Below are 137,562 nucleotides of genomic sequence, written 5' to 3' on the forward strand. Positions count from 1 at the left end.
CAACGAGCGACGTCTCGTGGTTCCATCCCAGAAAGCCACAAAATCACTTTCCAGAACATTCTCATTCACAGTTCCATGCTGGTGGAACGCTCTCCCCACCCTCATCCGGAATGCAGAATCCCTGACAACCTTCAAAAAACATCTGAAAACCCATCTCTTCCGTGAGCACTTATCCACATAAAAAAAAAAAAAAAAAAAACCCTCCCCTTTCCCTCTTAACCTCACTTATCGGGCTTATGCTACTCTGAATAATGCCTGAACTTTATATCTTGAGCACTTCTTGCGCTGCTTTTTGTTTTTGCCTCTTCATGATGACTCGCTTAATCTAGTCCTACTTTGTAAGTCGCTTTGGATAAAAGCGTCTGCTAAATGACTAAATGTAAATGTAAATGTAAATTTCTGTCAACAGATCCTCCTAAATATTACACAATGTACCTTTAAGAGTGTTTTACACAGCTCTATCATGCGCCCTGCACATTTGTGAAGATGAACGAAAGTGCAGCAGGGTTTGATAGAATCAAGTTGAGTGTGAAACCACACCAACGCTGCAGGGGGGCACCGGGAACAATCGCGCTCGGACCGCAGCAAACGTGCCCAGTGTGAAAGCCCTTCGTTTTGACATGCCCACGACATAGTGAGTCACCGTCTGTTGAAACCATTGTATTCCATGACAAGCTTTTTTTAATCTTGATTCCTCGAGTTGAAGTGAACTGTGGTGCTAATAGAGTGTCATGAATGTGTGCGTGGACAGTCTATGGTGTTACTTAAGTGTTACTTTAACGCAGTTAAAGTAACACGATTCACAGAAAATATCTTGTCGATTTCCACCTTAAATTCTAAAATATAACAGAACCCACGTCGAATGTGCAAACTGATCAGCATTAACTATGTAAATCTTACCTCAATTTGCAAGATGCCCTAGTGGCTGCTATCGGTGGTCTGCCTCGTAATCTAAAAGGAAATAAAGTTAGCACTCCGACAACGTTGAGAAACATAAACTAAATATGAAAACTGGCAGAATTAAGTGGTCAAAAATATTATACCTGTTTGAACACTGTTGATCTCCTCGTGGTCGTCCGTCATTAATCAAACAGGAAACGATGTTCAAGGACCGGAAATAGGATCAACTCATCACCACTGATTTACACTGCAAGTGTTGATGTCATTCAAATCAACACCAGAATCAACACTTTTTAACACTGGTAAATTAACCCATGTTAACAATTAACAAAACAACTCTGAACAACACTGGGTATTTTGCTGTGTAGAGAGAGAAAAACAGAGAAAAAAACAGCAATAATTTTACTACAGTTAGCGGAAGCATAGGAGTGAACAAATAGGATTTATTTTTATCTCTATTTCTCCTTCCCTTATTTCCCTTTCCTCTCCTTCATCATTCTTGTTTTTTCCTTTTTCTTTATTTTATCTCCCTCTTTTTCCCTTATAATAATAAGGGAAATAAATTGACTTGATTTGATTGAGAAAGTTGTGGATTTCTTAAAAGATGAGGAATTACAAAGCAGGAGTGAAGACCAGGGGCCTCATTTATCAATCTTGCGTACGCACAAAAACTTTGCGTACGCCAGCTTTCACACTCACGGTCGGATGTACTAACAGTGAAATTAACGCGAGAATGTGCGTTCCTCCACGCCAATTTCATGTCTGGCGTACGTACATTTCTCATTGTTTTTTACCGTTGGCGACTCTTACAGGCAATGAAGTGAAGTTGCAAACATTACACAACGAATTGTTCTACAAGTCTATCGCACCACCACCTGTGGGAAGCATTGCTATTAATTTGCAATTTATAAAATAATTGACATATATTGTCACACGAGCCCTATGGGAATATTGTATCAATTATGCAATTAAGTAAGAACATATAAAAGCATATGCAAATTGATACAACCCTTAGTCTATGGCAATGGCAGCTTTGGCCTTATTAGAGGACATTGCTAATGGCAGAATCCGAAGAGAACGAGTTTTTAGGGACCACAATAACTTTCAGATCCCACCGCATTGACGGCATCAGCCAAACTCTCCCACTCATATTTTTTCCTTTTGTTATTAATTCCGGAGGACAAAGTTCCAAATAAAATATTTCTTCTCGTTTCTACCTCCGATAGTAGCACCTCCAATTCACTTTCAGTAAAGTTTCGTTTCTTGCCACTTGCTTTAGCCATTTTCTTACTGCTTTCTTTTGCCAAAGTGGACTCATTACCATATTTAAATTGATTTAATTAAGGGAGGAGACTGGGTGGGGCGTTGTGCTCGTGCATGTGCGCTCAATTTTACGTTAATTGGGATGTACAAGAATATGCGTGGGATCCTTCGTACGCAGAGATTCATACATCTGTTTTTTTGTGTGCGTACGCACATTCACAGCTTTATCCGTACGCAATGTTTTAGTATGAATTCAACGCAAGTATTTGTACATGAGGCCCCAGGACTGTTGATTAAGTTACATTTGTTTGTTTTAGTTTAAACAAATAAAAATATGGGTTTAGAGCACAAGGGAAAAAAAGTCAATGCTGCAGTCAAAGAATATATTCACCTGCACTGAGAGAAACTAATATGAAAATAATAATAAAGAAGAACAATGCAAAATAAATAAGGAAACAAAAAAAGAACATTTTATATCAAGATAAACACAAACAGAAGGGTGAAAAACAGGAGCGAGATAAAAGCAGTGGAAAAATAAGTTAAGGAAATAAGGAACGGTGGAAGGGAAAATGTATAATGGCAGACAAATAATATGCAGAATGTTTGCATGTTCAAGAGAAGCACATAATATTTGCATGGGCAAAACTGGGCAAGTGATACCTTTTTAATCAGATGATATAATTTTTTTCTCAGCATTATGGATTTGAGGAAGGATGTGCCAGTGATTCAGCTTGCTTTAACATTATTTTAATCATATAAGTATTATAAAATATTATTATAATATTTTATCTTTAAAATGGCTATGAAAACACATTAAAGTATAAATAATTTTCTTGTGTATTTCTTAACAGATTTGGAATGACAAAGAAGCAGAATTTTTTTTTACAGTTTTTTTGTTGTTGTTGTTGTTGTTGTTTTTTACAATCACTGGGGAAACATTTCTCTATATTAGAGTTTTTCTCGATTGCTAACACACTACTGACTCAGTTGGCCCAATTTCCCAAACCATTCATTCATTTCTAGAAACAAAGACATGTTTCTCAAAACATTTATCACATTTCACCTGTTTTCACACACATTCCAATTTTCTCAATGTTTTCTGCAAAACTCTACACAAAAATGTCCACATTTTGCACAAGTTTAACAGTGTTCTCATTCAGAAAACACAAGTACACAATTACCTCAAGTGTCTCACTGTGAACTCAAATAGCACACATTTGTCCATGTGTAAACTAAGTAACAAAATGGATGACACATCAATCAGAATCTCAGGATAATATAAATAGGGCCATGGGGGGTTATGTGCTTTGGAAAATGGATCCTGGTGGTGGAGACAAAGAGGAAGAGGAGAGGAAAATAAAAGGGATATCATCAAAATACATTTGTTCCTGATGAAATACAAAGCACTATAGTTGACCATGTTCTTATCCAGGCATGACCAGGGAAGTTGGTCTACAGGGTTTTATACTACATGATGTTTTATTAACAAGGTTCGGGAGGAGCACGTTCAGATAATTAACAAGGTTCGGGAGGAGCAGGTTCAGATAATTAACACAAGTGGAGAGCACTCAGCAATCAATGGTAAGAGGTGTATATATACTCAGCAGTCTAGCCTCATTCCATTGACAGTTTTGCAGCATCCCTCCACCACCCCTTCTCCACGCTTCTAGTCCTAAGCACTTACATACGGGGGGAGTACTCTGGGTTCGGGCCGAACTCCGAGCTCGGAGCCCTCCCTCCGGACAGCACGCCAAATACGCATTAAACTTTACCCCCTCAAATTATATGTAAGTGTGAACTCGTGAATTGCATGTTTTTGTGGTTTTCATTTAAATCTCAGGCATACAACTAATATAAATATTAGAATTATTCATACAACAGGGGCCTATATAGTATTACTGCTGGATTTTGAGGGGCCCCCTGGGCAGTGGGGGCCCCTATAATTGTCACCACCTTTCACCCCACTAGCGACGGCCCTGGTTGTTGTTGTTCGTGTGTCGGTCCGACTAACTTCCTAACAGCGCTTTTCAAATACTGCTTACCCCACCTTCATGCAAGCTATTTCCCAGACTGGGAAGGGAACGTCAGCGTTATCAACTGCGAACATGAAATAGAGATAGGCCTATATCAAAAGACGATATAATGTTGTAATGTGACTGGGAAGGCACATGTCCGGTTCACTTATAGTGCTAAACGGCACGGTTCACATGAAAAATTGTTGAAAGTTGTCATGCGGACCCGGGTGCACACCGGGGTACTGAACCTGAGACTACCTGAAGGAGGTGGTCTGAGTTCGGTTGCACTGGAACTGTGGCGCGATTCACGTAAATGTAAAAGCAACATGAACTCGGGTGAGCACTTGTTCATGAAGAAAAGTAACCTGCGCATGTGTTTTAGCTGATGACGACGTATTTATTTCAATAAAACACATGATAGTGTTGATGATTTACCTTGGATACGAGCAAGAGCGAGCCTGTGGTGTAATCGCGCATAGCGAGTGCAATCAGAGCGGCAAATGAATGGCGTACCGCTGTCTCGAAAGATCCCATTTACAAGCAGCAGAAAGCCCCCTTCATGCGAAGCACATACAGTAAACCCAAGATTCCTTTACTCTACTGCGCATAATAGCACCAAATTAATAAAAAACACAATAGTTGAAAACAAAGGACAAGATGGTTATTGTCCCTTTTAATCTTAAAGGTGCAGTGTGTAAATTTTATATTTAAATTAAAAATGTTGTACATTTTAGCGGCATCTAGTGGTGAGGTTGCGAATTGCAACCAACAGAAGTAACGGTGGCCGACAGGAAAAGATGTTGTCGTCTGAGACTCCAGAGAGTAGCCTAACCAGTTAAGCAGTTAAGAGGTTTCTTTACAAAGATGAATTAAGAAATTATATTTACTTAATTATTCAGTAAAACGATATGCTATAGTTATTGCAAATATTATTGTTACTTGTTCATCATTGTATCAGTGTTTTATTCGCTGACTTTAGATAGCCTCTTTGCATGAAGAACGACAGCGCAAAATTTCAATGTAAGGGGACCCGCGGTGTATGTAGATAGAAATGGGTCATTCTAAGGTAATAAAAATATATCGGTTCATTATGTAAGGTCTTTATACAGCACTGAAAACATAGTTATGTATATTATATTGCATTTCTGTCAACAGATCCTCCTAAATATTACACAATGTACCTTTAAGAGTGTTTTACACAGCTCTATCATGCGCCCTGCACATTTGTGAAGATGAACGAAAGTGCAGCAGGGTTTGATAGAATCAAGTTGAGTGTGAAACCACACCAACGCTGCAGGGGGGCACCGGGAACAATCGCGCTCGGACCGCAGCTAACGTGCCCAGTGTGAAAGCCCTTCGTTTTGACATGCCCACGACATAGTGAGTCACCGTCTGTTGAAACCATTGTATTCCATGACAAGCTTTTTTTAATCTTGATTCCTCGAGTTGAAGTGAACTGTGGTGCTAATAGAGTGTCATGAATGTGTGCGTGGACAGTCTATGGTGTTACTTAAGTGTTACTTTAACGCAGTTAAAGTAACACGATTCACAGAAAATATCTTGTCGATTTCCACCTTAAATTCTAAAATATAACAGAACCCACGTCGAATGTGCAAACTGATCAGCATTAACTATGTAAATCTTACCTCAATTTGCAAGATGCCCTAGTGGCTGCTATCGGTGGTCTGCCTCGTAATCTAAAAGGAAATAAAGTTAGCACTCCGACAACGTTGAGAAACATAAACTAAATATGAAAACTGGCAGAATTAAGTGGTCAAAAATATTATACCTGTTTGAACACTGTTGATCTCCTCGTGGTCGTCCGTCATTAATCAAACAGGAAACGATGTTCAAGGACCGGAAATAGGATCAACTCATCACCACTGATTTACACTGCAAGTGTTGATGTCATTCAAATCAACACCAGAATCAACACTTTTTAACACTGGTAAATTAACCCATGTTAACAATTAACAAAACAACTCTGAACAACACTGGGTATTTTGCTGTGTAGAGAGAGAAAAACAGAGAAAAAAACAGCAATAATTTTACTACAGTTAGCGGAAGCATAGGAGTGAACAAATAGGATTTATTTTTATCTCTATTTCTCCTTCCCTTATTTCCCTTTCCTCTCCTTCATCATTCTTGTTTTTTCCTTTTTCTTTATTTTATCTCCCTCTTTTTCCCTTATAATAATAAGGGAAATAAATTGACTTGATTTGATTGAGAAAGTTGTGGATTTCTTAAAAGATGAGGAATTACAAAGCAGGAGTGAAGACCAGGGGCCTCATTTATCAATCTTGCGTACGCACAAAAACTTTGCGTACGCCAGCTTTCACACTCACGGTCGGATGTACTAACAGTGAAATTAACGCGAGAATGTGCGTTCCTCCACGCCAATTTCATGTCTGGCGTACGTACATTTCTCATTGTTTTTTACCGTTGGCGACTCTTACAGGCAATGAAGTGAAGTTGCAAACATTACACAACGAATTGTTCTACAAGTCTATCGCACCACCACCTGTGGGAAGCATTGCTATTAATTTGCAATTTATAAAATAATTGACATATATTGTCACACGAGCCCTATGGGAATATTGTATCAATTATGCAATTAAGTAAGAACATATAAAAGCATATGCAAATTGATACAACCCTTAGTCTATGGCAATGGCAGCTTTGGCCTTATTAGAGGACATTGCTAATGGCAGAATCCGAAGAGAACGAGTTTTTAGGGACCACAATAACTTTCAGATCCCACCGCATTGACGGCATCAGCCAAACTCTCCCACTCATATTTTTTCCTTTTGTTATTAATTCCGGAGGACAAAGTTCCAAATAAAATATTTCTTCTCGTTTCTACCTCCGATAGTAGCACCTCCAATTCACTTTCAGTAAAGTTTCGTTTCTTGCCACTTGCTTTAGCCATTTTCTTACTGCTTTCTTTTGCCAAAGTGGACTCATTACCATATTTAAATTGATTTAATTAAGGGAGGAGACTGGGTGGGGCGTTGTGCTCGTGCATGTGCGCTCAATTTTACGTTAATTGGGATGTACAAGAATATGCGTGGGATCCTTCGTACGCAGAGATTCATACATCTGTTTTTTTGTGTGCGTACGCACATTCACAGCTTTATCCGTACGCAATGTTTTAGTATGAATTCAACGCAAGTATTTGTACATGAGGCCCCAGGACTGTTGATTAAGTTACATTTGTTTGTTTTAGTTTAAACAAATAAAAATATGGGTTTAGAGCACAAGGGAAAAAAAGTCAATGCTGCAGTCAAAGAATATATTCACCTGCACTGAGAGAAACTAATATGAAAATAATAATAAAGAAGAACAATGCAAAATAAATAAGGAAACAAAAAAAGAACATTTTATATCAAGATAAACACAAACAGAAGGGTGAAAAACAGGAGCGAGATAAAAGCAGTGGAAAAATAAGTTAAGGAAATAAGGAACGGTGGAAGGGAAAATGTATAATGGCAGACAAATAATATGCAGAATGTTTGCATGTTCAAGAGAAGCACATAATATTTGCATGGGCAAAACTGGGCAAGTGATACCTTTTTAATCAGATGATATAATTTTTTTCTCAGCATTATGGATTTGAGGAAGGATGTGCCAGTGATTCAGCTTGCTTTAACATTATTTTAATCATATAAGTATTATAAAATATTATTATAATATTTTATCTTTAAAATGGCTATGAAAACACATTAAAGTATAAATAATTTTCTTGTGTATTTCTTAACAGATTTGGAATGACAAAGAAGCAGAATTTTTTTTTACAGTTTTTTTGTTGTTGTTGTTGTTGTTGTTTTTTACAATCACTGGGGAAACATTTCTCTATATTAGAGTTTTTCTCGATTGCTAACACACTACTGACTCAGTTGGCCCAATTTCCCAAACCATTCATTCATTTCTAGAAACAAAGACATGTTTCTCAAAACATTTATCACATTTCACCTGTTTTCACACACATTCCAATTTTCTCAATGTTTTCTGCAAAACTCTACACAAAAATGTCCACATTTTGCACAAGTTTAACAGTGTTCTCATTCAGAAAACACAAGTACACAATTACCTCAAGTGTCTCACTGTGAACTCAAATAGCACACATTTGTCCATGTGTAAACTAAGTAACAAAATGGATGACACATCAATCAGAATCTCAGGATAATATAAATAGGGCCATGGGGGGTTATGTGCTTTGGAAAATGGATCCTGGTGGTGGAGACAAAGAGGAAGAGGAGAGGAAAATAAAAGGGATATCATCAAAATACATTTGTTCCTGATGAAATACAAAGCACTATAGCTGACCATGTTCTTATCCAGGCATGACCAGGGGAGTTGGTCTACAGGCTCATCTACAGGGTTTTATACTACGTACACATACAGTAGCAGTACTTTAGATGAGAGAACTTTCACTAGTATACAGTATATACTGTAGCACATGTTGTACACCCTCAAACTCGTAATTGACAAACTGATTTGTAGCCAATTACTTAAGTTCTTACATTTAATATTTTTACAGAACTGAGAGACGACTGCCTAGGTGAGGGAGAGAAAGTCTTTTGTCAGAAGACACTGTTATAGTGTAGCAAATATGGTCATTACCACTGCAATGCAATTTGGCCAAGGATGCTGAATTTATGTGTTTATTTAATTGACAGTATTCTATTGCAATTCCAAGTTCATGTTCAATTCTTTGGTGTTTCAACTTTTCTTTTCTAGTTAGTTTCATCTACTGCAAGATCTATTTACAGTAGTGTAATTAATACACTTTTCTTCAAGCTTATTGTCGAATTTCACTGTATCTGCATCCGTCTATTTATGTTGTATACTGTAATAGACATTGAGCTGTAAAATGATTCCTGATTGCCAAAAGGAGGTTTTTGTTACAAAGTTTTGGATTGATCTCACTAGTGTGTAAGACTATGTTGTAGTGTGTGTGTGTGTGTGTTTTTGAGAGCTTGTTTGTCATGTCTGAGAGCAAAGTTTTTTGAGCTTCATTCTGACCTGAAAATAGGAAGTATGGGAAATTGGATGAGAAGTTATGGATTTGTGTTTAGAGTTTCGAGAAAAGGAGGCATAATTTCAAGAAATGTGTTTAAACAATCGAGAAAAACTGTAATAAACAGACTACGATAAAGTCGAGTTAAATTGTGTCGGTCCGACTAACTTCCAAACAGTGCTTTTCAAATCTGCTTATCCCACCTTTATGCAAGCTATTTCCCAGACTGGGAAGGGAACATCAGCGTTTTCAACTGCGAACATGAAATAGAGATATGCCTATATCAAAAGAAGATATAATGTTGTAATGTGACTGGGAAGGGAAGGCACATGTTCGGTTCACTTATAGTGCTTTCACATTGGCAGTTTAGTTCAAAACAGGGCATGGTTCGCATGAAAAATTGTTGAAAGTTGTCATGCGGACCCGGGTGCACACCGGGGTACTGAACCTGAGACTACCTGAAGGAGGTGGTCTGAGTTCGGTTGCACTGGAACTGTGGTGCGATTCACATGAATGTAAAAGCAACATGAACTCGGGTGAGCACTTGTTCGTGAAGAAAAGTAACCTGCGCATGTGTTTTAGCTGATGACGACGTATTTATTTCAATAAAACACATGATAGTGTTGATGATTTACCTTGGATACGAGCAAGAGTGAGCCTGTGGTGTAATCGCGCATAGCGAGTGCAATCAGAGCGGCAAATGAATGGCGTACCGCTGTCTCGAAAGATCCCATTTACAAGCAGCAGAAAGCTTCCTTCATGCGAAGCATATCGTTTTACTGAATAATTAAGTAAATATAATTTCTTAAAAGAAACCTCTTAACTGCTTAACTGGTTAGGCTACTCTCTGGAGTCTCAGACGACGACATCTTTTCCTGTCGGCCACCGTTACTTCTGTTGGTTGCAATTTGCAACCTCACCGCTAGATGCCTCTAAAATTTACTAAAACTGTAATTTAAATATAAAATTTACACACTGCACCTTTTAGATTAAAAGGGACAATAACCATCTTGTTCTTTGTTTTCAGCTATTGTATTTTGTATTAATTTGATGCTATTATGCGCAGCAGAGTAAACGCCTATTGGGTTTACCATATAAGGGTAACATTTTTATTGATGTTCAACAAATAAAAAACAGATATAATACAAATGAGCAAATGATAAAGCTTGGGTTGCTGAATATTAGATCCCTTACTTCAAAAGCACTTATTGTTAATGATATAATTACAGACTATAATCTAGATGTGCTGTGAAACCTGGCTAAAACCAAACGATTACATTACTTTAAATGAGTCTACCCCACAAGATTACTGTTATAAACATGAACCTCGTCTGAAAGGCAAAGGGGAAGGTGTTGCTGTAATTTATAGTAATATTTTAGAATTACTAAGAAGTCTAGTTTCAAATATAATTCTTCTGAAGTGTTGGTGCTTATATATATAGTGTAAATGATAAATCACGTTTGAGATTTGTGCTGGCTAGGACTTACTCATTTTTGTAATCATACTCTAGATCTAATATTATGACATGGAATCAATGTTGATGCCGTTGAAATTCTGCAGCAGAGTGATGACATCTCAGATCATTATCTAGTCTTGTGTAAACTTCATTTAGCCAAGGCTGCAAAGTCGACTCCGTGTTACAAAAATGTTAGACCTATCACTTCTGCCACTAAAGATTGCTTTATTAATAGCTTCCTGATCAGTTTCATCATCTCAGCATCCCGGATAGCTTAGAAGAACTCGATATTGTGACAGAAACTTTTAACTCTCTCTTTTCCAGCACTTTAGACAGAGTTGCTCCGTTGCGCTTAAAGAACCATTGTAGTGCGTGGCTCGGTTTCTAGATCTTACAATTTCAGATTATGGACCAGACTCAGAAGATTTTCGGATCGACTCGCTGAAGCAAAACTAGCAAAATCTATAGTGATAATAAATTCAAATGAATAAATCACTCAGACTACTGGACTGCAATTAATTAAATAAAAGTTAAGTATATTTTCTCTCTTTGTTGGTTGTTGGAATAATTATAGAAATAAAATAAAATAAAACAATTAAATGAAAGAAATATACAGTATTTCAATTAAATGACATATACCAGAAAAACAATCAAAATTTCCCAATGTCACTTTTCTAAATGTCAACCTCAATATTTCAATTTCAAATTCAACAGTTGTTGTCTCAATTGCAAAAATAAGAAATAAGAATGTTCATCAAAATGGAAACAGTTCAGTCCATGAAGAAGAAAAAAAACTTGAATTCTTGTCTTCAGGAAAATCTGGATATAACTGTAGTAACTCTAATCTCGTCTCAGCTTGATACCCAATCTTTCTGGAAAACTTTTTCTCAATCTTCTTCTTTCTGGAGTTTTTTGGTGGTTGGCACACAACGAAATGGTGCATTACTACTTATTTTATTCAAAACAAAAACCGAATCGACAAAACAAAACAAAATCAACAAAACAAAAATTAAGACTCAAATCCTCTCAGTCATATTGATTATTCTAAGATAATGAAAAATAATTCCATAGCACTTATCTCTTTCTTTCTAAGAATTTCTATTAAATAAAAATTTATTCTTTTCATTCTAAGGTTTTGGATCATTTCCCTCCTTTTTCCCTCATATTTCTTACAGTGTACCATGACGTGTTCTATTGTCTCTTGTTGCCCACAGTATTCACTTCTTCCGGTGTTATGTTTACCTACTTTAAATAAAGTGCTGTTTAATCCTGTGTGCCCAAATCTAAGTCTAATTGTCTCTTCTCTCCTTTTCCTTCCTGCACATCTCATTTCTCCCACTCTCCTCTGAATTTTGTAAAACCACCGTCCTCCCACTGCTTTTGCCACCTGTTCTTCAACTTCAGTTTAATAATGCTCTTTATTTCCATCTTACTGATGTTAACTGCCACATCAACGTATTCTCTTTTTTACGGCCTCCTTTGCAGTCTGCCATTTTATTTCCTTTGATTCCAATATGTGCTGGCACCCACAAAAATATAACTGTAATGCCCATCATTTGAATTCTATATAATGTTTGTTGTATTTTTATCAAAATATCTGCTCTGCTGTCTGAGTGACTGCTCTGTAAACTGATTAATGATGAAGTTGAATCTGAATCTTATTTCCTCTATCCACTGTACTGCTAACAGAATTGCATTTCTCCTGTGTATACTGATACATTATCGCTAATCCTCTTCATTATTGTAATATGAAACTCTGGAACAATAAAAGCTACTCCTATCCTATTAACTAAACTCTTTGATGCATCTGTGTAAATCTGGATATAACTGTAATAACTATTACAGTTTTTCTCGATTGCTTAAACACATTTCGGTAACACTTTAGAACACTGTATCTTACTTACTGCATAACTAATAAGGAATTATTGAGGAACTAATAGATAATTATTTATTAACACTTAAGTCACTACTGTTAACTACTAAGGAAGATGTGTTAACTAATTAGTATGTAATAGAATTGTATGATTGTGTTAAGTTTCAGTTAGTTAATCAATAACTAATGAATTATGTCATAACTCTTGAAGAACTATTATTAATGATCTATTAATTAATGTGCAAGAAAAATAACTAAGAAGTAACTACTAATGAACAGTCATACACAGTGGTTACTACAATAAACCGTTTTATTTTAGCAGTGGAGTGGTGGATGAAGTACACAAATCAAGTACTTGAGTAAAAGTACAGATAACCCAATACAATATTATTCCAGTAAAATGATAAACTATTGGCCTATTCATTTTCAAAATTACTTTAGTAAAAGTACAAAGGTAATTACTTGAAAAGTAAAAAGCACTGATCAATGTTTTTTATTTTATTTTCTAGCCAGTTTTAGTCATTCTTCAGCACTAATAAGAAAGATAAGTGCAGACATTTACTAGGCTATATATTGATCTGCAAATAAGCAAACTTTTTATTTAATTAGCAAAATGTATCATAATGTATGATAACTTATCTATTTTACAAAGGTTTAGATAATACCGTTAATAATGTGTTTTTTACAGTAAGTTTGATTTGAGTCAGAAGTATGTGGTAATTCTGTATTAATTACTAATGAGTTCCCTATATTCTCACTTTAGAATACTGTTCCAGGTTCCAAGTAATTCCTGAAGAATTATCTAATAATTATTTGTTAATTACCAATTAATTTCCTTATATGTTCACTTTAGAATACTGTTTCAGGTTATAAGTAGCCTAATTCCTGGATAATTATTTGATAATTATTTATTAATTACTAATGAGTTCCTTATATTCTCACTTTAGAATACTGTTCCAGGTTCTAAGTAATTCCTGCAGAATTATTTGATAATTATTTATGAATTACTAATAAGTTCCCTATATTTTCAGTTTCCCGCTGTGACGGCCCTGCCTATTTTTTTTAAAGGTAAAGATAACCCACTTTAAATCCTGCTACTCATGGGTATGTTTGACTTTTTTTTTTCTCTCTCTTTTGTAAAACAGAAGATAAAAAGTAAAGAGTTGTTGTTAACCTCTTGTGTTGAATAAAGGAACTAACAAATGTTAAGTGGAGTTTACTTAAGTAATTTGTGTGGAACCTGTTGACGAACTTTAATTAATTAAACCTAACTAGTAAAAACTAATTTTGTTAGTCCATATAACACAACTGACTTAAGTTAGTTAAACTCAAATGTCTCTTGTTGAGCAAAACTGATTGATTGTAGTTGGCTTAAGTCAAAAATATTATTTCTCCCTAAACAACCCCATTAAGTTAGATAACCTTGAATATTTGTTTTCAACTTACATAATTAAGTTATGTGGAACCTGTTGACAAGTAAAAGTTAATTAAAGTCAACGTTTCATTTTTTTGAGTGCAGTCATTGCCTCAAACATGAATTTACTCAATGGCATTCTATGCTGAGGAAAACAGACACACACAGTACTGTATATAAAATATAAAAACAGGTTAGTTTTGTATGACTGTTCATTAGTAATTACTTCTTAGTTATTTTTCTTGAACCTTAATTAGTAGATAATTAGTAGTAGTTCTTCAAGAGTTATGACAGAATTCATTATTTATTGATTAACTAACTGTTACTTAACACAATCATAAAAATATATTACATACTGATTAGTTAACACATCTTCCTTAGTAGTTAACAGTAGTGAATAAGTAGTTAATGAATAATTACCTATTAGTTCTTCAATAATTACTTATTAGTTATGCAGTAAGTAAGATACAGTATTCTAAAGTGTTACCCACATTTCTTGAAACTATGCCTCGTATTCTCAAAACTATAAACACAAATCCATAACGTCTCACCCAATTCCCCAGACATCCTATTTTCAGGTCAAAATGAAACTCTACACTCAAAACCATTCACTCTTGCTGAAAAACCAAACTTTGCCCTCAGACAGGACACACAAGCCCTCAAAATCACACACACTACAACATAGTCTAAGACACTGGTGCAATAAATTCAAAACAACATTTCCAAAACTGGTAAGTTATGTTGCTTGTGGTTCCCCCCTCACAAACCTTTTCACATGATGAACACAAAAGACACAACCAGTGGATACATTGGCACATTTTTATTCATACACAGAAAACACACACACACAAAAATATTTTTTTTTCCTGTTTTACTCTTCTTCTTTTTTACTCTCTCCTCTAATTTTTTTTTTATATTTACTTACAGTAAGATGTGTGTGACCAACATATGACAGTAAAAGAGCACACACAAACCATATTCTAATATGGAATTTGAATTGTATTGGAATGGTAAAGAGTGTTGGGACGTGACAGGAGGGCCTCCACTCAAGGAGACAATATGATGGATACGTCTAAGAATGTTCCACATATGGTTGAAATACCATCATTTGCCTAGAAAGATAACATTCTGGGAGTCAAGACTATAAAGGAGAAAGGATGCCCTCCCTTCACTGTCACACTCTGCAGCCACTCTGTGTGACTGTACGACTGCTGGCCTTTTCTTGCAAGAAAATAAACCTCATCAAAGGCTATTGGAAATGTTTGTCTCTTATTCAGTGATAGAATTTTGTTTGCCACCACACCTCCTGAAGGTTCTCGAGGCGACGGTAAAGCAACTCAAATTTGGCCTTACTCGTAGCCCAGCCTCCCTCATAGTCATACCATTGATAAAGACATGGGCAACTAGAGTGGCTTGAATTTCATCTGAGACTGCTTGTCTTCTTGCCCTTGCCCTTCCTCCTCCTCCTTCTTATCCCTCTTCCTTCATGTCTTTCTGGATCCATTGTTCCAAAACGCAATAAACTGATTTGGGCCCTTTTATATATCTATTGAAGGTTCTGATTGATGTGTGTTAAATTTGGACTCTTAGTGTTTCCACCTGGATAATTGTGTGCTAACTGAGCTGAAGCTGTGCTGACTTGAGTGAACAATATTGAATGCTAGTGCTTTCTAAATGACAACATGGTCTAAGCAATGAGAAATGAAGGGATTTGTGTGTAGAGTTTTGCAGTGACAGTTCAACAAATCTGACTCATGTGTCAAAACAGGGAATAGTGTTTATAGTTTAGTGAAATGGGTGTGCTTTTTGATAAATGGCGTTATGGTTTTGAAATTTTAGTTCAAAAGCCTGGTTATAGTGTTTAAGCAATCGAGAAAAACTGTAATATATTCCTGTATAGTATGTGAATTCAAAATAATCCCCCTATCTTTGTTCTTCTTTCCTAATAGTGTAAGATCTACTTTCACTTCAGGTAGTACCCAAGGCGGTACTGCTGGCAATGGTACTGTTGGACTGAATTTTAATTCAGTTAATTTTAACTCTGTTGCTTTTTGTATAACTGTGCACCCAAAACTTTTTGTCTCTCTCTTCTCCTTTTCCTAACAATGTTTTAAAGTGATTTGTGCTGGGTGATCTTCATTATGGCCCTGTAAATTAACCCAATAATTCAGAGATAGCCGTATTCTTCTCAACTCGAGTGGCATTTCTCCCATTTCCACCTGCAGTGCTGCTGTTGGAGTTGTTTTAAATGGCCCTGTACATAATCTCAAAAGCCTGAAACTGAATGTTATCTAATTTTTGAGGGATGTGCTTGATGCAGATCCATACACCACACAACCATAATCCAGTACTGATCTAATTAATCCACAATAAATTGCTTTCAGTGCTGTTCTGTCAGCTCCCCAATCACTTCCCACCAAACACCTCATAACATTTAACACCTTCCTACATTTGTCCAGTACTTTCTGGATATGTACATCCCATGTTATTCCTTCATCAAACCATAACCCCAAAAACTTAAAATGTTTCACTCTTTCCAATTCTTGATGATATAACTTTAGTTTTACCTCAGTGCCAATTCTTTTCTTTGTAAACAACATTATCTTTGTCTTATCTACTGAGAATTTAAACCCCCATTTATATGACCACTCCTTTATTTTCGTAATAGTTTCCTGTAGCTTTTTAACAATAAATTTCAGATTTCTTCCCCTCTTCCAAATCGCTCCGTCATCCGCAAACAGTGAAATTCCCATCCCATTCTCTATTTCCCTGAAAACATCATTTATTAATATAGAGAATAATAAAATACTTATTATACTCCCTTGAGGTGTTCTGTTCTCAACAATATATTTCCTTGAATAACTCTTCCTTATTCTAAACTTTTTCTCAATCGAGGGCGGAGCTAACCTTTCACCTCACCGATCAGGAATTCATTCAGAAACTTTTTCTATTCTTTTGAATTATTTATAATAAAATAAATACATTTTATTTATTTCTGATACTATTGACCACAACATTCTTTTAAATAGACTCGAAAATTATGTTGGCATTAGTGGAATTGCATTAGCATGGTTTAAATCATACTTATCTGACCGTTATCAGTTTGTAGCAGTAAATGAAGAGATGTCTTATCAATCACAAGTTCAGTATGGCGTACCACAAGGCTCAGTACTAGGACCGTTGCTTTTCATTTTGTACATGCTACCCTTGGGAGATATCATTAGGAAGCATGGCATTAGTTTTCACTGTTATGCTGATGATACTCAGCTCTATTTTTCTTCAGGCCTTGACTGTTACGGATCTGTGAAGGAGGACTCAAATGCAGGATGACAATTAACAGCTTTATTGACAAACAGATGACACAACGAGGTGGGGAAAGATAGCAATCCAATCTATAGGTAGAGATGAGACAATGACAACAGCAGAGCAGCAGATGTATGGGGTGTCCGTAGGCTGGAGTGTTGATATGGCAGATCAGAGTGAGACCAGATGGTAACCAGATAAAGCCAGACAGGAACTTCTTACAGCTTGGCGCTCAGGTATCTCAGGCTCAAAACAGGGCTGCTTGCTGGACAGGACTGGAACAGGGAACAGGGAACAAGGCAGACAGAGCCAATGGCAGTAACCAGAGCACTAACAAACTTTTACAACAAAACACTAAAGACTTAAGAGAAACGATACTGAGACACAGTAGTACTCAGAGGTACAACATTTAACAAACTGGCAAATGCAAGAGGGAAAGAGCAAACATATAAAGGGAGCTAAGAACATGAGGAACAGGTGAGCACACTCAGACAAACAAGTACTTAACAAGGAGGCAGGTGCTAACACTCAAACAAGGACTCAACTAAACAAGGGGACGTGGTACCGGGAAATGAGGAGGAAGGGACAGAGGAGCACATGGCAAACACAAACAAAGACACAGCCATGCGTTTAAGCACAACGTAAACATAGATACATTAAACAGAGACAACACAGACAACGCTGCCAGGGCAGAACCCCGACATTGACGAAACTTTCCAATTCACAAAATACTAATACTTAATTCTGAAAAAACAGAGATTCTAATTATTGGACAAAAAACTTCCTCACGTAATAACCTAGAATACTGTCTAACACTTGATGGCTGCTCTGTCAAGTCTTCGTCGTCGGTTAGGAACCTGGGTGTGCTCTTTGATACCAATCTCTCATTTGAAAGTCACGTGTCTAGTATCTGTAAAATCACATTTTTCCAACTTAAAAATATATCTAAATTACGTAATATGCTCTCGTTGACAAATGTGGAACAATTAGTTCATGCGCTCATGACATTAAGGCTAGATTATTGTAATGCTATTATGGGTGGTTGCCCTGCATGCTTAATAAACAAATTACAGTTGGTCAAAAATGCAGCAGCTCGAGTTCTTACCAGAACCAGGAAGTATGACCATATTAGCCCGGTTCTGTCAAACCTGCATTGGCTCCCTATTAAACATCGTATACATTTTAAAATATTGCTGATCACTTACTAAGCACTAAATGGTTTAGCTCTGCAGTATAGTTGAGCGAGCTCTTAATGCATTATAGTCCTTCACGTCTATTGCGATCTCAAAATTCCGGCCAGTTGATAATACCTAGAATATAAAAATCAATGTTCATATAGAATAGAGAATTCAATGTTAGGCTGCATAGTTTAGGTCAGCCGGAACCGGGAACACTTCCCATAAATCCTGATGTACTTGTTACATCATGAGAAGGATGGCGTCTACGCTAATATTAGTCTCTCTGTTTATCCCGAGGTTTACCGCAGTCCGCCGGATCCAGGCTGTATCCTGATCTGATGAAGGACCTGCGCCTGGACACGACGAAAGCGCAGTGGTGAAATGTCACCTAGTCTCTCCCCTGTGAAGGCCTCCCTCCCCTCCCTTTACCTATCTACAGATAAAGTGTTGTTGGGATAATTCCGGTTCGCGTGGCTAGGTGGAAGTGCTAAAAATTCTGTATTATAAATTTTAAGGCCTGACAAGTAGTTTGTTGAAGGTTGGTTTGTAGGGAAGAACTACACGCCTGCGCACATCTATCTTCTATCTATAAATTACAGAAACGTCTGTCTGTCTGTCTGTGTGTGTGTGTGTGTGTGTGTGTGTGTGTGTGTGTGTGTGTGTGTATGTCTGTTCTTCACATATCTCTCGAAGCGTTAGTCCGATTGATTTCAAACTCGACAGGTGTCTCGCTACGGGCACGAGTAAGTGCAGTGCCAAGTTTGACGTTGTTTGGATGAGAAATGCTAAAGATATCGTTAAAAATATCAATAAAAGAAGCACTTAGAAGGTTGTGGTTTAAAAATAAACATTCTGACATTAGAGGGTTGTATCATTCAAATAAGCTCCAAGAAGGTTGTGGTTTAAAAATAAACATTCTGATATAAACACGATGAAAACCATATTTTCTGTTTCAAACTTTCACATAGCATCTTTAGGTTATAATAACATAAACAATTCAAATCCAGATTTTGATTTTCAAAGATTTTTTATAAAAACTGTGATTTCAAACTCGACAGGTGTCTCGCTATGGGCACGAGTAAGTGCAGTGCCAAGTTTGACGTTGTTTGGATGAGAAATGCTAAAGATATCGTTAAAAATATCAGTAAAAGAAACACTTAGAAGGTTGTGGTATACATAAACACTCTGTCAGCTACACTGTTTACTTCTGAATATTATAGTTTATTCACAGCCATGATTTGTAGTAACCTAGCCTGCTCCCTGAATTCAATGCGTTCACACTGTCTTTCACGGGCACCAAACCAACAATTACTTAAAACACACAAAAACTGATTTTGCACGGGCATTTTGCACTAGTCTATCTATAAATTACAGAAACGTCTGTCTGTCTGTGTGTGTGTGTGTGTGTGTGTCTTTTCTTCGCATATCTCTCGAACCGTTAGTCCGATGGATTTCAAACTCTCTCGAACGGTTAGTCCGATGGATTTCAAACTCGACAGGTGTCTCACTACGGGCACGAGTAAGTGCAGTGCCAAGTTTGACGTTGTTTGGATGAGAAATGCAAAAGATATCGTTAAATATATCATTTTTAGAAGGTTTTGGTTTAAAAATAAACATTCTGACATTAGAGGGTTGTATCGGTCAAAGAAGCCCCAAGAAGGTTGTGGTTTAAAAATAAACATTCTGACATAAACACTCAGTCAGCTACTGTTTACTTCTGAATATTATAGTTTGGTTCCTTCTGAATATTATAGTTTTCTTTACCAAGAAACCAACAATTACTAAAAACACACACAAAAACTGATTTTGTTTCTTTACCAAGAAACCAACAATTACTAAAAACACACACAAAAACTGATTTCGCACGGGCACTTTGCACTGCTCCCTGAATCGACGTAGCCTATGCTATTCACCAACTAAACATATCCTATTCAATGCGTTCACAGTCTCTTTCACGGGCATCATTTGTAGTTGCCTATTCACAAGCTGTTTGCTCAAGCATAGCGTTTTCTTAAATAAATCGGTAAAAGAAGCACTTAGAAGGTTGTGGTTTAAAAATAAACATTCTGACATAAACACTCTGTAATCTACACTGTTTACTTCTGAATATTATATTTTATTCACGGCCATCAATTGTAGTAACCTAGCCTGCTCCCTGAATTCAGTGCGTTCACAGCCTCTTTCACGGGCACCAAACCAACAATCAGGCACGTGCACACATAGACATCAAAGGGGGCTTGAGCACCTGCCCTTTTTATTCCTGGAGAGAAAGTGCCCTTTTTTCTGGGGTGCTTTTTTTCTATTTTTGAAAAATAATATATATTCCTGTTTGCGCACAGCTTCCCTGTCAAACAAATATATTTATTGAAGAATAGTATATCTAAATATCAGGTCCGTCCAAGTGATCTGAGGGCGCGCGCGCATCCTGGTGTGCGACGTGTACGCAGACTGGTGCATAGATATATACACTAGATGTCGCCTTGTCTACGGCAGGTCATTGGAACGAATGTCTTTAAGGCGAAATCTAGTGTATATATCTATGCACCAGTCTGCGTACACGTCACACAGCAGGATGCGCGCGCGCCCTCAGATCACTTGGACGTGTGCTGTGTATAAGAGCTAAAAACGATATAAATACTGTTCGTTTTCTCACACAAACCGCTCGTTTCGTGTCTTAGGTCATCAATGTGTACTTACGATGGGGAATTGTTTAATTTGGACGATGGGGAATTGTTTTAATTTGGACTCTGTGCATGCTCTTTGAGACCGTGACCATCAAGAGTCTTTCCCCCTGAAATTTAGAAATCTAAATTGGTGAATTTAGAAGAAATCTACAGATGCAAACAGATGGAGGATACACTCTAAAAAATGTAGTAAATCTGAGTAACTGCATCTGGTACACTAATACATAAAACTGAGTAGAAATAAGTTAACATTAAACATTAAAAATAACAATATTTATAAATTAACTTTTTATTTATGAGTGATTTAACTTTTTTTTATTTCCTCTAAACCTTTATAAAATAGTATTCCATACAACCACATACATGACATTGGCTTTTATTGAATTTTTACTCAATTATTTTGGTAAGTTTAATTCAAACAATCAAGTAAGATTTTCAGAGATTTTATTAAGTTAATAAAGTTAAATATTTCTGTAATATTTACTAAGCCACAGAATATTTTTTAGAGTGTAACAAACTCCATCTAAATGTGGATTTTGAAGGTTGTATTTGATGATGATGAAGATACAGTCCTCCCTCAAATGTGAAACTAAGTCCATGTCAGTCACCATCAGTTATTGTGTATGTGTATGTGTGTGTGTACATGCATAAACATCTACAGGGACATGGCCCTTCAGAAGGTTGCCGCTGTAAGGGAGGAAGGAGAGACAACCAGGGAATGGAAGTAACAGATTTTATTTTGATTACTTTTTTTTGTAATAATTTTATTAAATTTCTGTATTTTTGTATTTTGTCAATCATTTTTGCAGTGATTTTTTTCAGTAAAGTTAACAAAATAGCAGCAACAGCCCTCTTCAGTTTAGAGTTAATATTTGTGTTGATTTTAAAGTGTTATGTATTCTGATAACACCAAAATAATTAAAATGATGTAGTGCCTTGTGCAAAAATAAACAAATTATTAGTAAAACACGCCCCTCTGCTTGATGCAGTTATTTAGGTTATTCTAAATATATACTTGAAACTAGTAGCATCTTTTGAAAATGAAACAATTGCGTGAGTTTGAGGAAGATAAAATTAATTAACTTTTTTAATTAATTTTTTAAAAAGGAAGTCAGAGTTGCGTTAATATATATACTTTTTTGTTTAAAAAAAGAAGAAAAAAAAAACGTAATTATGAGAAGTGCCCTTTATTTCACTTGAGCCCCTGCCCCTCAAAATGTCTGTGCACGTCCCTGCCAACAATTACTAAAAACACACACAAAAACTGATTTTGCACGGGCATTTTGCACTAGTCTATCTATAAATTACAGGAACGTCTGTCTGTCTGTCTGTGTGTGTGTCTGTTAACCGCATATCTCTCGAACCGTTAGTCCGATGGATTTCAAACTCGACAGGTGTCTCGCTATGGGCACGAGTAAGTGCAGTGCCAAGTTTTACTTTGTTTGGATGAGAAATGCAAAAGATATTGTTAAATATATAATTTTTAGAAGGTTGTGGTTTAAAAATAAACATTCTGACATTAGAGGGTTGTATCATGGTGCGTTCTATTATTTATCCGTGTCGGAGTTCCGACTAGGACGACAGACATTGCCTAGCAACACGCACCAACACGCCCCTTTTCCTCGGATCTCGCCTCTCGGAAGTTGGACAGCTGTTGAGGACACCGAGAAAGAATTCCGAGACGGAATCCAAGATGGCTGCGACCTGTGTGACTTGTAAGTATGAATTATTTTCATTCGTTTAATCGTTATTAATGAAATTAATCGTTTAATCACTCGTATTAGGGACTCTTCATTTGGCAAAGATGTTCAGATATCTCTATGCCTAGTAGACCTACAACAAACGTTCATTAAAAAAATGTCCTGTAGCCTACACCCGCCTTTTTCAAACTGGCGCAGCGCCTCGCTGTAACGTTAATGCATGATTTGATTTGTTAAACATGAAGAGGATTATCCGTCTGGCATGGCCGCTCACTTTAACGTTAACCTAGATAATTGTTCGCTATTATTAGGCGCATAACCAAATGTGTGTGCGGAGTGTGGAGCGCGCACTGCATGACATAGAGGCACCGACGCGATTACTTGCATTTTCCTATCAACATTTCTGGCCATACAGAACAGAATAATGCATCAGTCGCAATACTTTTATTTGTGTAAATTAACAATAACAAGAAAACGTTTTGATTTCGTAAAATAAAACAATCAGTGCGCGCTTTCATGATCTCCGTGAACTGGAGCGCATCAAAAAAAATAAGCAGAAACATAACGTCATCACATATATGAGAAAAATATCTATATAAAGCTTGATATGTAAAGCTTTTAAACGGAAAAAAAAATAAAAAATCGAATCGAAAGCAAATATTATCTGATTATGTAAACCGTATGAAAGATGCATTTCTCTCTATTAAAGGAGCGCACTTTACACCGGAGATGTATGGAGACAATATGTTTGCAACCGACACTGATTTAGAAAACACTAGTTTATTAATAAACAATTAAAATGCATCGTTATTTTTTAAGACATATTTATTATCATTAGCCTGCTTTTGTATTGTGTTGTATCTTTTGTTATAAATTTGAAGATTGACATTTCATTAATTAAAAAAATATGCACATAATGTTGTAAAAAAAATTCTGTTATATGTTCTGTGTTTTGACTACTTTTTGAATTTTGTATAATAATAATATATATATATATATATATAGGTAATGAAGATATATTAACAAAAAATCATATATATTATATATAAAACATAGGCCTATATAAAAATAAAAAAGTGTGATAGTCAAGTCATCTTCATTTATATGCTTTTAACAATGTAGATTGTTTCAAAGCAGCTTTACAGAGATAAACGTATAATTTAAGGTAAGATTGTTTTGGCTTTATAGCGGTTCTTTAATAAAGTTATTTAACAGCTAAAGTTAGCTTAGATTGATTCGCCTCCGTCGCAACGATCATTTTTTATTAAATTAGGGGCCGCTAAGACGACACCATTCTCTCTACACAGACTTAAATGATAAAATGATAACTGTACATTATAGCATACTGCCCAAAAGATACATAGTGTAATGTACAGCGTTTCATTTTTAGTGTTTATTGATGGGAAGATGGATCTATACTGGGACCAGGAGAGGACCCGGCCCTTTCAAGGGCCCTTGTTTCAACAACAAGCCAACCCAGCGGCTGGTTATTACTTGGACCAGGCGCTCATGACCTCGGTTAACTTGGTGTGCATTGAAAGCACAGGTGAGATACTAATGCACATGCGCTGTTTTAAACCCTGAGGGCTGTGCTAACATCTTTCTTTCTTTTTCTTTACTGATTCAGATATCAGCCAGGTGGGAGCCACCACCCCACTGCCTTCAAACGCCCCACTGCCTGCCACTGCCTCACTTGTTGCCAACGAGACTTTCTTGAAGGACCAAACATTATTTCTGATTGACCTCATGCGGCTGCAAATAGAGGCAGAGGGTAAGGGCCCTCCCAGGTCCCTCCATGACCTGAACCAGCGTCTGAAGCTGGCCAGGAAGTCCAAGAAGCTGCTGTGGGAGGATATTGCTGGCAAGCTAAGCCACCATTTCAAGCAGACCTTTGTGCAAGACAAGGTGGCTCGCAAATGGAACACGTTGGTGGAGGCATACAAAAAAGTAAAGGACAACAATTCGTCCACAGGGAGGGGCCCAAGTAAATTTCAGTTTTTTGCTGAGATGGATGACCTCTTGGGAGGTCACCATGATATCGTCTTCCCTGTTTTGGGAACAACCATGGGACTGGATGTGCGCAGGCCAGATGCACTACAGGTCAATGTGTCTGCACCAGACATCTCACCTGCACAGTCCACTAGCACTCCCTCACCTGTGTGTCTGACCAATTCCCCCTCTCCAGCTCCATCTAGCCCTCCATCACCTCCTTCGTCCTCCTGTGTTCCTCATCCCACTGTTACCACCATGCTCCCTGACACCCCAAGGAGGCCACGCAAGTGCCAGAGGGAGGATGAGCTGTTGGCATTTCTTAGGGAGTCAGAGGCAGCCTCCCAAGCGGCCTCCCAAAAACGCCACGCTGAGACCCTGGCACAAATGAAGGAATCCCAGGAGGGATTTCAGAGGTTGCTTGCCCAGATGGTGGAGAAGATGTAAAATTATTATTTTTATTCTCATGTTAATGTTAATGTATGTTGGTATGGGTTGAATTGTTTACATGCTGTTATACAGTTGATTTATTTTATTTATTAATATTATTATTTATAATAGTGCCTTAACTTTCCAGTTTTTCAGTGTTATCCTGTGTTGTCGTTTTTGTCAGTGGCCCAGACTGCCAGGATGGTGTTTGTGGATGACCACAAAAAAGGAAACAAAGCACAGTTCTGTGCAATTTATAGAAGTCATTTCAATAAAATATTGTTTTAATATTAACCAAGCCTTGTCATGGTTGAATGTTACCAGTCTTTTCAGCTACAAAAAACACCTCACTGGCCTGTGAAGCACAATGAAGCATTAAGTTAAGGTTTAGCACTTTGTATTACAACACCTAGAAATACATGAACATTACATCACATGATGTAGCACCACTCTACTAAGAAAAAATATAAAGTTATGTTAGGAGAGTGTTATCTATCTAACCTAACTCTGTGGGTTTTAGGTTTAGGACAGTTCTAGGTACGACTTAAAGGGGGAGAAAATTGACAATGAAACTGTTTAAAAGGTGTAAAAAGACAATAGACATTTATTAGATGAAAATAGTCACAACTACTCGTTGCCATCCTCCTCTCTTGGACATCCCTCTGGGTGTTCATCACAGCCATTCACATCTCCAAGCGCAAAGTTGTGCAAGAAGCATGCAGCCATGATAACCATTACCACGATGTCCATCCTGGTGTTCTGCAGGTCTCTTAAGCGCCGCCACTTGCACTTCATCCTGCCAAATGCCTGCTCAACGATGACCCTCCCCCGACTGATGTTGTAATTTTGCTGGTGGTCTGCATCAGTAAGGGGCCCCGTTGTCACGCTTAGGTGTTACAATGAAGGGGAAGGCCTGACCAATATAGGCACTGTCCCCGAGCAGACGATAGTCCCCCATCTTCTCCTGCCATTCGGTGTAGAAAGTGGAGCCCCGCAGCATCCTGGCATCGTGCACCCTGCCTGGTGGTCCAGCAAAGATGTCAATGAAGCGGCCTTCATCATTGACAATTCCCTGAAGAAGGACAGAATAGTAGGACTTCCTGTTAATGTAATCCCCTCCTCTGATGGGTGGCCTCTGGACCCTGATGTGGCAACCATCTATCGCCCCAATGACTCCATCTAGGCCAGAGATGCGCTGGAAGACAGCAGAAGACATCCTCTTCTCACAGCCCCTTGGCCAAGACACAAAGTTTGTGCCGATCCCTGACATGATGGTCAGCACTTGAAGGATGGCTCTGTGCGTCGCTGACTGGGAAGCATTACATTTATCAGATATCTCTCTGAAGCTGTTCTGGTTGGCCATATACCAGAGAAACATGAGGACCTTTTTGGGAACAGGCAAGGGGGGAAGTTCATGGCTGTGTTCGCTGTGCAGGCCCCCTTCCTGAAGCAGTCGAAGGAGCTGCTCAAACCTGGCTCTTCTGATCCGGAAATGACGGGCAAATGTATTGTCATCCATATCCTGCATGATCTCCCACTCCATTCCAGACTTGAGGATGATCTGCTGCCTGGACAGCAGCACAGCTGATACCACAGTCCTGCGTGAATGAGAAAAAGAAATAGAGATTAAAAAAACTGCCGTTAATACATGTCTTTTAACTCATTTATAGCTGCCAACTTTTGAGTTTTGCTTGGAGTGAGATTTATGGCGGGGATAGGTTAGGGGGGATTGGGGGGATGTAAAAAAAATATTGCATCACAATAAGTGTATTGTGATTGCCAAAACATTTTAGTAACTAAACTGAATTTTAGTAGGTTTAGTGACAACATGCTACAATGTTTACATGGTACAATTTCTGGTAAGTTACTTTTTTTTATTATTTCAATTCAATTATTGTGATTTGATTTAATATTGACTCATTTGGATAAATATTAGGTAGGCTACACAAGATAGGCATTAATTTTTCTCAAGAAAAAAACAACTCGCCTGTAAACATAGAGAGAGCCCTATCAGCTGGCAGTATTATTTAAGGTTAAAAATAACTCAAATTAAATATAATGCGTTTTTTTTAATTATAATAACAACTTTATTTAATGATAGCATATAAGTAAAAATATAATAAATATGTAATATAGTACACATATTTAGCAAAATACTCTCTATAGCTCTTTTTTTCTAGCCAACTAACGTGCTATAGCCTATATTATGGTCATCAAATGGCTTGAGGTAGGCTAAATGTTATGTGACATGATTGTTCTCCAGCTGTTTTATTGACCCCTTTGTTTGATTGATTGGTCGATATCATGTATGAGGAATATACATTTCGGTAACTTGTACTGTATCTTTCAACAGTGTTCATTCGTGTTTATTTACTATTAAAAGAAAAATTCGGAAAAACCGACAGACTAGACAGAGCAGGTTACTTATGATATAAAAAAATCTCAGCTCTCAGATTCTGTCACTTTTATCTAGCTAGAGATGATCGGGTCACGTGCCGCTAGGGATCTGTCACGTCACATTTACAAAGCGCCAAAACGGTATTTATTTTTTGAATTTCGTAATAAAATTGACAGAATCTGAGAGCTGAGATTTTTTACATGATAAGGAACCTGCTCTGTCTAGTCTGTCGGTCTCCGTGTCCTCTTTGCTTGGACGATTTTTCTGTGCGTGAGAAAATGGATGTGTGGCGTGAGAGTGTGTGAAAAGTGTCAATCGCGTGAGTCTCACGGTGAATGCGTGAGAGTTGGCAGCTCAAAGTTTGCATCTTGCACAAGTTGTCAAAAACATGCATGAAACATTACATTTAGCTTTTAAGTGCATCTATTTATGACGACAAAAAGCATTCTGTAGAAGAGCAATAGCCTACTGCAAGGAGTTCAATATCACCATCAAAATTATCTATTATAACGTGGCTCAAACTTCACCAAACATACTAAAAATGAGCATACCTTCTGCGTCTTGTGCTCTCTTCCTGAAGTTCTTCCTCTGTGTTGTGTAGGTGAAGCACATACTTATTTTGGAGCGCCTGGTACTCGGCCAGTGCTACCATAGAAACAGCTTTCCGGGTGGCGTCCATGTTTTTTCTCCGACTCGGACGCGCAAAACATACCAGAACGCTTGAAGTGTGGAAGTGACGTCATATCCGAGGGCCGAGTCGGATCGTTGACCATAATAGAACGCAGCATCAGTCAAAGAAGCCCCAAGAAGGTTGTGGTTTAAAAATAAACATTCTGACATAAACACTCAGTCAGCTACACTGTTTACTTCTGAATATCATAGTTTGGTTCCTTCTGAATATTATAGTTTTCTTTACCAAGAAACCAACAATTACTAAAAACACACACAAAAACTGATTTTGCACGGGCACTTTGCACTGCTCCCTGAATCGACGGATGTGGATGTAATTCATTGTGGATGTAATTCATATTCATTTGTGGATGTTAACTGAATCTGTAAGTCAGCTATGCTGTTTACTTCTGAATATTATATTTCATTCTGGTGCGCTTAACGTTATCGCTACTGTGTAATAGTAGCCTATGCTATTCACCAACTAAACATATCCTATTCAATGCGATCACAGTCTCTTTCACGGGCATCATTTGTAGTTGCCTATTCACAAGCTGTTTGCTCAAGCATAGTGTTTTCCCGGAGTTCACTGTGTGCTTTCTACCATGCACAAATAATAAAAAGTCACTGAACTTTTGCTGTGTAATTGTAACAATGAGCACTCAAACACACCAAACCAACAATTACTAAAAACACACACAAAAACTGATTTTGCACGGGCATTTTGCACTAGTCTATCTATAAATTACAGAAACGTCTGTCTGTCTGTCTGTGTGTGTGTCTGTCTGTGTGTCTGTCTGTTAACCACATATCTCTCGAACCATTAGTCCAATGGATTTCAAACTCGACAGGTGTCTCGCTACGGGCACGAGTAAGTGCAGTGCCAAATTTGACGTTGTTTGGATGAGAAATGCTTAAGATATCGTTAAATATATCATTTTTAAAAGGTTGTGGTTTAAAAATAAACATTCTGACATTAGAGGGTTGTATCGGTCAAAGAAGCCCCAAGAAGGTTGTGGTTTAAAAATAAACATTCTGACACAAACAGTCAGCTACACTGTTTACTTCTGAATATTATAGTTTGGTTCCAGAACGTGATAAATCCATTTTGATTAATTTGAGTAAAAATGTGTTTTCTTTACCTAGAAAGTGGCAAGATGAAAACCACTTTTTCCGTTTCAAACTTTCACATAGCATCTTTAGGTTATAATAACATAAAAAATTAAATTTTTTATCATATTGAAACTGTTGAAATCAGCCATCGCTAAGAAATATCTCCTGAACTTTTTTGACGGCGATCAGCTCACAAAAACTGATTTTGCACGGGCACTTTGCACTGGTCCCTGAATCAACACGCTTATTCATTTGTGGATGTTAACTGAATCTATAAGTCAGCTATGCTGTTTACTTCTGAATATTATATTTCATTCACAGCCATCATTTGTAGTAACCTAGCCTGCTCCCTGAATTCAATGCGTTCACAGTCTCTTTCATGGGCACCAAATCATTACTAAAAACACACACAAAAACTGATTTTGCACGGGCATTTTGCACTAGTATATTCAAATGCGCATACCTATGCATGTGCACGCCATCAGCGTTCTCACGGGTACACGTTTTTGAAGTTTGCACAGAAAGAACTTATGAGTTTTCTGTTTAAACGGTGTCGTGTTAGCAGCCCCTAAGTTAATAACTAATGATCGTTGCGATGGAAGTGAATCAATCAAAAGCTGGACAACAACTTTATTTTAGAGCTGCTGTAAAGCAAAACAATCTCTGTTACTTTAATTTCCTATTATCAATGTAAAGCCGCTTTGAAACAATCTACATTGTTAAAAGCGCTATATAAATGAAGACGACATGACTTGACTTGACTTGACTTGACAGTATGTTGAAACCATTGTATTCCATGTCAAGCTTTTATTAATCTTGATCTCTCGAGTCAAAGTGAAATGTGGCACTAATAGAATGTCATGAATGTCCGCCATGGACAGAAGATCAACAGCCAAGGTCAGGATTTTCATTAAATAATACTTTAATTTCGGTTAGTTTTTCACAAAACCCATCATATACCCCCTGAAGAGTTGGAATATACAACACGTGTTGTATGGGATTATTTTTAAAAGCTTGATGCTGGTCATTCTGCTTTTCACTGCCATTATATGAACGAGTGGAAGCGGACATTTTTTTTTTTTATGTCTCCTTTTGTGGTCCGAAAAAGAAAGAAGGGCATACTGCATTAGAACAACACCAGTGTGAGTAAATTATTTCCATTTTATGAACTACCACTGTAATCTTTTGTAAAGAAATACGATCTTTTTAATATTGTGGTTTTATCAGACTTCTTTACAGCATGACAAGCTTTATTAAATATGACTGCAGGAACAAGGTGATGTAGTATTTTATTTCATAAAATATCAGAGTTCTACAGCAAAAAAAAAAAAAAAAAAAAAAAAAAATATATATATATATATATATATATCTATCTCACATCAGAACACCAATGGTAGTACAAAGAAATACAAGCTATATATTCAGTACAGTATGTCTGATTGTAGAATGTGAAGCTCTGCTGTATTCAGTGCATCATGAAGTAGGAGAGCAGAGAACAGCAGAGGAACAGGAAGCTCTGGGTGACACTCTGAGCCCCGTTACACAGGTTCCCCTCACAACATGAGATGCCCTCATAACTACTAACTGATGTTGTGGTGTCACAAGCTGATTTAGACACACAGCCTTTTAAAACCAATGACTGACCTCCAAAAGTCCCTGATGAAAAGAAAGAAAACAAAGGTGCATTCAGTCTAAGCTGGACACTGATATACAGTATGTGATCTTTATCAAATGTTTAAACCTAAGAGAGTTTAAATGATAATGACTTTAATTTGTTTCCGTTTCCAGATCCTCACCTGTTGCTTTAATGCAGCGATCTTCAGTCCCTGAACAGTCCACTGTGTTTGAGCAGCTCTTTCCATCACAAGAGAAACATTTCTTTCCATTGGGGATGTTAGAGGGATCTACAGGAGGAAAACAAGTATCCTTTTATTTTATTTTCTGTACAAAATATCTAATGAAACTACACTCCTTGTTAACACTTTATAATAACATTCAGTTAAGTCATTTATAAGTGGCTAGTTAATGATGAACTAATCATTTACAAAACATTCATAAATGATTAGCAAGTGATATACTAACATTTTATGTATGTTTTGTAAATTCAGATATAAGTCATTTACAATTGATTAGTTAATGATTAACTAATCATTTACAAAACATGAATATGTGTTTCATAAATGTTTAATAAATTATGTTATTTTTTTGTATGTATGTAGCAATTAGAGGGTGCAGAAAGTGTTGTAAATGCCTTGTATACACGTACAGATCATTTGTAACAGGTAAGTAACGATGATGTGATGATGTGTAAACGCATTAATAAATCATTTACAACACTTTCTGCATCCCCTAATGTAAACTATTCATCACTTGTAAATGTGTTACACATCATTTGAAGTGGTAATCTACGAATGATGTGTAACACATTTACAAGTGATGAATAGTTTACACTTTAGATTAGGGGATGCAGAAAGTGTTGTAAATGATTTATTCATGCATTTACACATCTATAACAGGTGTTGAACACTGTAGTGTGTGCTGCAGTGTAAGTGCTTTAACCACTGTGCACCTGATGTGAGCAAAACATACAAAATAAAACATCATTTATTAAACATTTATGAAATGCATAGTCATGTTTTGTAACTGATTAGTTAATCAGTAACTAATCGATTGTAAATGGCTTATAACTGAATCTACAAACATACATAAAATAATGAACATATTACTTATTAATCACTTATGAATGCATAGTCATGTTTCATAAATGATTAATTAATCATTTACTAATCACTTGTAAATGACTCGTAACAGAATTTACAAACTATACATAAAATGTTAGTATATCACATGCTAATCATTTATGAATGTTTTGTAAATGATTAGTTCATAATTAACTAACCAGTTATAAATGACTTACAACTGAACGTTATTATAAAGTGTTACCTCTCATATGGAAGTAAATTGAATGTTGAATTTAAAGAAGATATTTGTATGATCATTGAAGTACAATACCTGGAGCATCTTGAGCGTTACACTGGTTTGTGTTACAGCAGGAAGAAGTCGTCTTTACAATGCCGAAATTCAAGGACCCATTTTGACAGGCAACAGCACAATCTTTAGTCTTCACTTTAGAAGTAATGTCACCTAAAAATATGAATGACAAAGGAAAGACCAGTTTAACTGCACATTATTTTAATGGTAAATGTATTTATAAATGTCAAAAAAATGTAAATGAAAATTCATAAATGAAATATCAGAAATATATGTTGAATATTCTGCATAGAATATTCCGCCAGAAAAAGGAGTAGCCGTTCTGTTGCAGCACCAGTAAAATAGCACCGTCTCCATCAGTCAAATAACTGTACATTTCAATCCTATTGGACTTACCAGCTTGTGCCACTGCTGTTGTACTCATGCACTGAGAAGATCCACTGGGACATGTTTTAACCGTTTGTCCTGCACAAGAACCCGCCGTATTCATGCATTGATAACAGCTGAGAGAATGTCCTTTAGGAATAAAACAGAGAGAAAGAGACATCAATGATCTGTATTTGTACCCAGTAACATCACAAACATTATTTGTCTTCGTACCTGCAGTGAAGAGAATGAACAGGAGAAAAACTGAGATTTGCAGATCCATATTCGATCAGGAGGAGAGTGAAATAATGTGTCTGTTTCAGTGCCATTTTATAGCTTATCAAAAGGGGAGGATCTTCATGAGAAAATGAAAGTTTAACACAGGTAGACATTTCTTGAAACAGAAACTTAATCTTACACAATGTACTTGCCAATTAAAGATAAAGGAAAGTTTAAGAATTGTAAGAAATGTATAGGTCTACTTAAACCAACCTTCTTAAAGTGATGGTTGACCCAAACATGGAAATTCTGTCATAATTTACTCATCCTCATGTCATTCAAAACCTGTATGAATTTATTTCTTCTGTAGAACACAGAAGTATCTTCTTTTTTTCTGCAGAAGAAATTTCGATTTAAATAAAAAGGCTTTATGGATTACCATTCAGTGAGGAGGATGGGAAGTTATTGAGAAGCCAGGACACAAGCTTAAACAATGAAGTATTACAATAGCTGCAGTTCAGTAGTATAACACCTACAGTACACACTGTGAGGGACATGATGCAACCTTAAACAGAATCATAAGTTTAATTTTCTCTGAAATTATGAACTAGACCAGTGGTTCTCAATTCCAGTCCCCGTGACCCACTGCTCTGCACATTTTGTATGTCTCCCTTATTTAACACACCTGAACCAGATCATCAGCTCATTAGGAGAGACTCCATGAACTGAACTGAGTGTGTCAGATAAGAGAGGCATACAAAATGTGCAGAGCAGTGGGTCACGAGGACTGGAATTGAGAACCACAGAACTAGACCTGAGACATTGTGAAATACAAAAACTGAATCTTTAATAAACACATCAGAGAGAGTTTCATCATTTTGATCACATTCTCAAGCTTGAGGAATATATATAAAAAATAAAAAATATATATTTCCTTTTCCTTTAAATCCTGGCTTATCGGGCTTATGCTACTCTGAACAATGCCTGAACTTCGTATTTTGAGCACTTCTTGCTTGTTTTTTGCCTCTTCACGATGACTCGCTTAATTTAGTCCTAATTTGTAAGTCGCTTTGGACAAAAGCGTCTGCTAAATGACTAAATGTAAATGTAAATATAAATATATACACTGTGAAAAAAAATATTTTCATGATTTGTCATCACAACTTTTAATCTTTTTTGTCAAATCAACTTAGATAATTAATGTGGCTCAGATAACCTAATATTTTGGTTAATAAAAAATGTTCCTTATTTTTTTAAAATATTTTTTTCAATTAATGCAGTATTTCAGATTAATATAGAGTCTATGCCTTTTAAATCCAATTTTTGTTAGATTACATTATTAGCGCCAAAAAATCTAATAAAACGTCATTTCATGGTGTTAGCACTAGATGCCTGTATAACTCTCTACGTTCTTAGAGAATTTATCATAATTATTACTTAACATCTCATAATTTTGTTTATTTAATGAACAATTAATAATAAATAATAATAATTTAAATAATATTCATATTTATAATTTTCTCATTATTTATAAACTTTAAATAAAGTTTCTCATTATTATGAGATGTTACAGTTTTTTTACGATTGCTATGACAGATTTTTCAATACTTTTAACAATTTTCCAAAACTCTTAACACAGTTAGCACTACATCCGTCTGTGTAAGCTATACTATTAACACATTTCTTGTTGCTTTAACACAGAATGCATACAATTAACACAAATTTAAAATGCTTGAACTTCTTTTACACACAAGCTCAAACAAGAACAAAACAATGGATTTTTACTGCCAAATTTACCAATGCTTTCACACTGTATGTCAGAACAGATAACTCCATGTTCTAAACCTAACCTTACAGGCTAAAGTCAAGGTAAACAGCTGCTTATATTGTGAATTGAAACACAAATATATCCCCTGTATTTTATTCTATTCTTACTGAGAAATAGCTGATTGAATTATGCAAATAATTAGAAGATGACTCTTTTTATTTTTATTTATTTATTCTTCTGGTGCTTTTTCTGTTTGTATATTTTGTATTTTCACATTATTCCATTGCTATTGAGAAACAGCTGATTGAAGTTATGCAAATATGGGACAATGTGGCATTCCACCATTCCCGTATAGTCACAGCCTGGTTTGACGCCCATCAGAGGATGATGTCCAATTTCCTTGCCCCTTACTTCCCTTTCCTCAACCCCATTGAGGAGTTTCCTCAGCCTGGAGATGAAAGGTTTTTGACCATAGTCCACAGGACCAAATGTCCCTCCTGTATGCAAAAGGTGCTGCATACCAAGACATCACAGCTGAACACTGCCAGGGGTGGATAAGGCATGTTACTGTAAAAGATTCTTCCCAAGATGCCTTGCCAGGGAAGATATCAGGTGTGATGTGGATGAGAACATGTGGACAAATGTAGAAGACCGGGCAGATTAGAAGATGGCCTTTTCTGTTTGTATATTTTGTATTTTCACATACAGTAATACTGTAAATGGCAGCTATATTGCATATTTTTGTTATCTTGCAGAAATGTCCTGTTGCAAATAAAGCCGTTACTGCAGCAATTCTGTCTCTGTCTTCTTTTTTCATAAACCATACATTCTATAAAGCTACTCTAAGAAGAGTAATTTATTTTGTTGTATTGAATTTCTGCTGCAAAAAAAACAACAACAACAAAATGCATGCATTTACATTACAAACAACACAAAAATGTAGAGAGACTAAAAAAAAAACTGCAGTGCAAAACACAATCTATGATAAATACAATATACTGTCTGTTGTATAAGGGCATACTTGACACATATAAAATAATGCAGTTTCTGTAATTTCAGCTGATGATAGTGTTTTTTTGTCATTGTGTTATGATTGACTAAATGTTCCTGTTGGAAGAGAACATGTGTTAGTGTTTTGAATAATTATTTGATTTTGAAACATGTTTACAGTGTTTTGGTAGACATAGTGTATTGTGCTAGTGTATTATTGTATTTTGAAAATTAGTTTTGGAGTTTAGTTTACAATGTGTGATTTTGAGCATGAAATTAACCGTTTTGCCAATTGTGTGTTTTAGGTGTGTTGGTGCGTTAAGAGTTTAGGAAACTTGTTAAATGTATTGAAAAAACTGTCATAGCGATTGTAAAAAACTGTAAAGTCAGAAAGTTTCTCAATATTACGAGATGTTAAGTCATAATTACTAGAAAGTTTCTCATTATTACAAGAAAGTTTTTCATTATTATGAGATTACTGTTGTATGTAGATACCAAGGAAAAACTTCTGGATGGTCTCTTTTTAATAGGACTCGTCTCTTCTCTGCTTTTAACATTGCTACAGCCCACAAACACAGTGCGCCACCGCCCCCTACTGGACAAACCAAATACCACCCTTAACATACAACATTTCCCCTAACATTTAACTCATAGGCAATCCTCCCCCAAGACACAAAATCTTCTAGGACCATTTTACAGACACTGTAAGACTAAGACCGACGGTAAATGAAAAGTTGCGATTTTCTTAGGCTGATATGAACTTTTCATCGTCGGTCTTAGTACACGATGTAAGTACAGAAGAGTTTTAAATAGGAAAAATATCGAAACTCTTTGGTCATTTTTTTGAGAGAGATGCTAATGGTCATGTCCAATTCAGTGATCTATGCTAAGCTATGCTAAAAGTGGTACCGCCAGACCCGGAGATCGGCTGAATGGATTCGAAAATGGTAAAACTCAACTGTTTAACTCTGGGGGAGTTGGGGGAGCCTGTTTCCAAAAAAAGTTGAGTATCCCTTTAAGATCATAAGAGCAGCGCTCATCGAGAATGGTCACTTATCACGTGTTTTGCCTTTGGGTTTATTATCAAATTAATATTATAATAATTTTTTTCAGCGATTTTATTGCACAGAAGTATGAAGTATACTGTAGCAAGAGTAGGAAAATCACAAAGTCTCATGCCGTTTGGATGAAAGGAATTTCATAAATAAATCAATAAATAAGCCCAGATTTTACAGTGGGAAACCATGTTGAATTGGTAATGTAATTACGATTCGTAATGTTATTGTACATAGCCTACATCTGATTTATGATTTATCATTGTGTTAGCAACGGATACGGATTTACTGGATATGCCTCTATCCACTTAGAATGGGCATCAACTAATGCCTCGTTTCCACTGAGCAGTACGGTACGGTACGGGACAGTACGGTACGGTTCGGGTCTGTTAACCATGATCTGGCTAGCGTTTCCACTGCCAACAGTACCTTTACTTGATAGGCGTGGTGTTTCGATCGACGTCATTTTCGCGCGAAGAAGAACATAGTAAACTACAATGGATGACATGCAGCAGATCTTGTTCTTGCTCCTCGACATGTTTGTCACAAGAAGACAAGCGCCGACATTAGGCTTTTTCTCAATATCAAGTACGCAAAGTTTGTACTTGCCACCCATGTGCGACTCCTACATGCAAATGGTAGGGAGACCGGGTATGGTTGTAACACTGTTTGCTTCAGTAACTATAACTCACTGAATTTTGTAGCTAGAGTTCTCAAACTTTTATACAAAGTACCCACATGTGTTCACTACAAATGGCACCAATTCAATCCTCTACAAGAATATCACAGACCTTGTGAGTTGGTGTCAAATACATGAAGTACCTTCGTTACAACCTACCCCAATACCGGGGTAGGCTGTAACACATGCTGGGGTAAGTTGTAACAATTACACAAAAGAAGCAAAAATGGATGCCACACTATAAGATATGCTTCAAAAACAGGTTTATTGACATAAAAGAACAATGTCTCAATCCCTCTCTGGAACAGACTGTCTGATTAACTTGTGTGTGTGTGTGTGTGTGTGGGTGTATATGTAAATGTGTCTACTTGAACGAACTTACTTAACAGTATACTTGATAAACAAACTACAATTTCTAACAAAAAAACAAATATCTATCTGTGTGTGTGTGTGTGTGAGAGAGAGAGAGTGTGTGTGTGTGAGTGTGAGAGAGAGAGAGAGAGAGAGAGAGAGAGAGAGAGAGAGAGTGAGTGAGTGTGTGTGTGTGTGTGTGTGTGTGTGTGTTAATCAGAGTCACAGTGCTGACAAATGAATGCCGGTAAACCCAGGAGTGCAGGTTTTGTGGGCCCAGAGACCGCATAGGGCACATTTTCCCCAGACCTCCTTCGGCTTTAAAATCAATCAGTTGTATGATAGGGGATGGTTGTAACACTTTTTTTGTGTGTGTTACAACCCACCCCACCCCTGTCAGTCACTGTTTAGCTAGCTGTATTAGCATACTGGTTTGAAATTAGCAGGGGAAAACTGCATCACATTTTGCCTAAGAAACTACATTTTAATCTAATATAAGTCAAACTTATTTATCTGCAATAGTTTAGATGCTAGACAAAAAATAGTCTTGGTCAAAAAATGTACTTTCTTACCTCAAAATCAGTTTTTTCTCAATAAGTTCAGATTGTGTCAGTTTTCAGACTTGACAACCACCATGTGTTGTCAGGGAGACAGTAGGTAAACATTAAAATGATTGCATGACTCCTATCTTATCCCCAATTGGTGGAAATGGTGGTGTTACAACTCTCCCCGTGTTACAACCATACCCGGTCTCCCTACAGCGCGTTCTTAAAAGCGTCACTCAGCTCGCTCTGCTACTCCGGTTATCTCTGTTACTCTGTATGTACATTTTAAGCAACAATAAAACGAAATATGTTATAAAACACCACTCTGCCTCTTTTCGTTTTCATTTAAATAAATTAAACATTATAGGGACACAAATGTGGTTCATGCGCAACGCATATTGATTATTCACTGCAGGTTATTCGTTATTCTATTTATAACAAAACGAAATTTAAAACACAACCCTAACGTTACCTCTTTTCGTTTAAAAAAAAGAAAAAAAAGAAGCATATTCCAGGCAATATATGCGTTTGTACAAATGTTGCAATAAACATCAGTGATAATCTTGTAATAAAAAAATGACAAGAAACCATATTTCTTTTTGTAAAATTTCAGTTTTATCAATAATAGCCTATATAAAAGTTTAAGTAAAAGGTACAAGAAGCTATACAATAAGAAATAAAGCAAACAATTCAGTCAAATATCCAAATGCAGCGCTCTAGTCTAACATTACAAGTAAAGTTAAATACAAATAGCCTATAACTATAATATGAAACTAAACTTAGCCCTCAGCCAAAACGATTGACAGGGAACTCATTATATATTCACGAGAGCAAAGATCGCCCGTTAGGTCTACACAAGACGAAATATCTCATGTTTAACCACTACCGTCGGAGTCAGCGTCTCAGCGACGAATGTCAGAAGACTAGCCGAGGAAAGGCTCATCCAGCCGGGAAACATGAGCGCCGAGCGCCCGCTGACCGCATGGATCTCACAACCGGGGGAAAAAAAATCATCTTTATAAATAAACCACAGATTTGAGCTTTAAACAACTACATTCTCGCCTGAAAAACTCTTAAAATTACATTTCGTGATACAGTAACAGTAGTATTATATTAAACTGTATATTAAAAAATGGCGCTTCTTATGTTGTCATTCCCCTTGTAGCACCATAGACAGTATATAAACTGGACACAGCGACCCCATAGGTTTCAACGGAGAGAAGTGAAGCACATTAGAAGCCCTCATTTCCTGATTGCCGAGCGTACTGCGCAGACTCAAACTGAGCTTGACGACGTGGATGTGACGTGAGCAGCCTGCCTGACAGTTGTAAGTTTTCTAGTAGCTGTGCCAAACGAAATCTGAACCATTCCCTTCCGAATCTTGCAGAGACGGAAAGCGTGAGTAGGATCTGTCCATGAGCTAGGAGCAGGAGCAACGTCATGACTCTCTATGGGCTTCTCCCTTGACTTTATCGGACTTTATGCCTCCATGTCCCCCCGATTGACTGCGAGCTTCTCTTCCTGTCTCTACGGTAATTTCCAGAGAGTCGCGTGGTTATGACGCAATCGTTAGCCTACTTTTACAAAAACTGCTTCTACGGGGCCATAACGTAAGATACAAGGTAATGGAGCCTTTTATACATTGTCGTGTTTCTTTAGAAATAAACGATGGACAAATGGAGTCTTTAAACGCCTCAGATGTAAAGTTATTCGCTGTCAAAGTGACGCCAAAATGAATGGGAGTCAATGGGATGCTAACAGCAGGTGAAGGCTTGTTAGCCAATGGCGGCTCCCGGGGGTACCTTCAAAATAATATGAAACGCTGCCCCCCTGTGTAGCACGCACAAGTGACGATTCTCTGTCAACCAATCAACGTCCTGCAGTGAGTCTAGCTCCACCTTTTAGTACCGTTCCACTGTGCTAGGTACCCCAATGGAAGGGTACCTAAAAAGTGGTACGGTACGGTTCGGCATTTTGGTACCATTCACAACTTTTGATAGTGGAAACGCAAATAAATGCGTACCGTTCCGTACCGTACCGTACCGTACTGCTCAGTGGAAACGATTAAAAACATCTTCCCCAGGAATGGACCAGCATAGATCGGTCCATTCGTGTTGCCATCTAGTGGACAGTACAACACGAATTTGAACGAACGATAGAAATCACACCGAAAAATCCGTCTTATGATTTGGTTAAATCAAAGTCTTTTTCAATACACAAAACTGAATTCATTATTAGTTTCCGAATGTATAGTCAAAATTCTGACTTCACAACACAACATGGATAATAGGCAACCCTATTACTATTAAACATATGATTAACAGATATTATAAATGTAACGTGTAAGCAGGGACGAAGAGAGGTGTGAATCCAGTTGCAGCAGTATTTATTGAAAATGAAAACAAAGATATTCCAACTAGAGGGTCAGGGTCAGGGTCAGGGTCAATTTTTTTTGTAAAAGTGCAAGTATTCTCTATATAAAAAATAAATTTAATTGTAAGAAACGGACCATATTAAATTAAATACTTAAATAAGACATAAAATGAACGTATCAGATGGACCTGTAAAAATATAACAATAATACATTTATTGGCATTAAAGGGATAGTTCACCCATGAACATTCTGTCCTCATTTACTCACTCTCAAGTTGTTTTAAACCTGAATGAGTTTCTTTCTTCTGTTGCACATAAAAGTTATTTTGAAGAATGTGGGTAACCAAATAGTTGCTTGACTGGTGACAAGCAACTATTTGGTTACCCACATTCTTCAAAATATCTTCTTTTGTGTTCAGCAGAAGAAAGAAATTGACACAGTTTTGGAATAACCTTTTTGGGTGAACTATCCCTTTAAGAACAAGCAGTATGTTTACTATAACCCTGCTGTCCCTTTAAGACCTACACACTTCTAACACACAGACACAACTGATTACTTTCACTTTAGATATAACCAACTGTGTTTATGTAAACATTGTGTGTGTTTAACAGTCAGATGCAAGCACAATCAGATGCAAAAGATAAAGTCCAATAATCAGGCGCTGTTTGGCAGGCTTTTAGTGTGCATACTTAACATGAGTTCTTATTTTCCATTTTTGACCGAAGAGTAGAAGTTGTGACTATTTTTTTTACGACCACTTAGCCTGCTCGAATAATGCCCTCAATTTTTTTTGTATGTTCACATTGCAAATGCCATAAAAGTCACCAAGTTTTATACAATTCAATGAAGCTGTGATTTTTAAAAGATAAAAAATAAAATGGTCAAAACTGACTGAAGAGCACCTGGGGGTTAAGTCCATTCTTAGCAGTGTTCTTGGGAGTAATTCTCAGAGGCTTGATAAATACCGACCCTGATCTTTGCTCAATCTCATTTGAGACACTACGTTTCCCATCTCCTTCCGGCAACTTCATCTTCAAGTTAACTTCTTTGGATTTAACGTGGACCACCCCGAAGAACCCAAACGAACGCTACAGCGAACTCCTGGCAAAATCATCAAGAATCTCCAGAATCTACCGCATCTGGACTTGTTCAGCAACCGAAGTCAATGCAAGTACCCGTTCGCAGCCTTTAGAGGCGTTTAGATGCTAAGTTATTGTACCCCTTTTAAGGTGACCCTGATTCTTTGATGTTTCTTGTAGGTTGTGGTTAACTGATTGTAATCTTGCCATTCTCTTCTCTCTCTCTTTCTTCACTTTTCTTTGCTTAGTTTAGTTGTGTGTGTATAGCCTACCCGTAGTTTCCTTTATTAAACCATTATATCCACGCTTTGTCTCTGTGTTTGCCGCTCACAAAAATCAAAGTCACTTAAACATCTTGATCTAACTATATATTTTACCCTGCAAGTACTTTATTTACTTTAATACTTTAGTTGGAAAAGTTTATTCTTTCTTGGCCAGGAAGATAATTTATTTCCTAGAATTGATGATTGATTATTTTTTTTCTGTTCATTTGATGAACTGATTCAATAATTCCGCTACAGTCAATTCTAAAACTAATCCAAATATTTATAATGAATTTTAATTCTCTATAATTAATTATATATATTTCCCTTTTGAGCTAATTTGCTACAGCAGTTTACGCAACCAGCTCCTGAACTTGACTAGACTTGACTAAAACACATGAAACTCACCAAGAGCAGAGAACAAAAATCTAAACAGACTTGACAATGCACATGACACAGATTTATTAACATATTAAAGGGATAGTTCGCCCAAAAATGAAAATTCTTTCATTAATTACTCACAAATGAAGATCTTTTTGATGATATCTGAGAGATTTCTGTCCCTCCATTGACAGTCTACAGAACTTCAAAACGTTCATAAAGAGATCATAAAACTATCCATATGAATTGAGCGGTTTAGTTCAAAATTTTCTTAAGAGACACGATCGCTTTATATGATGAACATATTAAATTCAGGCTTTTAATCACATATAAACATTCATCAACTCACACATCAGTTGTAGTAAATGGAAGCTCAAGCATGTTTGCTTGACAGGTAAGAACCAATGAGGTTCATTCTCGTGTTAATCAGCACTTTGAGCTTCAGAAAGAGCCAATGAGGTTCATTCTCGTGTTAAAGCTATGGTCTACGATTTCAAAGATTGTTCATTATTAATAACCTCGTTTGGTTATGGTTCTACAGTACAATCCTAACAATATGAAGAGAAAAAAGAATGAAAAAAATCCATTCACTCTATTGAGTGTACAGCTGCAGAGAAGTTGACCAATGTAAGCTGTCCGGCCGGACAGCTTACATTGGTCAACTGCTCTCATCCAATCCCCCGCTCCACTTGACGCTCGCGTCTCCACCCCACCGCACCCCACCCCGCCCCACTCCTGCGACATGAAATTTCGCGGGCAAGCAGCTGACACTCTATGGTAGCTAGCAAAGTAGCATCAGCTCAGCAATGGAGAAAAAACAAACAGCAAGGTCTGTCTGTCCTTCAAAGGGAACTGGAGGTGAGTTATGTCAATACTGCTATAGCCTACTATTGCAATCATGTACTGCTAACTATGCTAATGCTATGCAGAATACCTTGTGCTAGCTTGACCACCCAGGTAAAACCACCCTTTTTTAACCAGATAAAAGACAGAAGTGGATTCAGAGAGTTACTCCGGATGACCTCTGAGGACTTCGAATATATATTACAAAAAGTGGAGCCACTCATCTGGAAAGCAAACACAAAGTTTCGAATGGCCATCATCAGTGCAAAAGATCGACTCTCAGTGACACTGAGATTTTTGGCCACAGGTTTGTATGAGGGACATTATCACTGCTGTTGTAGAAACACCTTCCTAGTTGTACCCCATCCTCCCAAACAACTCATGTTGGCCTGGTGATGAAATTATAGAAATTTACTTGGTAGATATTAGGGGTGGGCGATATCTCGATATTTAAAATATATCAATATATTTTTTAAACACGATGTGGATTTTGACATATCGTATCGAGATATTGTTTATATTAAATTCTGAAATTCTCACTTTGCTTGTTTGCCTTCTCTTTGCTGTGCTCGCTCCCGCCCGCCTCCGCCTCCTCGCGTGTTGTCTCATTCAACCAAGTCCCCCCCGGTCAGGCACATCAATCTTCCCCCGCCCAGCGAGTGCTTGAAGTCCGTCAGAAACAGCGCGCGCGCGATCAGTTGTTGGCAATTTGTTGTGTAGCGTCGCCTCTCGCATTGCTTTTGTTTGAGGGCGCTTGACACACTCACACTTAACATGCTCCCCTGTAGAAACGGGCCTGGCAGCTCGCGAAAAAAAATAGGTCTAGACACGGTGAAAGTTTCCTGATTGTGACGGATTGCCGAATTTACATGACACATTATAAATTAGCATTATATTCTGCGATAGACAGGCCTACAGTGCCAAGAAGAGAAGAGGATAAAAGTGGATAAAGACAGAGGTAAAGTGATGTAATGAATGAACAGTTTATATTATTGCACAGTAGTAAGATACTATAATTTAATGGTAGTTATTTTTACCTTAAACTTTATGCTAGCAGTTGTTCTGAGTTCTCCAGAGGCCTCAGACAATGTGATTTTTTTTAACAATCATGTCAGTGTATGTCATAATTCATGAAGCGGAAGCAAAATTGCAAGTACTCTTTTATTGTGGGTCAGTAGACACAAGGCAAAATACACGGGTGGGCTGGTGGCGCAGGGACTTGATGGTCAGCGAGATGGTGAAGACAGGTGACGGTGAATCCAGTGAAGTGAACATCCAACGCGACGAACACCACGAGAACACCAAACAGGAACACGATCAGGAACAGGAACAGGACTGGGATGGCACACGACGACACACACTGAAGACACCAAAACAACGATCTGACAAAGAAAGGAGAGTGCGATGAGTCTATATAGATGAATAAACTGGCAGCAGCTGGTGAGGGGAATGAGATCAGGTGGAGCGCTGATCAGTTGAAATGAGCAGCCACGCCCACTCACACACACCCACACACACAGAACAACAAATACACGAGACACGAAGAAAACAGTGAATTCATGAACCGTGACAGTACCCCCTCTCCTAGGAACGCCTCCTGGCGTCCCCAGACTCCCTTACCTGTCGATTGTAATCATCGATAAGAGAGTGATCCAGGATGTCTCTAGCAGGAACCCAACTCCTCTCCTCCGGACCGTAACCTTCCCAGTCCACCAAGTACTGGAATCCGCGTCCCCTCCGCCTTGAGTCCAGAATACGATTAACCGAATACGTAGGTTCCCCTTCTACGAGACGCGGCGGGGGAGGAACCGGGACAGGCGGATTAAACTGAGAACGAAACACGGGCTTAATTTTGGAAACATGGAAGACGGAATGAATCCTCCTGTACACTGGAGGGAGTTTGAGGCGGACTGCCACCGGGCTAATGATCTTGGTGACAGTGAATGGGCCAATAAATTTGGGAGCTAGTTTATTAGAGACGGAACGGAGAGGAATGTTCTTAGTAGAAAGCCACACTTTTTGACCAACGACGTATACGGGAGGCCTAGACCGGTGGCGATCGGCTTTAGCCTTGGTGCGCGCTCCCGCTTGGAGTAGAGTCTCGCGGGCTCTAGTCCAAGTGCGACGACACCTCTGGACAAAGGCGTGAGCGGAGGGGACCGCGACTTCAGATTCCAGACTAGGAAAAATTGGTGGCTGGTAACCTAGACTACACTCAAACGGTGATAGGCCCGTAGATGATACTGGTAACGAATTGTGGGCATACTCCACCATTGACAGTTGTTGGCTCCATGAGGAAGGATTCTTGGAGACCAGACATCGCAACGTTCTCTCCAAATCCTGGTTGGCTCTCTCAGTTTGGCCATTGCTCTGGGGATGGAACCCTGAGGACAGACTAACCGTCGCACCCAGTAATCTACAAAATTCTTGCCAAAATTTGGACACAAATTGGGGTCCTCTGTCGGAAACCACGTCTGTCGGGAGGCCATGTAACCGAAAGACGTGGTTAACGACTGTTAACGCTGTCTCCTTGGCTGAGGGTAATTTGGGCAAGGGAATGAAATGGACCGCCTTCGAGAACCGGTCCACCACGGTCAAAACTACCATATTACCCTGAGAGGGTGGGAGGGCGGTAACAAAATCTAGTGCGATATGGGACCAGGGTCTCGAAGGGATCGGCAGCGGTTGAAGGAGCCCGTCTGGGGGTCGATTGGAAGTCTTACCAGTGGCACAAACTGAGCAAGCCAAAACAAAACTGTGAACGTCACGAGCCATACGTGGCCACCAAAATCGTTGCTTAACTAAGGACGTGGTGCGAGTGACTCCAGGATGACAAGCCACATTGGAACAATGACCCCACTGAATGACGTTGGACCGTAATTCCTCTGGCACAAATAAACGGTTCGGTGGACAACCGGGCGGAGGCGTTACCCCTTCTAAGGCCGTCCTGACCTTCGATTCGACCTCCCATGAGAGTGTGGAGATAATTAGGGTCTCCGGAAAAATGCACTCGGGAGTAGACGGGCGATCGGAATGGTCAAAAATGCGTGACAAAGAATCGGGCTTGATGTTTTTGGAGCCCGGGCGGTACGAGAGAGTAAAGTCAAAACGTCCGAAAAAAAGTGCCCACCGAGCCTGCCTAGAGTTCAATCTTTTAGCGGTTCTAATGTATTCCAGATTCTTATGATCGGTCCAAACGATAAAAGGTACCCCCGACCCTTCTAACCAGTGACGCCACTCTTCCAATGCTAACTTGACTGCCAACAACTCTCTGTTACCAATATCATAATTACGTTCGGCAGGGGACAAACGATGAGACAAAAACGCGCACGGATGCATTCTGTCGTCTGTAGAAGAACGTTGGGATAACACTGCACCTACCCCCACCTCTGACGCGTCGACCTCCACCACGAACTGACGTGATGGATCAGGGGTAACTAGGATGGGGGCTGAAACAAAGCGGCCTTTCAGTTTGGCAAACGCAGCCTCAGCTGCGTCTGACCACCTGAACGTAGTTCTGGGGGAGGTCAAGGCGGTCAGAGGCGAGGCTAGTTGGCTGAAATTGCGAATGAACCGCCGGTAGAAATTGGCGAACCCCAGAAACCTCTGTAGGGCCTTACGGGAATCTGGACTTGGCCAATCCACCACAGCCTTAACCTTCTCAGGATCCATACGCATCCCCTCAGACGACACAATGTACCCTAAGAAAGGAACAGACTGTGCATGAAAAGCGCATTTCTCCGCCTTGACAAAAAGCCCATTCTCTAGCAACCTCTGAAGCACTCGTCTGACGTGCTGAACGTGTTCCTGGAGAGACGAAGAAAAAATCAATATGTCATCCAGGTAGACATAAATGAACTGATCGACCATGTCTCTCAACACGTCATTGACGAGTGCCTGGAAGACCGCTGGGCTATTGGACAGCCCAAAAGGCATAACCAAATATTCAAAGTGCCCCCTGGGGGTGTTAAAAGCGGTCTTCCATTCATCCCCCTTCCTGATGCGGACCAAATGATAAGCATTACGTAAGTCCAGTTTTGTGAAGACCGACGCTCCCTGCAACCTCTCGAAGGCTGAAGACATCAACGGCAAAGGGTAAGTATTCTTTACCGTGATGTTATTCAACCCTCGGTAGTCAATGCAAGGTCGCAGAGAACCGTCCTTCTTCCCCACAAAAAAGAACCCCGTCCCCGCTGGAGAAGAGGAAGGTCGGATGAATTTGGATGCCAGAGAATCAGAAATATATTTCTCCATGGCCTCCCTCTCGGGAATAGACAGAGAGTAAAGCTTGCCCTTAGGCGGAGACGTACCTGGCAGTAGATCTATCGCACAGTCATAGGGACGATGCGGAGGGAGAGAAGCAGCCCGAGACTTACTGAACACTTCCTTCAGGTCCAGATACTCCGTGGGCACGTTTGACAAATCCACTGCCTCCTCCTGTAACGCAGAAACAACAACAGACGGACAAGCAGACACAAGACAGGACTTGTGACATAAACTACTCCACTCCAACACTGATCTCTGCTGCCAGTCTATCTTGGGGTTATGTTTGATGAGCCAGGGGTGACCGAGAACAATAGGTGCAAGGGGGGAGTCCAGGATGTAAAATGAGGTAGTCTCTGTGTGATTTCCGGATACTGTAAGTGTAATGGGTCCAGTGGTGAATGAAATGGTAGGAAGAGCTTGACCGTTGAGGGCGTGAACAGCAATGGAGTGGGTGAGGGGTAACAGAGGAACGTGGATCTTGTGAGCGAATGTGTAGTCCATGAAGTTACCTTCTGCCCCGGAATCCAAAAGTGCTAGACAGTCGTGAGTGTTGGCTGACCATCTAAGTCTTACCGGGAGGAGCGTAGATGTTGATGAGGTCTTCTCAGCGGAGATCCCACCCGACAGTAGCCTCAGATTTACTGCCGGGCTTGCCCTTTTACCGGGCAGTTGTACGCGAAATGACCAGCAGTCCCACAGTACAGGCAAAGGCCCTGGGATCTCCGCCTTTCCTTCTCCTCCCGGGAAAGCCGAGCTCGCCCGACCTGCATGGGCTCGTGATCGTAGACGGGGCTGACCGCGTCCCCGCCGCTGGCTTGCGTGGTCTCAGCGGCTGCAGAAGCCCGAGCTGGTAACTTCATCCGTTCCACTCGGGAGAGACGAGAATCCACGCGAAGCGCCAGATCAATAAGTCCATTGAGTGTAGCGGGTAAATCCAAGGCGTAGATTTCCTTCAGGACGCGGTCAGCCAGCCCATGCAGGAACATGTCCCACTGCGCCTCCTCGTTCCATTGACACTCAGCCGCCAAGGTCCGGAACTCAATGGCATAATCAGATACAGATTTACCTCCCTGCTTGAGGTCCGCCAGGGTTCGTGCTGCTTCTCTTCCCGCGACCGCGCGGTCAAACACCATCTTCATCTCGGCGGCGAGTGTCTGGAACGAGGCACAGCACGGATCTTGATTCTCCCACACCGCCGTCCCCCATAGAGCTGCCCTCCCAGTCAGCAGTGTGAGCACGAACGCCATTTTGCTCTGTTCGGTGGCAAATGTTCTGGGCTGCAGAGAAAAATGCATTGAACAGCGTGTTAGAAATGCTCTGCAAAAGTTCGGCTCACCACTATACGACTCAGGAACCGGTAGGCGGGGTTCTGACTGGGAGACGCTCGGTGGTGGTACTGGGGGAGCGGGCGGTGCGGGTGGTGGCGCAGTGGGAGCTCGTAGTTGTTGCAGCTGCTGGGTGAGCTCGGACACCTGCGCCACGAGAGCTTGAATGGCCCGACCCGACTCATTAGAAGTCCTCTCCTGGGCCTCAATCCGAGAAATGGTGGCTCTGATGAAGTCATCCAGAGGAGAAGAGGATCCACTTGCTGCTCTCATCGCTTGGTCAGATCGTTCTGTCATAATTCATGAAGCGGAAGCAAAATTGCAAGTACTCTTTTATTGTGGGTCAGTAGACACAAGGCAAAATACACGGGTGGGCTGGTGGCGCAGGGACTTGATGGTCAGCGAGATGGTGAAGACAGGTGACGGTGAATCCAGTGAAGTGAACATCCAACGCGACGAACACCACGAGAACACCGAACAGGAACACGATCAGGAACAGGAACAGGACTGGAATGGCACACGACGACACACACTGAAGACACCAAAACAACGATCTGACAAAGAAAGGAGAGTGCGATGAGTCTATATAGATGAATAAACTGGCAGCAGCTGGTGAGGGGAATGAGATCAGGTGGAGCGCTGATCAGTTGAAATGAGCAGCCACGCCCACTCACACACACCCACACACACAGAACAACAAATACACGAGACACGAAGAAAACAGTGAATTCATGAACCGTGACAGTGTAAAGGCAATTTTCAAAAGTTAATAACAACCAGCATCAGAGGTGTAAGAAACATTCAAGAGGCAAAACTGTAATAAAGAGAAAAGTTTATTCTTTGAGGATTCTTTTCACAAAAACCGCAGCTACCCGGTTTGGAAAACAGAATACCTAGACACAATAAAACATGGACATTTTATACAGTTTCTTGGCAAAAAACTCCTCCTTCCAGGTTTCTTGTAAATTTCCAGAAAGATACCCCCTATCTTCTGCTGGTTCGGACTGGTTTCTACCCCCCTGATGCAGGTCACACTGTTCTCTGTCCCTGAGACACCCAAAGGCCTTCATCTATGACCTAATTGCCTCCTGCTTCCCTAAGGAGAGGGCCTGGTGCTTCTTTTATTAGTTAAATAACCCTGTATTCTTCTAACCAAACTCTTTCTCGTGCTCAGGTATTTCACTATCTTCCTGCCCATCTGTTTTATTGGCCTGCTCTTTCCTGTCCCCCCTCAGCTGCTGGAAAACCTCACAGAAACATATGATTAAATGGAATTAACAGTTTGAAAACAAATGAATATAAGAAATACTGAATTTTTCCGTAACAAATTCCTCCTCTTTATCATTCTCTGATAAACGCATTAAAGAAAAATTCACCCTTGTCTTCTAATTTCTTGATCAAAATCATTACATCATTACATTTCAAGAACAGAATTGATTCAAGTCTTCACATCACAGTTATACTCTTCATGTCTGACTTCTATATACCTGATCATTTTACTTGAACCTTCATTAAAATTTAGAATGAAAAAGCTTAGGCTGTTTTTGTAAGGATAGGCCCTTAATTTTATAGCAAGCAAGTAAAGGTTTATTCTGAAACCGGGCTAGATGAATAAACACTGTTATTGCATCCCCAATACTATAGACCGGACCCTCAGTCACCTCAGTATAAACAAGAAATAGTATAGATCAGGGGCGTAGCAACCGGGGGGGACGGGGGGGACACGTCCCCCTCACTTTTAGAAACAGGTGATTCTGTCCCCCGCATTTTTTTCTTTGACCCAGCGGCAATATTTCCGCCTGTGTTCTCTGATTTGTTACTTAGACTTGAGTGAACTAACATTCAGCCAATCACAGCGCGAATCATCTCTTGGGCGTGTCTGCCATGAGCTTCAAATCTCTTGTTGCTCTTGCGAATTTTCGTTCGTTGTGTTTAGTCACTTTGCTGTTTGGCCGTCTGGGGTAAATGCACCCCAGAAAAAAGCAGAGGACGATTACATCCTTTTTTCAAACACGCACTGTAAGTATGTCGCGATGACATGAATCACGCGTAAAGTTATTTCCTTGTTGATTTAACCAACTGTAACGCAGAGTAAGACGTGTACGACAACAGAACCCGTATGGACCTCATCATGTCGCGCTGGATTGTGCCGAGTGTGTGTTAAATGCTCTCCTAATTGTCGCTTTGGATAAAAGCATCTGCTAAATGAGACATAACAGATTATTTCCCATCAGGCACGCAACTTCATAAGACGTTGATATTTAGCTAGTTAAATTTCGGTTGCGACGTTGGGTGACCAAAATAATATTAAAACCTTGTAAATACATTGATTTAGGTTTTATTGATATATTTTTTATAAAATGTCTGTTGTATAAAATTATCCAGTAAATCCAATAATCTGTATAGGCCTACTCATTGAACACTTTTTTTGTCCAACTGTTAAGAAGAAAGATAAAAGTTATTGTTCAAGTGTAGTATAACTGAAATATTGTAAATATCACAAAATATCTTTATTTCATAAAAATAAAGTATAGATGTCCACAGTGGTAAGGAAGAGAGAGAGAATTGTAGGCCTACTACTTGCCCAACCGGACAAATGCCCTGATTAAAACAATTTTTAATATAAAAATAAAAAATAACCAGGGAATCACCGAAAACGTGAGGATGATTCTGTTTTATTTAATTTGATGTAAGTGGCGATTGATAGCCTATAGCTGATAATAATATAGCATAATGTGCGCTGTTGAGGCTCGCGCAGTTATAACATATTTTACACATTACCAGCTGTTTTCCTGAATGCCATCAACATTGAAACCGTGGCTGGTTTCATAACAGTTCAATAAATAAATAGTTAAAATTAAGTCACTTACATTTTAGACGCAATGACTGTTTTTGTTCTGTTTCAGCAGCGAAAATAGTTCCAAAGATAACAGCAGAACCATCGCGCATCTCACAGCAACACTTGTTGCATTACTGAATGATTCAGCGTTTCGAACGAATCGGTTGAGTCAAAGATTTAATTACTCATTCATAAACTGCCTCATTCTGAATAAATCAGCCGTTTGAACGAATCGTTTGAATGAATGACTCAATGACTCGCTCATTAAGACGGTCGCCTGCCGCCTCGTACTGGCGGTTAAGTTTCATAAAGTACCATTCTTTTCAACATTCATTATTTGTATATTCAAAAATATGTAAAATAATCCAAATTAATACAGTTATAATTTTTCAATGTAAATTATTCAATTTAATTGGTAACAGCCTAGTGTCTTATTATTTTAATTGAATATATTGATCAAATTTAAGAATTTGAAATGAAAGATGGAGCATACATTTAATAAAATTATGGAAAAAAATGCCCTTTATAAAGGTACAAAAAATTAGTGTTTTCAAACAGTGATGTAATGAAACATTGACAATTTAAGTTTGAAGGGAGTAAGTCTCTGTTTAGGCTATTAAGGAAATGTAATTTTGCCAAAAGAAGAACTTTTATTTTAAATAAATGTTAATTTTAAATCAGCCTACTTCAGTGTGATATGTTACCATATTATCATGCTTAACACTGAAAATTTGAATAATTGTAATGTGATGATCAGATGCAGATATCTAAATCAAAGAATATGGGCGGTTTGCGGGTGGATTATTTATTTTTAACAGTGGATTTGGGTGACTCAAAGTGCACCAGATTAATGAATTTATCTTTAAAATGTACAAAATTTTCTTCCGGGGGGGCATACCCCCGGACCCCCCTACAGGTACTAAGCTCCACCCACAAAAATAATGTGGGAAACACATTAGGGTATATGATGATCTACAAAAAAATACACATTTAATTATCTTATTATTAAAACACATTATTAGTATTTTACCACCTCCGCCTCATTTTGAGCCAGGAAAACACTGTTATGAACATCACCTTTGGGTCACATCCTATGGCCACATACAGCTTTTGTCCCCCCCACTTTTATAATGGCTGCTACGCCCCTGGTATAGATCACATTAGTATGGAAAAAACATATCAATTCATAAAACACTGGTTGATTTGACTCTTAAAAAAGATGCAAAGAAGTAGTATACATAAAAATCCCTCATTTCAAACCCTTCCACTTTTACGCCACCTCGTAACACGGATGACCGCTGTTTTTAACCTTCTGAACATATCATCATTCTTATAATGGAAAAAGGAAATAAAAACAAGAAATAATCATAATAAAAACACAGTAAATAGAACAGTCAATCAATGATATCAAAACCTAAACAATCAAAGTTTAGAAAATCCCTTTCATGGTCCCAGAAAGGCAAAAGGAAACACATTTAACTCATGTCTGCATACACGTCATCGCTGTCATAATCATCACATTGCTCTCCATCAGTTATTGGGTACAGAGTCAGTTTTACTGCTTGAACTGACGTCACTTTGCTAACCGTCCCTGCCCTGATCAATCTCTGCACTGAGCTGGAAACACACTTCATAATGCATGGTAAACAAAACAGAATTAATAATCCCATACCCACAATTGGCAAGACAGTTTGAATTATTCTGAAAAACCACCCTGACCATGCAGACATCAGCCACCCCACCCACTCACTACCAGTAGCTTGAGGCAGCTCTTTTCAGCTTTTCTCATGTGCTCGATGATATTGGTTATGTTGTCACTATAATCAGGAATGTTAAAACAACATGATACCCCAACATTTTACAAACTCCACATTTCTTTGAAGTCAAAGCTTCAGAGCACAGCTGCTTACAGCGTTTGCTCTCCTCTTTTCACTGTTTGTTTCAGGACTCTTCACAAAGTATACAAATTTGTACTATATGCCATCAATTTCATTAAAACTGTGTTGAAACAGTATTCCCAACCCGTTCTCATCTCAGGACGTCATATAAGGCCGTTTTGTCACGTCCTTCGGCGTTTTCTGCCCACGCATATAGCACCCTTTTGCTTATAGATGACACGCACATGGCTTTCAACCAACTTCAATGTAAAACCATCCGCGATGTAATTACACGCTCAGGGCTTCGCCAGTCGTCAATTCACCTCAACATTGACCGACTGCACAGACTAAAGACGTTTTCAGCAACGACTAATGTTTGCTCTATGATTAGGATTGCCTACACCTAATATAGGAGGTCATTGTTTTCCATTATTTATCTTTCAAGAAGAGTCTATTTGCCATTTTCAACACCCTTATCGTCGTGAGAGACGCTCACGGCTTAACCACCTCCAATGCAACCCACCCGCGTTTTACAGGACGCAGTTGGACTAGCCAATCCAAGTGCGTGATATCAGACGCTTTCAGCAACAGTAGCATACGTAGGCTACAATTTCGTTTAGTTTTAAATTAGCCTGTGGTAGCCTACTCAATTTAAACGTGAATGTGTGCTAGGTATCCTAACTAAAAAACACGACAATATAGGTTCCATCATTCCTTAATTGCCCGCAGGAGTATATTGGCCGAATTCAACACACACCCTTTATCGTGTGTGAGAGACGCTCATGGCTTTCAACCATCAATGCAACCCATGGGCGTTTTACAGGACGCAGATGGACTCGTCACATATGGACGCTTGGCCAGGACCCCTTGGCGTCACTTTTTAACGCACTGGGTATACCTTTGGCGTCATTTTTCAACGTGCAGGGTAGTCCGATTGACTTCTATAGAACTCTGAACCGGAGCCTGCAGCGTTGAAATTTGACGTCTTGGGTAGCTAACACCGCAACCCGTCTGCTGTGCATGGGTCGAGGCTACAATAAATAAAAATAGAAAGGAATACACTACAATAAATGATCTATGCCAGGGCTAGTCAAATGGCGGCCCCCAGATGATATTTATCTGGCCCTCCAACTGTTTTTTATGTTTAAAAACCCTCGCAATCTGATATCAAAGTCGGTGCCCTCTCTGCGCAAAGGTTTAGCGCGTTCATGCAACCGCATTCAGCGGTGAGTTTAACAAAGCTCAACTGCAGGTAAAACGGCATCCAAAGGTGAGTTTAACAATGCTCGACGGCGTGCAAGTAAGCAGTTTAACCGTTTTCTTGTCATGGGTACTGGTACACTGCTTTAACTAGAGCATGCTGGATAACGTATTTTTATCGGAGGTTTGTTGATGTTAATACATATATATAATATGCTACGATTGTATTTAATTAATCTTTTTATTTTATTTTATTGTTTATTGATTAAATCCTCTAAATTAATAACGATGACGTCACTGTATGGGGCGATCCCAAGGTCCATTGCGATTTTCCACTTGGTAAGTAGAAGAGTTAATTAATAGAGATGGATACTATTCTTAAATTTACACATCTAAAAACTGTTGAATCAGGACAAGAAGTTGTGTTTAGAACCTTTAGATGTGTAAGGTGGCAATTTCGTATGACGGTAAATAATAGAAGGCATTATAAAAATATAGCTTGCTGCACCAAATGTGCAGGCTAGCAAAGTTAGCTAATTGAATTCAAGTTCATTTTTGTCGCATATAATCATGTATCATAGGGGAATGTAATATTTTCAGTATTACATTAGCCCACAACTATGATCCAATATTAGAAATGTTCAGATGAAGAACAGTTGCCAGATTGTTTTGTTTTACCGCCTAATTGTTTAAAATCCACGCAAAATTATATAATTAACACCAAAATAAATCTATAATTAACAATACAAATTAATTCATAACTACTAAATTGTGGCTCATCACAATTTTGCAATATGAAATAAAACAATTAATGTGTATAATTAATGTAATAAGTAATGCTGTCATAACTTATTGACTGATTCATATATATATATATATATTAGAAGTTCTGCTGTGGCTTTGTTTGGAACAATTTTTTTATTTTTTTTTGCGAAATAGAGCAAAACTTACATTTATTGACAATTTTTGTCTAATTTCTATCTAAAATGTAATTAACAATATTAACTTCTTGTTTATTGAACTATATAAAATGAATATCACATACAATTTAGCCCATTCTGGCAACACAGATGAAGAGAATACTGGTGTAAAATGTTCAATTCTTTTTTTTTTTTTTTTTTAGGTCCCTCTTTGGCAGCTTCAAAAATTATTTTCAGCCTTTTTGTCTTTTATTGTTTTATCTTGAATGTATGTGGATACTCTGTGTCAGTCAGATTTTTGAGCACATCTTGAGTACTTTTTCTGCAATATGCTTCATTGCCATTGATCTATTACAATCTTATATTTCTCAGTCAATACAAATGAACATAATTCAAGTGTACTGTATGATCTTTTTCAGTCCAAACCCTGGTTTACATTACAGTGGATGTGTTTTTGATATTTCCAGGACGACATGATCTAACCATGCCCGAGTTAATTTGTGAGGCATGCCAATCCACTTGGACTGCTGGAGTCGATGACCTAAACAGAAGTGACTACTGGCCTGCAACCCTTCAATTTGCCACACTTTATGCCACAGATGTCTTTTTTTCATTTGAAGAAATGAAGATGGCGGCACCAGGACCGTCCTGCCAAGCATTTTTAAGAATAGTTTTGAGTGGGAGGCTGTGCGATTTGAGGTGGACAACATATACAAGGAAGAGCCCTTCAACTGTCCTGCATGCACCCTAGATATGCTTGCAGTTTCAGTTGATGCATGGAAACCGCAAGCATTACCGTTTCAAGAATGCTGCTAGCTACTCCAAACTGTGTATCACAGTGTTTGTATTAATAAGAAAACATAGCTCTTTAATGTGAACTAAGAAATCTCAGATTTTAAGTTATCATAAATTGTTGTCCATCACCAATTGTTGTTTTTTTGTTTTTTTTAGATCTGAGGAACAGGCCATCTTTGAAGGCGTCTTCATAGCCAAGGACGAAGACGTGAAACGATTTGTAGACCACATTCACAACACAACCAAACATGTAAAATTCTAGATTATAATTAGACTACAGCACTATAATAACCTCTTTCTGAAGAGTTTGTTTAGGATAGTCTTATTTTCATCAAAAATTTTCCATATTGTAGGTCAGTGGAAGAAGTGTTTGTGGAGGGGAGTGGTCAGCAGCCAGAGAGACCTCATAAAGATCTGCCAGCAAGGTAGACGAGGAGGGATTGGAGCTTGCGGTGTGTCGGCACAGAGTCCTATATGAAGCCATTCCTTTCGGTATTTCATGCCAAAGCCCATGATTTTAAATGCGAGGTAAGGAAGTGTTGCTATGCGATAGAATCGTATAATCTGAACTGTTAACATCTGCAAACATCTTTTCTTTTTTTTTTTAATTCTTAACCAGGTAAAATGTGTGGGGCATATCAGGGCGGTGCTGGTTTAACACTAGGGGAGGAGGTGGAACGGTGCAATGCCTTCCTATCTAGGATTGCAGTAACCAGAAAGCATATGTCAAAAGCAGGTAAGATTACCACATACTGCACTAGTTACATCCTTACATAATATGTAGGAGGAATATGGTAACATCATATTTTCTTTGTTTTTCAGGATGCACAGACATGCTGACTCTCATGGCCATGCGCTGGAATCAGCAAAAGTTCAACAATTTGGCTATCTCACTGACCCGCCGATATCAAAAGGTAATGACATCAGTAGAATTAATTTTAGATGTTCAGTACTGCATGTTAGCAGTGTATGAAGCTGTGCATTGAGCATTTGTTTTTTGTTTCTTACCACTGTTTGTTATTGTAGACCACAAAAGCTCTGCAAAGCCAGTTACAAAACCTAGAGTCCATGAAAGCGCAATTGACAGTGACAGCGAGCCAATTGGAAGACTGGATGAATGATGTAAAGGATTGGGCTGACGGTGAGGAAATGATTACTTGTAATACATTTAGTCACAAATAATTGTACCGTATATACCCGAATATAAGACGAGGTTTTTTGTCCTAAAAATAGGCTGAAATATGGGGGGTCGTCTTATATTCGCGATATAGACAAAATCGCGGGGGGAAAGGGAGAAGGAACAACGGAATTAATATGAAATAGTGACTGAAACGCGACCCATTAAGACAAATGATTTCGGCTATACTTGCATGTAAAATTAGAGAAGCAACATAATATCTGTGTTTAACTGAAATAAAAAGCTGCTCCCCTCTGCCATGCGAGACGCAGAGCAAGCGAGAGAAAGAGCTGCGCGCGCGAGATGCTGAGCGAGAGAGAGAGAGGTGCGCGCGAGAAGCAGAGAGAGAGAGAGAGAGAGAGAGAGAGAGAGAGAGAGAGAGGTGCGTGCGCTCATCCTGGAAGAGAGAGAATGAATTATCACTGCAATTTTCAAATACAATTATTTTCTGTTAAATCCAGATTTTTTTCCACAAAAATCTCCTTTTGTCCCAAAAATAAGTCTGGAAAATGGGGGGGTCGTCTTATATTCAGGGTCGTCTTATAGTCGGGTATATACGGTAATTGTCACTGTTTGTTGACTGCTTCTGACAAATCTGATACATAATGACACATAACCCACAATGCTTCAAATGTCATTCTGTAACCCCATACTATTTCAGAGATTTTTTGAAGGTTGATGTTTAATACAAATTATTTATTTATTTATCATAAATGCATTCCAGACTCTGTCGATCTAAGGACAAAGAGAAAGGCGTTTGACATCATCATGTCAGTAAGGAGACTTGAGGAGGAGCAGAAGATTCTTGTTGCAGAGATGGACCACCATTGGAAATCTCTTTCAACTCGTTCCGATACCCTCAGAGAGCTGTCCTGCTTGTTTTCTAGTGAGACAATGAAAAGTATGTATTTGTAATAAATTACATAAACATAGGGTTGCACCGACCAAAGATTACTATTAGGGGGCAGCCCTAATAAATATACACAACAATGATGACTGTTTATAAAGTTTCTAATGCTGGTCTTATATTCTTGTGTTCCTCTTTTAAGATTCGCAATGTGGCCTAAGTGAAGAAGGTTTGAAAGGTCTGCAGAGCATCATCCTCAGAAAGCGGCATCAAATCAGAGAAATGAAGGTGCAAGCAAGAGACTGTTACCTGCAAGTTTTGTCTGGAGCAGAGGACATCAACTTCTTGTACAGTGCTTCAGCTGATGAGTACGACAGTGACTATGAAATTTCTGATGATGGACTGTAATCTACAAGACAGTAACACCTTTCATACTTCTGGACAATGACCTTAACTATGAATATAAAGCATGTAATAAAATCTGCTTTTTATCACCATAAATATAACCAAAGTGTTACCTCTTCTTTCACATACATAGAAATGTGTGCATGCATGCCTCTACAACCAGTCAGTGGTGGAAATGAATTGCATTAATTAAAGTACTGTACTGTGTGGTACAGTAACTTTCATTAGTTGAACTGTAGGCAATCAAACAATTGCCTCAAAACCATTTTATCTGTGCTCAAAATCAAACAATGCTTTCAGATCATACACACATCAGTCAATATTATAAACACTACAGATCATTCGTTAGACACTACAGAGAAAAATGAAGACCAGAATCCGAAACACGCAGTTACCGAAATAAAAGTATATCGTAACTAAGTAAACAAATTTTGCAATTACGTAAAAAAAGTATAGTAATGACAACTTACAGTAGTAAGGTGAATAAATTGTATACTGTATGCACTGCAAGTATAGTATTGTACTGAATATTGTATAGTATTGAATGTCTGTATATTCAGCACTTTTTATACTGTGGAAATACAGTGACCCAACTGCAAAAGACAAAAAGGTTACAGTAAAAAACTCTAAATGAAAAGCGTTACAGTCACTCAGAAGAGTTGTGCAACTAGAGGAATCAAGGTCAGTGAGAGAGATTTTATTCTGCTTCAGCATCATGTCTTCATGTTGGTCCGGCCTGATGACTTCTTCCACATAACAATGTCATCTCAGGAAAAGGGAAAATCCCTAAAGCAGATCCAGCCTTGACAACATTCTTCACACCTTGCTCTTTCTCATCCTCCTCCTCTTCCTCTTTGTTCACCACCTATTTCACATACTCTTCTTCCTCCTCTCCCTCTTATATTGTTTCCATCCATTGTTGGTAACATTCAGTTCAGTGCAACATGTTGAGTCAGTTTTGGCACTCTGAACTGACTTGTATGATGTACAGTTGGTTTGGTCTCATCATTAGAAATAAGTGAACAATTTTGAGTAGTTGTGTGTTAACGATGACAACTGTGTTGTAGTTGTTTAACTTTTGCCTGCCTGTGTTTAGTGCTTTGAAACATAAATGTGTCAGTGCGAAATGTGTTTTAGTGAGTGAGAATGTGTTTAGAGTTTTGCAAAAAGAGTGCATGAGATTTGCAAACAGTGTTTTAACTACCTGAACTTGTTTAATGTTTTACAGAATGAGTGATTTATTCGACAAATTCGATTAGGCTATTGATAATTTGGGAGGTTTAGTGTTTTAGCAATTCAGAAAAGGTCTATTTTACAACATTTGTAAAATATTACTGTATTTTTGTATTCCGAGTTCAGAGTCTTGCAATATAATCAAAACCTAACACAAGCATGATGTAAATATAGAAAAGGCGGGAAAGAAAAAGAATGTTCAGATATAAATGTGACTCAGTACAGTTTGTTGTCCATGATGAAGAGAGTACATATGTGTAGGCAAGGGCGTGGATTTGGTTTGAACATTGGAGGGGTTGAAGTTTGGGTATGCCTCCTGATATTGTGATCATGGTATAAATATTGGGGGGGTTGTAATGCATAGATTTGGGGGGGGTTATCCCCCCCCCACCATCCCCCCCACAAACTACGCCCCTGTGTGTAGGTTTTACTGCCCTTCCTCCCCCAGGGGTCCCATACCCCTGGAAGAGCAAAAAAAATACACATTCTGCAAAGTCTGCAAATGCAAAGTCTGATAAGTGTATAAAAGTGAAAACTGGTAGGACAATTATTTATGCTATGTTTAATACATAATGTTGGACAGAGATGTCTGGCATACATGGAAAGGTGTTAAAAAAGCATTTTAAAAAGTGCTCACAGTAAAATAACAAATTTCAGTCTGGCTCTCAAATATGTCAAAGAGGTTTGTATAATGAACATATTTAGATGTCCCTTTGTTCATTAAAGATTGTATTTATTTAATTTCATTACTAAACGTTTTTAAACTACATTACCCATAAGCCTCTATCATTGTGTCCATGGGACAGGCGCTGTAAATTGTAGTTCATTGAAGTGTGTAGTTACACTATAGGGTTAGGGTTAGGATCTCGGTAAACGTGTAATTTCTTTCAATATAGCAATACCTCATTGTTAACTGACAGTATTACTGACAACATAACGCCAGCAAAACATAGTTTGCGATATGGAGCACTTTTTATTCTGACTTAAACGTTAGTCCAACCACAGCTTGTCCTTCTGGAGCCATGGAAACGTCAAAGCCACGTCACACTTGTCCATATATGGTATTTACAGGCTCTTCCGACTTTTGATGTACGCAAATCCAGGATATTTATTTATTTTGTTGTTGTTATTTTTCATTGAAAGATATACAACAACGCTTAATTTCCATGATCATGTATGTATAAGTTCTGCAATAAAAATAAAAAATAAAAAAACAGACTCCTCCGAGTTCTGACTGAAGATAGGCTATGTAACCTATGCTATGTAACCCTAATCTTACAAAAAGAAAATTACTCTTGATAGTTATTCTAGCATGCAGTATTTGTTTTAAACAGATGTAAGTTAATCTCTTAATCAAATAAAATGCGTCTGTAACATTTAAAGATGATTGCACTCACACTTTGTACTAATTTCCCAAAATGTATTGATATGCCAAACTAGTTTTTCTTTTCTTAAAAAAAAAAAAAAAAAAAAAAACCCAGGAGATGCAAGGCTGCCACCAGAAAATACACTATTTTCTTCCCTTTGAAGAACACTTTTAGAACACTTTGCCCCCCAAAATAAAAACAATATATATATTTACATGATTAATTTTACATTATTTTGTAAAAAGGCAAATATAAATAGATAATTACAATTATAATTATAAATGTTAAAGGAATTAATATCTGAAATTGTAATTTAACATTTCAAACAGGATTACAACATTTTAATATCTTTAGGAGTATTCTGTGGTATTTATTCATGGCTGGCATACCAAACAAATAAAGTAGACTTACCTATACTAAAAAAAAAAAAGATAAAAAAAAGATGCCTTTGGGAATGCCATTATGCCAAACAGCACTCATTTTCTCCCTTATGATCTCCATGGTACACTTCCTGGCCGTTGTGCAGTTAATGAAAATGCAAAAGTTTATTTATTTTTTACACACCATTAAGAAAATAAACACAAAAAGAGACTGGGTATTGTGCAAAAAACTTTAATGAACAAAAGCAAGAGAAAAAGAAAAGAAAAGAAAAGAAAAGAAAAGAAAAAAGAAAAGAAAAAAACTCACAAAAAAAAAAGAAAAAAAAAAAGAAATTAAGGGTGCTTGAGTCCAGGTGACTAGGCTGTCATGCTGAAAGCTGGTTGGGATGTGGGGAATTAGGCATAACATGTAGGAGTTCACTGGCAGGCTCCCATGTGTCATCCCAGGTTTTGCCACTGTAAAATATCATAAGTGCAAAAAAATTCATTAGAACACAGAGAAAAACCAAAACAAAATCACTGTTGGGTTAAATTTAGAGAGTTCATTGAAATGTATTTATGTTTGTTAAAGTAGCATTAACCCCGGTTAAGCCCAGTGGTGGAATGCCACTTAGTACATTCACTCAATTTACGGTGTTTTTTCATTTTACACATTTTTATACAACATTGCATCTCACAGGAAACTATTGTACTTTTTACTAAACTACAATTGTCTGGCATCTCTTCCACAATGTTCCACACAGTTCCTGTACATTAAAAGCCATGTATCTCAAAATTTACTGATTTCAAAATGTTTCTGATAAACTGAGGGATGATAGTTCAGAGCTAGAGCTAGCCACTAGAGAACTTACTAGAAACAGTAAAACCTGATCACATCAGGACCATTTTATTGTCCATACATTGGCTGTCTGTCAGCTAATTTTAGAGTTCTATTAATTACTCGGCAAGCACTGAATGGTCCAGCTCCTCATTACCTACAATCCATTGTGTTAATCACAAAATTCCAAGATCTTACAAATAGAATATTCTAAATAAAGACAAGGAGGTAGATCATTCGCCCATTTGTCTTTGAATTTTGAATGCTCGGAAGACTATTCCATAATTTTAGGCACACTCTCTCAGTCCAGACTAAAGACAGTCCAGATATTTGTCTTTAGTCTGGACTGAGAGAGTGTGTCTGATTTTGGAATGCTCAGAAGACTATTCCATAATTTTTCATCATCGGAATGCATGTCCTAAAGGTTACAAGGGCCTACCTGCCGGATCTAGCTCTTCCAAATGCCTCCACCTCATCGCTATTTGCTTCTGAGTACTGAGAATTAAATAAAAAATAAAATATGACTTACCACACAGTGCATGGCAACCAGTGGACTTTCAATTCGGCTTTCCCCTACACACACAAACACGAATAATAATTATTTGAACTGTTTTAGCAATCACTGATTAGGGCATAACATATTGTTTTATTATCTTTGAAAGGTCAGAATCAGTCATTTAGACAAGAAAGCAGCCTAACAGAACACATTTTACCTCATTTATCCGTTCCCCAGTTATTCGATCAAAGAGGAAAACCTTCTGCCCACTACATTTTCGGCAACCTGAAATGATGAAAAGACACGGAAAGTTTATTAAGCCTTGATGCCATGCTTTGTAGCTGAATCAGTCCAAATTTATCATTTCACATGAGGTGATATGCAGTCCTTTCCATTCATGTCAAAGTAAATTTGTCCCTGTTTTTGAAAGCAAAATGTACAGGATTGGCTTTCCCAAAGTCCTCTTAGCTTAATGGTCCTTGCACACTGACTCTGAAATACGACGAATAAATATGTTTTGTCAATCACGTTTACACACTGCCGTCATAAAAAAAATCGGATCGGGTTCGATTTTCTGCGTTTTTCGGATCAGTAGCAAGAATTTTGAATGGTGTTTTGACAATGAATACGGAAAAACGCATACGAAAATTTCAGACTCAGTGTGGAAGGACCGTAAGTCAGGGACTGACATTAACCACAGGCCTTGGACATTGGCCACAGCTAAATAACTAAATACTGTGAACTGGCTACCAATGCCCCGGTTAGCCAAACGAATCAAATTTACATGAAGTCAACTCTGACTGGGAGCAAATTTATTAACAGTGTGGAGTAAGATGTACCATGCAAAAAGTTACCTTTTCTTCTGTTCTTCACACGTGGCCCTTCCTGACACAAAGACGTGGAAATGTAAGAGGCAGACGGAGATGGAAGAGAGACAGAGGGAGAATAGTGTGACGAGGCAGAGGTGTTTGTCCTTTTCATTTGTTGCAAAGACTTAGAGCATGGCAGTGGAAGTTTGGAAGAAAGTGAAGGAAGAATAGTTGTACAAGTAGAAGAAGAAGAGAGAGAGGTTGGAGAGAGTGGGGAAGACAGAGGAACAAGGTTAAGAACAAATACAGTCTCAGACTCCTTGGTTTGACTCTCCGCCGCCGTTTGACTCTCCGTCGCTGTTTGACTCTCTGCCTGCTGCACCATTTGACTCTCCGGTTGCTGTGCTGTGGAGGTTGCTATAATACAAGTTTACTTTCATTTAAAATCTGTACATATTAACAAAGAAATTTTAACATTTTAAACATTCATAATTTCTAAATCAAAACATTACTTACATTTTGTCAAGATAAATTCATAGGCCCTCCGCATCTTCTCCAAAAGAATTTTAGTGACAGGAGTGGGGTGCAGATGGGTTATTATATCTGCAACCCATTTATTCGAAGCCCTTTTATCTGGCTTGCCAATAAATAAAATTGGCTTGTATCCTACAGCTTCAAGTTTACGCACCTGAAATGAACAAAAGCAGTTATCAGACATTAGTTAAATCCACTGAATTATTAGAAACATCAGTAATATATTAAGCAATTTTATTTTAAGGACATTTAATGGAGTTGGAGTACAATGCAAGAAACATTCCTCTTGAACTGTATGCAATCAATGGCCAGTTTCAGATAAGGCCAGAGGTACTCTGCAGTTTCTGCCATTGCCATCATGACTGACTTACAGTAATACTTGACAGAAACACACAAGACAGACGTGGCTCTTAAAAGTGCCTTTATTGTGTGTGTTTCTGTGTGTGTATGTGTGGTGGGGGATAAGAATAAAGAGCAGGCAAAATTGAAGGACCTGATGAGGGAGAAAAAAGCAATTCAGAATCGAACGCCTTATATTTTACACCAGTATTCTTCATGTTGCCAGATTGGATAGTTTCCCAGCCATTTGGTTGGTTTTGGGTTGATCTATGTGCGATAAAAAAAGGCTTGGGCAAGTGGAATTTTTTTATTTTAAGGCAAAGGACAGAAATGGAAAATAATTTTACAGTTGCACTGTTCACTGTAGCCTTAAATAGCCTCTGAAAGAACACACAAATTATTTATCATTTCATATTGTGATGAGCCACAATTTAGTAGTTATGAATTAATTTCTATTGTTAATTATAGATTTATTTTGGTGTTAATTATATAATTTTGCGTGGATTTTAAATAATTAGGCTGTAAAACAAAACAATCTGGCAACTGTTCTTCATCTGAACATTTCTAATATTGGATCATAGTTGTGGGCTAATGTAATACTGAAAATATTACATTCCCCTATGATACATGATTATATGCGACAAAAATGAACTTGAATTCAATTAGCAAACTTTGCTAGCCTGCACATTTGGTGCAGCAAGCTATATTGTTATAATGCCTTCTATTATTTACCGTCATACGAAATTGCCACCTTACACATCTAAAGGTTCTAAACACAACTTCTTGTCCTGATTCAACAGTTTTTAGATGTGTAAATTTAAGAATAGTATCCATCTCTATTAATTAACTCTTCTACTTACCAAGTGGAAAATCGCAATGGACCTTGGGATCGCCCCATACAGTGACGTCATCGTTATTAATTTAGAGGATTTAATCAATAAAAAATAAAATAAAATAAAAAGATTAATTGAACACAATCGTAGCATATTATATATATGTATTAACATCAACAAACCTCCGATAAAAATACGTTACCCAGCATGCTCTAGTTAAAGCAGTGTACCAGTACCCATGACAAGAAAACGGTTAAACTGCTTACTTGCACGCAGTGGAGCTTGTTAAACTCACCTTTGAATGTAGTTTTACCTGCAGTTGAGCGTTGTTTTGAATAAACTCACCTCTGAATGCCGTTTTACCTGCAGTTGAGCGTTGTTAAACTCACCGCTGAATGCGGTTGCATGAACGCGCTAAACCTTTGCGCAGAGAGGGCACTTTGATATCAGATTGCGAGGGTTTTTAAACATAAAAAACAGTTGGAGGGCCAGATAAATATCATCTGGGGGCCGCCATTTGACTAGCCCTGGCATAGATCATTTATTGTAGTCTCTATTCCTTTTTATTTTTATTTATTGTAGCCTCGACCCATGCACAGCAGACGGGTTGCGGTGTTACCCAAGACGTCAAATTTCAACACTGCAGGCTCCGGTTCAGAGTTCTATAGAAGTCAATCGGACTACCCTGCACGTTGAAAAATGACGCCAAAGGTATACCCAGTGCGTTAAAAAGTGACGCCAAGGGGTCCTGGCCAAGCGTCCATATGTGACGAGTCCATCTGCGTCCTGTAAAACGCCCGTGCGTTGCATTGATGGTTGAAAGCCATGAGCGTCTCTCACACACGATAAAGGGTGTGTGTTGAATTCGGCCAATATACTCCTGCGGGCAATTAAGGAATGATGGAACCTATATTGTCGTGTTTTTTAGTTAGGATACCTAGCACACATTCACGTTTAAATTGAGTAGGCTACCACAGGCTAATTTAAAACTAAACGAAATTGTAGCCTACGTATGCTACTGTTGCTGAAAGCGTCTGATATCACGCACTTGGATTGGCTAGTCCAACTGCGTCCTGTAAAACGCGGGTGGGTTGCATTGGAGGTTGTTAAGCCGCGAGCGTCTCTCACAGACGATAAAGTTGTTGAAAATGGCAAATAGACTCCTCTTGAAAGATAAATAATGGAAAACAATGACCTCCTATATTAGGTGTAGGCAATCCTAATCATAGAGCAAACATTAGTCGTTGCTGAAAACGTCTTTAGTCTGTGCAGTCGGTCAATGTTGAGGTGAATTGACGACTGGCGAAGCCCTGAGCGTGTAATTACATCGCGGATGGTTTTACATTGAAGTTGGTTGAAAGCCATGTGCGTGTCATCTATAAGCAAAAGGGTGCTATATGCGTGGGCAGAAAACGCCGAAGGACGTGACAAAACGGCCTTATATGACGCCCTGAGATGAGAACGGGTTGGTATTCCTCTATCAAGTTGTTAGTCTGCAGATTCAACTTAATGTTATCAATATTTTCTCAGTCCCACTTATCTCTGCTGTTTCTCAAAAGCCAAAATATCATATTACTCATCTCTCAATCCCTAAATCGCACAGGCTCAGTTAACAGCTTTTAGCTGACATTGAATGAGATAGACTCTGAGGCATTTAGGACTGGCACACTGTACTCTCATAAACTTCTAAAATCAAACTTTATCTACCACTTAAACTTTTAACTCTAGCCCAGCAGTAATTTACATCTATTTTCAAATAAACATAATTTTAAATATTTGTCTTTTGCCCACATCAGGGAATTTAGACATTACATTACAAATTTCCTCTCAGATCTTGTCTCTGTCGCACTGGCTGTTTCAGCCACAGCACACACCAGATTCAGACAAGCAAACTGTTTCAGCCAATCACAAACTTATCTTTGAAAGGCAAAACATCAGCTCCTCGTTCTTTCATGGTCAACACTATTCCTCCACGTTCAAAACACTAACAAACTGTTTGTTTAATCAGATGCCTTTCTACACATTTTACATTTAGCAACTGTTAATCCAGTAATACTGCTTCTGCTTATTTTATCTTAAAGAAAGAATAATAATTATTCTAATTCTTAATAACATTTCGCATTTCATCTTCATTTTAGTTGTCAGGTTCTCAATTACCATACTTTAATACCTGACTTCAGTGTTTTCTCTTGCAGTTTATCAATCTTAACTTTAGTATTCACACTAACTTGTGAGGCTGCCCTCTCTGCTTCTGATACATTTTATTACAAGTTGTGATAAAACTCATTAGATTTGTCTCTCTATATCATCTAAAACCTTATCAACGCCTTTCATTCAAACCACAATCATCCTTTTAGTCACTTAAATTGACATAAATAGTTCCATAAATTCTATCAGAAATTTTATTCTCATAACATACATTTCACTATATTTCTTCTCATCTTTCCCTACCTGCTAGTTCCTTCTGCATCCTCCAATCTTCTTACGACTTCCATCTATTAACTTTCCTTTAAACTTTCTTTTCTCCCTTATTTACTTGCACATTCTTTTCACTTTCTTTCACTTTCCCCGTTCACATTCTTAGTTCTTTCTCAGACTTTCAAAACCCACATTAATACACGTCACTTTCACGTTATCACTTTCTTTTCTGAGTGTCCATTTACAATTACTGACTAAATGGCCCTGCTGACCACAATTAAAACACTCTCTTTACCAATAGTTTGATCATTGAGCTTGCAAATGGCTCCAACTTACTGCACACCCTTGAAGCAGTGTGTCCCCATCAGGAATGTAAACAGAGCCACTGATAAGCAGTTCTCTGTATTCTTTTACAGTCCACCAGTGGCGGATTCAATCACATAGCCAAATCATAATCTTCATCATTATTACTGGCGGCACATTAATTTCCATAAGTTGTAAAGAAAATCATTCAACATATTCTAAAGGTTTTCACTAAACATTTTCTTTGTTAACTTCAACCACCTTGTTTGGCAGATACACAGAAGTTCCCACATTCATTAAAGCTGGATAACAGCACCCTGACCAGTCCTTTTTTGCAAACGGTGATATGATATTACCCCAAACCCACACTGCGGCTGGTGAACTTTGATACGGTTTATCGAATGGACGCTTAAAGTTGATTTCTTCGTGGTTGGTTTTAATTCTGCAGTCTGACCAGTCAATTGTCTCGGTCTGACCTTTGCTTGTCCCCTCGTCTCTCATCCAGGCCAGCTCCTCTCCAGAGGCCCGTTCGATCTCGGGTGGCCCTGGCAGCACGAGAGGTTTCGCCGTTGTTGTTGTTTGTCGTTGGGATTCCTCCTCCTGTTGCTCTCCTGATATGGGTCGGACTCTCCTGCAGTTACTGGCATTCACCCACGTGGCTCGTTCTCCGATCTTCATCGCCGTATGCGTGATCAGCAAGACTTGGAACGGTCCTAGCCCTTACCCCTGAAGTCGCGGATCACCACGTAATCACCCGGTCTGGTTTTGTGCAGGAACGTCTCTGCTACTTTGCCCCTGGCATTTCTTTCACCTGCACAGAACTGTTAGATCACAAACACGACATCTATTTGCAGTAATTCAACATTTCATTCTCACACACATCTGTTGATGGAAGCCGCCTCTTTTCCCCCACTATACCCATGAATGGTGGTCTACCAAATAGAATTTCAAATGGGCTCAAATTCGTTTTTACTCTCTTTCTCATTCTCATGTACATCAGTACAGTGGGTAGCGCTTTCACCCATGACAATCCTGTTTCTTCGCAACATTTTGCCAGTTTGGTTTTCACCGTCTGGTTCTCACGTTCAACCGCACCTCCGCTGGCAGCGTGATATGCACAGTGTGTTCTCAAATCGATTCCCAAGAACTGACCCACCTGTTTGATTGTCTCATTGACAAAGTGTCTTCCGTTATCTGAACTTATCTTCCTTGGGACGCCCCATCGGGGCACGACTTCGGTCAGCAGCGCTTTCGCCACTGCCGCAGCATCCTGTTTTGAGGTGGGAAAAGCCTCCACCCATTTCGAAAACATATCAACAAGTACCAAACAATATTTCTGCTTTCCACAAGGGGTCAGTTCAATGAAATCGATCATTAAATATTCAAATGGCCCATCTGGGGCTGGCTGGCTTGCCAATGGTGTTTTGATGCCCCGTGCAATGTTGTATGCGGTACAAATCGCACATTTTTTGCAAACATTTTCAGCATATATTGTGAAACCTTTGGTAAACCACAATTCTCTCATTTGCATAATCATCCCCGCCTTTGACACATGGTCTTTCCCATGTGACAACTTAGAATAATGCTGGAAAAAGTGGCTTGGTAGGCACGGCTTCCCCCCAACAGATGTCCATACACCATCCACAAGGCGGCAGCCTGCCGCCTTCCATTTGTTTTTCTCAGCTCCTGTGGAAAAAGACTGCATTCTCTGTAAACAAGGAGAAATGTCATTATGAAGGTTAATGTCAACTGATACGCAGGTGGCGGCGCTGGTATCAGCTTCAGTCTGGGTCGTTGCCGCTGTTTTTGCCGCCGTATCTGCTCTGGCGTTGCCTGTTGAGATAGAAGTCTTATCGTTAGTGTGCGCTGCGCATTTGCAAACTGCAATCTTGTCTGGAAGCAGAATGGCCTCCAAGAGGTCAGATACCAAAGTAGCATTCAGTATGGGTCGGCCGTCTGACTTCAAAAATTCTCTGTGTTTCCACAAAGCGCCAAAGTCGTGTGTGACCCCAAAAGCATAACGCGAGTCTGTGTAAATCGTCACGCATTTACCAGTCATTAGTCTGCATGCTTCAGTCAGGGCGACTAACTCAGCTGCCTGCGCTGAGTAATTAGATGGCAATCTGCCAGATTTTACAGTTTCAAATTCAGTCGTCACCGCATAACCTACGTTATTCTGTCCTGTTTGTGGATTTTTCGACGCAGATCCATCCACAAAGAGGACATTGTCACAGTTTTCCAGCGGAATGTCTAATAAATCTGGGCGCGGTGTGCATACCTGCTCGAGAGCTGACAAACAACAGTGATGTTCTTCACCATCCTGCTCTGTGGGTAAAAGGGTCGCTGCGTTCAACTTTGTACACCTTTTGACAGTTATATTTGGCATATCTAACAGAATCGTATGATATCTCAACCAACGAGCTGTAGACAAATGTGATGTTCTCTGCTCCTGCAAAATCATGGACACCGAATTTTTTTTTTTTTTTTTTTTTCCTAAAGTCAGATCCGCATAGCCTACAAACTCTCTTGAGGCCATGACAGCCAATTCAGCCGCTGCCACTGCCCTTAGACAATGTGGCAGTCCTGCGGCTACAGGGTCGAGTTTTGTTGAAAATAGGCCACAGGTCTCAGTCACCATGTGTTTGCAGGAGAACAGAAGTCACATAACCATGCTTTTCATCAACAAATCTGCGTAAACGGACGGTCCACAACCGGAAGGCCCAACAAAGGAGCCATGCACAACTGTACTTTCATGTTATCAAATGCGGCTTCAGCTTCACTTGTCCAAACAAGTTTGTCACATGACCTCAGCCCTTTCCCTGTTGTAAGGGCTCGTAAAGGCTGTTCTAAAATGGCATAATTGGGAACGAATGTACGACAGTAAGCACACATCCCCAAAAATGACAACAACTGCTTTTTGTTACTGGCTTTGGCAGGTCTTTTATGCCCTGCACCCTCTTTTGTGACAATGTTTTGCTGGTTTGTTTGATAACATGCCCCAGGAATGTCACTTCCTGTTTCACAAACTGCAGCTTTGAAAGGCTGACCTTGTGGCCCTCCCCTTCCAAGATGCTGGAGCGTCACACTGTCAGCCCTGCAAACAGACTCATTCACTGAACAGATCAAAAGGTCATTAACATAAGAGAGTAGTGCGGTTAATTGGGGTTCTAACTGGTTAATCATCTCAAGGCCTAATTACACCCTTTTTGCAATAGAGCATCAAACACTGGTTTTATGCCCTCTATTGCCTCACGTTCCAGGGGATACTGTGCCCTACATGGTCTGAAATCTTATGTTGGTGTTATTACAACATCCTTTAATAAGCCCCACGTCATATTAAGTTTTTGCCCACAAGTTTGGTGGTATTTGTGCCAAAGAAATATCAATTTCTGAAGCAGAAATATCTCCCTCCCCCTGTTTTGTCACCTTTTTTTCCCAATACCATTCACAGTTTGATTTAAATGCCCCCACCTTTGCTCTCTGCTGTGTGTGTGAATCACCTTTCACATTAGTCTGTGGCTGATAAACATTCTTTCACAAACAAGCCTACATCTCTCCACTGCTGGTTTATGGCCTTCGAGACAGATAAGTGACACACAGTGTTCTCTGTTATAAGATAACAACTTTTCTGACTCTCATTCAACACAGACAACACACACACATTTTCTTTCCATCAAATCTGGTCAAATTTCACACTTTCATTCTTCACAGAATTAAACCACATCTTTTCAAAATCTGAATCTCGCTCTGTTACGACATGTGATGTACAATGCATTTTGTCATTTGTCATGAATTCTGTATTGACTGGGTTTGTACAATCCTTTGCCAATTTCAAAATCTTTTCTGCCCCATCAATATCTGTTACCTGCCAGACATAAGCCCACTTCGGCTCAAATTTAGTGCAAGTAATTTGTGGTGCCTCCTCGACGCTGATTCCACAAGAATCGGCGCAGAGGGACAAATTCAATTTACACATTAAATCACGAGCCATCAGAGGTGCGGGACAGCCGGGAGACCACACAAACTCATGTCTGAATGACCGACCACTCTCTGTCTCACACTCTAACGGCTCAGTTAACCGGTCTGAAATCAAATGCCCAGACGCTGAAGTGCTTTCATACACTTTCCCGTCAAATTAGGAACACATGGTAAATCACATGGTCGCAATGTGGACAGACTGATACCAGAATCGACCAAAAATTCAAGAACTACCCCTTTGACTAGTAACGGGTAAATTGGCATTTCAGAAAACCCTGTACTTTTGTACATTTTCACACGCTCATCACACACAGCACTGCTCAAATCATCAGTCACAGCTTTGCTCAAAGTTTCATCAGACACACAAAAAGATTTGCAAGCAGTTTTTTCATTGCAGGTAGCAGAAAGAAAATCAGTGTATGTGTTTGTGTGTGCGTCGTGTTTGCGTCGTGTTAGTAAAAATATTTTCACTTCCCTTTGCTGTAGCCAGAGATTGGCTTCCCAGAACCGGACCCCCTCCGTCCCGCTCTCCAGCCCCCTCGGTTCAATCCGACTTCATGGTTGGACACGCGTTGCTCCAGTGTCCGTCCTTCTTGCACACTCTGCATTTTGTACAGTCTCGGAGCGAGTGGGCATTTGTGGCACAAACATAACAGCTCCATTTTCCTCCAGCAGCTCTTCCTTTCTGTCCTTTTCGACCAGCAGGGTTTGAACGGGAAGATGCAGGTTTGTTGGGTTGTTTAGGTTGTCGTTGTTGCATAACCACCATTGTGAGGGGTTTTTCCTTCTCCTTTCTGTCCTCTTCAGCGTGAGTAGCGTGCCTCAGCGTTGCACTCAAACGCCCGTGTAACAGTGCCTGAAACTGCGCTGTTAGTCTTTGTGCCACTCGCTCTGCGGCCTCTGCCCCCACTCGCGCTGCTCTTGCATCTGCCTCTGCCTGCGCTGCTCTTTGGGCTGCCTCTGCCAGTTCAATTTGTGCTCGTGCTTCTGCAAGTCGTGCTTCTTGGGCTGTTCTCGGGGCTGGTTGAGAGCGGTCCAGATCAAGATCCAGCCTGAGAGCCCAAGTCTCAGCTACGGGATAGTGATTTGTGTTGTAGGCCGGCGGCTGAGCCGTTGCCGTCTCGGTCAAATGTGGAAAAACACATACATTCGGTTCATTAGTAGCATTCTGTTCCAGTGGAACTGTTTTCACACATACAACATCCTTCACATTTTTCTCACTATCACCCAGTAACTGTTTTTGTATCTGCTTTCGCTCTCGTCTGTCAGCCTCTTCCACCCAACACATTATAGTCGGTTCACAGTTTACACACACATGCTTGACACACACACAACAGCCTCTCTGTTTCCCTGCGTTCTTTTCCACTGACTCTTTCACGACATTAAGTCTTATTTTACTCAATGTTCCCGCTTCAGGGAAATCATGATATTTGATCAGTTTCTGTATGTCAGTCATACATTTACCACCATAATTATTTCTCATTTGACAGAAAATTGGTGTATAAAAATGATCTGGTTTGCTGTTAGATGACCCCATTTTGGCTGAGTCCCCCTTTTCTGGATTTCACAATTCGACACGTGTCTTACAGAATCTGTCAAACGTCTTCGACAGACCCGATCTTTTCTACACCCCGAGATCGGACGGGTTTCAGTTTGTAATTACGTTCCACTCAAAGTTCTCTCACGTGCGCCTTTGCGCTTACTTAATAAATTTTCTCTAAGGTTTAGTCACCAGTGGACCCCTGTCCACTAACGAGCTAAGTGAGGCAGAAACCGGTCTGAAACCGTCAGATCAATTTCTCCCAAAAATTGTGATTTAACTCGTGCGCCTTTGCGCTTACCTGTTTTATTTGATTAATTCAATGTGGTAAATTTTACCTAAGGTTTACATAAATTTTGAGTAGAACGCAATCACCAGTGGACCCCTGTCCACTAACTATGAATCACCAGTGGACCCCTGTCCACTAACGAGCTAAGTGAGGCAGAAATCGGTCTGAAACCGTCAGATCAATTTCTCCCCCCCAAAAAAAGTGATTTAACTGAATCACCTCTCGCTCGTACCAAAAAGCAAAACTCAGCCAATATGGTTCACGTTCACTCACAATTATCAAATTACACTCAACTTTAATAAAACAATTTGCCGTATCTTACCCAGAGATGCTTTTTTCTGTTTTTTCCCGCAACCACCGCGGATTCTTTATGGTCCTGGTGGGAGCTTCCTCCACTGGCCCTGAATGCGGTATTGGCTCTCTCTTTCCCGTAATCTGTTGAGTTTCTATCTCAAACCGTCGAGGTATGAGACGGCCGCCTGGTGCTGCCGAGGTCGTGCACTTTCCCGTCAAATCCGTTCTCAGGACCAGGAGAAGAAGCGTCCGCACAGGATCCCAAACTTCTGACACCAGCTGTAATAGCAATTTTCTATCTCACTGGGAAAAACAGCATCACATGTGTAAGAACACTCAAGAGGCAAAATTGTAATAAAGAAGAGAGGTTTATTCTCTGAGGATTCTTTTCACAAAAACCGCAGCTACCCGGTTTGGAAAACAGAATACCTATAGACTCAATAAAGCATAGACATTTTATACAGGTCCCCAACATCTTAACCACACCCTTCTTGATTAGTGTAACCTTACAGAAAAGATACCTTCTATCATAGCTGGTTTGGACTGGTTTCTTGACCCCCCCTTGAGCAGACTGTTCTTTGATTCCTGATAACTCAAAAGGCCTTCATTTATGACCTAAATTGCCTCCTGCTTCCCCTAAGGGGAGGGCATGGGACCCCATGTTTATTGTTAAACGACCCCTGTATTCTCCTGGCCGGATCCTTTCTCGTGCCCAGGTGTAAGTATTTATTACCCTGTTTTCCTGTCCCTTCTTCAGCTGTTAGAAAACCCCCACAGAAGCACATGGTCAGATGCTACTACACATAGTTAAATGAAATCAACAAGTTTAAATGAATAAACACAAGAATAATGAATTTTTCATTAACACCAACATCTGGTGAAAATTTCATGTCAATAGCACCTTTGGAAATATATTTACTGAGAAAAATGATGACGTGTTCAATACTTATTTCCCCCGCTGTATATATTTACAAAAATAAATATACACTTGACTCAGTGCAAACTTTGATGTATCAACAACCAAAGGAAAACAAATTGCTACAGGCAGCAAAATCTACATGGATACATTCAACAATATGACCCCATTTTTCCCTTCCCAAGATTCAGTTTAGACTGGCTTATATAGCCTAGGACAGGCTCATTACAACCAAGACCGTACCAACTGCAGGGGCATCAATACCAAAAACCTTTGTAGCCAAAACATATGACCATTTAACCATTTAACTTCAGAAAATAAATAAAATAAACTCATTCGGCCACTTAAACTAAGTGTAAACACCATAAGACATTTATCCATGCCTACATCACCAAGGGTTAAGTTCTCTTCCTTATTAATAGAAATGGTTTAACCAAACACTAAAAAAGGGAAGCTGTGGTCCCACACCCTCCTTTGAAAAGTCACAGGAACAAGTAGACAGCATGTGGATTGTGGAGTAACTGTTTGCAATGTGGGGATAAATACAGATTTGAAATAATAAATAACAAAAATGCACAACTACAACTTGTCTCTGTGTGGTTAATGGAAAAATACATCAAAGGGAAACTACCGTAGACATAACACGTTGTGATGACCGCTGATTTGTGCACCCATCTGCAGTCAACTCAAACAGCATATCTTAAACTTATTATAAATGAATGTTTTAGAATAATGAGCCAGATTAAACAATTGTATCATAAACCTAATAGACTGCGCATAGTCAACAGAAACACAAAACCATAAATAACAAATGTAAAGAAACATAAGCCCATGCAGTTTGTAAAGACTTCACATGCTGCCGTAATGTTCTGAGAAACAAATACAATTTTCACCATTGTATTTCTAAGTCGTAAAATTTATTTCTATAGCGATTTATACAGTACAGATTGTTTTAAAGCAGCTTAAAAATTCTTCTGTAAGCAGCTCTAACAGGCCAATAGTGTCATTATTCAGCTCAAGTGTTGATTCAGGTCAATAACTGTAAAGTACATCAATTGTGCAACAGTTGTCCATACATACCGTAAATACAGTGTATTTGTGAACACACATGTAGGCTACGTGTGACAAACTCCTGTAACTCCGCTGCACACTGAACAAGAAAAAGACACAAGATTTTAGAGTTTTACATTTTTCACATCCATGTGTAGTTTGACGTGTGTGGCGAATCATTTGATGGTTTGTGTGTAGCGTTAGTATAAAAAACACAATTTTTAGAAGAGTTCAAATAGTTTTGAATGAAGTGTTTGACGTTGCAAGAGATGTGTCGTTTTGCATGTTGTGTGTGTGTGTGTTTTGTGGCCTTGTGTGTAGAGCTTCGAGAAAAGAAGCCATATTTTGAGAGATTTTTTTGTAAGCAATTTTAAACTGTTACATATTTATTTTCTTACTCAGAGACACTCACACAACCACAGACACACCCGTACACACACACACATCTCAGAACGTGTTTGTCTCATCTCACATCTTACAGCAAACTATTTTTGTTTGGTTTTCCCACCAGTGTTTGAATTATACCGTGAGCTTCGCGGGGTACAGCTATTTCGATTGGTGACATCACTCTCCATTTTATATTGATTACACACATGAGAACCACTAATCTATATGTCAAATTCCCTGAATATTAGTGCATCTTAGTTTCACCAAGATACGGGCAATATTTGCTTGGTAGAGAGCTTCAGGAGCTGCGTGAACTTTTAGCTGTTTACACCTGGTCACTTCATGCGTTTTCTCAGATCTGATAGCTGATCCGATCGTGAAAAGTCCAGGTGTAAATGCCCTCCGAAACACATTTCAAAACTGATTTGAATCCGATCGCTCAAACCACTTCAGGAGGAGGTCTGGGCCGCATTCCAGATGAAACTGGACAAGTGTAAATGCATCTGGCTGTAGAAACCACATATGTAAATTTTACTCCTCCCAAAAATGCTAAAAAAATAAACGTGTGAGAGAGTGTTATGGCTAGGCCTATATGTTATAGCCAGATATGACGACACCAATGCAACACGCATCACCGCAGATGAGCAGCTGAGCATCTATTCAGTAAGCAAACGTGCAAACTATCGCAAATCAAAGTGAAAGTAAGTCGCAGACGCTTAACACACAATCATCATCATTAAAAGTAAAGAAACGAAATGATCTTGCAGGGCTGTTGCCGCTCTTTGATTTTGAAATTTTAGCTGATGATCAATAATATGCAGCTCATATCTGTTGCTTTCGGTGACGTGCACTCCATTAAATTAAAATTTGGTTGCAGCATACAAGCATACACATAAAACAATGTCACACACACAAAAATCATATCATATCATAGCCTATCACATCATATCATCTTCGGACATAGTCATTTACATGTCACAGCTGTTATTCATCTTGGCTAATTTGGTTTTATCATCCACTAACTGATACAAAACAAGTAGGCCTACATATTTATTCTCTGGAAGCCGGGCTAAATAAGCAAACACTGTTGCTGTATTCCTAGCATGGGCTAGACCCGCAGCCACTGCTCAGATCCTAAATACAGACATTATCTATAATCATAAATACCAGGATACATGCACTAGTTTTTTTTTTAGAAAACTATGATTTCCTATTCCTTTTAATACATGAAGAAGGATGGTTGATCCATTCTTTTCACTGCCCCCTTTATAGTCCCTTTAGGTTCAAAACACAATGGTTGTCTAACTAAAACTAAACAACAACAAAAAATAAATAATAATAATTAAGACCCATAATTATCCATCTAAGCACTTTAAGTCTCTACTGAATTCATCCTTCAGTTTACAGTCACATAGCATGTACCATCCTAATTGTATAACATCTGTACACTTTTTTTTCTTTTCAAAAATAGAAGTAAAATAAAACAAATTCACATCCTCATTTCAATCATTATTTTCCATTAAAATATAGAATTGTTCCCAATTCTGCTTGATAAAACTTTTGTTCATTCCATATCTTTATATCACATTAATCCCTGTTAATCATACTCAATGCCTTATTATTTTTATCTGAAACTCACTTTTCATACCATTTCATCAGAAATGTTTATTTTCACAACATTCATTTTTCTACTATATTTCTTCTCATCTTTCCATATTTCCCAGTTCTCTGCCAACCTTTCTTTTCGTTCTGCCTCATAACCAGCGCTGTCAGCCTTTTTACATTTTTTTTTTTTTTACGTTTACCATTATGATCCCACCTAGTTGTCTATTTAAATTTAGACCCACAGTTGAATTTATATGAGTTTTTACCAAATAATGGACGTCAATCTTTAACTTCACAATTCCAGTTCACATTAATACTAATCCAGAGTCCACTTACAACATCATAAATGACTAAATTAATCATAATTACCAGTAGCAGACAGAGCTGGAAAACCAATCCAATTAAAGCTTGTCCCATTTTCTGTATTGTCTTTTCATCAGATTGACTTTGAATTATCAGCTTCTTTTAAAGTTTTGTCGTTTCACTTAACCCATCTGTAATGATAAAACACTCATTCCAGAGGTTAATGACACAATATCCACAAAATCAGGAAATAATAGTACCCCAAACTAACACATACAAGACATAAAGTCCAGCTAACACACGCACTTATACTAGACACACATATGGTAACTGCTCATTTTCAATGTTCGCTTATTGATATTAACTCTAAAAATATTTACTTCACATGTTTCTTTCGGTTTTTACTTAATTTTACATAGTCTCTTAACCAGTTTCAAAGCATCTCTTTTCATTATTCATTTGATTTTAGAAAAGTCAGCTGGGTTGTTTTGGTTCATTATCATTATTTTGTTTAAGCTTGCTTTAGCAGGCCGATAACAGAAATACCATCCCTTTCTCCACTCAAGCAGTCTCTCTCACTAACACATTAACACCAGAAATTCCTGTCACTTTCACATTTTCTCACCTTCTGAGTGGCCATTTACAGTAAACCACTCTCTGTCATCTGGTGGCTGTGTCCTGTGTCAGCCTCAACTACAGCAGCACATACCTTGCCAACATTTCGATCATTGTGAGCTTGCAAACGGCTACAACTTACTGCACCATTGAAGCAGTGTGTCCCAATCAGGAATGTAAACAGAGCCACTGATACGCAGGAAATGATTTTGTCCAAGGAAATGATCCCTGACCCATAATTACATTTACTTGCTTTTTGTAATCATCATAAGCAATACAAGGCTAAAAATGTAAATTTGTCAGTTTCTTTGTTTGTTTATAGCCAGTCAAGTTGTTGTTTATCTTGCCAATCGTAATCAAAATCCTGACTACCCATTTTCTTAATAATTTCTGCAAATTTCTTTGAAGTCAGGGCTTCAGAGCACAGCTGCTTACATCGTTTGCTCTCTTCAGTCTCACTATTTGTTTCGGGACTGTTCAGATTACTGATCAAATTACTCAATTTGTCTGCCATATCTTAATCACGGTTCAAACTCACCTGTTATTGCAGAAATGGAGGCGGCGATCTTTGAACAACACAGCTTGGCTTCTGCGTGATGAAACTGCAAAGGATACTCCAAAATGACAGATACATATACTGGTCCATGCCAATTTGGGTCACAACTTTTTTATTTTTTTTCTCGGGATCGTTCCTTATGCATCGCTGGCAAACAACCCTATTTCTAGTCTATTTTTGTTTTTCTAACTAATAGCTTAATCCCTAACTGCCTGATTAAATTCGGGGATCCCCTACCTGAGATGGAAGAGATAGAGCAGGTTTGCGGTGCCATGGGACGTACTCTGCTGGGGTGGTGCTACACCAACAATGCCCAGCAGGGCCCCCACAGAGCATGCTTCACTTGCGCTGTCTGCTGCCTCTAACGACGGCATCAGTGACTTCTTATACTTTAGTATAATTAATCCTCACTCTCCTCTTCGGAGTGAAGCTCTCACACTCTCCTTTCCCAATCTCTTCCATTCAGACAGCCCTAACCTCTTTCTACCTTGTTTGGTGATTAGCCAGGGGTGTCACCGAGAATAATTGCCCGCATTCTCCACAATTACTGTTTAGGGGGTAAAAGTTTAGGACCCAAGGACCAGATGTTTGAAAGAAGACCCGGAGCCAGAATTATAATAAATTAAAGAAAAGATTTACTGAAGATATGTTTCATCTACTGCAAGATCTCTTTACATAGTGGAATGAATAAACTTTTCATCAAGCTTATTGTTGAATTTCACTGTATCTGCATCCCTCTATTTATTTTGTATACTGTAATAGACATTGAGCTGTAAAATGATTCCTGATTGTCAAAAGGAGGTTTTTGTGAGTGTTTCGGATTGATCTAGCTAGTGTGTAAGACTATGTTGTTGTTACTCACAACACCTCCTGTAACTCCGCTGCACACTGAACAAGAAAAAGACACAAGATTTTAGAGTTTTACATTTTTCACATCCATGTGTAGTTTGACGTGTGTGGCGAATCATTTGATGGTTTGTGTGTAGCGTTAATATAAAAAACACAATTTTTAGAAGAGTTCAAATAGTTTTGAATGAAGTGTTTGACGTTGCAAGAGATGTGTCGTTTTGCATGTTGTGTGTGTGTGTGTGTGTTTTGTGGCCTTGTGTGTAGAGCTTCGAGAAAAGAAGCCATATTTTGAGAGATTTTTTTGTAAGCAATTTTAAACTGTTACATATTTATTTTCTTACTCAGAGACACTCACACAACCACAGACACACCCGTACACACACACACATCTCAGAACGTGTTTGTCTCATCTCACATCTTACAACAAACTATTTTTGTTTGGTTTTCCCACCAGTGTTTGAATTATACCGTGAGCGGGGTACAGCTATTTCGACTGGTGACATCACTCTACATTTTATATTGATTACACACATGAGAACCACTAATCTATATGTCAAATTCCCTGAATATTAGTGCATCTTAGTTTCACCAAGATACGGGCAATATTTGCTTGGTAGAGAGCTTCAGGAGCTGCGTGAACTTTTAGCTGTTTACACCTGGTCACTTCATGCGTTTTCTCAGATCTGATAGCTGATCCGATCGTGAAAAGACCAGGTGTAAATGCCCTCCGAAACATACCGATCGCTCAAACCACTTCAGGAGGAGGTCTGGGCCGCATTCCAGATGAAACTGGACAAGTGTAAATGCATCTGGCTGTAGAAACCACATATGTAAATTTTACTCCTCCCAAAATTGCTAAAAAAATAAACGTGTGAGAGAGTGTTATGGCTAGGCCTATATGTTATAGCCAGATATGACGACACCAATGCAACACGCATCACCGCAGATGAGCAGCTGAGCATCTATTCATTAAGCAAACGTGCAAACTATCGCAAATCAAAGTGAAAGTAAGTCGCAGACGCTTAACACACAATCATCATCATTAAAAGTAAAGAAACGAAATGATCTTGCAGGGCTGTTGCCGCTCTTTGATTTTGAAATTTTAGCTGATGATCAATAATATGCAGCTCATATCTGTTGCTTTTCGGTGACGTGCACTCCATTAAATTAAAATTTGGTTGCAGCATACAAGCATACACATAAAACAATGTCACATATCCCAATCTCTTCCATTCAGACAGCCCTAACCTCTTTCTACCTTGTTTGGTGATTAGCCAGGGGTGTCACCGAGAATAATTGCCCGCATTCTCCACAATTACTGTTTAGGGGGTAAAAGTTTAGGACCCAAGGACCAGATGTTTGAAAGAAGACCCGGAGCCAGAATTATAATAAATTAAAGAAAAGATTTACTGAAGATATGTTTCATCTACTGCAAGATCTCTTTACATAGTGGAATGAATAAACTTTTCATCAAGCTTATTGTTGAATTTCACTGTATCTGCATCCCTCTATTTATTTTGTATACTGTAATAGACATTGAGCTGTAAAATGATTCCTGATTGTCAAAAGGAGGTTTTTGTGAGTGTTTTGGATTGATCTAGCTAGTGTGTAAGACTATGTTGTTGTTACAATCTGTTGCAGAGATGGAGGAAGCAGGATCTACATGCAGCAGTTTTATTAACAAACAAACTCAAACTTCACAAAATAACCTCAGGACAAGAACAGGAACAGAACAACCATAACATGCAACGTTAAGAATGGACCAAGAACAAGACAGAACACAGGGTTTAAATAGACCGAACTGAAGAGCAAATTAACAAGACATACCTGAACTGAACTAACAAATGCCAGGCAGGGGGCAGAGAAAGACAGAACTGAAGTAATTGACAGAACACAGACAACGACACAAATCAAAACAGACTGAAAATGTGACAGAACGCCCCCCCTCCCAGAAGGCATATCCTTACACCGCAAGGACTTCACATGGGGTGGGAGGGTGGCCGTCCTGGAGGCCGACGAGGGTGAGGCCTAGCCCGACAGGGGGCCTCCAGGGCGGCACCAACAGAACTCTCCGGCCGTTCAGGCGGCCAGGGCAGAGCCGGCCATTCAGGAGGCCAAGACGAATCCGGCCGTTCAGGGGGCCTGGGTGGAGCCGGCCATTCAGGAGGCCAGGGCGGATCCGGCCGTTCAGGGGGCCAGGGCGGATCCGGCCATTCAGGAGGCCAGGGAGGTGCAGGCCGTTCAGGGGGTGTCTCAGGAACAGCTTCCGTGGCCGTGTAGCAGAGATGGAGGAAGCAGGATCTACGTGCAGCAGTTTTATTAACAGACAAACTCAAACTTCACAAAATAACCTCTGGACAAGAACAGAACAACCAAAACATGCAATGTTAAGAACTGACCAAGAACAAGACAGAACACAGGGTTTGAATAGACAGAACTGAAGAGCAAATTAACAAGACATAACTGAACTGAACTTGCAATCAATCAAACGCCATAGAAACAAACAGGCAGGGGGCTGAGAAAGAACTCAACTAATTGACAGAACACAGACAAAGACAGAAATCAAAACAGACTGACAATGTGACAGTTGTGTGTTTTTGAGGGCTTGCGTGTCATGTCTGAGAGCAAAGCTTTTTGAGCTTCGTTCTGACCTGAAAATAGGAAGTATGGGGAATTGGGTGAGAAGTTATTGATTTGTGTTTAGAAGGAGGCATAAATTCAACAAATGTGTTTAAAGGGATGATTCAGAGTAATTTCAATCTAGGGTCCTTTGCACCATGACCTCCAGCCAAACCCCCCACCCACCCCTATTATGCCCGAACCAGAGCTGTTCGGACCAATCAAATTGTCAGGGCGGGGTTTATACAATGATGGACAGATGATCAACTGTAACGTAATCATCCAAGTCACCAATGAGCGCTTGGGTTGAATTTGTTTACAACAAAGATGACTGCCGCTGGAGAATTGAGATTTCACACTTACAAATAGGTCAGAATAAATGCATATTTGGCGTGCTGTCCGAGGAGAGGGCTCCGGGCTCAGTATTCGTCCCGAACCCAAAGTTTCCAGGCTGTGGAAGAACAAGCCGAGAGTGAGTGGAGGGATGCTGAAAATTGTCAAGGAATGTTAGATGAGTTGACAGAGTGAATAAATATATGCTTCCTCTCATGCTGATAGGGTAGACATGGTAAATGTTTGATGACAAGTTGATTGGATTGATTATTTGAACGTGCTCCTCCCGAACTTTGTTTATGAAACATCATGTGTAGATTCCACCATCGCGTCTGTTATAGAAGATATCGACAGCGCAATAATTTTAAAAGAGGACCAGAGAACCGCGATCACGGTATTTGTCGATCGGAAAGATGAATGAAGAACATGCGTCACTTACTCCATTGCTCTGATTGGTTGTAGGTCTATCCAATTGAGTGCAGAGGCATTTTCTTTCCTACACCCCATAATCACAGCCCAATGGAGCAGTATCAGACTCATATTCTGACTAGAATCTGAGTATGACGACGTCAGGCTAGTAAATTTCCTGTGTAACATAAAAATGTGACATTCCTCCTCTTGACATTCATCGCATTGACCTGTGGGATGTTTTCCTAACACACAAAGAGTTCCATTTAACTTACAATGCCCAATCCTAAGTTTTGTTACTACAACTTGTTCTTTCCTTCTATTTGTCATCTCTCTTATAACGGCTACTTTATTTTGAATCATGTATAGATGTCTTTCTTTACTTTTATGATCCCATTGTTGATGTTGCCATATTTCCATTACCTTTTTCCACACTAGACTCTTCCCTTATTCTGATTTTGACCATTTAATTTCAATGTCAACATGCTCTTTTTTTTGTTGCCTTTTTTGCCAATCTATCAACTTTCTCATTTCCCTGTATGCCCACATGTGCTGGTATCCACATGTATGTAATATTTTTCCCTTGTACCCTTGAATTTATAAACAAGATTTCATATAATATTTCTTGATGACTACTAGCTTTTCCAGTCTTCATAATCATAAGAGCTGATACAGTGTCTCTACATGCTAGAATGTTGATATCCCTAAACTGTTGGGGGGCACCGGGAACAATCGCGCTCAGACTCGGACCGCAGCAAACGTGCCGAGTGTGAAAGCCCCCTTAGTTTGTCATGCCCATGACATAGTGAGTCACAGTATGTTAAAACCATTGTATTTCATGTCGAGCTTTTATTAATCTTGATTTCTCGAGTCAAAATGAAATGCGGCACTAATAGAATGTCATGAATGTGCGCCGTGGACAGAAGACCAACGGCCAAGGTCAGGATTTTCATTAAATAATACATTCATTTCGGTTTGTTTTTCACCAAACCCATCATATACCCCCAGAAGAGTTGGAATATATGACACATGTCGGGATCATTCTCTGCATCTTTTTTAAAAGCTTGATGCTGGACATTTTTTTTATGTCTCCTTTTGTGGTCCGAAAAAGAAAGAAGGGCATACTGCATTAGAACAACACCAGGGGGAGTAAATGATTTTCATGTTATGAACTACCCCTTAAAGAAATAAGATATTTTAATTATTGCGGTTTTATCAGAATTATTTACAGTATGACATGCTTTATTAAATATGACTGCAGGAAAAGGGTGATGTAGTATTTTATTTCATAAAATGTCACATCAGAGTTCTACAGCAAAAAAAAAAATCACATCAGAACACCAATGGTAGTACAAAAAAATACTATATTCAGTACAGCGTGTCACACTGCAGAATGTGAAGATCTGCTGTATTCAGTGCATCATGAAGTAGGAGAGCAGAGAACAGCAGAGGAACAGGAAGCTCTGGGTGACACTCTGAGCCCCGTTACACAGGTTCCCCTCACAACATGAGATGCCCTCAACACTACTGACTGATGTGGCGTCACAAATAGATTTAGATGCACAGCCTTTTACAACCAATGACTGACCTCCAAAAGTCCCTGATGAAAAGAAAGAAAACAATGGTTGATTCAGTCTAAGCTGGAGAACATGTGATCTTTATCAAATGTTTAAACCTAAGACAGTTTAAAAGATAATGACTTTAATTTGTTTCCATTTCCAGATCCTCACCTGTTGCTTTAATGCAGCGATCTTCAGTCCCTGAACAGTCCACTGTGTTTGAGCAGCTCTGTCCATCACAAGAGAAACATTTCCTTCCATTGGGGATGTTAGAGGGTTCTACAGGAGGAAAACATGTATCCTTTTATTTTATTTTCTGTACAAAATATCTAATGAAACAACACTCTTTTTGCAGCTCCATTCAATCAGTTCATCACAGATGATCCACACCATGCTTTTTATTTTCTGACTGAATCTCATATGGAAGTAAATTGAATGTTGACTTTAAAGAAGATATTTGTATGATCAGTGAAGTACAATACCTGGAGCATCTTGGACGTTACACTGGTTTGTGTTACAGCAGGAAGTCGTCATCTTTACAATGCCGAAACTCATGGACCCACTTTGACAGTCAACTGCACAATCTTTAGCCTTCACTTTAGAAGTAATGTCACCTAAAATATGAATGATACAGGAAAGACCAGTTCAACTGCACATTAGTTTAATGGTAAATGTATTTATAAATGTCAAAATTGAGCATTTTTCTCATTTCAAACCATTTTTTAAATACAAAATCATAAATGAAATATCAGAAATATATGTTGAATATTCTGCGCCAGAAAAAGGAGTAGCTGTTCTGTTGCAGCACCAGTAAATTAACACAGTCTCTATCAGTCAAATAACTGTACATTTCAATCCTATTGGACTTACCAGCTTGTGCTATTATTGTTGCACTCTCACACTGAGAATATCCACTTGGACATGTTTTAACCGTTTGTCCTGCACAAGAACCCGTCGGACTCATGCATTGATAACAGCTGAGAGAATGTCCTTTAGGAATAAAACAGAGAGAAAGAGACATCAATGATCTGTATTTGTACCCAGTAACATCACAAACATTATTTGTCTTCGTACCTGCAGTGAAGAGAATGAACAAAAGAAAAACTGAGATTTGCAGATCCATATTCGATCAGGAGGTGAATGAAATAATGTGTCTGTTTCAGTGTCATTTTATAGTTTATCAAAAGGGGAGGATCTTCATGAGAAAACGAAACATTAACCTTAACACAGGTAGACATTTCTTGAAACAGAAACTTAATCTTACACAATGTACTTGCCAATTAAAGATAAAGGAAAGTTTAAGAATTGTAAGAAATGTATAGGTCTACTTGAACCAACCTTTTTAAAGTGATGGTTGACCCAAACATGGAAATTCTGTCATAATTTACTCATCCTCATGTCATTCAAAACCTGTATGAATTTCTTTCTTCTGTAGAACAAAGAAGTATCTTCTTTTTTTCTGCAGAAGAAAAATTCAATTGAAATAAAAAGGCTTTAGGGATTACCATTCAGTGAGGAGGATGGGAAGTTATTGAGAAGCCAGGACACAAGCTTAAACAACAAAGTATTACAATAGCTGCAGTTCAGTAGTATAACACCTACAGTACACACCCCTTGTGTTGTACACCTGTGCAACCTTAAACAGAATCATAATCAACAGTTTCATTTTCTCTGAAATTATAAACTAGACCTGAGACATTGTGAAAGACAAAAACTGAATCTTTAATAAACACATCAGAGTGAGTTTCATCATTTTGATCACATTCTCAAGCTTGAGGAATATATATATACACACACACTGTGAAAAAATATTTTCATCTCTCAAATAAAAATCAAATCGTCAGTTATAGATTTTTTAAGCCAGGTTTCAGTAAGAACAACTATGTCAGCATTTGTCTCATTCACCCAAATCTTAATCGTATCCAATTTAGGAACTAAACTCCTAACATTTAAATGTATAAACCCAAGACCTGTTCTACTTTTAAAATCTGAGGGAGTGGGCAAACAAAGAATAGATGTAGTAGCCCCAGGATTTGGCTGAACATTCCCAGATAACATCAATAAAAGCATTACCATACAAAATAATTTTAGTTTAACAGGAAATGATTTATCAGGACCCCCATTAACTGCAAACTGAGAAAAAGAGTCCTCCTTGCCAATAAAATAGTAATTTAACACCATAAGATTCTGAAGATACAGGATCTCATTTACATACACTTGTAAATAGAAATTATTCAATATATGAAATGGGCTGATTGACTGATGATATAACTGATGATATACCCCTTTAAGAAATAAGATATTTTTATTATTGCGGTTTTATCAGAATTATTTACAGCATGACATGCTTTATTAAATATGACTGCAGGAAAATGGTGATGTAGTATTTTATTTCATAAAATGTCACATCAGAGTTCTACAGCAATGAACAGAGAAAAACTGAGATTTGCAGATCCATATTCGATCAGGAGGAGAATGAAATAATGTGTCTGTTTCAGTGCCATTTTATAGTTAATCAAAAGGGGAGGATCCTCATGAGAAAACGAAACATTAACCTTAACACAGGTAAACATTTCTTGAAACAGAAACTTATTCTTACATAATGTACTTGCCAATTAAAGATAAAGGAAAGTTTAAGAATTGTAAGAAATGTATAGGTCTACTTAAACCAACCTTCTTAAAGTGATGGTTGACCCAGACATGGAAATTCTGTCATAATTTACTCATCCTCATTTCATTCAAAACCTGTATGAATTTCTTTCTTCTGTAGAACACAGAAGTATCTTCTTTTTTTCTGCAGAAGAAAATTTCCATTTAAATAAAAAGTCTTTAGGGATTACCATTCAGTGAGGAGGATTGGAAGTTATTGTGAAGCCAGGACACAAGCTTAAACAATAAAGTATTACAATAGCTGCAGTTCAGTAGTATAACACCTACACACTGTGAGGGACATGATGCAACCTTGAACAGAATCATAAGTTTCATTTTCTCATAAGTTTCATTTTCTCATCAGTTTCATTTTCTCAAGGAAGTAGTGGTGGTTTTTTGATAGTTACTTGTTTTACAAGAGGAAAAAATTCCTTTGACCATTGAATGTTTTCAGCCCTGTTGTGCCCGAATTTTTAGTCGGTTACACCATAGAACCAACCGAAAAACATCTAAACTGTTTTAGTCCAGTCATTTTATGAAAAAAAGGTTGAACAAATTTCAACAGAAGCAAACTCAACTAATTTTGTATCCTCAATATGTCCTGAGTCCCGAAGAACCCCATTAGGGGAAAGTTTCGAAAAAGACCCAAATATAGCCTATTCATTATTTTTATTACTTAAATAGGGTACAAATTTTAACCTTTAGAAATCACCATGAAAATTACTGAGTTGATTACTTACATCAAGACAAACAAAAAATGTATTACAAGTTTTTTTGAAACTGTTTGTTAACATGGACAAACAGTGCATAATCTAATTACGAATGTGCTAATTTGCATAAATACCACAACAGTCTTGTTGAATCTTGTTGACACATAACAGTAAAATACTTGATGTTAAAGTCTGAATGGGACCCATTTAGGCTACCCATGAGCATTAATACGTAGAGGCAGGAAGAAGTACTTTAGAAACCACACTGTTAACAATTTTCTTGTATTTTTACAGTACAGTACTGGCAGCAAGGTTGCCAGCAAGTTACTGTATTTTGATTTACAGTAACTGTACTGGAATTTACTTTACAGTACACAAGATCAGTACTGTAAACTACAAAACAGCACTTTACTGTATTTTTGTAATGTTTCTGCTTCTGCTGTAATTAATTATACAGTATTGTACTGTAATATCTATATTGACACATTATTGCTAAATATTATAATTTTCAAATTACTAATAATGATTTTATTATATTTATATAATATGTAGTTATTACAGTATATACATTTACAGGTAATAATATTATACGGCAACTTCAGAATAACTGCAAATCAATCAATCCAAACAATGTTTTGTCAAAAACATTTTTTATTAATCAATTACACTATTGTGTATTTGTGAAAAAAACATTTCATTTAGGAACACTGCATGTCCAGTACACCAGCACTTTACAGGTAAACAGCTTTTAAAGGGATAGTTAAAGGAACATGCCGACTTTTTGGGACTTTGGCTTATTCACCGTATCCCCCAGAGTTAGATAAGTCCATACATACCCTTTTCATCTCTGTGCGTGCTGTAACTCTGTCTGACGCACCCACCGCTAGCCTAGCTTAGCACAAAGACTGGAGGTAAGTGGCTCCAGCTAGCATACTGCTCAATAAGTGACAAAATAACGCCAACATTTTCCTATTTACATGTTATGATTTGTAAAGTCACAGCATGTACAAATAACAAGGTCACATGAGACACAACCATCTTCTAACCGTATACATACTGGGAACTATATTCTCAGAAGGCGAAGCACTGCTACTTCTGCGGAGTGATTTGCTCGCAGCACCTGAGAAGCTGCTCAGGTGAGGAGCAGAGTTCGCTCAGAGTGTTGCACTAATCACTCCGCCCATGTAGTAGTGCTTCGCCTTCTGAGAATATAGTTCCCAGTATGTGTACGGTTAGAAGATGGTTGTGTCTCATGTGACCTTGTTATTTGTACACACTGTGACTATACAAATCACAACATGTAAATAGGAAAATGATGGCGTTATTTTGTCACTTATTGGGAGCAGTATGCTAGCTGGAGCCGTTTACCTCCAGTCTTTGTGCTAAGCTAGGCTAGCGGTGGGTGCATCAGACAGAGTTACAGCACGCACGGAGATGAAAAGGGTAAATATGGACTTCACTTATCTAACTCTGGGGGATATGGTGAATAAGCCAAAGTCCCAAAAAGTCGGTGTGAGAGGTTGAGAAACTGCATGACTTGCAGCTGTAGCTGAGGTGGTACTGGAACCTGGCGGTGACCAAAACTGAAAAAGACATGACACACAAAAACACGTATGACAAAACCTGTTATCCACAGCACCAATAAAGATGAGCAGACAGTGAAAGAGATAAATTGTAAAAGAAAATTCTGTAAAAAAAAAAAAAAAAAAAAAAAACAGCCAATAAAAAAAATTTAAAAAAAATGTAACCTTTAGATTTTTAAACTTTAAGTTTAAAACATTGTATTAACATGGCTAATACTTACAGAAAACTCCTTTCCAGGCTGCAAATAAAATTGGCCCACACTGTAGAGCTGTAAGAAATCAAAATACATATTATTCAGTTAACTGTTATGTTTCTTGTTGAGGACATATATTTCATACATCTGCTTTACATTACAATACATCTAGGTTAATAAAAATAAGCTTCACGTTCACTTTAAGCTTCACTTGACCTCTCTAAATATTCTAACTTGCTTTTTTGGCATGCATTTTACTTGTCTTTGTTGCCTAATAGATCATTATTAACTCTGATAGTTTTTTTTAAACAATTTACACACTTTATTCATATTTTTAATTATTATAGTAATCATTATTTGTCATTACAAATCACAATGCTACAGAACTGGGTATCCCGCCTAAATAGAAATGAAATAAAAGGCTAAACTGGTACCAATTGCCAATCTCTCTTAGACCAAATCACCCATCTTGCGTTGCAAAGGAAAGTGCAGTATTTTTAACACGTGTTTTCATGTGTTTTTGTTTCTAAACGACTAATTAAATTTGGTCCAGTATTTATCATAAAAGTTCGTAAAATCATTACATCATCAAGTTCGCCATCCGAGAAACGGACTGCAAATATAGCAGTTTGAGCAAAATAACGTTATGTCTATTATAAGTGCTTGTTTTTACCACTGACGGGCTCGGATGTTATGGAAACGATCAGATAACAGACATTTTAGTTATCATAAGATCCTTCAAACGTACAATGTCAAATGCAGTAATTTTATCTCGCAGACCATCGTATAACACATTTAACGTTAATAACCACCTCGATTTGTCCTTCCACCTTTCAAACAATCACCAAGTCTGTTTTGGTCGAAATAAACCGTAAGGTAATGTTTATTCAATGTTCAAATCTCGAGTTAGATTTGAAAATGTCGTGACAAGCATCGGGGTGAAAGAGCAGCTCTAACTAACGGTGTTTTTGCAACCGTCGCTGGCTAAACTTCCACTGTCATTTGTACACTATAGTGTAAAATCCTAAAACCTTATTATAAAATTCAAAATTAACTTACCAAATTTCCAGATATCCGCAGAGTGAGCTCCAGCGAGTGATCTGCGTCTGCCTGCTGCAGTTGTGCTCTGACGTCAGTCGGGCGGCGCGCGCGCGCTCTCTGTTTACAGCAACCCTGTATTTTTGCCAGGCATTTTACAGCCAGGTTACAGCTAGGTTACAGCAACACTAAAATTTACTGTAAAATGTTCCCGCCCAAACAAAATTACCCACAATACAATGCAAATTACGGTACTTTACTGTAATATAGAAATGCAGTATTGTACTGTAGGTTATTACAGTACTGTGCTGCTAAATCTACAGCGACATTTAACAGTGCAGCCTTTATTAATTTTTAAGAGATTGGGTTTGGGGCTGGCTGGGTCCGTGGGACTGTTTCTGGGGGACGAGTCTGAGGGAAGAACAGGAGACAATGGTAAGGAGAATGCAGAAGACAAAAGGTAGGCAAAATAAAAAGTGAATCCCCAGAAACAATCTCACGGACCCAGCCCCAAACCCCATCTCTGCAATAATAATAATAAAGGCTGGTCACCTGAAAATGGAACTTCCTCCACCCTAGTAAAACCAATGTAATATATTTTTGTTCAATAATATTTTTTCTTTTGCATTTTGAGAGGATTTGATGGTATTTATTAATATTTATACAATAATATGGTTAATTTTTGCCATTGAAATTAATTAAAAAAAAGTTTTCTTATTTTTTTAAAATATTTTTTCAATTAATGCAGTATTTTAGATTAATATAGTGTAGGCCTTTTAAATCCAATTTTTGACAAATTACATTATTAGCGCCAAAAACTCTAATAAAACGTCATTTCATGGTGTTAGCACTAGATGCCTGTATAACTCTCTACGTTCTTAGAGAATTTCTCATAATTATTACTTAACATCTCATAATTTTGTTTATTTAATTAACAATTTGTTTATTTGTTTATTTAATTTCTCATTATTTATAAACTTTAAATAAAGTTTCTCATTATTATGAGATGTTAAGTCATAATTATACGAAAAACTTTCTCATTATTACAAGAAAGTTTTCATTATTATGAGATGTTAAGTCATTATTACTGTTGTATCGTAGATACCAAGGAAAAACTTCTGGATGGTCTCTTTTTAATAGGACTCGTCTCTTCTCTGGGTTTAACACTGCCACAGCCCACAAACACAGTGCGCCACCGCCCCCTACTGGACAAACCAAACACCACCCTTAACATACAACATTTCCCCTAACATTTAACTCATAGGCAATCCTTCCCCAAGACACAAAATCTTCTAGGACAATTTTACAGTGGTGATTTTCTTGTTTTTATTCTTTTTTTCTTTTCTTTTTTAACATCATACAATTCGCAACATTCATAATTCTATAGGTTCTAAAGTTCTTTTTGATGACACTATTTCTTATGTCACAAAGTCTTTAAGATATGCTGTGGTTTCCTCTCTCTTACTGAGCGTCGTAGACAGCCAGAGGGTGCACTCTCAGGCTCCTTTCTATCTGTAGTTTGAGTCAATTCAGGCATTCTTTGAGCATTGGGTGAATCTGGCAATTGATTTCTTTGACATCCAGATTTCGAACTCTCAGGCTCCCAGTTATCTACAGCTGGAATTGATTAAGTGTTGTCGACGTACTGAGTGATTCTGGCATTTTAATATCAGCATCCATTGACACAACATCAGTATCATAAGGTTGAACACCCAAGGCAGCTTGAAAGTCTTTAGTCAGCATAGGCGTAATTTGCGGGTGGGACGGGTGGGTGGATCCCCACCAATTTTTGCTGATGTCGATATTGTCCCCACCACTTTTGAAACATCTCGCGGCACGAATGTACCAATACAAATTGTAAGAGCCATATTTCATATTTCAAAATTTATATTTTCATATTTTTATTATGTAAAATTGATACAATTATTATTTGTTAATTAGTCATTTCCTGTTGAATATACTTCTTTACTTTATATTTGTTCTTACTGCGCATGTTCAGTAACGTCCATTTTGTAGCACATGTAAAAAAGGTTTGAAGCTCATGCAATAAGTGCAGATGCTCGTTGGGAGAACACAAAGTTTTTGACCGTTTATTATAGCATAAATTGCCTTGTAAGTATAGTATCTCTACAAACAAGTTGTTGAGAAGACATCGCTGCACACGATGATTATGCTGTATGAAACGTGATTCTTTGTTGGTTTGGAAGAATAAACAGTGATGAACGAATTATATGGATTTCGAGTGTGAACACAAGGCAAGAAGATACGCGTCAAAACTTGTGAAATAACTACAACATTCACATGTCCCTTACTTGTAAGTCAAAAACTTTCTCCGTTATTTAAGTGTGTTTACAAGTGCGCACGTCATTGCACGTTAATGGAAGACCGTGCTTGAGACGTCAGAAAGACTCGCTTCGCTTGTTGTGGCCAAATAGTGCTGTGCAGGACATTGGATTTATGAATGAATGAAGATCGATCATATTATCGCTTGCAAGAAGTGTTAGTTGTGTAACTTTGATTGTAAGTAAAATTGCACGTCTTGAAGTGTTACAAATGGCGGACAAAAAAGACGACGACGACGAAGATGTTGTTACGCGATCTGAACGCAAGAGGGCGTTAACGGACAAGGGTTTGGAAGAGAAGCTTCACAACCAGATAAACGCCAGACGAGGCAAGTTGAGACAATTAACTGCAAAATCAAATGAGATTGAATTGCTTATGGAGAACATTTCCAACTTGAATGATGTTGAAAACAAGCAGTTTAAACTCTACAAACGGATGTTTGAAGAATTTATTGAAAGTAATGCAACAGTGTTGCTGTATTTGAAAGATGAAGAGCATGATGCTGATCAGGATTTCTGGTTTCAGCCTAAATTACTATGCTGCAAAAGGTTCATGGAGAAAGCGAAGTCATGGATTGAGGAAACTAAACAGTGCATTAAGATGTCTCAAATCTGTGATAATGAAGTCTCACCAATGGACAGTGTGTCAATGGTGTCATCCAGGACGGTCACGTCTAATAAGTCAGGAAGTGGAACAGCATCTGTTTCCAAAAAATCATCCATATCAACAGCATCATCAGCTCGTCTTAAGGAACAAGCTAACAGAGCAGCTTTGTTGGCTAAAGCAGCCGCTCTAAAAGAAAGACAGGAGTTGGAAATGAAAGAAGCAAAGTTAAAGGCTGAAATGGAAAAGTTGGAAATAGAAACGGCTCTTGCAATGTCTAATGCTAAAATTAAAGTGTATAAAGATTGTGAAGAACAACTACAGTATGCAGATCAAAATGTGGCCATCCAAGCAGCCGATGTAGTCATTCCAAAACAGGAGCATTATGAATATGATGAATATAGTGTAAGATCAAGGGGTGGAAAAATGCTATCACGTCCTGAAGCAGTTCACTCAAGTATACCTGCAAGTGTCAGACCTAAGAAAACAAACACTGCAAAGGAATGGTCAACACCAGTCAATGAAACATTGTGCGGTAACACTGATACATCAGAATTTCAAAGAGTGATGCAACGCCAGACAGACATCACAGCAATGCTTGTGAAGAACCAACAAATGTCTTGTTTACCTCAACGTGAGGTTACTTTGTTTCATGGAGATCCACTTGAGTTCAGATCTTTTATGAAGGCGTTTGAACATGCTGTTGACTCCAGAGTTGACAGTAATGCTGACAAGTTGTACTTTCTGGAGCAGTACACTAGAGGTGAGCCCAGAGACATTGTCAAAAGCTGCCAGCACATGCCAAATGATCGTGGTTATGCAGAAGCAATGAGACTCTTGCATGAGAAGTTTGGAAATGAGTTGAAAATTGCGACAGCCTTAATGCAAAAGGCATTTAAATGGCCTGAAATAAAGTCAGAGGATGGAAAATCTTTAAGTGCATTTTCATTGTTCCTGGTTACTTGTCGCAATGTAATGGAGGACATTGAATACATGGATGAGTTGGATAATCCTACCAACATGAGGATTATTATCTCAAAATTGCCCTACAAGTTGCGTGAAAGATGGAGAGCCCATGCTTACGAGTATGAGGAGCACAATAGAAGAAGAGCCAAGTTCACTCAGTTGGTTGAGTTTGTTGATCGTCAAGCAAAGGTAATATCAAACCCACTATTTGGAGATCTGGATGCTTTGGCAGGTGATAAAAAACACACCAACAAGTCTTTTCAAGGAGCTAAGCTGAAAAGAGAAGGAAAAGGAAGTAGTAGTTTTGCAACTGACTTAAAACAGGTTGGCGAAGCCCAAAAAGACTTGACAATGATGAAAAGCAACAGTGCACCAGTTATCAGTGCTTTCACTAAACCTTGTGCATTCTGTGAGAAAAGCCATACATTGGAGCAATGTTATCAGTTTGGTGCTAAGCCATATAAAGACAAATTTGACTTTTTAAGAAAGAATGGATTTTGTTTTGGATGCTTAGTCAAAGGACACTTAAGCAAAGATTGTAACAGAAGAAGCACATGTCAGCTGTGCTCAAAGAGACATCCTAGTATGTTACATTTAACCACACAAGACAAGATTCCTGAGAAGGAAATGGTAAAAGTTGATAAAACTGAAGTTACCACTTTACCCACCACAATGAGTCACGAGACAAGTGCCTGCACTGGGGCCGGAGACGACTGTGTTCTTGCAATAGTACCTGTCAAGATAAAGTCAAAAAAAAGTGACAAGTGCGTGGAAGTGTATGCCTTTGTGGACCCAGGCAGCTCTGCCACCTTTTGTACTGAGGCACTAGCAAGACAGTTGAATGTCCAAGGCAGAAAGATTGACATGATGCTAAGCACCATGAACTCAAGCAAACGAGTGGAAAGTTACATGCTCACTGACTTGGAAGTGAGTGGATTGGAAGAGAACAACTTCATTGAACTTTCCAAAGTGTTTACACAAAAGAGCATACCAGTTTCAATGGAAAACGTTCCACAACAACACGAAGTTGACAAATGGCCGTACCTCAGTGAAGTGAAGTTGCCTCACATTGATGCTGGAGTGGAGATCCTCATAGGGAACAAGGAGTTCAAGCTTCTGGAACCATGGAGAGTAATAAATAGTAAGCACAATGGGCCATATGCAGTAAAGACTGCCCTTGGATGGATTTTGAATGGACCTCTTAGAGAACCTGAAGACAGCCTGCATGACTGTGCACAAACAAGCGTTACAGTCAACAGAATTTCCCTGGAGAGTGTGGAACAAATGCTGATACAACAGTACAATCATGATTTTCCCGAAAGAAATTGCGATGACAAAACCGAATTATCACAGATAGATCACCAGTTTGTGGAGTCTGTATCTAATTCAGTGCAATTTTCTAATGGTCACTATTACATTGACCTTCCAATCAAGAAAACGGTTGTCCAAATGCCTAACAATCGAAGTGCAGCTGTCCAGCGAGTGCTAAATCTCAAAAGGAAACTCCAAAAAAATCACTCCTTTCATGAAGAGTACAAAAACTTCATGAATGGCATGCTGAGCAAAGGTTACGCAGTCAAGGTGCCTTCATCACACTTAAGTCGTCAAGATGGTCAAGTCTGGTATATACCTCACCATGGGGTGTACCATCCTCAGAAGAAGAAGCTGAGGGTGGTGTTTGACTGTGCTGCAAGTTTCCAGGGAGTGTCTTTAAATAGTGAGCTATTACAGGGTCCAGACATGACAAATTCACTCATTGGAGTGCTCACCCGCTTCAGACAAGAGTCAGTTGCCATGATGGCAGATGTCGAAGCTATGTATTACCAGGTGAGAGTTCCTGAAAAAGACAGTGACATGCTCCGCTTCTTATGGTGGCCAGATGGAAATGTAGATCAAACCTTGGAAGAGTACAAGATGGTTGTCCATCTCTTTGGAGCAAAATCATCTCCAAGTGTAGCTAATTTCGCTCTTAGGAAGACAGCAGAAGAAAATCGCAGCAAATCATCTGTTGAAGCAGTTCACACAGTTCTTAAGAACTTTTATGTAGACGACTGCTTAAAGTCTGTTTCAAGTCATGTTGAAGCAATTGCCTTGTACAATGATCTCACAAAACTTTGTACGAGCGGAGGATTTCATCTTACAAAATGGGCAAGCAACAGTCGTGCATTGTTAGCCTCTGTTCCTGAAGGTGAGAGAGTTGAAGATGTAAGAGACTTGGATTTGAGCCGGGATGCACTTCCTGCTGAGAGAGCATTAGGGGTGTTATGGTGTGTCAATTCAGATGTGTTCAAATTCAAAATCAGTTTGAAAGAAAGACCTGTAACAAGAAGAGGAATCCTGTCAGTCACAAGCTCCATCTATGACCCATTGGGTTTTCTCGCACCTGTCATATTGCCATCAAAGATTCTAATGCAGCAGTTGTGCAAAGAAAAGCTTGCATGGGACGACAACATACCAGAACAGTGTGCAGAAAAGTGGATTGCCTGGTTACGAGGGCTAAATCAATTGACTGACTTCAGTGTGCCAAGATGTATAAAACCTGTTGACTTTGGAGTTTCAACTTCCGCACAACTACATCACTTCTCAGATGCTAGCGAAGTGGGATATGGAGTTGTGTCATACCTCAGACTGTTAAACACTGATGGACTCGCACATTGTGCCTTCATGATGGGGAAGTCACGTGTGGCACCGTTGAAGCAGACCACCATTCCACGTATGGAGTTGACTGCTGCAGTTGTTGCTGTTAACACAGACAAAATGCTGAAAGATGAACTGGAACTGGAATTGCTTGAATCTGTATTTTGGACTGATAGTACCACTGTTTTGAGATATATTGACAATGAAGGTCTGCGTTTCAAAACGTTTGTGGCCAACAGGATTGCCGTTATAAGGGAGTCGACCAAACCACAGCAGTGGAGGTACGTCAACACCTCAATGAACCCGGCTGATTGTGCATCCAGGGGACTTACTTGTGAAAAGTTCATGAAAAACATGAGTTGGATCCACTGTCCTTCTTTTCTCAAAGAACCAGAGAATAAGTGGCCTGAAACAAATCATGACTTATCAACAAAAATGGATGACAGTGAGGTTAAACACTTAGCTTCAGTGAACCTTGTGTGTGCAGTGGATGGCACAGATGCTGTGAACAATTTGATCAATTATTACTCTGATTGGTACAAATTAAAGAGAGCTGTGGCATGGATCCTTCGTTTTAAGGAGATAATTATACAGCGCAGCAAAACAGCCAAAGACAAAGAAGTTCAGAGTTGTGAGACAAAATCCACAGCAGAAAACTGCAAAGCTCTAACAATGCAAGACTTAACAAGGGCTGAAAATGAAATCATCAAATTCAGTCAAAGTCAAGTATTCAAAGAAGAAATTTCTTCATTGCAAAAGGGTAATCCATCTGTTAAAAAGAACAGTTGCCTTTCTAAACTGGATCCAATACTTCAGGATGAATTGCTAAGAGTTGGAGGTCGTCTTGGTAGATCTGCAATGCCTGAGCATGTGAAGCATCCTATCATTATACCCAAATATTCTCATGTCACAACTTTAATCTTAAGAGACATTCATGAGAGAATTGGACATTGTGGAAGGAACTATATGCTTTCAAAGTTGCGACAAAAGTTCTGGCTTCCTTCTGCAAACTCCATTGTCAGGAAGTTTCTCTCCAGATGTGTGACATGTAGAAAGATTAGAGCAAAGGCTGTAGAGCAGAAGATGTCAGAGCTGCCACACGACAGAATAATGCCAGATCAACCACCCTTCACCAATGTTGGGGTAGACTACTTTGGACCGTTTGAAGTCAGACAAGGTAGAAGTAATGTTAAAAGATATGGCGTATTGTTTACCTGCTTAACAACAAGAGCTGTGCATATTGAAGTTGCACATACGCTGGACACAGACTCGTGTTTAAATGCCATCCGACGCTTTGTGTGCAGGAGAGGGCAGGTGTCAATCATGAGAAGTGACAACGGTACTAATTTCATTGGTGCTGAGACTGAACTGCGTAAGGCCATTCAACAATGGAACCAATCAAAAATCGAAAGCACTCTCATGCAGAAAGGAATACAATGGATATTCAACCCACCTTCTGGATCTCATTTCGGTGGAGTATGGGAAAGACAGATAAGGTCTGTTAGAAAAATCCTGAGATCTGTGCTGAAAGAACAAACACTTAATGATGAGAGCTTGCATACATTCCTGTGTGAAGTGGAAGCAATAATAAATGACAGACCACTTACCATTACAACCGATGATCCAACAGATCTTGAACCCTTGACACCTAATCACCTGTTATTAATGAAAAGAAAACCAGCCTTACCGCCTGGACTTTTCCAAAAACAAGATGTATATGCACGGCGCAAGTGGAAGCAAATTCAGTATCTTGCTGACCTATTCTGGAAGCGATGGGTGCGTGAATATTTGCCCTTACTCCAAGAGCGTCAAAAATGGAATCAAGTAAAGAAAAATCTTGCAGTTGGCGATGTCGTCCTGATAATAGATGACTCTTCACCAAGAAATTCATGGGTCTTTGGTAGAATCATGAAAGTATTTCCAGATAACAAAGGACTGGTAAGACGTGTGTTGGTTAAAACTAAGACCAATACATTGGAAAGGCCTGTTGATAAGTTGTGCCTTATCTGTGAAATGGACTGTTAAATACTCTTCAATATCAAGGACTGTTTCTATGCCACACAAAGAAATGGACAGTTCAAAATTGATAATGGGCACTTAAAGTTTCTAAAGTGATGTATAATGTAAATATTATTTCAGTATGGCTCCATTGTTTTTGTTGAAAAGGTAATTGTCAGTCTGCCTGCCTGTCAATTAGGGGCCGGAAATGTAAGAGCCATATTTCATATTTCAAAATTTATATTTTCATATTTTTATTATGTAAAATTGATACAATTATTATTTGTTAATTAGTCATTTCCTGTTGAATATACTTCTTTACTTTATATTTGTTCTTACTGCGCATGTTCAGTAACGTCCATTTTGTAGCACATGTAAAAAAGGTTTGAAGCTCATGCAATAAGTGCAGATGCTCGTTGGGAGAACACAAAGTTTTTGACCGTTTATTATAGCATAAATTGCCTTGTAAGTATAGTATCTCTACAAACAAGTTGTTGAGAAGACATCGCTGCACACGATGATTATGCTGTATGAAACGTGATTCTTTGTTGGTTTGGAAGAATAAACAGTGATGAACGAATTATATGGATTTCGAGTGTGAACACAAGGCAAGAAGATACGCGTCAAAACTTGTGAAATAACTACAACATTCACATGTCCCTTACACAAATAAATAAAACATCTCCAGTTAACTAGCAGAACATTCATTTCGTTCAGATCATTCAGATCACGTTTAACACAGATATAATAAAATTGTCTTACTTTGAGGTCAGTGACTAACATTGTGATATTCCATCTGCAGCAATCACTGTAGACAGGAATCAACAACTTTACAGCTGACAGCTCGAACAGATCACACAGACACAGCAGATAGCGGAAGCTCAACTAACTACTGTCAGAGAATGTCTAATAAGGCGAGAAGTTTCACTTTCAGTACACTTCCGGCTTCTGAACTGATTGCAGTTCCACTCTGATTCCATATGAGGGCGCTCACAGGACGAGTGCAGAATGAATGGAGGTCTATGGCGCTATACACATCAAAATCCACTTTTCTCAGGATATAATTGTTTGTCTAGTAATTTGAATGTTGTATTCGAAAGGAGATGCAAAAAAATTACACATTGCTGGGTGTTAGATTTTTTTGAGTCACTTATTTGCTTTAAAAAGTCTTTTAAAGTGTCAATGACGTCATACACATCGTACGACCAGAGATACTGCTTTACGGCAATCCTTCAGTCACTCTGGTGCGTTCGCGCTCTGCACTTTCTTTTCACTCAAGGCATCGACAACACAGCTGACACAGGTAAACACACGTGCTAGAAGAGTTTTTGTTTTGTTTGTTTCTGGTCCCGCTTCGGATGCCACGATGCCATCAAGCGGTATCTCTGGTCGTAATCAGTCCTTCACTGACCAATCAGCGTTCATTAGCAGAATGCTAGCGTGTTATGGGCAACAACAACTCAACTTGTAAGAAATCGAAAGGACATAAGTACTCGTTCATTCAACTTTCGACCTATAACCCATGTTGAACTTGCAAAACCTAGAATCAAATCTGAGATTTCTCAACGGCAATCGGATGAAAGAGACACATTTAGCCGTCTAGCCCCATAGACTCCCATTCATTTTGCACTCATGGGCGATCGCCCCCTGTGGATCTCTGGTGGAACTACAACCAAAATTCGGTACAATAGGACTTAATAGGGAGTGGGCAGGCTCTCCGTAGACGGGCTCTGCTACTGTGCAATGCTCACTAACGGCATATTACCATGACTACGGTTTCATAATAAAAGTCCCTACTAAATGAGCCTTTAATACAATAATACTTTTGCAATAATGTATACATGTATGTGTTCGTTTAAAATCTGCCATTGTGTTTTCGAAGTTGTTAAAATAATAATAAAAACACGTTGTTTTTTTTCTGAAGTGGGATCCAATCAGAGAAGTCGGCGTTAAGATCATAAGAGCAGCGCTCATCGTGAATGGTCACTTATCGCGTGTTTTGCCTTTGGGTTTATTACCAAATTAATATTATAATATTTTTTAAAGCAATTTTATTGCACAGAAGTATGAAGTATAGCAAGAGTAGGAAAAGTCACAAAGTCTCATGCCTCATGCCTTTGTCTGCCTTTGTCATGCATCAGACATGTCTCATGTCTCATGCCGTTTGGATGAAAGGAATTTCATAAATAAATAAATAAGCCCAGATCATTTTACAGTGGGAAACCATGTTGAATTGGTAATGTAATTACGATTCGTAATGTTATTGTACATAGCCTACATCTGATTTATGATTTTAGCATTGTGTTAGCAACGGATACGGATTTACTGGATATGCCTCTAGGCTATCCACTTAGAATGGGCATCAACTAAGATTAAAAACATCTTCCCCAGGAATGGACCAACATAGATCAGTCCATTCGTGTTGCCATCTAGTGGACGGTACGACACGAATTTGAACGAACGATAGAAATCACACCGAAAAATCCGTCTTATGATTTGGTTAAATCCAAGTCTTTTTCAATACACAAAACTGAATTCATTATTAGTTTCTGAATGTATAGTCAAAATTCTGACTTTGGACCTACCTACATAGGCCTATGCACATCACAACACAACATGGATAATAGGCAACCCTATTACTATTAAACATTAACAGATATTATAAATGTAACGTGTAAGCAGGGACGAAGAGAGGTGTGAATCCAGTTGCAGCAGTATTTATTGAAAATGAAAACAAAGATAATCCAACTAGAGGGTCAGGGTCCATAATAAAAGAGCAGGAACGCAACAGCTTCACACAACATCCAAAGACAACAAACGACAAGCCAAGAATGAAACACTTGGGTATATATACACTTAAGGGGAGATTGGCAAATAAGACACACCTGGGAACAATAAGGAACTAATCAACAAGAAAAACTACAAAAGGCTACAAAACATGGAGCAAGACAGGAATAACATAAAAGTCCAGGAACAAGACAGGGGAACACAGGCTGAAATCATCACAATAAAACTAAAATTTTATGACAGGTGTATCAGCAACCCTTTCTGACTGTCTCCAGGAAATTAAATTATGGATGTACCAAAATTTTCTTAAATTGAATGGTACAAAGTCTGAGGTTCTCTTAGTTGGTACCCCTGCAGCTACCTGTAATGCTAAAAATTTTAATTTGGAAATTGAAAATAATGTACTGTCTGCATCACCACAAGTACGCAACCTTGGAGTAATATTGGATTCTCACTTGACACTTGAAGCACATATCAAGAGCATTTCAAAATCTGCATTTTTCCATCTGAGGAATATTGCTAGGATCAGGTCCTTTCTTTCATTACCTGACGCAGAAAGGCTTGTCCATGCACTTGTGACCTCCAGGCTTGATTATTGTAATGCCCTTTATCTTGGGCTACCAGCAAAATCTATTAAGCGTCTGCAACATATACAAAATTCAGCTGCTCGTGTACTTACACATACTCCTTTTCGTCAGCATATCTCGGGGGTGCTTAGGAACCTGCATTGGCTTCCGGTTCATGACCGTATTGATTTTAAAACTCTTATACTAACATATAAAGCTGTACATGGAATTGCACCAACATATATATGTGATTTAATTACGTTATATATGCCTTCTCGATCTCTCCGTTCTGCTAACTCTTTTCTACTTAAACAGCCTTCTTGCAGACTGAAAACTATGGGTGAAAGAGCGTTCTCTGTGTCCGCCCCCAGGTTGTGGAATGCTCTTCCTCTAACTGTTAGGAATGCACCAACACTAACAAGTTTTAAGAAACAGTTAAAAACCCATCTTTTTAAGATGTCTGTGACTTAATTGGTGACACTTGATGTATATTCTACTATACTTCTTGTTGTTTTCTTTTTTAATGTATTTTTTATGTATTTATTCTGTATTTTTGTAGCGCTTTGGGTATAAGAAAAGCGCATTATAAATAAAATGTATTATTATTATTATTATGTTTAGCTTGTTTGCCCCTGTGTATATACCCTTGTGTTTCAGTTGTCTTTTGACAGTTGTATTCGTTGCATGTTTGCGTGAAGTTGTCGTGGTCCCAGTCTTGGATTTTTGTTCTTGTTTCTTTTCTGAATTAAATTTTTCATTTCAATACTGGATTATCTTTGTGTTTGTAATGAACTATGCTACAATTGGATTCTTGCCCCTTCGCATTCCGTCACAAAACCGCTCAATTACAGTATACAGACATACAGTATACTCAATATACAGTATACAGTATACTCAATATACAGATTAATTTTACAATCTCTTTATGAACTTTTTGAAGCCCTTAAGTCATAATGAAAAAATTAAGCGGTCAATAAATCCCGGCTCATTTTCAAGTTATTTAAATTTGACTGGGCTCAAGGGAGGCAATAGCGCTTTTCGCCCTCTGAAGCATTATCTGCAAATATAATAGTCAATTAAAATAAAAGAAAGGAGGAGGAGTTTGTATGTACATATGTGACAGATGGTGTAAACAACACACAGTAAGATCCAAGATGTGCACCCCTGATATCGAATTGCTCTGTTTGTCACTTAGACCACATTATTTGCCGAGAGAATTCGGTTGTGTCATCATATGTGCGGTGTACATTCCGCCTAAGGGCAACGCAGGTAAAGTGTGCACATGAGCAGCTTCAGCGCTCACCTGGAGCCCCAATTTTCTTTTTGGGCGATTTTAATAATTGTAAAGTAGAATCTGTGTTAGCGGGTTTTGAACAATATGTGCACTGCGACACCAGGAAAACGAAAATCTTGGATAAATGTTATGGTAATGTTAAAAATGCATATGTAGTCAAGGCCCCCTCTGTGTAATTCGGATCATAATGTTGTACATTTGATTCCTTCTTCAGTTTTTAAGTCACATAAACCAAAACGGTTCATATATGGACAGAGGATTCCATGGAAACACTCAAGGGTTGTTTTTTTGTGCACAGATTGGTCCATATTTTACCAATTAGAGCTTGATGAGGCCACTGACACAATGACTGAATATATGACATCAAAGAGTGCATCAATAAAAAAAAGCTGACATTTAGGAACAGGGATAAGTTAGGACTATTAGTGGCACAGAAAGAATTAAAATACCAGTTGAAAAAAGCAAAGGATCAGCACAGGCAAGCTATGGAATATAGTTTTTATACTTCTAACACAAGAACATTTTGGGAAACAATGAAATTAGTAACTAATATGAATCCTTTTAAGAAACATATTACAACATTAGATACTTTACAGAGAGCAAATGAACTAAACGATTTTTATTTGAGATTTGAGGTGCAAACTGAGTTAGGCCTAGACGAAGATCATAGCATATTGCAATCAGTGTTTGCTAATAAAGAGACCCCTGGGGTAGAAGTAAACCCACATGATGTGCAGCACCTTTTTAAGTGCTTGGACACTAACAAGGCTAAAAAACTGTGCTGAGGAGCTTGCAATATCATGGTGTCCCTTATTTCAGCGATCTCTGGATACCATACTGTACCAGCATTGTGGAAAAAGTCGTACATAATACCAATTCCTAAAAAACCTGGTGCTAGAACAAATAATGATCTTCGCCCTGTCGCTTTAACTTCAAATGTCATGAAGTGTTTTGAAAAAATCGTAACTTCATTGCTGGAAAAAGAAGTAAAGTCACAATTGGACACCTGTCAGTTTGCCTATAAGCAGAACAGAAGTACTGAGGATGCTGTTCTTAGCATTGTTCATCTTGTGTCTAAGCATCTTGAAAATACTAAAGCATATGCTCATATTTTGAATGGATGGTAAAAGAAAACAAGGAAAACCGAAGGCCACATGGATAAGATCGAACGAATATCGGACAAGTATGAGTTTACACCAAGCCTCAATTGTGGCACGGGACAGAAATATTTGGAGAGAACTAGGTGAACGTATTGGAGCCCACGTCGGACTCACCAGCTGAGTGCTGATAAGGCGTAGAAGAAGAAGATGCTCGTATTTTATTCGTTGATTTTAGCTCAGCATTTAATACTGTGCAGACACATCTGCTTTTGGAGAAGCTGTACGGCATGGGTGTCAATGCTTTTTTAATTAAATGGTTTTATTCTTTTTTAAGTAACAGAACTCAGCAGGTCAGAGTCAATGAAATACTTTCTGAAGTGAGATACAGTAACACTGGAGTGCCACAAGGTTGTGTGTCATCACCTGCTTTTTGCTTTGTATACAAATGATTGCAGGAGCACACATAAGAATAATAGTATTATAAAATATGCTGATGATACTGTCATTCTGAGTCTCTTACACAAGGATATGGACCTATCATCCTACCATAGTGAAATAGATCGATTCATTCAGTGGTGTGACAAGAACTGTCTTGTGTTAAATGTACAAAAAACACAAGAAATGGTCCTTGACCCAAGAAGTGTATCTGAACATAAGTCTGTGATCATTAAAGACACAGTGATACAGCAAGTTACATCTTATAGATACCTGGGGTTTTATAAGGACAATGTTCTTTGTTGGAAGACACACATTGACAGTCTGTGCACACGACTACAACAGAGGCTTTACTTTTTAAGAAGACTAAGACTGTATGGGGTGGGCAGTGACATTTTACTTGTGTTTTACCGAGCCACACTTGAAAGTCTTATTCGTTATGGAATTATAGTCTGGTTTGGAAATTTGTCTGTTCAATTGAAAAGCAAATTGATCCATATACACAAAACAGTCATGAAAGTCATAGGATTAAAACAATATGGACCCATACAGACTCTATACGGAGAGGCAATGATGAGGAGAGCAATGAGTATTAGTACTGACTCTGAACATCCTCTTTTTAGTGAATACCAGCCGCTGCCATCGGGAAATAGACTGAGAATGCCAATATGTAAGAATAATAGACTGAAGCTTTCATTTGTTCTGCCTCGGTAAAACTGCTAAATATGACCCGGAGCAATGCACCTATAACACATTAGAATTAGCGTTAAGTATTTTACATATCTTGTTTTTTTTGTTTTTTTATATATATATATATACATTGGTGTGCTGTGTATATATTGTTGTGTTGTGTATTGTGTTGTGTGTTGTACTGCAGCACTTTGCCCGGGACAAATTTCCTTTCGGGGACAAATAAAGTTTATCCTTATCCTTAATAGGCCCTATATCGTACATCCGGCACAATGTGGCGCCAGGCGTGACGCAAGTGTTCTTAGCTAGTTTCAGCCCAACGCAGTTATCATTTTCACATTGTTGAAATAGCAAATGTATTTGCACCCATGGGCATGCTGATCTGAAAACGAGGCGTGTTCAGGTGCCATTACTATTTTGAGGTAACTGAAATAGACTGCGCCATTGAGCAACAAAAAACAGGTCTTAAAGGGATACTTCAGGATTTAGCATTAAGCTTTGTATTAGTAGAAAACCTGTAGTATTTTCGATTTACTGTGCTTTCCACCCTCATATCCCCCTGAGACGAGAGATTTATGTATTTTTTGTCTGGAAATCCTCAGATGACGCAAAAATGACGATTTTGTTGTGTAGTTTTGTTGTGTAGCGTCGCCCCACATCCAGTGTGTAGTATCACTGACTATAATGGGTGTTCTATTGTCTTTGTCCAGTCTAGACAAAGTGTTATGAAATAGCAGAGTTCACAGTGTCCCACGACCTCAAGCTTAACCTGACATATTCCTGTACCATGAACAACAAGGTTCATCGGACTCAGTGAAATATTGGTTGCAGATGGTTGGAATTAATTAAAATCCGAATTAAAATCCGCTTTGTGTGGATGTCAAAACCAAAATGGCATATTACTTAACAATTACTTAATAGTCATGTGCCTCAACAAAAGTCATAACATAACGATACATTTGCAAATCATTAGCTAATAATTAAAGTCATGTAATAAAAGTACACGACTTCAACCCATTGTGGTAATTAACGCATTAATTTACACTATTAGTTAATAAAATATGTTATTAAGGAATTAATACATTATGACACATTTCATTAATAACTATTCATATATTACTTAAAGCTACACTGTGTGATAATTTCCCCCATCTAGCCCCATCACTGACTACCCAGTGAATATTAGTTTCTGTTCCTTTCAATTTCGAAGGCGTTTTAACTCCTACGGTGGCCGTATTATTCCAAGATTAACATGGCTTCCAGTTCGACTTCGTCCAATTGCGCCTTTAAAGCTATTCATCACCTGTGATCCATCGCAGCACAGATTTAAGGTAAACAATACTTTTTCACCATTGACGTGAGGAAAAGTAACGCAAGTTATACTAGAGGTCGTTCTGGCGTTATGCACAACCATGCTATGGTTAACGTTAGACAAGCAACTATAAAACTTTAACTATAAAAATTTACACAAGTAGGCTGAATTACCTGCCGAGAAGAAAGCAGGCAACTTCGGCGTCCGTTTTAAAATCTTTGCTCCTCATGAGCTCTTTCCATCTGGGAAAAGTTACTCCAATATTGACTTTGGTCTTGCTAATTTGCCTGTCGCGTTGACGTTTTAACTCTCTCTTTCATCCTCCATCAGCAATCTTTCAAATCTGCCGGCAGTCGCGACTCTGCTACATGTCCTCGAAAATAGGCGTGATCCTCCATCAGCAATCTTTCAAATCTGCTGGCAGTCGCGAGTAATCTCCCCCTCGCATTCGTCTCTGTGTCACTGAGTGTAAAGCGCGAAAGGCGAAGCTTGAATTTACAGGTATGTCCCTCTTTGGCTAATGTAGTTTCAAGATGGAGGGGCAACATGGCGACCGGCATTCGAACCCCTCACCCGTATGTACTTTCAATGGCAGATTATAAACTTACGAGAATACTTTATTACTTGATAGAAGTAAATATACATTAATGAGCACATGTATTTTTGAAAGAACTAAGTGTTTTTTGCTAAGAATCAACTAAAAAAATTACACAGTGTAGCTTTAAACTATCAATCATTTAGAATCTTTATTAGTTGTTGATGCAGTAATCATTTATTAATGGTTTAGTTCTTTATGAGTCATTAACACATGATTATCTAGTTAAGCATGAATTAATGCATATTAGTGCACCCGTATTGTTAAGTGTTACCACAATTTCTTTAAACACTTTCTTGTGGGGAAAACAAAGGAATTAACTGAGATGCTTTTAAACATGAGTTTCGGTAACAGGACTGAGAAGCGTCCATATTCTGCTTAAAAACCTTGTAAAAAAATAAAAATAAAATTGACCAATACACATTTTTAATAGTTAAATGTGTAGTATTAGATTCAGTGTTTAAAAAAGATACAAAATAAAGTCACTCATTCGGTGGAATGGGCCATTTGCGTTCATTTTTTGTCTATGGTTTTAACGCTGTTAAAGTTACACGATATCTAAAAGGAAATAAAGTTAGCACTCCAATGTTGAGAAACGTATATATGAAAAAAATATTATACCTGTTTGACACCAGCATCAACACTTTTTAACACTGGTAAATTAACCCATATTAACAATTAACAAAACAACTCTGAACAACACTGCGTATTTTGCTGTGCAGAGAGAGAGAAAAACAGAGAAAAAAACGGCAATAGTTTTACTACAGTTAGCGGAAGCATCTAGGAGTGCACAAAGAGGATTTCTTTTTATCTCTATTTCCCTTTCCTCTCCTTCACCTTTCTTCTTTTTTCCTTTTCCTTTCTTTTCTCTCCCTCTTTATTCCCTTATAATAATAAGGGAAATAAATTGACTTGATTTGATTGAGAAAGTTGTGGATTTCTAAAAAATGAGGAATTACAAAGCAGGAGTGAAGACCAGGACTGTTGATAAAATTACATTTGTTTGTTTTAGTTTAAACAAACAAAAATCTCAATCTCAAGATAAACACAAACAGAAGGGAAAAAACAGGAATGAGATAGAAGCAGTGGAAAAATAAGTTAAGGAAATAAGGAACAATGGAAGGGAAAATGTATAATGGCAGACAAATAATATGCAGAATGTTTGCATGTTTAAGAGAAGCACATAATATCTTGCTTGTTGATTGAAAGGTAAGTATTTTCATGCCAATTTGCATGTCAAACTGAGCAAGTGATACCTTTTTAATCAGATGATATCATTTTTTTCTCAGCATTATGGATTTGAGGAAGGATTTGCCAGTGATTCAACTTGCTTTAACATTATTTTAATCATATAAGCATTATAAAATGGCTATGAAAACACATTAAAGTAAAAAGGATTTTCTTGTGGATTTCTTAACAGATTTGGAATTACAGCAGCAGCAGCAAAAAAAAAAAAAAAAAAAAAAAAAAACTGTTTAAGTAATTGTTCAGGGGTTTTTTTAGGTTTTTTTTACAATCACTGGGAAACATTTCTCTATATAACAGTTTTTCTTGATTGCTAACACACTACTGATTCAGTTGGCACAATTTCCTAAACCATTCATTCATTTCTAGAAACAAAGACATGTTTCTCAAAACATTTAACACATTTCACCTGTTTTCACACATTCCAATTTTCTGTTTTCTGCAAAACTCTACACAAAAAATATCTACATTTTGCTGAAGTTTAACAGTGTTCTCATTCAGAAAACACAAGTACACAATATAATTACCTCAAGTGTCTCACTGTGAACTCAAATAACACACACTTGTCCATCTGTAAAAATTAAACGGACAGTATGGAATTTTTCGCAACTAGGGGTCGCTAACCTATTTACAATAACAAAGGCGTAGATTGATGACGCAACATTTGCTAAGAATTATGGATCTTGTCAAGCCGACAGATCTAATAATGTTTATGGATGATTGAATACATCAATGTTTTTATCATGACTGTGATATGAAGCAGTTTGGGATTGCTAAGAGACAGCTATCAGCTCCACACGCGACGCGAGTCCCGCGGATATAAAAGGAATATGGACATTTCATTCTACCGAACTACACGCAGAATTACAACTCACAGGTCAGTTTATTAGACAAATTAAACTTGTGAGGTAACGCTGTTTCACTTGGTCTAACATTACACTAGCACACTAAACTGCATTTAAATGAGTTGAAATGTATGTGTTAGTTTGTCTGTATGAGACTAGCAGTAAGCTAGATCAACATGAGAATAACATACAGATCATATTCTGACATTGTATCATTGTTGAACTATATAACATTGATTAGTTTTATGTAAATGTGCTCACCTGTTTAATAAAGTACATGTAGGAGCGGTCGAAGTCTAAATAAAATGGATATCATCAAAGTACATTTGTTCCTGATGAAATACAAAGCACTATAGTTGACCATGTTCTTATCCAGGCATGACCAGGGAAGTTGGTCTACAGGCTCATCTACAGGGTTTTATACTCCTTACAAATACAGTATAATTACAGCAAACAGTAGCAGTACTTTAGATGAGAGAACTTTCACGAGTATATCTACTGTAGCACATGTTAAACTCGTAATTGACAAACTGATTTGTAGCCAATTAAGTTCTAACATTTAATATTTTTACAGAACTGAGAGATGACTGCCTAGGTGAGGGAGAGAAAGTCTTTTGTCAGAAAACACTGTTATAGTGTAGCAAATATGGTCATTACCACTGCAATGCAATTTGTCCAAGGATGCTGAATTTATGTGTTTATTACATATACTGTATATATGGTATTGTATTGCAATTCCAAGTTCATGTTCAATTCTTTGGTATTTCAACTTTTCTTTTCTAGTTAGTTTCATCTACTGCAAGATCTGTTTACAGTAGTGTAATGAATACACTTTTCTTCAAGCTTATTGTTGAATTTCACTGTATCTGCATCCCTCTATTTATGTTGTATACTGTAATAGACATTGAGCTGTGTACGTTGACCTTTTCAACTTAATTGCGTATTACGTGACGTCACGAACGCGCATCACAGAACAGAGCAAGGCGAGCATTTGTGCTTATAAAACTTAAACTTTTTTATTTATTTTTGAAATGACTGATTGTTTCGCTAGATTAGACCCTTATTCATCGCCTGGTATCGTTTAAAGCCCTTTGAAGCTGCACTGAAACTGTCATTTGGACCTTGAACCGTTTGGGTCCCATTGAAGTCCATATGGGGGAAAATCCTGGAATGTTTTCATCAAAAACCTTAATTTCTTTTCGACTAAAGAAAGAAAGACATGGACATCTTGGATGACATGGGGGTGAGTAAATTATCAGCAAAAGTTTTTTTTAAAAGTGAACTACTCCTTTAAGTTATTGTAAACATAATAATAAAAATGTAAAAAAAGGAGGTTAAAAATATTTTGACACTAATATTTATTTCTCTCTCTCTCTCTCTCTCTCTTACAGCATATAGTGTTGGAACCAGGCTCTCCTCTGAAGGACTAAGTACATTTGTGTTTGTGGACACGCACACAGATCAGGGAACATTCTGATGTTGTCAGTCAAGTTCTGAACAGGAACCAATCTTTGGAGAAGTTCATTTATTCACAAAGGTGGACAAAAACATTGTGTTGACTTTTTAAAGATTATATTGATGATGATTTTTACTCGTAGAAGTAGAAGTAGACTGAGGGGTAGACAGTCAGACATTGATAATAATAAGAAATGTTTCTTGAGAATCAAATAGACTTCAAAAACATTAAGACACTTAAATACTTCTTTTGGCCACCAGTGTACATGAATCCAACACATTTTTGTAAATAAGTGAAATTATTTTGAAGGTGGGGTCATGTGTCATGTATTGTGAAAAGAACTGTGTTTTGTCCTGTGTTGGACATTTTCTTTTTGACTGCTTAAAAATGTATTTATATTCTGCAGTTTTATGAATGTAATGGTTGATATTTCATTATAATACTTGTATAAGCTAAACAACCAATGACTCTACATTCATTTTGTCAAATGCTAACATTTTGTTTATGATTTTATGTATGTTTTTAACAATGTGTGCAGTGAAGGACAGCGCATAATGTGTTAATTTAACACGTCTACACATCTTTGTGCTAACCTTTCTGACATATTTACTTTGTTAAAATCATTAACACAATGAATGAGTTAAAATTAACACAAAAAACGTTGTCCCTAAACTGTCATGATTCTGCCTTCTTGTCTCTGATTTTCCCTGGTCTTGAGGCAGGATCATGACAGGCCCATGTTTTATGTGTAAGCACATGGCCATTTGTTTTGGCTGTGTGCTTGCGTTGTCTTGTCACCGTACCCCGCCCCCTTGTTATCTCATCTTGTTATCATTAGATTGTTGCTTTCACCTGTGTTCCTGATTAGATCATTGCTTTACCTGTGTCACCTGTTCCTGATTAGTTTCTCCCTATTTCATCCCCTCATGTTTTCTGTCCTGTGTCGGTTCATTGTTAATCCTGCTGTGATGTTACACTCTGTGAATCTTGCCTGTGCTATTGTTACATGTGAGTCATTGCTAAATAGTTCCTGTGAGTATCCTGTCTTAGTTATGAGTCCTGTGAAGATCCTGTTCGTGTATTTGCTGTTAGTTAGTGTCTAGTCTTCTGTCAAGTTTATAGTCTAGTTACTTATCCTCAGTCTTGTCTTGTTTTACCCCATTGTGGGCTTTATTTTCCCCTTTTTGCCTTCAATAAATTGTGTGTTTAGTGTACTTTGTCTGCGCCTGGGTTCTCCTTCCTCATCATCATAACAGAATGAACCGACCAAAAAGGAACCCAGTAGACTGTATGTCTTCTCCCGCTAAACCACAGCCAACGGACCAAGAGCGATGGTGGCAGTTGGCCATTGCTGACAGTAGGAATGGAAAACTTCCATTCCCTCGCCAGGGTGAGTTGTCCCTGAAGAGGTATGCCCAAGTTGTTGAAGAGAAGAGATTCTTCCTGCCTGAGATCCTGGTGTCTCGTTATTTCATCGCTGGTCTCAACTCTCCTCCTCCTCTGTCTGAACGAGAGGAGCTTACTCTTCGCCCATTTCGAGCAATGGTGGATTGCTTGTCTCAGAGAGAGCCAAAGGGTCCCACGAGGTTTTCACCTGCCATGCTTCCAGTGGTCCCGGAGGGTCGAGTCCTTGCTGTCGTCACTCAAGGGGATCAGGCTCTCTCCGTTACTTCTCCCGAGGTCTCATCCACTCCCGTTGATCTTCGTGGCAAACGAGGGAGACGGACTTCGTGGGATTCTCCGTCGGAGTCATCCTCGACCGAGTCAGCGCTGCCTGAGACTACCCTTCCTACTCAAGTCACAGATCCCGCTGAGCTTCTCCAACCGGTCACTAGTCCGGCTATCACTTCTGCACCGCGACCTAGGAGAAAGAAGAGGAGGAAGGGAGCCTCTCGTCCTTCATCTCTACCTGTTCCAGAGCCCGCTACTGCAAGCGCTGTTCCAGAGCCCGCTTCTGCTCACCAGGAGATGCCAGTCATCATTGCTGCAAGAACCTTGTCAGAGTACTTATTCCGTCTTGTCAAGATTCTAGAAGTCCCTGTCAGTCCTGTCTTGTCCCCAGACCCTGATTCTGCTGCTAAGGCTGTGATAGAGTCCGTCTCAGCTCACCAGGAGATGCCAGTCATCATTGCTGCAAGAACCTTGTCAGAGTACTTATTCCGTCTTGTCAAGATTCTAGAAGTCCCTGTCAGTCCTGTCTTGTCCCCAGACCCTGATTCTGCTGCTAAGGCTGTGATAGAGTCCGTCTCAGCTCACCAGGAGATGCCAGTCATCATTGCTGCAAGAACCTTGTCAGAGTACTTATTCCGTCTTGTCAAGATTCTAGAAGTCCCTGTCAGTCCTGTCTTGTCCCCAGACCCTGATTCTGCTGCTAAGGCTGTGATAGAGTCCGTCTCAGCTCACCAGGAGATGCCAGTCATCATTGCTGCAAGAACCTTGTCAGAGTACTTATTCCGTCTTGTCAAGATTCTAGAAGTCCCTGTCAGTCCTGTCTTGTCCCCAGACCCTGATTCTGCTGCTAAGGCTGTGATAGAGTCCGTCTCAGCTCACCAGGAGATGCCAGTCATCATTGCTGCAAGAACCTTGTCAGAGTACTTATTCCGTCTTGTCAAGATTCTAGAAGTCCCTGTCAGTCCTGTCTTGTCCCCAGACCCTGATCCCAGGCCAGCTGCAGAAAGCGCTGATCCCAGGCCAGCTGCAGAAAGCGCTGATCCCAGGCCGGCTGCCGTGAGCGCCGTACCCCAGTCGGCTGCCGTGAGCGCCGTACCCCAGTCGGCTGCCGTGAGCGCCGTACCCCAGTCGGCTGCCGTGAGCGCCGTACCCCAGTCGGCTGCCGTGAGCGCCGTACCCCAGTCGGCTGCCGTGAGCGCCGTACCCCAGTCGGATACAAACCTTATTTGTATTTGTACAAATATTTGTATTTGTAGTCGGATACGGTGTGTAGGGGTTTGTATCTGCTAGCTGATTAGTTCTACAACTAGTTGATGCTTTAGGAATGTGTTAGTTGCGGATCACATGGCTTCAATTGTGCTTATTTTGTGTTGCAAAGCTGAATTTTCAGCATCATTCAGGTCACATGATCCTGCAGAAATCATATAAATTCTAAAAACTTTGCTTCAGGATTCCCAGCAAGCAATTTTGCATTTTAAAAGACGTCTAATAGCCGTCCAAACGCAGCCTAGACGTCTAGGCTAAAACAAGGCAGAATTTGGGATGTCAATGAAAATATAATAGCCCAAGAATAGACTAGTCATCAGTTAGATAAAGAAATGAAATGAGTGAAGAAATGAAACCAATCACCTTATAATCACTGTTGACTTTAATTACATGATGGAATATCATACATCTCGCAAGTTATTTTGGCAAAAATGACATGTAACCAAATTCAAGGTTATTTTGGCTATAAAGTGGGTTACTCGTAGCCGGACTATGGTGAAATGATGGCTATTGCTTGCTGGGTTATCTGATGAATTGAAAAAAATAAATAAATATATATACATATTTTTTTAAATTCAAATAAACAGGTTTAATTTGAAATCTTTTTTTACGTTTGTAAAAAATAATTACATAAATTCATTTGCTGAATAATTCTTCTTTAAAAAACAAACAAAACAAACAAAAACAACTTACCAGTAGTTTCTTGAGTAGCAAATCAGCATACTAGAATGATTTCTGAAGGATCATGTGACACTGAAGACTGGAGTAATGATGAAAAGAATCACAAGAATAAATTACATTTTAAAATATAAAAGTCTTAAACTGAAACTTGAGAGAGAAACTGAAACTTGCAGCACTTTGTTAGTAGCAATATAGTGCAGACACTTTGTGGGACTTCCTATGGCTCATGAATCTTTCCTGTCTTTCCGTCGGTTGGCCCTCATTAACACACACTCCTGTCAACATCACAAACACCAGCACAGCTCATACAGGATCCGCATGCATCAACACCACAAGCACCAACATAAACTAACACTTCCCATTACATCTTAACCTCAGTCGTACAGCTCTGACACTCTTTCTCTCAGGTTTTGTTTAGTTTACTCTCTTCCTCCATTCGTATGTTGGCTTCGCCACCAGAGGTAATGCTGGCCTTGTTTTTGGGTAAGATTCTGGAGGAACAGGAAATCTTGAAGAGTTCGACTCAGAGCTGCAGTTTTATTACTGGGCTTTATTACTCTGTTTCTCCCTTCTTTTCTTTGCTAGAGAAAAACTCACAGCATTCTGGCACAGACATGACATCGAAAGGGTTAATTCACCAAAAAATGAAAATTCTGTCATTAATTACTCACCTTCATGTCTTTCTAAACCCATAAGACTTTCTTTCTTCTTCGGAACACAAATGAAGATCTTTTTGATGAAATCTGAGAGCTTTCTGTCCCTCCAGTGACAGCTAAGTTAATCCATATGAACTGAGCGCTTTAGTTCAAATTTTCTGAAGACACTCGATCGCTTTATAGAGATTTAAAGGCTTTTATTCACATTTAAACACTGATCAGCGAACATAAACAGAATCTCAACCGAACTGCTTGACACGAGAGAACAAAACCTTTTGCAGAAGCTCAAACGTGCTGCGTAACACGAGAATGAACCTCATTGGTTCTCGCTGAAGCTCAAACGTGCTGCGTAACACGAGAATGAACCTCATTGGTTCATGCTGAAGCTCAAACGTGCTGCGTAACACGAGAATGAACCTCATTGGTTCTCGCTGAAGCTCAAACGTGCTGCGTAACACGAGAATGAACCTCATTGGTTCTCGCTGAAGCTCAAACGTGCTGCGTAACACGAGAATGAACCTCATTGGTTCTCGCTGAAGCTCAAACGTGCTGCGTAACACGAGAATGAACCTCATTGGTTCTCGCTGAAGCTCCAAAGTGCTGCGTAACACGAGAATGAACCTCATTGGTTCTCGCTGAAGCTCAAACGTGCTGCGTAACACGAGAATGAACCTCATTGTTTTTCACACGTCAAGCGAACATGCTTGAGCTTCTGTTTACCACAACTGATGTGAGTTGATGAATGTTTACATATGAATATTAAAGTCTAAATTCAATCTCTATAAAGCGATCGAGTCTCTTCCGGAAATTTTGAGTAAACCGCTCAATTCATATGGATTAGTTTTACGATCTCTTTATGACCTTTTTGAAGCATCAAAGTGGTAGTTGCGTAGCTGTCAATTGAGGGACAGAAAGCTCTCAGATTTCATCAAAAAGATCTTCATTTGTGTTCTGAAGATGAACGAAAGTCTTACAGGTTTGGAACAACATGAGGGTGAGTAATTAATAACAGTTTAATTTTCATTTTTGGGTGAACTAACCCCTTTAAGAACTGACAGTGAATGTAATTAATGCAGAGGATTTGATCATCAATTGAGGACATTCAAAATTCTAATGTCACTGAAGATAAAATGTACATGCAAAAACGCACAATCATACTTTGTGTTATAACAGCAAATGCTATAAATGACCCATTGATGTGCTGTAGGTACATGATAAAGTTCTCACTCTCTGTGAATTCCCTCGGGTCAGAACTTCAGAGACCTGAATCACATTTGAGACTATAGTGTTCTGTATGCTAAACACGGTCCTTGGCGCTGTCTTTAGTCTCTCAAAATGTTAAGATGAAACGCCCTGAAGCCACTTAATCTCCCTCCACCGTGGCCAAACGTTTCAGCCCGACCCTGCCAGAAAAAATATTACTGAGACAAACTCAGCAGAGAGAATCTGTGTCTGGGCGAGTCTCACCAAACCTGTCAAGAAAACGTCCAGGTCATATTTCAACCCAGATTCAACAAGAAAGAAATGAGGAATTATGTTGCATTTAAAGAAAATGGAACCTGTTTAGAAATATTAAGAGTTACACATCTGTCCACTGCATGAGACAATCATGGGAATTCCAGATTCATTACTATTATTATTATACTATTATTTATTAATATTTTGAATTAGCTTTTATTTTTTATATTTTCAGTTTTCATTTTAATTGTAGTTTAGTTTGTGTAATGTAATTTTATGTACTTTTGTCATTTTTAACTATTTATTTAATATTTCTATTTTGCTTGTTAGTTTTTATTTCTAGTTTTTTTTTTCTCTAGTTTTTGTAATTTTAGTACTTCTACTTAAAATTATTTTATTTCATTTAAGCTTTTCATATAATATTTATATTTTATTTTATGTCAGCTTTATTTATTTTTTTTACATTTTTTTCATAGTTTCATAGTCGACACTGGAAATATATAAAATATATTGACATTACCCTTTTGATTTTAGGATGCATCGTGACCTGGATGTGTTACTTTGGGCAAAGGCTGGCACTTGGTGGTGTTAATTCAGCGTGTTTGACGGGCCGCTGACAGATATAGTAGTTGTGGCTGAACCACAGTAAAGACGCGACACCATAGCTCTGACAAAGCAAAGCCTCATGAACCCCGAGCACCAGCAATACGTCAGAAAATGGTGGATGGAGTTCGGCACATCGTAAAAGTCCGATCCAAATATTCGTCCAGACGGTGTGTAGGGGTTTGTATCTGTAAGGAGATCTCTACAGCGCCGTACCCCAGTCGGCTGCCGTGAGCGCCGTACCCCAGTCGGCTGCCGTGAGCGCCGTACCCCAGTCGGCTGCCGTGAGCGCCGTACCCCAGTCGGCTGCCGTGAGCGCCGTACCCCAGTCGGCTGCCGTGAGCGCCGTACCCCAGTCGGCTGCCGTGAGCGCCGTACCCCAGTCGGCTGCCGACGACGATCTCCCCGATTCAGAGATGGGGAGCGATTATACTGAGCCGTCTTCGGGGAGCTCTGTTCTTGCTTCTGCTCCACAGTCACCCGCAGTATCCCCTGTCTTGTCTCCTGTTGTGTCGCCTCCTGTCTCCCCTGTCAAGCTGCCTACTATTTCCCCCAAGTCGTCCCCTCATGTGTCTCCAGCCAAGTTCCCCCGGATTCCCCGTCCTCAGTCCTCGTCACGGAGACCCAAGACCCCCAGTCCTCCCATCCACCCTGGACTGCCCCCCAAGGACTTTGTGTTTCCCCCTCCTCCTCTGCCCTGTTTATTATTTTTATTATGTCACCCCAATCCTGTCATTGTTTATTCATGTTTGCCGTTGTTGTTGTTTGTCATGTTTTGTTGGTTTGTGTCCTTGTCTCAGTCTGTCATGTCACGTGTTTAGTGTTCCCTTAGGGAGCGTCTGGAAGCCGCTCCTTAAGGGAGGGGTTCTGTCATGATTCTGCCTTCTTGTCTCTGATTTTCCCTGGTCTTGAGGCAGGATCATGACAGGCCCATGTTTTATGTGTAAGCACATGGCCATTTGTTTTGGCTGTGTGCTTGCGTTGTCTTGTCACCGTACCCCGCCCCCTTGTTATCTCATCTTGTTATCATTAGATTGTTGCTTTCACCTGTGTTCCTGATTAGATCATTGCTTTACCTGTGTCACCTGTTCCTGATTAGTTTCTCCCTATTTCATCCCCTCATGTTTTCTGTCCTGTGTCGGTTCATTGTTAATCCTGCTGTGATGTTACACTCTGTGACTCTTGCCTGTGCTATTGTTACATGTGAGTCATTGCTAAATAGTTCCTGTGAGTATCCTGTCTTAGTTACGAGTCCTGTGAAGATCCTGTTCGTGTATTTGCTGTTAGTTAGTGTCTAGTCTTCTGTCAAGTTTATAGTCTAGTTACTTATCCTCAGTCTTGTCTTGTTTTACCCCATTGTGGGCTTTATTTTCCCCTTTTTGCCTTCAATAAATTGTGTTTAGTGTACTTTGTCTGCGCCTGGGTTCTCCTTCCTCATCATCATAACATAAACTCACCCATTAATGTGTAAAAATTCCACATCATTTCCAGCATTGGCAGACTGTATATTTTGTGATATATATGAAATGTTTTAAATAAAAATATGGTATTTTGTAATAACTTTGTCTAATTGGTTTGTATGTTAGTAGTATTTATGTAGGATAAAAATAAAATTAATTATATATAAAAATTATGAAATCTAATTTAGTACAAATAAAAAATAATTACAGTAGTGTACTGATTAGCTTTGTTTTTACAGTAATGCACTGTATTACACAATTACAGTACCATACTGAAAACGGTAATGTACTGTAAATCTTAATTACAGTAACTTACTGGCAACAGTGTTGCCTGTAAGTTACTGTAAAAAACCCTTGAAAAGTCTAACAGTGTAACCTGCTCTGTCTAGTCTGTCGGTCTCCTTGTCCTCTTTGCTCCGCGATTTTTCTGTGCGTGGGAAATGTCGTGACTCGTGAGAGCGTGTGAAAAGTGTCAATTGCGTGTGTCTCACGGTGAATGCGTCGGTGAGAGTTGACAGTTCTACACATCACCTGTGTATACTCCCATTAACTGGAACAGGTTTTCCCAGGAACTGAACATTACATCCAGATATTGATCAGGATGTAGCCTAATATTCAGTTCCTTCCCAAATATTGATGAGGATGTAGGCTAATATTCAGTTCCTTTCCAAATATTGATCAGGATGTAGGCTAATATTCAGTTCCTGGGAAAACCTGTTATCTTTAAGATTGTTATCTTCAGTTTAGTTACTAAAATGTTTTGACAATAACAATACACTTATTGTGATGCAATAATTTTTTAGGTAAAAAAGAGGTTTCTTTACAAAGATTAATTAATAAATTATATTTACTTAATTATTCAGTAAAACGATATGTTATAGTTATTGCGAATATTATTGTTACTTGTTCATCATTGTATCAGTGTTTTATTCGCTGACTTTAGATCGCTTTGCATGAAGAACGACAGCGCAAAATGGCTACTTCAAGGGGACCCGCTGTGTATGTAGATAGAAATGACTCATTCTAAGGTAATAAAAACATAACGGTTCATTATGTAAGGTCTTTATACAGCACTGAAAACATAGTTATGTATATTAAATTGCATTTCTGTCAACAGATCCTCCTAAATATTACACAATGTAGCTTTAAGAGTGTTTTACACAGCTCTATCATGTGCCCTGCACATTTGTGAAGATGAACGAAAGTGCACCAGGGTAGGCTACGATAGAATCAAGTTGAGAGTGAAAACACACCAACGCTGCAGGGGGTCACTGGGAGTTGAAGTGAACTGCGGTGCTAATAGAGTGCCATGAATGTGCGCCATGGACATAAGACCAACGGCCAAGGTCAGGATTTTCATTAAATAATACATTCATTTCGGTTTGTTTTTCACCAAACCCATCATATACCCCCAGAAGAGTTGGAATATATGACACGTGTTGCATGGGATCATTTTTAAAAGTTTGATCCTGGTCATGCTGCTGCCATTATATGAACAAGTGGAAGTGATTTTTTTTTATTATTATTTTATTTCTTCTTTTGTGGTTCGAAAAAAAGAAGGGCATACTGCATTAGAATGACACCATGGTGAGTAAATTATTTCCATTTTATGAACTACCCCTTTAATCTTTTTTTAAGAAATACTGGTAAGATATTTTTAATATTGTGGTTTTTATCAGACTTCTTTACAGCATGACAAGCTTTATTAAATATGACTGCAGGAACAAGGTGATGTAGTATTTTATTTCAGAAAATGTCACAGTTCTACAGCAAAAACAAAATATATATATCATGTCAGAACACCAATGGTAGTACAAAGAAATAGCTATATATAAAGTACAGTGTGTCTGATAGAATGTGAAGATCTGCTGTATTCAGTGCATCATGAAGTAGGAGAGCAGAGAACAGCAGAGGAACAGGAAGCTCTGGGTGACACTCTGAGCCCCGTTACACAGGTTCCCCTCACAACATGAGACGCTTTCAATACCTCTAACTGATGATGTGGTGCCACAAATAGATTTAGAGACACAGCCTTTAAAAACCCATGACTGGCCTTCAAAAGTCCCTGATGAAAAGAAAGAAAACAAAGGTTGATTTAGTCAGCTGGACATTGGTTTATGTGATCTTTATCAAATGTTTAAACATAAGACTTTTTCCGTTTCCAGATTCTCACCTGTTGCTTCAATGCAGCGATCTTCAGTCCCTGAACAGCTCAGTGTGTTTGAGCAGCTCTTATCTTGATCACAATAGTAACATTTCTTTCCATTGGGGATGTTAGAGGAATCTACAGGAGGAAAACAAGTATGCTTTTATTTTATTTTCTGTACAAAATATCTAATGAAACAACAATCCTTTAGCTGGAGTATTGAATGGAGTATTCAATCAGTTCACCACAGACAAACCACACCATGCTTTTTATTTCCTGATTGAATTTCATTTGGAAGTAAAAGAGAGTTGAATTTACAGAAGTTATTTGTACATGATCATTGAAGTACAATACCTGGAGCATCTTGAGCGTTACACTTGTCTGTGTTACAGCAGGAAGAAGTCGTCTTTACAATGCCGAAATTCAAGGACCCATTTTGACAGTTAATTGCACAATCTTTAGTCGTCACTCTAGTGTCACCTAAAATATGAATGATACAGGAGAGACCAGTTCAACTGCATATTATTTTAATGGTAAATGTATTTATAAATGTCAAAATTTAGCATTTTTTTTTCCATTTCAAACCATTTATTAAATACAAAATTATAAATGAAATATCATAAATATATGTTGAATATTCTGCATAGAATATTGCACCAGAAAAAGGAGTAGCTGTTCTGTTGCAGCACCAGTAAATTATAGCACAGTCTCCATCAGTCAAATAACTGTACATTTCTATCATATTGGACTTACCAGCTTGTTCCACTGCTGTTATACTCATGCACTGAGTAGATCCACTGGGACATGTTTTAACCGTTTGTCCTGCACAAGAACCCGACGTATCCGAGCACTCATAACAGCTGAGAGAATGTCCTTTAGGAATAAAACAGAGAGAAAGAGACATCAATTATCTGTATTTGTACCCAATAACATCACAAACATTATTTGTCTTCGTACCTGCAGTGAAGAGAATGAACAGGAGAAAAACTGAGATTTGCAGATCCATATTCGATCAGGAGGAGAATGAAATAATGTGTCTGTTTCAGTGCCATTTTATAGCTTATCAAAAGGGGAGGGTCTTCATTAGAAAATGAAAGTTTAACACAGGTAAACATTTCTTGAAGCAGAAACTTAATTTTACATAATGTACTTGCCAATTAAAGATAAAGGAACGTTTAAAGGTCCCATCATGGCATGGATTATTTTATTATTTTATAATGTTAATAATTTAGAAATAAAAGGCATTTTTCCTAGCCTGATTTTAGCCTCTGATTTGAATGATCAGTTTGAGGGGGCGTGTCTGTGTGAGACTTCAGTATAAACGCCCACTGCTGTGATTGGCTGACATGTTTGCATATGAAACGAAAACTCGAAAACTTTTACTATTACAGCTATTATACGTTTTTACTATTACAGCTATCGAGATGAACAAATCGTGAGAAGCTTTTAAAGTTTTTAGATTTATTCCCATCACATAAAAGGTTGCAGTGATGAGCAGGGGTCCGTTCTTCGTACGTCGCTAACTCACTTAGCTGGATTTGATTGTTGGCGATTTGGCATGATCTTGGATTGTTTGGTTCTTCGGGAGCAGGCTTATTTCATGTTAACAGGATTAGATCCCGGCTTCATAAGCGGAGCTGATACGGGAAGTCCAGCGCAGCGCGATAGTGCACTTTCTGAGAGATATATTTTTTCTCGTGATTCGTGAGATTGTCGTTTTTTGTTAGCCTAGAAATCTAGACGCACCCTAGCGTCAGCAACATGTATTTTGCAGCCAGGGTAGTCTAGCAACTCTCCATTGACTTTCGAGCTGCAAAAACCTAAATTGGGTCAGGCCAATCACGTCATGTATAGAGTAGGCGGGGCGGTCTTAACATAATGACGACAGAGTTGCGACGGTTCCCTGCTACTTGAAAACAAAGAATGGCGGGTGCTGAGGAACAGTCTTTCGAATCGGCTTTGGCCGCGACTCTGGAGGACTTGGAGTTAAGTTTTTCTTTGAGAAAAGAGCAAAGAACGGCACTTAAGTCATTCTTAAAAAAAGGAAGATGTGTTCGTAGTTTTGCCGGCCGGATTCAAAAGTTGAATCCATCAACTAACGTTAGCTCCACTGTTGGGAAAACACTCTGGTTGGTTGAAGCGCTGTCCTATTGCGTGCAGAGGGAATTTGAAAGACAGCCGTTTATCCCGCCCCTCGGACTGAGCCGTGTCTATGGTGAGTTGCCAGACCTAACATCTTGATGTAGGTCTGGCTTGCCAGGCTAGTTTTTTGTCGCATTTAGGTTTAAAAAACAGTTTTAGTTTTTTTTGTGGCATTTCCAAGCCACTTAAGACCCAATGTTGTAAAGCAGTTTTTATTTTATTTTTTAGGCTATCATAATTTTTTATGAAGATCATACATTCATGACCATGCTGATTACAGTATATATCACTCAGGCTTCACTAACGTGATTGGTACCATAGACTATAGGCTACCATAGACTGCCATCAAGGCCTCAATGAAGGGGATTATGTGAACAGAAAGGGGGTTCATGTAAATGTGCAGCCCAGTTACTATTGTGATTCTTAATATTCCAGATTAGTAATATTATATCAAATAAAAAAGGCAGTTGACTAAAATCTTCCATATCACAAATGTGAAAGCAAAATGGCCAGAATCTGTGCATGACTTAAGAATTTTCAGAGATTCACATTTATGCACATTATTTGAAAGTGGTAAGAAAAGTTCCACAATTAAATATCAAGCTCACTGTATTACATACACTTATGCTGATCCTAACAGAACTGCATTTTTTCCATAGGTGAAGATGTTCCTGCCTGCAGACAGGTGTTTTATGACCCCATTCCCTGACCCAAACCAGTTACAATGCAGTTCTAGCCAGGACAAGGGCATACAATGAAATGAACGTTTGCTAACTAAAGGGAAGATTTCAGTGTCTGAAAAGTCTGAGGGTTGCACACCTGACAGGGCCTGTGACATTGTTGCATGTGCCATATTACACAACATTGCCAAAAAAAAACTCCACTTTTCATTAAATGTTTAATAAAAGACAAATATGCTTAGTTCCTTGAGTTTTATTTCAATTGTTCTTTGTAAAGAAAAGCCAGTGGTCAAGTGCCTGCAACAAGAGATATTAGACACATGCCTCATGCAACAAATAAAAAGGAAAAGTTGGCTATACACTGCCCACCTGTAGGCCTATGTCTCCTCTGTCTGCGCAGACTCTTCTGTAGGCCTTTCTGTAGATGTGGAATCCTGCAACTTATATTGCAGCCATAAAGCATACAAGTATAAATTAAGTAAAGTTATTTATGCACTTACAGGTAGGCTAGTTCCTCCATATGACAGTTATCTGAGAGGCTTTATTCACTGTCCAGTGCAATGGAAACAAATGGACATTACAAAGTCTTATACTTTCTTTCCTTTGGAAAGTTAGAAAATGTCCACTTACTGCACATATTTCAGCCACCACTTTCTTGGGAACAGATACAAGTGTTGGTGTATTATGTAAAAGTGCACAAAAGAGGAAAACACAATGTCATTACACTGAAATACACTGGGGAAAAATGTGATCAATAACTCATGGCAAAATATTTGATCTCGGATGTAATAAGCAATGTACGAAGAACGGGCCCCTGGACACTTGCCAAAACTTGTTATGAAATCAATGACGATGTTACGCTGCACAATGAAGCTCTTACTGTATTTACATCGTGTTTGCATTGGTGAAAGCATTAGTGAGAGTGCAGAAACTGCGTTGCAATGATAAGATCTTCATTCATGCGATCAACAGACTGTCTGTCATCTGGGGCCCGTTCTTCGTACGTTGCTTATTACATCTGAGATCAAATGACACATCCAAGATGATATCATCGTGCTAATCATGATCTGGCTAACTCGGTTCTTCGAACACACTTGCCGGATATGATTAGTATCGCTGGATTGAGTTATCTGAGATAATTGCGCGTTCATGCGCTGGTTAAAAGGGGATATGTATTGATAGTAGAAACATTGATCAGCGACGCTGCTATTGGCTGCTCAGCGTGGCCAAAGAGTATGGAGGCAGATTAGTCTCAAATATAAATCACGCAAAAAACATGATTCACAAATGCGTAGACAATTTCACATGCATGAAACCTAATTCACGTACACAAAAAAAAAATCCACGTGCGTGAAAAAAAAAATATATTCACAAAAAGCAATTCACATGCGCAAAATAAAATTATATACTCATAAAATACATTTCACAAATGCAAAATACAATTCGTAGATATACTACTGTGCACAAAAACCTTTGAATGTTTAAAATGTACGAGTGTATCCTTGCATTTGAATGTGCAAATCGTCATTCACGTACGAATTGCCTTAGATATGTGTGTGTGTTTTTGAGACTTTCCTGGCAGCATAACACTCATAACACAGAGCAGTCGTACTCTTTAGCCAATCAGATTTAAGCTTATCAATCGACCAATCAGTATCACGTGAGGGCGGGCCTACCTGCATGTTACGTCATCAGCTTTCGACCAGTTCATGGCTGAGCAGAGGTAAGTGCAGTTAATCGTTAATTTCTGTGTTTAGAAGTTAGAGATCAGTTGAAGCAATAGTTTATTAACTGCTGTTTAGTCCACATGTGAATATAAACATTTATTTTTAGTATTGATGGATTTTCATGCCCTGTCCACCACACATTCAACTGATGATAATGTATGTAATGACGTGCATATATAGGAGACATGTTTTGATCTGCATATATTATGTAATTTTATTGTTTCAGATTTCCAAGACAGATGATGTATGAAGTTGCAGACAACCAGTACTGTGATCTTACCATTTCTACTGTAATTCTTTGAAAACAGTCATGTTGCAAGCCATCCATTTTGACAGTTGTTTCAACAAGTGGTTGAAAGTGATGCATTGTTACTGTATTAATTTGTCTCCTGCGGACTATATGTACATGCTTTAGGAATAAAGCCTTGCTATGCATGCATTATTAAATGTTCTTGTAAGAATTAAAAGATTCAGACATAGTTCAATTTGATGTACACGTTTTATTAATTTGAAAGTTTCCGAATCCTTTGGGAATAAAATATATAAAATGACTTGATCATGATTAATGTTCCTGTTACATATGAAGATCATGAACTGACAGTCTAAACTGTGAAGCACAACATTCAGTACAGAGAAATATACGTCTCTTCAGGAGTTGTGAGATCCAGTCAGAGTGTACTTTGCTTTTAAAATATATAAATATAAGTGCAATACATCAAGTGAAAAGTTAAAAAATGAATTGTGTTCAGTCCGGTCATCAGTAGACCTCTCTGTTAGGACATATAAGATTTTGTCCTGATATTTAAAGTACTAAAACCCTATAGTACAAGAGGTGCAGACAGAGGATGTGGGAAATTAAGTGATGGTATTCGAATAGAGTTTACTGAGTAATCTTAGTCGCATAATCTTAATTGCCTCTCTATGATAAGTACCTTTGTCTTATCAGCATAAAATCAGATTTGCCTATTTTACTAGGCAAAGTAAAATTAATGCTTCACAATATTGTCCTGTGAGACCTTAAGATGACAATAAAAAACCTTATTTAAAAACCTTGACATTACAATACAGCATAAGGAAATGCATGTTGAATATATTGGTAACACTCTACAATAAGGTACAATAACTAAGTTAACATTAGTTCATGTATTAAATAGCAATACATTTGTTGCTGTTTGTTAATCTTTGTTAACGTTAGTTAAAAATACAGCTGTTCATTGTTAGTTTACAGTGCATTTACTAATGTTAACAAGATTTTAATGAAGTATTAGTAAATGTTAACATTAACAAAAAATAATAAAGGCTGTTCACGTGCAGTTCATTATTAGTTCATGTTAACTAATGAAACGTTTTAATAAACGTTTCAATTAAGACATAAATACAAAAAAAAAAAAGTATAAAAGAGAATAAAGAAACAACATGAATTAAGATGTTCGTGACTGCTATCCAGATGTCACACCAAAGGTGAGTAATCCTGAAAAATGCAGGGAAACAAGTGTTAATAATAATTTAACATCATACACAAATGGCAAAAAACACTGGGTGCTCATTAAAATAGGTCTATTCACTATTTAAAGAACAATCTCGATGGGTATTGACCACAGATGATTGTTTTGCAATCATTAGCGTGATTGTAGCTGTGAGAGCTGTCTGTACCTTCAGCTAAAATACAACAAAACAAGCATCATTCTTCATTTTTGACACGATACGGGACATCTGATTACAACAACACTTGCTTACATCAGTTAATAGTTCATAAACTATTGCTTCAACTGATCTCAAACTTCTTTAACTTCAGTTAACACAGAAATGAACGATTAACTGCACTTACCCATAGACAGTAAAAGAAATGGACACAGCGACCCCATTGGATTCAACGGAGACAAAGTGAAGCCCATTAGAAACTCTTACTTCCTGGGGGTCCAGCGTACTGCGCAGACTCAAACTGAGCTTGACGACGTAGATGTGACGTGAGCAAACCGTCTGTCTTCTAGTAGCTGTGCCAAGAGAAATCTGAATCATTCCCTTCCGAAACTTGCAGAGACGGAGAGCGTGAGTAGGAGCTGTCCATGAGCTAGGAGCAGGAAAAACTTTTAGTAGGTGTTCTGATTAATTACTTTGTCATTTTGCCTCCAGGTCCTCCCGATTGCCCGCGAGCTTCTCCTCCGGTCCATACGGTAATTTCTTACTGTGCGACAGAGAGTCGCGTGGCTGTGACGCAATCGTTAGCCTACTTTTACAAAAACTGCTTCTACAGGGCCATAACATAAGCTACAAGGTAATGGAGCATTTTATACATTGTCGTGTTTCTTTAGAAATAAATAATGGACAAATGGAGTCTTTAAACGCCTCAGATGTGAAGTTATTCGCTGTCAAAGTGACGCCAAAATGAATGGGAGTCAATGGGATGCTAACTGCAGGTGGGGTTCCGTTAGCCAATGGCGGCGTCCGGGGGTACCTTCAAAATAATACAAATCCCTGCACCCTTGCACTTACCTCTGCTCAGCCATGAACTGGTCGAAAGCTGATGACGTAACATGTAGGTAGGCCCGCCCTCACGTGATACTGATTGGTCGATTGATAAGCTTAAATCTGATTGGCTATGCTGCCAGGAAAGTCTCAAAAACACACACACACACATATCTAAGGCGATTCGTACGTGAATGACGATTTGCACATTCAAATGCAAGGATACACTCGTACATTTTAAACATTCAAAGGTTTTTGTGCACAGTTGTATATCTACGAATTGTGGTTTGCATTTGTGAAATGTATTTTATGATTATATAATTTTATTTTGCGCATGTGAATTGCTTTTTGTGAATATATATTATTTTTTTTCACGCACGTGGATTTTTTTTGTGTGTACGTGAATTAGGTTTCATGCATGTGAAATTGTCTACGCATTTGTGAATCATATTTTTTGCGTGAATTATATTTGAGACTAATCTGCCTCCATAAAAGAGCGCGCTCAGTTTTTCTCCTCAAGAACAAGAGCAAGAGCAAGAACTAATAGTCGAAGTTGATTCGGAATTTTAATGTTTAATCAAACGCCAGGGAACACCTCAAAGTCTGCAAAAGCCAGGAGAGAGGGCTGGCAAAAAGTAGCAGACAATTTAAATCCGTTAGAAGTGGATTTAAATTTATTTTAATAATTGCATAATTACTTTGTGCATTGTAATGTTGTCAGTCACCACACTAGAACATGGGAACAAATAAAAGTGAAGTACAAAAATATTTAATGGTAATTTTTAGTTATATTATAGTCTATTTGAAATTAGAGAGAAGAGACTATAATATAACTAAAAATTACCATTATGTAGAATATTTTTGTACTTTTTATTTGTTCCCATGTTCTTGTGTGGTGACTGACATTACAATGAACAAAGTAATTATGCAATTATTAAAATACAAATAAGGCTAATAAGTGATAAAAACATCTAACATGGCCACTTATAACGGATTTAAATTGTCTGCTACTTTTTGCCAGCCCTCTCTCCTGGCTTTTGCAGACTTTGAGGTGTTCCCTGGCGTTTGATTAACATTAAACATTAAAATCTTGCTCTGCTGAGGAGAAAAACTGTGCGCGCTCTTTGGCCATGCTGAACAGCCAATAGCAGCGTTGCTGATCAATGTTTCTACTATCGATACATATCCCCTTTTCAACTAGCGCATGAACGCGCAATTATCTCAGATAACTCAATCCAGCGGTACTAATCATAAACAACAGGTGTGTTCGAAGAACCCAATTAGCCGGATCATGATTAGCATGATGATATCATCTTGGATGTCTCATTTGATCTCGGTTGTAATAAGCAACGTACTGTACGAAGAACGAGCCCCAGATAGTAACCAGTTAAGCAGGTTAAGCAGTTAAGAGGTTTCTTTACAAAGATTAATTAAGAAATTATACTTAATTATTCAGTAAAACGATATGTTATTGCGAATATTATTGTTACTTGTTCATCACTGTATCAGTGTTTTATTCGCTGACTTTAGATAGCTTCTTTGCATGAAGAAGTGACGAAATGCAGTTTGTCCGTTTACTGTTCCTGTAGAAACATGGTGGCGCAAAATGGCTATTTTAATGTAAGGGGACCCGTGGTGTATGTAGATAGAAATGGCTCATTCTAAGGTAATAAAAACATAAATGTTCATTATGTAAGGTCTTTATACACCACTGAAAACATTGTTATGTTTATTAAATTGCATTTCTGTCAACAGATCCTCCTAAATATTACACAATGTAGCTTTAAGAGTGTTTTACACAGCTCTATCATGTGCCCTGCACATTTGTGAAGATGAACGAAAGTGCACCAGGGTTCGATAGAATCAAGTTGAGTGTTGAACCACACCAATGCTGCAGGGGGGCACCGGGAACAATCACGCTCAGACTCGGACCACAGCAAACGTGCCCAGTGTGAAAGCCCCCTTAGTTTTATTAATCTTGATTTCTTGAGTCAAAATGAACTGCGGTGCTAATGGAGTGTCATGAATGTGCGCTGTGGACAGAAGACCAACGGCCAAGGTCCAGGATTTTCATTAAATAATACATTAATTGCTGAGGTTTTTTTCACCAAACCCATCATATACCCCCAGAAGAGTTGAAATATATGACACGTGTTGCATGGGATCATTCTGTACTCTGCATCTTTTTTAAAAGCTTGATGCTTTCACTGCCATTATATGAACGAGTGGAAGTGTTTTTTTCTTCTTCTTTTGTGGTCTGAAAAAAAAGAAGGGATTAGAACAACACCATGGTGAGTAAATTATTTTCATTTTATGAAACCTTTAATCTTTTTTTAAGAAATAAGATATTTTTAATATTGTGGTTTTATCAGACTTATTTGCAGCATGACAAGCTTTATTAAACATGACTGCAGGAACAAGGTGATGTAGTATTTTATTTCATAAAATGTTACAGAGTTCTACAGCAAAAAAATAAAAAAATAAAAATAATTCACATCAGAACACCAATGGTAGTACAAAGAAATACAAGCTATATATTCTGTACAGTGTGTCTTGTAACCCCTTTAAATTCAGGTAGTTAACGGACTCTTAATTTGAAGGAAATATTTAGTAACTACTATTCTTCACTAGAGGGCGTTTCTCCGTGATGACTGACGACGAGTTAATTGGGGGGGAAAGCCATTTTACAAACGAGATAGAAAGCGGAGGAAAAAGACGATTCAGAGTGTAGCCTAAATATTTTAAAAGAGAGTAATAGAGTGTAAAGAAAAGAAAGTTATTTTACAGTGAAATCGGGGGGAAGAAACATATTTTCATAGTTTTATTTCTAGGAACTCCGGTGAGTGTTTTGTTACTCTGTTGTTGCTCTGTAATCAGTCATATGTGTTCAATTAATGATATACAAAAGAAGTATGATTGATAACTAACTGATGATGGGTAAATATTGAAATATGCATGTTGTAACAAAGAGATAAATGATCGTTTTGTCATTAAACCAGTCGGAGTTTAATCCAATGTGATGTTAAAATCAACTGCGTCACATACTAGCCTAATTAATGTAGCCTACATTGGTTTGTGTAAACAGAGCCAGATGTTCTGACATGCCCTGACATTTTTGCTTTTTTCAGTTGCTTATAAACATATTAATGGCAAAGGTGTAAATTCACTCTATATAGCACAAACAGGGCTACCATCATATGTGAGCACCATGCATGTACATGTTTGTATTTTTGAGAGAATAATGTTTATGCATGGTTATTGAAAAAAATAAAAACTAAAGTTTCTGAAATAAGGCCATAAAACACATTCTAAATATGTGTCAATAAGACTTTTGACTAATGGATGTCATCGCCTAGTGTTTTTTCTTCAAAATTATGTGAAAATCATCCTGCCTAATCATTCACAGAACACAATGCATTGATTTAAATTTTGCAAAACACTTTCTGTCTGGAAAGGCAATATGCGGAGTGGGCGTCAACGATTATGCATATTTAGTGGTTCGCACCTGGAGACAATGGGGCCCACATACTTAATGAGCCATTCATTCAGGTGTGTCACAAGAAAGAATGCAAGAGCAACAGTTGGAAGCATCTCGTGTTTTTTTTATTTTTCCACAAATTGTGCTTGCAAATTGGCCTATAATATCAAAAGGAAAACATGTCTAGTAATTGTGCAGTTAATTCTCATACTGTATTTTAAGTTTTGGAATATTTATCCTCTCCCCAAATTTGTCACTAATAAAACACAATAAAAAATGATTTTAAAGAAAAGGCTTATATTTACCTTTTATTAGTTTGTTTACATCTACCTTGTATTTTTTTATTTTATTAAAAAGGTTACAATTACAACAACAATTCAAGTGTAATCTTTCTTTGTAAAAACTAAAGTATACATTTTATCATACATATTTCAAAGTTAAGGATTCATTACTTGAATATAGCCTAAGCTACATTGGAATAAACACTATAACATATTATTTGATTATTTTTGACAAAACATACTATATTTAACATATGAGCAAAAATTGGCAAACAAAAGCTTATTTGAGGTGGCAGATATTTTACAGTAAAAATGTATAATCTATCCAAAACTAATCAATGAAATGTTGTCTTTCATATGTCTGTAACATAGTAACTTTCGTTTTTATTATAAGAAATATAAATGTTAATTTGCAGTTTAATATGTTGCTTATACAAATACATTTTATTTCAACATATTTCACTCGATTTTTACTCAGTAGCCTATAGCAATACAGTTTGCTAAAAGCGAAACATTCACAGACAGAAACGATTCAAATTTAAACCGTCTTTTGCCAGTTGTGGTAAACAGCGGCATCTCTGCCGTTCATTCATTCATTCATGCACAGATACGCGCCGCACTTGAGAATGAAAAAAAAACTTACTACATTATTCCATATAGCCTCAGATCTGTTGCTCCTCGTACTTCTGAGGTAAATTTTCCATTATAGTATTATTCCTCACAGCGCTGCGAGACTGTGTAAACAAGTACAATGATCTGATGTGTTTTCTCGAGCTGATGTGGGCGTTCACAGTTTGCGTGGATTGCCTCAGACATTTGCGTTTGAATAGCGCGCGCTCTCCGTGGGCGGAGTCACATTACATCTGAATGAGCTCTAATTAGCTCGACTGGAATCGCTCTCTTTTAATGCAGATTTCACAAGATGAGAATATTTGTTTTTTATATAAATTACTTCATTTAAAAGAAGAGAATTCAAGCTTCATGCCTGTGTGTCTGTATGTCTGTTTGACTGAGTATTCGCTGAGTTACAGTTCATTTTCGGACGCGTTTCAGAATGGACTACACGGACAGAGAGAAAGCAGAACTCACTTCGTGTTTATTTTTCTTTATTTGGCAAAAAGCACAACACTTTGTTTTTATTGTGAGTATACACAAAAATAATACACATTTAACAGGATCGATTGATGTATAACACAAGCATATTAGATAAAAAGTAATATTTTATTTTATTTATTTGTTTTCACTGATAAGGAAAAAAACGAGCCTATCGCGCCGGCGCGATAGCCGACCTCAGGGGGTTAACTCTGGGGATATATTGTTGTAAAATAATCAGAGTATGTGAGTTGATGAATACATATGTATGACATTCAGTAGTTTAATTTAGTGTTCGAGTCATACAATAATAATACACTCACCTAAAGGATTATTATGAACACCTGTTCAATTTCTCATTAATGCAATTATCTAATCAACCAATCACATGGCAGTTGCTTCAATGCATTTAGGGGTGTGGTCCTGGTCAAGACAATCTCCTGAACTCCAAACTGAATGTCAGAATGGGAAAGAAAGGTGATTTAAGCAATTTTGAGCATGGCATGGTTGTTGGTGCCAGACGGGCCGGTCTGAGTATTTCACAATCTGCTCAGTTACTGGGATTTTCACGCACAACCATTTCTAGGGTTTACAAAGAATGGTGTGAAAAGGGAAAAACATCCAGTATGCGGCAGTCCTGTGGGCGAAAATGCCTTGTTGATGCTAGAGGTCAGAGGAGAATGGGCCGACTGATTCAAGCTGATAGAAGAGCAACTTTAACTGAAATAACCACTCGTTACAACCGAGGTATGCAGCAAAGCATTTGTGAAGCCACAACATGCACAACCTTGAGGCGGATGGGCTACAACAGCAGAAGACCCCACCGGGTACCACTCATCTCCACTACAAATAGGAAAAAGAGGCTACAATTTGCACGAGCTCACCAAAATTGGACAGTTGAAGACTGGAAAAATGTTGCCTGGTCTGATGAGTCTCGATTTCTGTTGAGACATTCAGATGGTAGAGTCAGAATTTGGCGTAAACAGAATGAGAACATGGATCCATCATGCCTTGTTACCACTGTGCAGGCTGGTGGTGGTGGTGTAATGGTGTGGGGGATGTTTTCTTGGCACACTTTAGGCCCCTTAGTGCCAATTGGGCATCATTTAAATGCCACGGCCTACCTGAGCATTGTTTCTGACCATGTCCATCCCTTTATGACCACCATGTACCCATCCTCTGATGGCCACTTCCAGCAGGATAATGCACCATGTCACAAAGCTCGAATCTTTTCAAATTGGTTTCTTGAACATGACAATGAGTTCACTGTACTAAAATGGCCCCCACAGTCACCAGATCTCAACCCAATAGAGCATCTTTGGGATGTGGTGGAACGGGAACTTCGTGCCCTGGATGTGCATCCCACAAATCTCCATCAACTGCAAGATGCTATCCTATCAATATGGGCCAACATTTCTAAAGAATGCTTTCAGCACCTTGTTGAATCAATGCCACATAGAATTAAGGCAGTTCTGAAGGTGAAAGGGGGTCAAACACAGTATTAGTATGGTGTTCCTAATAATCCTTTAGGTGAGTGTATGTCAGACATTCCTCTGTTTAGGCTAATGTTGATTAAGTGGGTATATTCTCTCAGGATTTTCTTTGTAAAACAAGTTAATGAGTTAATATGCAGTTGAAGAAAGAAAAGTGAAAGATATGAAATTTCATGTGATTTATATCTGTTCAATTCAGTTCAGATGAAGTGAATGTGAATGAGTGACAAGTTCTCTGCATTATGCAGGTTGTTTTTTTTTCTTCTTGTTTCCTGTTGATGTGTAGTTCTTGAGTTGACCGTGGACGAGTGAACGGCAAGCCAACAGTGCCTAGTTGATGTCACAAGTTAACGCGTCTTTCTCTGGAGCAAGCTCGGTATCTGTCATCAAACAGATAAGAGAATACAACACACCATACACTTCGGATACCTTGAGTGAAACTGAGTTTAAAACTACCCAGGCAGTAAATCTTTATTCAGTCACGTGACTACTTCTGCTTCTATTTTTTTTCTCTACTTCAACATTTCTTTCCCGGAAGGATCAGACTTTATAAAAGAAAAAAAAGAAGATAAATAACAACACAAGGAAAAGACTTTCTGAACTGTGTTTGGGGAACCATTTATTTTATTTGTCATACCAAACAGGCCTGATTGTATTTTTTGTTGTTGTTGTTCTATCAATTGTATGTTTACAAACTGGTACCAATACAATACATTTTCTTTATTTCACAAGTTGTAGTGAAATTGTTGTCTCAGATCCTCCTTACGAACTTAGACGTTAACTATATTATAATGCTACTGTGCCCATTCAACCTGATCAGTTAATTTAGAACCCTACACTAGAGTGATACAACGGGTTACATGTCTGATTGTAGAATGTGAAGATCTGCTGTATTCAGTGCATCATGAAGTAGGAGAGCAGAGAACAGCAGAGGAACAGGAAGCTCTGGGTGACACTCTGAGCCCCGTTACACAGGTTCCCCTCAAAACTTGTTGTGACGCTCTGGGTGACACTCTGAGCCCTGTTACACAGGTTACCCTCAAAACTTGTTGTGACGCTCTGGGTGACACTCTGAGCCCCGTTACACAGGTTCCCCTCACAACATGTGAAGTTCCCATTACCAGCTGATGTTGCGGCGTCACAAATAGATTTAGACGCACAGCCTTTTACAACAATTGACTGACCTCCAAAAGTCCCTGATGAAAAGAAAGAAAACAATGGTTGATTCAATCTAAGCTGGAGAACATGTGATCTTTATCAAATGTTTAAACCTAAGACAGTTTAAATGATAATGAGTTTAATCTTTTTCCGTTTCCAGATTCTCACCTGTTGCTTTAAAGCAGCGATCTTCAGTCCCTGAACAGTCCACTGTGTTTGAGCAGCTCTTTCCATCACAATAGTAACAATTCTTTCCATTGGGAATATT

At 38.5% G+C, this 137,562-nt stretch overlaps 3 protein-coding genes and 1 pseudogene across 5 annotated transcripts; 1 reads left to right on the forward strand and 3 right to left on the reverse strand.

The window, feature by feature from the left end:
• Nucleotides 1-25,852: 25,852 nt before the first annotated feature.
• Nucleotides 25,853-28,302, reverse strand: LOC311097042 (annotated as a pseudogene). The gene is made up of 2 exons: nt 28,175-28,302; nt 25,853-26,823 (listed from the first exon to the last, which is right to left on the reverse strand). The product of its transcript is annotated as an uncharacterized misc_RNA (transcript).
• A 28,730-nt stretch (nt 28,303-57,032) lies between these two features.
• Nucleotides 57,033-59,187, forward strand: LOC311097070 (uncharacterized protein). The gene is made up of 6 exons (XM_084136530.1): nt 57,033-57,059; nt 57,151-57,267; nt 57,354-57,445; nt 57,558-57,672; nt 58,433-58,609; nt 58,758-59,187. Exons 1-6 carry the CDS (start codon nt 57,053-57,055, stop codon nt 58,961-58,963), a joined length of 714 nt encoding a protein of 237 aa, XP_083992656.1. The 5' UTR covers nt 57,033-57,052; the 3' UTR covers nt 58,964-59,187.
• A 2,973-nt stretch (nt 59,188-62,160) lies between these two features.
• On the reverse strand, nt 62,161-66,215 carry LOC311097771 (uncharacterized protein). The gene is made up of 5 exons (XM_084137624.1): nt 64,579-66,215; nt 64,108-64,479; nt 63,471-63,538; nt 63,287-63,330; nt 62,161-62,396 (listed from the first exon to the last, which is right to left on the reverse strand). The coding sequence occupies exons 1-5, from the start codon at nt 64,778-64,780 to the stop codon at nt 62,306-62,308; spliced, it is 777 nt and encodes a 258-aa protein (XP_083993750.1). The 5' UTR covers nt 64,781-66,215; the 3' UTR covers nt 62,161-62,305.
• A 19,280-nt stretch (nt 66,216-85,495) lies between these two features.
• LOC311097373 (urokinase plasminogen activator surface receptor-like) lies at nt 85,496-101,419 on the reverse strand. Of its 2 annotated transcripts, none has more exons than XM_084136992.1 (5): nt 101,274-101,419; nt 86,661-86,780; nt 86,273-86,404; nt 85,962-86,069; nt 85,496-85,831 (listed from the first exon to the last, which is right to left on the reverse strand). In XM_084136992.1, exons 2-5 carry the CDS (start codon nt 86,752-86,754, stop codon nt 85,644-85,646), a joined length of 522 nt encoding a protein of 173 aa, XP_083993118.1. In that variant the 5' UTR covers nt 86,755-86,780; nt 101,274-101,419; the 3' UTR covers nt 85,496-85,643. The 2 variants fall into 2 exon arrangements, with proteins under 2 accessions (XP_083993118.1, XP_083993117.1); XM_084136991.1 differs by lacking the exon at nt 101,274-101,419 and adding an exon at nt 86,865-86,957.
• Between the last annotated feature and the right edge of the window lie 36,143 nt (nt 101,420-137,562).

The sequence above is a fragment of the Abramis brama genome (genome assembly GCF_963993115.1).
Source record: "Abramis brama genome assembly, chromosome: 15".
Classification (NCBI taxonomy): domain Eukaryota; kingdom Metazoa; phylum Chordata; class Actinopteri; order Cypriniformes; family Leuciscidae; genus Abramis; species Abramis brama.

Excerpts from the sequence above, each read along its gene's own strand:
- LOC311097070 (XM_084136530.1), top strand. Across the intron at positions 57,268-57,353 it reads AAAGCATATGTCAAAAGCAG|GATGCACAGACATGCTGACT; the intron begins GTAAGATTACCA and ends TTTGTTTTTCAG. Across the intron at positions 57,673-58,432 it reads TGTAAAGGATTGGGCTGACG|ACTCTGTCGATCTAAGGACA; the intron begins GTGAGGAAATGA and ends AATGCATTCCAG.
- LOC311097771 (XM_084137624.1), bottom strand. The coding sequence starts at position 64,780 with ATGTCTGATAACTGCTTTTGTTCATTTCAGGTGCGTAAACTTGAAGCT. Across the intron at positions 64,480-64,578 it reads TGAATTTATCTTGACAAAAT|CAACCTCCACAGCACAGCAA; the intron begins GTAAGTAATGTT and ends CTTGTATTATAG. Across the intron at positions 63,539-64,107 it reads TGTGAAGAACAGAAGAAAAG|GTTGCCGAAAATGTAGTGGG; the intron begins GTAACTTTTTGC and ends TCATCATTTCAG.
- LOC311097373 (XM_084136991.1), bottom strand. The coding sequence starts at position 86,913 with ATGGATCTGCAAATCTCAGTTTTTCTTTTGTTCATTCTCTTCACTGCA. Across the intron at positions 86,781-86,864 it reads GTTCATTCTCTTCACTGCAG|GACATTCTCTCAGCTGTTAT; the intron begins GTACGAAGACAA and ends TTATTCCTAAAG. Across the intron at positions 86,070-86,272 it reads TAACGTCCAAGATGCTCCAG|AACCCTCTAACATCCCCAAT; the intron begins GTATTGTACTTC and ends TTCCTCCTGTAG.